At 42.8% G+C, this 144,179-nt stretch overlaps 3 protein-coding genes and 2 non-coding genes across 7 annotated transcripts in view; 1 reads left to right on the top strand and 4 right to left on the bottom strand.

The window, feature by feature from the left end:
• Positions 1-21,147, bottom strand: part of DRP2 (dystrophin related protein 2) — a 50,933-nt gene extending 29,786 nt beyond the window's left edge. Inside the window, exons 1-2 of the mRNA XM_058659193.1 lie at positions 21,044-21,147; positions 20,812-20,879 (exon numbers count right to left, since the gene is read on the bottom strand). The gene's annotated coding sequence lies outside the window, so the exon portion shown is untranslated. The remainder of the gene's footprint in view (positions 1-20,811; positions 20,880-21,043) is intronic.
• LOC118760509 (U6 spliceosomal RNA) lies at positions 9,529-9,631 on the bottom strand. Its single transcript, XR_004996817.1, has one exon. It is a non-coding gene; the product is annotated as a U6 spliceosomal RNA (small nuclear RNA).
• On the top strand, positions 9,968-10,074 carry LOC118760514 (U6 spliceosomal RNA). The gene has a single exon (XR_004996822.2). It is a non-coding gene; the product is annotated as a U6 spliceosomal RNA (small nuclear RNA).
• Positions 21,148-69,301: 48,154 nt separating the features above from the next.
• Positions 69,302-122,872, bottom strand: CENPI (centromere protein I). Of its 3 annotated transcripts, XM_058659194.1 has the most exons (21): positions 122,800-122,872; positions 120,651-120,874; positions 118,661-118,798; positions 116,068-116,186; positions 115,677-115,784; positions 109,738-109,786; positions 109,396-109,442; positions 105,010-105,099; positions 104,555-104,683; positions 104,237-104,404; positions 103,956-104,076; positions 99,328-99,419; positions 97,763-97,880; positions 97,605-97,669; positions 93,696-93,790; positions 88,686-88,821; positions 85,916-86,040; positions 85,058-85,106; positions 84,716-84,934; positions 70,482-70,523; positions 69,302-69,790 (listed from the first exon to the last, which is right to left on the bottom strand). In XM_058659194.1, exons 2-21 carry the CDS (start codon positions 120,859-120,861, stop codon positions 69,689-69,691), a joined length of 2,223 nt encoding a protein of 740 aa, XP_058515177.1. In that variant the 5' UTR covers positions 120,862-120,874; positions 122,800-122,872; the 3' UTR covers positions 69,302-69,688. The 3 variants fall into 3 exon arrangements, with proteins under 3 accessions (XP_058515177.1, XP_058515178.1, XP_058515179.1); XM_058659195.1 differs by lacking the exons at positions 105,010-105,099; positions 122,800-122,872; XM_058659196.1 differs by lacking the exons at positions 116,068-116,186; positions 120,651-120,874; positions 122,800-122,872 and having other exon boundaries at positions 118,661-118,793.
• Positions 122,873-124,987: 2,115 nt separating this feature from the next.
• Positions 124,988-141,816, bottom strand: TMEM35A (transmembrane protein 35A). Its single transcript, XM_004590132.2, has 2 exons — positions 141,528-141,816; positions 124,988-126,687 (listed from the first exon to the last, which is right to left on the bottom strand). The coding sequence occupies exons 1-2, from the start codon at positions 141,645-141,647 to the stop codon at positions 126,304-126,306; spliced, it is 504 nt and encodes a 167-aa protein (XP_004590189.1). The 5' UTR covers positions 141,648-141,816; the 3' UTR covers positions 124,988-126,303.
• Between the last annotated feature and the right edge of the window lie 2,363 nt (positions 141,817-144,179).

Here is a 144,179-nt window from a genome sequence, read left to right as displayed (position 1 = left end):
CACACCATGAAATACTTGTCTTAATCATTCATAGACAAATTATTTCTTGTTCACCTATAGTGGCTTGTGCTGGAGCCACACAGTGGCAGTGGAGGTGGGGGACATGGATCAGGTTGGCAGTCATGTAAGCTATTGATTCTAATAGATGCTTACGTGGCAAATGCTATCTTCAAAGTTTGACCAGAAGGCTTGACGAACACTGAGTGGGAACAGCTAGCGACCTAATAATGTACACAGACTTGCATTTGAAATGAGCCCCAAAGGATAAACAGACGTTTGTCTGTGCAGAGAAGGTCATTCCTGGCAAACCAAGCCACCTGTGCAAACGTGGGTGTCTCAAAAGGCACAGCATGTTCAGAGTACAGTGAGTTGAAAATGTCTGGATTGAGGAGGCACACAGAGATGAAAAAGACTTGGGGCCTACCCCTGGAGAGTTTGCATACAGAGCAAACAAACATGGTATGGGTAGAGGCCATAAAGTGTCATTTGCATAAATAACATAAATATTTATATAACAGAGCACAGAGACAGATAAGGTAAATATAAGTCCTATCTGGACAGGTCAAGAAACGTTCGCACATGGGGCAAGTGTTGTGGCATTGGTTTGAGTCCTGGCTCCTCTATTTCTGACCCAGCTCCCTACTAATGTACTTGGGAAAGTAGCAGAAGATGATGATCCAAGTGCGTGGGTCCCTGCCACCTATGTGGAAAAACAAAATGGAGTTCCAGGCTCCTGACTTCAGCCTGGCTTAGTTCCAGTCATAGTGAACCAGTGAATAGAATGTCTCCCTCTCTCTTCCCCTTTCTCTGTCTCTTCTTAGCTCCCTCTTTCTCCTTCTCTCTCCCTCTCTCTATCACTCTCTTCAAATAAATAAAATACAGTCTTTAAAAACAAGTCTTGGCAGACAAAATGCACTTGAGGTGAATTATGAAAAGAAATGGAATGATGAAACAAAAAGAGCATTCCAAACACGACAAAAATCAAATGCATAGCAATGCTCGGTGTAGAGCTCAGGGTGGATGCCTTGGGGGAGCATTAGGAGATGGGGCTGGAAGATGAGACTGGCCAGACTGGGCCATGCCTTGAATGATAAGCAGAAGAGTCTGGGCTTTATCTTACAGACAATGGGAAAGCACAAAAGATTTTAAGCAGGAGAGTTATGTGGCCAAATTTGCATTGTAAAAGAGCCTTCTGCCTGTCTTGTGCAGGAGTTCTCCCAGGGGGAAGAATCCAGGCAGAAGCTGTTTACAAGAGGCAGGCAGGTGCAGTGAGAACTGAGCAGACTGCAGCAGGCAAACTGAAGAAGTAAAACATACTGGGCTCAGTGATTAGCTGAATGGAATGGCTGAAAGGGATGAATGAGTCAAGTTTTTCTCATTTGGGAGCTAGGTACAGCAAGGGAAGGAAGACAGGTAAATGTGGTGTAGTAGGAGGTGAAGGCAGTGTTTTGTAATAAGCTGTGCTTGAGACAGCTTTAGATGTTAGGAGCTGAAGTCAGCAAAGAGGAGATAAGATGTGAAAACTTTCTATGTGCAAACCACTGGATGGCTTGTTGAGACTGGATAACCAAGACAATAGTGCAAATGATAAGAATGAGCTTACTTAGCATAGAGCAAAGACATGCAGACCCTGATCCAAAAGAAAAACTGAGCATCATTGTCTCCTGATTCTGGGGATCAAGTAGCCACCAGTTTCAGACTCTATTCCAGCGGTTCCACACATTTTAGATACAGAGCTCCTTCCGAAGGTGTGAAACAAAAAGCAACAAAAAACTTACCCCACCCACTCAGACTCACCGCAGTAACTGTACTTTGAGAACTAATAGAACGAGGAGCAAGATATTCCTAGATTAAGGAATGATGGACTTCTTGCATTAAGTACCCTTTCCTCTTCCACAGGGGGCCATGGTACAAAGATTAGGAACCATTACAGATTTTGTGGTAGTCAAGATCCCTATGTATTACACAGCCACACAACTCCTTATCCCTAAAGGACAGCTGAGAAGCTAGCTCCTCTGTGATTGGGCACGAACGAACGACCGAACTAGTCATCCAGATCAAAAATGAAATATTACTATGGGTATGTTATGAGCATATAATTTACAAAGGCTTGCTTCCGACCCTTTTTTTGTATCACTACTTTTATTTTTGCTGATTACACAACCAACACAAGTTCTTTACAGAAAAATTAGAAAATACAAAAAAAAATCACAATAAAAATAATTAATAATATGAACACCCAGAGATAACTATTACTAGTAGATGTAAAAGTTTGAGATTTTTCTGCAAAAAAAAAAATGCATACATAAGTACACGTGTATAGAACTTTCAAACACTGGACAAATGAGGTTAAAGGATGAGTTTATTATGAAGCCAGCACTGGCAGTAAAGCCACTGCCTGTAACACCAGCAACCCATATGGATGGTGATCTGTGTCCCAGATGCTCTACGATCCAGTTCCCAGAGAACAACCTGGAGAAAGATCAGAAGGTGGCTCAAGTGCAAGTTCTCTCTCCTGGGAGACCCTGAAGAAGCTCCTCGCTGCGGGCTTCAGCCTGGCCCAGCCCTTCCCTTTCTTTGTCTCTTCCCTCCACCACCACTTCTCCATCTCTCTGTAAATCTACATTTCAAACAAACAACTAAATATTTTTTAAAAACGATTCTTATTTTGGTTTAAAAATCTGAAATTCAAGGATTTTTTTGTAATACGCATTTTTCATAAACATTTATACCCTGCTTTTTTACTTGCTATGATAACATGATCTTTTTTCTCAAGTTTTTAAAAAAGATTTATTTTTATTGCAAAGTCAGATATATGTAAAGAGAGGAGGAGAGACAGAGAAGAAGATCTTCCGTCCAATGATTCACTCTCCAAGTGAGCGCAACTACCGGTGCTGAGCTGATCCGAAGCTGGGAACCTGGAACCTCTTCTGGGTCTCCCATGCGGGTGCAGTGTCCCAATGCATTGGGCCGTCCTCAACTGCTTTCCCAGGCCACAAGCAGGGAGCTGGATGGGAAACGGGGCTGCTGGGATTAGAACCGGCACACATATGAGATCCTGGCACGTTCAAGGTGAAGACATTAGCCACTAGGCCACTGTGCTGCGCCCGTTTTTCAAGTTTTAATTATTTATTTAAAAGGTAGAGTTATAGAAAAGAGAGATCAGGCCTGGAGCAATAGCCTAGTAGCTATAGTCCTCACCTTGCATGCATCAGGATCACATATGGTCCAACTTGTATCCTGGCTGCCCCACTTTCCTTCCAGCCTGGAAAAATAGTAGAGGACGGCCCAAAGCCTTGGGACCCTGCACCTGCTTCAGAGAACCAGAAGAAGCTCCTGGCTCCTGGCTTCAGATCTGTTTAGCTTCAGCTGTTGTGGCCACTTGGAGAGTGAACCAGCAGATGGAAGATCTTTCTCTCTGTTTCGCCTTCTCTCTGTAAATCTGATTTTCCAATAAAAATAAATAAATCTTTAAAAAAAAATAGAAAAGAGAGATCTGTGTACTGAGTCCCTCCCCAAATGGCTGAAACAGCCAAAGCTGGGCTGGTTTGAAGCCAGGAGCCAGGGGCTCCTTTCAGTTCTCCCATGTGGGTACAGGGGCTCAAAGCACTTGGACTATCATGTTTCTCAGCGTCATTTACAGGGAGCTGGATCAAAAGCAGAATAGCCAAACAAAGCCAACGACGACATCTCAGAAATATCAATATCATTGAAGGAACACACTTGGAAGATTCCTCCCACATTGGGGTCTGTAAAGTGTCATCAACTGACTGGCCCCCCCATCCCTGGGTGCTAATATCATTTGACTGCAAGGAGCAGTCCCCACTTCCCGCAGCATACAAGGAGGATAAAAAGGAAAGAACTGAGACATTTCTCCCACTCACCTTCCTTCATACCTTGACCCATCCTCACCCTAATTGAGGTCCAGTGGGCATGCATCCTTCTCAAATATGTAAACAATATTAAAAATAAAATGTAAAAAATGTTAAAAAAAAAAAAAAGCAGGTCTCAGCTGTAGGCATTGTATCTAGGCAAGTGTTCCACCGCTGGGAGAAAAGCAGCAAATAGCTGGCAGGCATCCTGGGCCTGGCCAGCTTAGTCACCTGTTCTATTTTTTTTTAAGATGGGAGGGGGCAGACGCTGGCATGCCAACAGACAGGGTCTGGGGACCCACGTGTGAGTGTGTGTGGGCCTTGGGTAGGCAGGCATGACCCTAGGCAGGCACAGCACAATGCCAGAGGACCAAGCATGGGAGGCTATGGGTTGTTCAGGGAAGTGTAGCTGGAGATGTGTGGGAGGGAGGACTGCTCAGGCAGAATGCAACAGGTGAGGAGTGACTTCTGGGGAACTTTCACCAAGCTGGCTATTGCACTTGCAGGTAAATGCAAGGGGTGAGACTGTGTGGTCTAGAGGAGGGAAACCAAAGGACTTTTAGAGACCAAACCCACGTGGGAGACCTGAACTGGGCTTGTTGGTATCAACTACTGCCTACCAGTACAGATGCAATCCATGGCTGGGGATCCTGCCTGGCAGGGCTCAACCAGAGTACCCATCAGTGAGTCAGAACAGGTTAGGCTGGGCTATGACACTAACAAACTCACGAGAGAACTGGGTCTGGGAGCAGATTCTGTTGGGGATTGTGGGCTCACCACTGTGGAACCACCATACTAGCTGATTTGCTCTAGGGCTAGGATGGTAATGGGTTGAGCTGGGCATGACCATGGAACTCACCAACACTCATGGGCACTGGAGTTAGGAACAGGTCAGGCTGGTACAGGCTGTAATACCTGTAGGTGTACCTGAGAATATGGTGTGCAGTGGACTGGGCCACAACCTCCACCAGCACACACAAAGACTGACATTGGGGACAGACTACTGGGGTAAGGACCTAGAACCTGCTGGTAAATGTGAGATCTGGGTCTGGGAGTGGGCCTGGTGGGGGAACTTGGGGAACTTCCCTGGTGGGCTGTTGCTCCTGCTGGTAAGCATGTGAGTCAAGGCTGGGTGTTGGTCAGGCCTGGAAGGGCTGCTTCATTTGTTGGAATGTGTGTGAGTTGGCTCTGTAGGGGGGTGGACTGGTCAAGGGCCAAGACTGTCAAGTGCAGGAACCAGAATGGGATATGGGCCATGCTGAGCTAGGCTAGGCTATCACACCTATCAGTTTGCATGAAAGCCAGGGATGGGGGCAGGCTGGGCAGGACTAGGCTGCAGCTCCCAGCAGCGAGAGTTGGGACTGCAGCATCTGATGGCATAGGCCAAGCTGGGTGATGGGTTATGCTGGGCTGCATCGGAGCAACCAATGGCATGCACAAGATCTGTGCTTGGGTACAAGCTTGCTTGGGGACCTAAGGAGACGCCCCTGCTGGGCTACAACTCCCACTAGTGAGTGCAAGAACTGGAATGGGGGCAGTGAACTGGGTTGGACATGGCTGTAGCATCCCTCAACATGGGTGTGGACTGGGTCTGCAATGTGCCAGACTGGGCTAGGCTCTAGTACCTGCTGTTGGTCATAAGAGCCAGGGTAGGTGTAGGATAGGCTGGGATAGGTCTCTGCACCCACAGACCATATGAAAACTGGGCCTGGAGGTGGACCGGGCATGGTTAGGCTGTGGCACCCTACAGTAAGAGCTATAATGGATATGGGTCAGTCAGGCAAGGCCTCTGTTCCTGCCAGGAAAGGAGGTGGGCCAAGTCAGGCTGGGCCAAGGATCCACCAGTGTGTGCAAGATCTGCCACTAGGAGGTACCCCTGATAGAGAAGCTTGGGGAACTCATCTATCAGTACAATTCCTGCAGGTGAGCACAAGTAACAAGGCTAGGAGCAGCCCACACCAAGCTAGGTTACAGTATCAGCTGACATATGTGTGGGTCAGGTCTGGGGCGGGCCAGGCTGGGCCAATTCATAGACTCACTGGCAGGTGTGAGAATCAGGGCGGGGTGCAGGATGGGCCAGTTTGGCCACAATGCCAGCCAGTTTACATTAGGGCCGGCAGGCACTGGGGCTGGGCTAGGCTGGGCTGGGCTGGGCTGGGCTGGGCTGGGCTAGGCTGTAACACCCAGGGCTCCCCTGCTGGGTCACAGCTCCCTGCTGGTGAGCTTGAGAGCTGGGACTGGGGGCAGACCAGGCTGGGCAGGATACAACACCCATTGACCTGCTTGTGAGCTGGGTTGGGGGAGAGCCAGGCTTGGCTAAGCAACTATACCCACTGGTACATGCATGAGCCAGAGTAAATGCAGGCTGGTTGGGCTTTGCTTTAGCATCAGCTAGCAAGTACAGGGACTGGGGGAAAATTCTGTCAAGCTGGACTTCAGAACCACCTGGAGAGTGAAAGATCCACGACTGGGAGTGGGCCCAGTAAGGAAACTGTGGGCATCTTTCTGATGGGCTGCAACTCCCACTGGTGAGCATGAGAACCAGGGCTGGGGACAGGCCTGGTTATATAGGTGGTAGCACCTGCAAGCCTGAATGTGGACTGAATGATGGGTCAGTTGTGTTGAGCTAGGCTCCAACACCTATTGTTCTGCATAAGATCTGAATGAATGTGGGATAGACTGGACCCTGGACCCAGTCTGTTACATATACCAACATGCACGGCAACCAAGGCTATGGGCAGGCCTAGTGCGGGTTATTGGGAGTCACTCCGACTAGGCTGCAGTTCCCATTTGTATATGTTGAGGGCAGAATATGTGGTCGCAGGGTTAGGCTGGGCAGCAGCATCCAATGGTTTTTGCATGAGATGGGGCTGGGAATAAATCTAACCAGGTGACTGCAACCACCAGTTTGTGTGTAGGTATGTATGGGTGATAGACTGAGCAAGACCCCACACTGGCTAGCACACACAGAAGCCTGACTGGGGCTACCTGTGGCAAGGTTTCTTTGAGGATGTCCACCACCATTACTAACTGGATCACTGGACTCAGAACTCCAACCACGGTGAAAATCACAGGATTGTGGTCTGACCATGGAGTGCATATGTCAGAACTGGGTCTCCACGGTTGCTGAGGCCTGAGCAGTAGATGGCATGCCCAGATGCTCATGGAGTACATAACAACCAATTCATTGAGGCCTGCAGAAGACATCTAGTACCATGGAGGGCAGAAAAAAATGAACAGCTCTCACAGACAAGTATCTGAGCAAATCGAGACTCTAAGGTGGACTACGTCAGCTAATGGACCTTGGATGGTCTTCTTCATGCTTGGAGCAATGAAATCAACATCTCAGAACTATCGAAACCACTTAAGCAATGTCCTCAGAACATGCTCCACATTGGGGACCCTTGGATGACATCGGGTGGCCTTCCCCCATTCCTGGGTACTGATGTGGTTGGATTGTTGGGAGCGGCTCTCTCCTCTTTCTCTACTTTCCCCAGATACCAGCAGAAAAAAGGATATTGGAGGCAGCTGACTCATCCACTTTCCTCCATTCCTCTACCCTCCTCATCAAAATTGGTGGTCCACAATGCCATGTATCCCTCTCAACTATGTAAATGTTATCAAAAATAAAATGAATTTATTATTTAAAAATGTAAAATAGCAGACTATGCCTGGCTTCCATATGCAATGCTGGAGTTGTGAGCACTAGCTTAACCCCCTGTGCTATAATGTCAGCCCCTATCCCCCCATGATCATTTTAGAACATGAGTAACTATTCCTCTTAAACATGACATCTAAAAGCTGCATAAGCGATACAGCGTTGAGATTGAGGCCATGGCATCTGGCATTGAACAGATGCAGAGTCAAATCCATATTTCCAATCCACCCCTTAGCAATATGGCCTGGAAAAGTTAAGCTCTCTGACCCTCAGTAAAATGGTGGTAACAGTAATACTGTCCTCTGATGTTAACAATGAGAAACGTATTTCAATAACAGCAGTGTCTAGCAATAATGCACAGTTCAGTAAGTGCTAGCTATGATCATTTTTGTCCACTGATTGAGTATACCACATGTATGTTAACAATTAGATGTATGTTTATAGTTCTGTTTTGTGAGTCAAAACGGTGAATATCCTTGTGCATATTTGAGTTTTTCCTTAGGCTAATTTCCTAGAAAGCTAAATTCCTGGATCAAAGGTGTAGAACCCGTTACCGACTTGTAATACATATTTTAATTGCCTAGAATATAAAGTTATTTCATTTTATACTACCACCAGCCATGTGTAAGAGTGCCAGTCTTCCAGCACACTTGTCACAGTATGTATTCTTAATTTATTTGCCAACTTTGTGAGAATAACACCTTGAAATTAGTTTGCATCTCCTTAATCGCCAGAATTAACTTTCCTCACCTTTTTAGTGACCACTTGTATTTTTCCTTTAGAAATCATCTCTTTTATCCTCTTTTGTGATTCATTTATTTACACACTGATTTCCTTCCTTCGCATTCCTCTAACTGAATGCCAGGCTGATGCAAGAACAAGATAAACATAGGAGCCTAAGGACTCAAAGGAAAAATAAGGTAAGCCCAGGAATGAGAGAATTCAGATCTTCTAATCCCTTCTGCGTCTAACATGACAATGCTGTTTTCAGACTTTGATCCTGACTGTGACCTTAAATTATTTCACCTCTCTAGGTCATAGCTGGCTAATCTGTCAAAAGTTAATTCTTAAGTACTACCATGCATAAAGACACTATCAATTCCCCTGCATTTTTGTAATAAACTTTTGTGGTCTGCTTTGCTTTCTTTCAAGATCCTTGTACAAAATTATAATCCCATTTCACAGATGAAGATGCTGAGACACAAGTGAATCTGAGCCTCCTGATTGGTGGATCAGTGCATCTTGTTCCACACGGAGAGATAATTCTACCTTCTTATTTATCTCCTTCTTGCCCCCAAATCACCACCTATATACACTAATGTGTTTCTAATTTTTTCCTTTTAATTCTCAGGGACTGTGGGGAATTGGATGTGAATGAGTATTGGGCTCCAATTGCTGAAATACAGGGACTAAGATATGTTAACAAAAAAGTATAATTGAAGAGAGAAAGTGACTCACCCCCTATGTAGGACAGAGAAATCATGCGATAGGAGGCAACAGAGGAAGCAGTTTCCCCTGCTGATTGGAGAGATTTGGGGAGTATTTCTGGAAGACTCTTTCGAGATGAAGAGAGGAAACACATGGAGACGCCTGGCAAGCTGTGGAGGATGCTTTGCAGTATAAGCAACTCCTCTCTGCTGTTCCCTACAGATACTGCTGGGTACCAAGCTAGGATTCTTTTTTTTTTTTTTTTTAAGTGTTTCTTTTTTTTAACTTTTTTTTTATTATTCATTAATTACATTGTGTTAGTTTCATAGGTACTGGGATTTCCCCCACCCCTCCCCAGACCCTCCCCCCATGGTGGATTGCTCCACTCTGTTACATGACCACAGGTTAAGTTCAGTTGAGATTCCCTCACTGCAAACATATACCAAACATAGAGTCCAGCATCTTACTGTCCAGCCTAGTTCAACGGCCTCTTAGGGAGACCCTTCCAATATACCATCAGCAAAAATTTACATCGTTATGGAATTAATTGACATGGCAATGAGTAACCAAAAAAATATGGAACGCTTCACGAATTTGCGTGTCATCCTTGCGCAGGGGCCATGCTAATCTACTCTGTATCGTTCCAATTTTAGTATATGCTGCCGAAGCGAGCACCAAGCTAGGACTCTATGCAGCCGGAAATATCCTTTTCTCAGTTCTTGAAGACATGCCTAAACCCTTCCAGGAGGATTCAGAGTGGAAAGACACCATTTCGCTTAGAAATAAATGTTTTAAAAACATGAGAAGGACCAGGGTACGAGCAGGAAGGCGGGACAAGATCCATACCTGATACTCATTGATATCTCACATATTTCACACAGGAATAGGCACAGAGCAGGCACTTCATAAATGTTTTCTAGCTTGATTTATTGAATTGAATTCCAATAGGTAAGTGCACAGGTTCTCAATTTTGTTGGTACAAATCTTAGCGGGCAAAAAGAGAAAGGCTGTGCTCGCTTCGGCAGCACATATACTAAAATTGGAATGATACAGAGAAGATTAGCCTGGCCCCTGCACAAGGATGACATGCAAATTCATGAAGCATTCCATATGCGAGAGAGAAAGAGAGAGAAAGAAAGGCCTTGGAAATACATGTGCTGCTTGCATTGGTGTGAAATGATGTATGTACAATATTAGTATTTGAAGTCAGGCTTGGAATGGCAAAAAAGAAAGTTGCAAATAGCCTAAATGCCTATTGCTAGAGGACAAGTTAAATGAAATATGGTGTGTCTATGCAGTGGGATTCCGTACAGCCATCCAAAAAAGAGTTTAGAAACTCTTTATGTGCCCATCTGAAATGATCCCTTGAGAAAAAAAAAAATAAGTACAAAGAATATCCTGAATAACCATGGCTCAATTTGAGAAATTATTACCTATATCACAAAAGTCTCCTGTCGCCACTAAGAGGTACAACTATTTTTGACTGAATATCATCTTATACTTTTAAAATACCTATTTATATATGTATCTATGTTATGAGGAAGGAAGAGAGACAAAGAGAAAGAAGCAGAGTAAAATCTTGTTTGTAGAATCACTCTCCAAATATTAGCAACATCTGAGGGTGGGCCAGGCCAAAACTCAATGCAGGTCTCCCATGAGGGTGTCAGGGACCCAATGCTTGAAAAAATCACTGTTGCTTCCTAGGGTGCGCATCAGCAAGAAGCTGACATCGGGAGTGGAGCATGGTCTAAAAACAAGACACTGAGGTGTGAGATGTTGGTGTCCCAACTGGTAGCTAAATCACTACGTAGAATGCCGTCCCGCTTTTATACTTTTTGCATTTGGAGCATATCAACATATTATGTAGTTAATAGCAGCTGCTTCCTCCCTCTCTCGCTGCTTCTCACCAAAATGCCAGGGAAGTCATCCACTGTTCTATGGAAATGTTGGTATGGTAGCTTTTCTAATAACAAAATAAATAATGACAGTCAAAATGTACTCTGTTGCACATATTCACTGAGAAACCGGCATATAACAACTCATTCCATCCTTATGAGCCTATGACATAGTTACTATTATCTTCATCATGTGGATAAGAAAATAGACACAGACAGTCAGTAACTCGTTCAGTCATAATGTGAACATGTGCTGAGGAATCAGGATGCATATTCAGGAAGCTGTACCCCAGGATATGTTCTAGAATTCAGTCGTGGAGGCACTTTAGTCACTGGCCTCTAACAGATGCAGATTTGTCTATGCGCCACAAGGTGGGAGCCTAAGCACAGACTCATTTACATAGCTACCTAGAAAAGAAACTAAGAATGGACAGGTTGCAAGGAGATCTAAGGTCTGGAGCAAAAGTCTGGCAAACCCTGCAAAGCATTTAGAAGACCTCTCAGAGGCATCTGAGAAGTCAAATTCTTGTGCATTCTGAATTTGAGTGCTCGATAAATTGTTTTTGAGTGAATGGATAAGTTTTTTCTGCTTAAAAACTGGAGAAGTGTAGGAACCTATGTTTTTTTTTTTTAAAGATTTATTTATTTTTATTACAAAGTCAGATATACAGAGAAGAGCAGAGACAGAGAGGAAGATCTTCCGTCCGACAATTCACTCCCCAAGTGAGCTGCAACGAAGCTGGGAACCAGGAACCTCCTCTGGGTCTCCCACATAGGTGCAGGGTCCCAAGGCTTTGGGCCATCCTCGACTGCTTTCCCAGGCCACAAGCAGGGAGCTGGATGGGAAGTGGAGCTGCCGGGATTAGAACCAGCACCCATATGGGATCCTGGCACGTTCAAGGCAAGGACTTTAGCCGCTAGGCCACGCTGCCAGGCCCAGGAACCTGTATTTTCTACAGGGAGACATAGCAGAAGTAGATAAGAGAGTCCACTGAAGTGTTTTTCTGCGATGGCAAAAATCTACAATCAACAATCTAGGAACAGAGGCCTAGTGAGTGCACTCTGTCAGGCAGCACAGCATGATCGTTTAAGGAAACGTGGTCTGAGCCAGCACACTTGGTTCTACACCTGGCTCCACCACTTACCAGCGTGGAGTTGGACCAGCTCCCTAATCTTACCATGCTTCGCTTCCTACAGGCCTAAATCACAAGTAACAAAAGCACCTACCTCATAGGCTTGTTGCAGGGAGGATATTTATAGTTTCTGGCCCTTAATAAGTGCTCAAATTTTATTATTGTTGCCACCCACCCATTGGAATACTGTGTAGCTGTTGAAAAGAATAAGGTATGTCTAGGGCCCTGTGCAGTAGCCTAGCAGGTGAAGTCCTCGCCTTGAACATGTCGGGATCCCATAGGGGCACCAGTTCTAATCCTGGCAGCCCCGCTTCCCATCTAGCTCCCTGCTTGTGGCCTGGGAAAGCAGTCGAGGACGGCCCAAAACCTTGGAACCCTGCACCTGTGTGGGAGACCTGGAGGAAGTTCTTGAGTTTCTGGCTTTGGATCGGCGCAGCACCGGCCGTTGCGGTCACTTGGGGAGTGAATCAATGGACGGAGGATCTTCCTCTCTGTCTCTCCTCCTCTCTATATGTCTGACTTTCCAGTGAAAATAAATAAATCTTTAAAAAAAGAATAAGGTACATTTATATATATTGTTTTGCACAGATAGCAAAGGTGGATATTTTAAGTCAAAGTTGTCAGAACAGTATGTCAGGTAGGACTCCAGCTTCATAAAAACATTTTCAAGAAAAGTATATGGGCAGAAGGTAAACCTAGACAAATACACAACTGTCCATCGGCATTCAGATGCTGCTGCTTAATTTTTAAAATAGCAAGCACACATCATTTGGGGGAGAAAGAAAACCAAAAAAGAAACAAGAAAGAAGATGAAGATATTGAGGGAAGAACAGGAAGTGAGAGGGAGAGCTCCTTCCCATAGGCTCTGGATTTCCCTCCCTAATGCAAGGTGACACTGAATGACCGCCCCCCTCTCAAGCACTGCCTGGCTACCCGATGACAGAATACTAAGAAAGGACACACACATTTTAGTGATTGCAAGCTTTGTTACCTGTTCCTAAAATAACTCCTGTAATGTAGCCAAAAACCAAGGTTCCATCTCACGTACATGTTTCTTCAAGAATGGATCAGAGAAACTCATGTTGTTGAACTAGAGGGAATCTTCAAGCTCGTGTTGGCCACTTTATTCATTCATGGATGGAAACAGGGAAATCTGCACTGGAGCTGCTAGCTGCCCAGCAAGTGTGAGAAATAAAATGCATTCTTTGCTAGGAAAAAAAAAATTAAAGGTGCAATCCCACGGGTAAGAAGGGTAAGAATTTTATTCTGAGAATCAATTAATCCAATACATCTGAAACTTTTATATAGTGCTGGAGGAGCACAGATTAGTATTCTGGAGATTTAACAATGTCTCCCCAAGATGATATGCTACACTTCGTGAGGAGATAATTCCAGCCCAAATATCTCCCCAAGAGAAATAGTTACCTGGGGGAAGGCATTTGGCACAGTGAGTTAAGCTGCCACCTGGAACATTTGCATCCCACATCACAATGCCATGACTTGAGGCCAGGTTTCTCTATTTTTGATGCAGCTTCCTGCTCATGTGTCCTCTGGGAGTCAACAAATGATGGGTCAAGTATTTGAGTTCTTGCGACGCCAGATTCAGTTCTGGGCTCCTGGCTTTGGCCTGGCTCAGCCAGCACTGTTGCTGGCATTGGGGAGTGAATTGGCAGATGGAAGATTTCTTTCTCTCTGAATCTCTCTACCCCCTTGTCTTTCAAAGAAAAATGAAAATGTACTTTTATAAATAGAAATGAAATATGTTGTTTTAACCCAAAAATGGTTACCTAAGAATACTCTAAGAATACTAATGCAAGAAAAATCATACTAGTCCTAGATGTGATAGCCACAAACTGGAAATTGCCTAAATGCTCACCATCCACAGAATAGGTAAATACACTGAGATATGTGTACAAAATAAATAAACAATAGTGAACAACCAGTCATCTGGAGTCACATGTCACAACATGAATGCATGTTACAATTGTAACTGAATAGAAAAACAAGTTTCATCACTTCTAGGCCTTTTGGCTAAGAACAAGTGTAGAAGAAAAACAAGTTGCAGAAGAATACATGTAATACACTATTGACCCAAATTTTTCAAACATAGAAAGCAATAGTATACAAGAGTTACAGTTCCATGTGCACATACAGAAAACGAGTGAATAAATGACTAGGAATAAGGAACACCACATCCAAAAAGATGGTTCTTTTTGCAGCGGGGGAGGGAGAGCCTTAATCAGAGGAAGATAGAGGGAGTTTTCAATGTTAGTGGTGATGTGTCTTTAAAACTAGATGATAGGTACTCTGATTTTCAGAATATTACTGTTCTTTATATCCTTTTCTGAATGTACAAAATATTTCATAACAAATCATTTAAATAATTGCAACGTATCCCATGCTGAAATAAAAGCTGATAAACTGTGGACATAACAAAATACTAAAAGCAGGTTTTTAGTTTAGCAGTTAAGACATCTGCATCCCACCTGGGATCAGCTTGTGGCTCTGGCTCCTGACTTCAGAATCCTGCTAACGCAGACCCCGGAGTTTTCTGATATCTAATTCTCACCAGCCCCAGATATTGTTGATGATATTTAGGGAATGAAGCAATTAATCGGTTCTCTCTCTCGCTCTCTCTCACTCGCTCTCGCTCTCTCACTCTCTGTCTCTATCTCTCTTTATACTCTCTTTCTCTGTCAAATAAGTGAGGGAAATCTAAAATCATCACAAGAAATGTCTCAAATAAAAATGTTGCATACAGAATAAGAGGAGTATTCCTGAAACCCGCTTCATTTTCCTAGGACTAGTTTGATGGGAAGGAACCTGCTAGAGAAGTAGCAATTGGATACACTGGGTAATCAGCAGACGATCTCAGATACTTGACAGCTATGGGAAGGAGAAAACTTGATTAATCTCTGGGTTTTGCATATTTAAAAATGTGGTGTTGAACTAAACTATTTTACACGTTTTTGCCATGTGACTAAGTACTCCATTTTTTTTTAAAATGAAAAGCAATTTAACAAGATGCTAAATTATTTCTATATGGACAAATGTTCCCTGGTCATATCAGTTTGGGATATACTGAGCTAAAGAGGATGTCCAAGGACAGTACTTCTCAGAGTCTTTTTTATTATTTTATTTTTATTATTGTTTGCATAGTTGAAACGGATACATGCATTTGTGGGTCTCCAACTAGGATGAGGAGGACACACGTTTCAGCTTTTTTTCCCTCCTGTCTCTACAATGAGGAATGGGAAAGGGGCCCCTCCTTGGTGTAAAATTACATTAGCACCGTGAGATTGGGGGAGAGACAGTCATTTAATGACACCTTAGAGACCCTCATTTGGGGAAGAATGTTCTAAGGGTATTACTTGAGTGGTTTTGATAGTTCTGAGATGCCATCAGCACCAGGGTTGAGAAAATTTTTCCAAGATCTATTGGCTGACCAAGTCCATCTTTTGCATCCACAGGCCCAGGAACATGTTGCAAAGCTTAGGCCAGGAGAGTAATCCAACCTGTTCTGCTTTGGCCCAGGAACATCTTGCAAAGCTTAGCCAGGAGAGTGGTCCAACCTGTTTTGCTTTCTATGATGAGGCACTCAGCATCCTCTGCTTGCCTAAATGAGTTGGCTGTCAGGTCTCCTGTATGCATCTGAGTATGCTGTCCACTGAACAGGTATGTGCATCTGAAGATGCCCAGTCCCGATACATGCACTCCAAGGTTAGACTACATAGCTTGTGATTTTCCCTGTGGCCAGGGTTTGAGTCCTGCACTCAAGTTGGGAAGTCCCCCAAGAAACCTTGCCTAGGATGATCTCAGACTTTTGTGTGCAACAACCGGTGCAGGGTCAAGTGCAGTCCATCATCTATACCAGCCAATGCGCATGCCAGTGGATGCAGCTGCCCGGTCAGTTCTACCCCTAGCCCCATCTCTTATACAAACTGTTGGGTATTGCAGTCAAGCCCAGCTCAATCCAACATAGGCACAGTCTTGATGCACACATGTTGGTGCCATGGCTTAGTCAGGGTGATCTCCAATAACCCCCACCAGGCCTGCCCCCAGCCCTGGTTTTTGCATGTGCCAACATGTGTTATGGCCAATCCAGCCCATCCACATCCCATCTGGCTCTCATCCTCCCATGGGTGTTGTGACTTAGCTCAACCCAACCTGCCCAAGACCAGATCTTCCCCCTGCACTCTCATGCTCACCAGTGGGAGCTGCAGCCCAGCACGGAAGTGCTCACAGTTTCTTTACCAGTCTCACTCTCAGCTCCAGATTTGTACCTGCTAGGAGTTACTGTGGTCCATCCTGAAATGATTTATGCCCAGCCCTGGAACTTAGCAGTATGTGTTATTACCTAGTCTCACCACCCCAGACCCAGTCTGGCTCTCTCCCATGCTGGCGGGTATGGCAACCTAGCCCAGCCTGGCCCTCCCCAAGACCAGCCTACCCCTAGTCCCAGCTCTCATGCACACTATTTGAAGCAGTAGCCCATTAGTAGAGTCCCCAGAGTTCCCCTACCATGCCTCCTCTCAGTGCTGGGTTTTATACATGCCAGCAGGTGTTGTGGCCCAATCTGAGATGGCCTAGCCTTAGTCTTGGTATTTACCAACATGTGCTACAGCCTGGCTTCACCTGACTCACCCCTAGTCCCAGCTTTTGCCAGTAGGCACAATAGCCTAACACAGCCTGGCTCACTTCTAGACCTCATGTGAACTGGTGGGTGTTACAGTCCATCCCAGCCTGTGGCATGTGCCCCATCCATATTCTCACTGATGCCAGTATGTACTGTGGAATGGCTCATCCTGGTCTGCCCCCAGACCCAGTTCACACATATGCTGATTGGTGCTATAGCCCAGCCTGATCTGGCCTACCTCCAGCCCTGGCTCTAGTGCTCCCTAGCAAAAGCTGCAGTCTATCAGGAGAGTTCCCTAAGGTCCTCTACCAGGCTCACTTCCAGCCCCAAATCTCATGTGTGTCAGTAGGTGCTGCAGCCAGGACTTATATGTCCAGCCCCCAGTCCTGGTACTCACCAAATGGCACTATGGCCTAGCCCATCTGGCCCACCCCCAGCTCCAGCTCTCATGTGAACCAACGGGGTCCATGGCCTAGCCAAGCATGTTCCATATTCATTCTGGCTCTCCTGAGCACCATTGGTTGTATGATCCATCCCCAAACCCAGTACACATGTATGCTAATGGGTGCTGCAGCCTTGCCTAGCTTACTGCTCCCCGAGACCTAGCTCTTGCACTCACCAGTGGGAGGTGCAGCCTAGCAAGGGAGTCTCCAAAGTTTCCTTGATAGGTCCAGTCCCAGCTGGTGGGTGATTCAACCCAGCCCAGCATGGCTCACCCGCAGTCTAAGCTCTCACTGGAGGGTGCTGCAGCTTAGTCCACCTGGGCACAGCCCATAGCTCTTGTGCATGCCAGCAGGTGTTACATCCTGACTCAGCCTGGCCTGCCCCCAGACTTGGCTCACACAAATGCTGACTAGTTCTATAGCCATGTCTGGCTGGGGCCATCTCCAGCCTTGCGTTTTGTGTTCCCCAGCAGAAGCTGTGGCCTATCAGGGGTTTTCCCAGTGTTCCCCTACCAGGCCCACTCCTAGATCCAAATATCATGAGAGTTGGCAAGCACAGAAGCCCTGCTTGGCATGGTCTGCCCTCAGTTCTAGCCTTGGCCTATGCCAGCTGAGCCTGGTCTAGCCCCCTCCCAGCCCTGGCTCCTATGAGTGTCAAGTGAATTCCAGGATCAGTCTTGGCTCAGCCTATCACTACCTCCAGCAATCTATGCAAACCAGTAAGTGTTTAAGTCCCAGAGGCAATCCCACAAGTCTTCTATAGAATCTGCCCCCAGTTCCAGTTCTTTTACATTCTTGTGGTGCTGCGGCCCAGTCTAACATGGACCACACCCTACCCAACACTTGCAAGTGCAGACACTGAGGCCTACCCCAGTCAGGCATGCCCCCCACCCCCTAGGTTTTGCGTGTTCCAGCCCAGGTTTCCCACATGGGCAGGTGCCGTGGCCTGACCCAGACATGCCTTCTAGTTTCCCCCTCTTAACCACTCCTTCTCAGCTTCCTTGCTATCTGCGAGTGCAGTGTCCTGGTCCGTGGAAGCCTCCAGAATTCATTCCTCCTCTGTCAAACATGCTTTCAGCAGCTTCCACTTCAATGTGTCTCCAGACTTTCCCAGGCAATCTGCAGCCCCCTCCCCCAACCTGGGAACCAAGGTGGCATGTGCCTGCCCTGGAGTTCCCTGTCTTACCCACATATCTTAAAAAAATTTTTAAAAATTAAAACTAAAAAAAATTTAAAAATCAAACAGGTATGGGGCCCAGCAGCGTGGCCTAGCAGCTTAAGTCCTTGCCTAGAACGCGCCAGGATCCCATGTGGGCGCCAGTTCTAATTCCGGCAGCTCCACCTCCCTCCCAGCTCCCTGCTTGTGGCCTGGGAAAGCAGTGGAGGATGGCCCAAAGCTTTGGGACCCCGCACCCATGTGGGAGACCCAGAAGAGGTTCCTGGTTCCCGGCTTCAGGTCAGCACAGCACCGGCCATTGTGGTCACTTGAGGCGTGAATCATCGGACGGAGGATCTTCCTCTCTGTCTCTCCTCCTCTCTGTATTTCTGACTTTGTAATTAAAATTAAAAAAAATCAAACAGGTAACTATGCTGGCACACTGGTATAGTCAACACAGATTTGGCATTAACCAGGCGCAGAATGTCCACAGGCTATAGGCTGCTTTTTTCCCAGCAATCTAACACTTGCCTAGGTAAAAGGCAACCCAAGCAGTTGCCTACAGCTGGGTGTTAGTCTTTAATGTGCTTTTCCACATTGTAACTCTCCACAAGGAGAACTCAGTTAACAAGCATTTCCAAAAAACTGTTGGACCATATGTGATACATACCACTTCCTGCCCCATACTCCTTCCAAAAGAATCTACTCATGATCTCCAAAAACAGTGTTCCACAGAAGCCTGGGCTGGTAAATGCTGTCCTAGAAGGCTTTAAATATCTATTTTATTGGCTGCTGCATGTTCAGGCTCTTTTGTAAGAAAGGAACGTAGTTTTGCAATACAGGTTCTACTGAGTGGCCTTCCTCTGCATGAATTTCTCTGGTACATGAAAAAGGCTATACTGCCTCTGGCTTCAATAATGGGACCCCATCCTAGCTGGCACTGTGGTAGGTCCAGCATCAGAAACTTCCAAGTAGCCAGAGTTAGAACGGCATCCCAGATTATGTGTGCTTTCTCTCTGCATCGAAGTTCTAGGTCTTCCGTAAGTTTGCCCTTTTGTGCCATACCCTCCTACTCCCCGTTAGGTGATGGCCAAACTGCAGGATGTTCCTCTCGGGAGCTCAGAGCTCCGTGGCTGGAGCTGGGTTCTTAGAGGCGGCAGTCTCGTGGGAAGAGGATGATCACTGTGGCCTCCATTGCCTGGCCGTGCTGTGCAGGCAGCGGCACTGCAGGGCACAGGCCTGCCCACCGGGGAGAGAGGACTTCAGGCTTCTCTCAGGGGCAAGACACTTACTTTGAGTTCCAGCTGCATCTTTTTGTAAGGGTTTCCTTAGAAAGCCCTGACACTTTCTGGAACCATCTCCCCACCCGAACCTCACAGGGAAAAGCTCCTGATGTGTGCGGTGGGTGGTCGTAGGGGTAGGTTCCATGGGGGCATTTCAAAAAGATATCTCTATTTGAGCACCTTCAATGTAGATACAAGGATTCCTATGGAAGAGTCAGGAGCTGAGGTGAGCTTTTCCAAAGGCTTTTATTCTTTCCAACAACCAAAAAGAAAACACAAGAGGAAAGTGTGTTCTTTCCCAGACAGCAGACACCAGGCTGTTAATGGAAGGTGGTGGCAGCAGCTGCAGTCTGCCTCCTGCTCTATGCTGCTCCACCCTTGCCAAGCGCAGGTCCAGCCCTCGCCTCCTGCCTGGATCCAACACTCAGCACTCCCCAAGCAAGGCTAAAGCTTAACCACTGGTAAGATCTCAGGCCCACTCCCAGCTCCTGGGGCTCAGAATGGTGGGGAGTGGCAGAAGCCATCAGAGTGCTGGACTCCAAAGAGAAGTGAGCCCGATTTCAAATCACTCCAAGAGTCCAGCAATGCCTCCTGCTTCCAGGGCGCAGAAAGGAAACTGAGGAGAAAACCTGGGCGGTGATGCTGGAGGTGGGGGGCGGGGGCGGGAGAATGCCACAGGGCAAAGGAACAGAGCCAGGAAAGCAATACTGAAGTGAAATGAGCACTTCAGCCCCAGACTTTTAGGTCAAAGCCCGATTTGTTTCCGGGCAGAACTCCTGGGTCCCGTTTATGGCCAGAACAGTCCTTTACCCTGAAAAGCTGCTCCCAGCTCTCGCCCCCGCCCCCGCCTCCCCGCTCCTCCTTTCACAGCCAAAGCTTTCCCCACACCGTCCCTTGCCTCCCGCCAGGAAATCTACCCGTGGACAAAAAGCCAGTCACTGAGCACCTGAAAGAAAGAAATAAACGCCCCTCTCGTCTCCAAGCCACACACTGTGATCCTTCCTCTTATCCAATTTTATCCCATAGTTGCTCAAATTGGCTTGAGTTTCAATGCCTGGGAGGCTTGTTTTTCTTTATGAACCCAAGCGGTGACCACTTCATAGTGAGCATTTTTTTTCATGCAAGTTTTCCTGCAAAGGCACACACAGGCAGGATAGGCAGGCACACTCACACACGCACAGACACGCATACACACATGCACACACCCCGCGGCCACACAGCACCACCAGCGCTTCCTCTCCGTCAGTGATTCCCTCTCACTCAGCTGAAAAAGGGCGAGGCTTCCATAGGATTTCTCTGTGGCCTACCTTCTGATTCCGGCAGGTCTGGGGAGCAGGCGGTAGCAGGCAGTTCGGAGACCAGGGCTGGGCTGCCTCTGTGAATCAGCAAAGAAGTCCCTGAGATGCCGACAGCTGCTGTGTGCACACTCTCCCTCTGGCTCTCCCACCTTCCTGCCCTCCTTCTCCTCCTCCTCCCTCGCAGAGCTGCTCTGTGTTGCTATGCAATCGTCACCAGCGCTAACAGCATCCCCCCCATGACCTCAGGCGAAGACACCCTTGACTGGGCAAATGCAGGAAGAGCAAGGACAGTTCTTGCACAACTACCACAGCCGCGGCGGCAGCGGTGGCTCTGGGAGATTTCAATTCATCAGAAGCAGAGGAGGGAAGCGGAAGAAAGAACAGGCTGAGAGGGGGAAGTGGGGGAGAGGCTTCCACTGGGGAGGAGGAGACAAAAGAGCCCTGGAGATCAATGCGAGCACTGAGCTGAGTGAGGAGCCTGAGCCCAACTTGCACAGATCCCATCCAGAGCCAAAAGCAACTTGAGAGCCAGGAGCTGGCAGGGCCCTAGGGAGGCAGCCCTAGATTCAGACTTTGTGCTGGGGGTTGAAGCACTGGGCTCCAAAATTGTCACTGGTACTCCAGGGGCAATAGCTTGGACCTAGGGCAATCTAACCATCACCCCCACATATCAAGTCCACGAAGATTTTCACCCCTTTTTAGCTGTCACATGTAGGAAAAACAAAAACCTCAACAAGTGGGGTGGGCAAAATAGACCTTGAATGCATGCAAGCTCCTCCAGGCCTCCTTCAACATCAGCTTCTCGTCAATGTCGACCTTAGTCACCCTGCCTGCTTTTGTCCACACCAAATCTTACATGCTTTTCACTGTCATCCGTGTGAAAGAACCGAGGGTACAACTGCCAAAAGCCCCAACGGTCCTGGGAGAAGACCTTAATAGAATGGGTGTTATTGTAGCCCTTCACAGGGTGCTCAGCACATAGATGTTGAGTGAGTACATAACATGGGTGGAGAAAACCCCTAATCCAGTGCTCCCACACAGCAAAGGATAACCAGAAGCACTCTTTCCTCTCTACATTTCTGAGACCAGAGGGTGAAATAAGAGAGGGAGACAGGTTTAGGTGTGGGTTGGTTAACTTCACTAATTTCTCTCTACATCCACTATAGAATCGTACAGCCCTGGAACTTACAACAGAAAATAGTTTTTGGCCCACAGGATCTGGGACTAGGGTTTACAAAGTATCTACAGTATTGAGAAATATTATTCAAGTCGCATTTTTAAACTGCCCAAAAGAAAATATTCTTGGGGACCAGTGTGGTGGCCTAGTGGCTAAAGCCTTCATCTAGAATGCACTGGGATCCCATATGGGTGCTAGATCATGTCCCGTCAGCCTCGCTTCCCATCCAGCTCCCTGCTTGTGGCTGGGAAAGCAGTGGAGGACGGCCCAAACCCCTGGGACCCCGCACCCCCGTGGGAGACCTCGAAGAAGTTCCTGGCTCCTGGCTTCGGATTGGCGCAGCACTGGCCGTTGGGGTCACTTGGGGAGTGAATCAAAGGACAGAGGATCTTCCTCTCTGTCTCTCCTCCTCTCTGTATATCTGACTTCGCAATAAAAATAAACAAATTTTTTTAAAAAAAAACCTACTTCTAGCTTAAAAAATATTCTTATTACCCACTTTTTTCAAAGATCTGTTTTGTTGATTTGAACAGCACAGTAACACTGAGGGAAAAGAGAAAGAGATCTTCCATCTGCGGTTCACTCCCCACTGTGACAGTCAGGGATGTGTCAGATTGAATTCAGGAGCTTTGAACTCCATCCTGGTCTCCCACATGGGCACAGGAGCTCAAGCATTTGGGTCATTTTTCATGGCTTTCCCAGGCAGCTTAGCAGGCAGATATATTGTGAGTGGAGCAGCTGGGCCTGCAACCAGTGTTTACATATGAGATGCTGGTGTCAAAGAGGGCAGTTTAACTCACTGTACTACAGTGTGGGCCCCTATTATTTACTCTTAGTTGACAAATGATAATTATGTATGTTTATGGGGTATAATGAGATGTTTTGCTCTGCACTTAAATGAAGAGTTAGTCCAGCTAATTAACAATCACCTCACCAATTTACCATTTTTTTGTGTGTGGTAAGAATATTAGTCAATTAACAGATGAAAAATCTCTCTCTGTAGCTCTGGCTTTCAAGTAAATAAATAAATCTTTAAAAAAATCTATTCTTTTATGAATTTTGAGGCACCTATGTAAAATGCAATGTTGTTAATTGCATTTATTTTTATTAGGCAACAATTAGTGGGTGCACCTGTGTGTGTGCTTCTTTTTAGACAACATTATAAAAACAGCTGCTGCTGGTTTTAATAAAAAGCTAGCAATAAGGCCTGATTTCCTTTCCAAAATCAAACTGGCCCCTTTGCTCAGGCTTCCAGAGCTGCACGAGTGACTCCTCTTGCCTGCAGCGGTGGCAGCAGCCAGATTCCAGTGCAGTTTCAGCAAGGATCGCTGGTTTTTAAATGGGCTTTAGGAAACACATGCAGGTTCTCAGTGACCCAGTATAGACCAGGCCTGACCCTGAATCTTGGCCCCAGTCCTAGCTCTGGTAGCTTATGGACTTGAAATGACCTGGAAGGGAGAGTTAGCTGGAAGCAAGAGCAAAGGGAACATTCTGAGAAATTGGACTGATGCAGACATCAAGTGTACAACAAACACATGGAAATCTAACTTACTGTCCCCAACCCCTTGCCAAGCTCTGCCGGTACCAGCCAACCAACAAACCCAACAAAACTAGGGTCTAGGCCTAGGTGAGGGAGGAAAGACAGTGAACTTCCCTCGGCACCTGGACTTGCCAAGAGCTCAAGGATCACCTAGAATAAACCTTTGCCATTCCCCCCTCCAACCCATCTCTAGAGAAGGAATTCAGACTGGGGATGCAGAAATACTGTACCAATTTCTAGGAAAATAAACCCTCAGTTCATCTTTTGAAGTACAAGAAAAGGCTTGTCAGAATGTCTGCCCACAGACTCAGCCATGCAGGAAAAGATTTCCCCTGTTTTTTTTTTTTTTTTTTTTTTTTTTTTTTTTGTGTGTGTGTGTGTGTGTGTGTGTGTGTGTGTATTGGTTTTTTTGTTTGTTTGCTTTGTATATTTTTGCTTAAGGCATGAAGAGGCCCTGTAAAAATGATCATATGAGGGTACTTCAAAATATGGGAAAATGGGACAGGACTTGAGATTCAGTAGGTTAAGCTGCCTCCTAGGACACCTGCATTTCATACTAGAGAACCAGTTTGAGTCCCAGCTGTATTGCTTCCAGTCCAGCTCCCTGCTAATGCCCCTGGAAATGCATCAAAAGATGTCCTAAGTCCTTGGAATCTTGCCGCATGTGGAAGACTCAAATGGATTGCCTGGATCCTCATTTCGGCCTGGCCTGGCCAAACTCTGGCTGTTGGAAGTATTTGGAGAATAAACTAAGGTATTAAAGATCTCTCTTTCTCTGCCACTATGTCTTTAAAATAGCTATGTAAATTAAAAAAACAAAAGCATGTTGTGGTGTAATGGGTTAAGCTCTGTATGGGCTTGGGTTCAAGTCCCAACTATTCCACTTCTAATCCAGCTCTCTGGGAAAGCAACAGAAGATGATCCCAGTGCTTGGGTCCCTACACGTGGGAGATGCAGATTAAGCTCCTGGCTTTTGCCTGGTTCAGCCCCAACTGTTTCAGCCATTTGGAGAATGAACTAGCAGGTGGAAAATCTCTCTCTCTCTTTTCTTTCTCTTTGTAACTTTGATTTTCAAATAAATAAATCTTTTTTAAAATAAGCCCGTGTAAAATGGAATTGAAAACTTATTTTGTGCAAAAAGAATTGAAATTTCTACATAATTTTCTAATATGCATTCTTCATGAACTTTCTGAAGATTTCTAATATAACAGTGTAAGGGAGAAAGACTAGAAGCTTGGCTACCTGGTTGGGCCTCATCTGATGAGGACCTGAAGCATGGCAGTGAGGAGCAAGGGTGAAAAATGGGCATTTCAGTTTATCTTGGAAGAATGAGTCTCATCTGCTAATGAATCTTGCTCACATTCTCCTTTCCCTGTATTGCTTCTTTCTAACTTGAACTAATTGTTGAGTTGCCAAAGGGGAAACAAAGCACGGGTAGTTAAGGGTTGGAGAAGTTAGGGGTATGTAGCTCCCATTGCTGTTTTGCTATTCTACAATCTTGTTCATTGGCTACCTGACATTGTTTACCCTAAGTCCAACCTCAAATCACATCTTCTCTTATTTTTATAATGTGTATATTTATCTTTTCAGAAGGCAGGATGACAGAGAAATGAAGAGAGAATAAATAAAGCCTTCCATCAGTTGGTTTATTCCCCAGATATCTGCAGTGGCCAGGCCTGATCTAGGTTGAAGCCAAGAGCCTGGAACTTCATCCAGGTCTCCCATGTGGGTGGCAGGGGCCCAGGCACTTGGACCACTATCTGCTGCTTTCTCAGACACATTAACAAGAAGCTGGATCAGAAATGGAGCAACCAGGACTCGAACCTAAGCTCTGATATGGGATGCCAGTGTGGCAGACAGCAGCTTAGCTCAGTGCACCACAATGCCAGCTCTCTAGGTGCCCTCTTCTTAGTCATCCAACTCCAAATCACTTACCTCAGCAAATAATCTCCTTTAGCAGTTTACTGAAGGGGCAGATTCTATTCCTGCAAACTTTTCTACTTCAGAATTTCTTCCCTCTCTACCAAACACCACATATTATTCTCACTCAATCTCCTCTGGGACCCTCTTTATGCAGTTTCTTTTGCTTGCTTTTATCTTCAACCTTTTTGTTGCCCCAGTTTCTCTGCTGCCCAAACACACGTGAGGGAAGTTTTCTGACTCATGAGAGCTGGGAAGTGGGAAGAACATTTCCCGCTATAGAAATCTCCCTCCCAACCCCCCACCCCTCCACACACAAACACAACCAGGTCAAGATTGTGTTAGTGACAGGGTGGAGGGAGCAAAGCAACATCATCAGGGTAAGGAATGCTCAGGGTTTCGGAAAGGCTGGGGAGTCAACAGTAACATGAAGATGATGCAGAGGACCTTGAAAATCAATCTTTGCTGGTTATTTGCAAAGTGTCTTCTGCTGTTATCAAGTTGGTTAGCACTAATGAGACGGGACTCTCTGCAGCTAGCTGAAAGGATTAATGGAGGAACGCACAGAGGTGAAATGCTTCTGGACAGGTAAGATCAGTATCAACTGGGATGGGTGAAAGAGTCGGACAACAAGAAGGAGGGATTTTCACCAAGCATAAATGACATACATGGAGGAAGCTGAAAGTAGGGAGATAAGTCAAGGCTCCGTTTTATCACTGGAGTTGATAAGAAATGCCGTGAAGCTGTGTACACGAAGGGCTGAAGAATCCGTGTGGTCCTGCCTAGTGCTCTGAGCACTCTCTTGCTTTTGCTGAACATCCCAAAATGCGGAGCTCATTTTACATACTTCGTTACCTCCCACCCTTCTTCCAGCTTCTGCTAAACCAGACCCAACAGCTGGGACGTTATATAACAAAATGAAATGTTCTATTTATATTTGCAAGTATGTATGCCACTTAGATCAAAACCATTAGAGCTATAAAATGGTACAGTGGAAAGAATGTTGAATTGAAAGTCAGAGGACAAAAGTTCTAATCCCAATTTTGCTCCTAAATTGCTAACCTTTTTAAGCTTTGGTCTTCTCCTTTATCAGAAATGGAATAATATCTTCCCTGTTTACTTCACTTCATTAGACTGAGAATCAGACAGGCTAATGTGTGTGAACATACATTGAATATGTTGAAATTATGAAGTACTCTTCAAATGTAAAAGATTATTACTTCTATTGCCGCTGGGTCCTGGTGACTTCCCTAACTGCAGAGGACATAAAGACCCAGAATAAATTACAGCAGCTAAGCAAGCCATGCCAGGAATATAATTAGCTCCCTGTTTCTATGCTAGATCAAATGCTATAGTTTTTTAAGTCGACATACTGATGACACGATTCACTCTCTCCTATTGGCCATCCTTCAAGTTTTCAAACTTCCCATCCTCTTTCCAACTCACACAGCTAGATGTAGGCACAATTGCCAGCAATCATTCACATATGAGCTACCAGGCTAGGATGTACAACTTGGTAAGCATTACTGACTTTCTAAGCTAAAGAGCACTGTTACTGATTTGTACTCCTGTTAGATTTATGTTGTGGGGGCTAGCAAAGTGGGCTTGTAATTTGCATCAAGAAGGGAAGAAAACTAACATTTTAAAATATTTATTTGTTTGAAAGACAGAGTTGCTGAGAAAGAGGGAGCAGAGAGAGATTTTCCATCTGCTGGTTCACCACCCAAATGGCCATAACAGCCTGTGTAGACCAGGACAAAGCCTGGAGTCTAGAACTCCATCCAGATCTCCCATGTCAGTTTCTTGGACTATCTTCTGCTGTTTTTCCAGCTACATTAGCAGGAAGCTGGATTGGAAGTAAAGCAACTAAGACTCAAACCAGCACCTACCTGCCTGGAACCGTGGCATTGCAGGCGATAGCTTAGCCTGCTGTACCACAATGTCATGCTTAGTGTTAGACATTTTAGACAAGTTATTTCACTTATTTGAAAGGCAATGAAACCTAGAGAGGGGGAAATTCAAAAGAATAAACAGTTTTTCCATTTGCTAGTTCCCTCACCAATAGCCAAGGCTGGGCCATGTGCAGGCTAGGAGACAGGAACTCTACCTGGAACTTTGACATGAATGGCAGGAGCCAAGTACCTTAGCCCTGCTCTGCTGCTTTACCAGTAGCATTAGCAGGGAGCTGGGTCAGAAGTGGAACTTTCAGGACTTGAACCAGCACTTTGATGTGGGGTGTTAGTATCATAAACAGCAGCTTAATTTGCTGCACCACAATGCTGGCCTCAACATTTTTTGAGGTTCTACGCTGTACCAAACATGATATAAGGCACTGGACATCCACTACTGCTTGTTAACATCACAGCAATTCGGTGAGAAAGTTATTCCAGAGTCAAAGCAGTGACATAACAATCTAATCCCCTGCCTGTGGTGCCAGTATCACATATGGGTGCCAGTTCAAGTCCCAGCTGCTTCACTTCCAAAAGTTATTATTTCCAAATTTACAGGCAAATAAACTACAGCTCAAAAATGTTATATCAGTTGTCCAAGTATAAAGTTAATAAGAAATGCAAGCTAGGATCCAATCTCAAATCCATCTGACTGCAAGGCAGACACTCATCCCACTTCTATCTCTGGGCAAAGCTACAATTTTAAAAATAGGACATGCCAGGGGTGGGCGTTTGGCTCAGTTAAGATGCTGCCTTGGGGTTGGCCTTCTAGGCAGTACATTCAACTGCTGTTTATGATGCTGATATCCTGCACAAGAGTGCTACAGTTCAAATCCTGGTTACTCCACTTCCAATCCAGTCCCCGTGCTAATGTGCCTGGGAAGTCAGAAAAATATATGGCCCCAATACTTGAGCCCCCACTGCCCTCATGATTGACTCTGATGGTGTTTCAGGCTCCTGGCTTCAGCTTAGCCCACCCCCAGCCCTTGTGGCCATTTGGGACAATGACCCTGCAAATAAAGATCCTCACTCCTCTCCACACACACACATCCCACTATGACTCTGCCTTTCAAATAAACACATGAGCAATTTTTTTTTTTAAAGAAGCTGCTTGAGGCACCCACACCCCATATCAGAGTGCTTGGTACGTGTCCCAGCTCTGCGGCTTATTTTAGTTTTGCTACTGTGCACCCTAGGAAACGATAGGTGATGATTCAAATGCTTGGGTCCCAGCCACTCATGTAGGAGACCCGAAATAAGGTCCAGGCTCCTGGTTTCAACCTGGTGCAGCTTCTGGGTGTTGTGGGCATTTGGGAAACCTCACTTCACAATCATTGACATATTCAAAAGCACGCATTTGCATTGCATCTGACAAGTAGGTTGGCCCCCTTCAGAGCTTTCTTGACTGAAGTTACATTGGAAACTAAAGCATCTCTGAGTCTAATGGCCAAGAGCTGTCTCTTACACTCACAAGTGAGCCCTGTACATCTTACAATAGAAAGACAAGATATTTGCAGAGGCAAAGTGACAATTTCAAAATGAGACTATCAGTGCAATGCTGCCCAGGCAATAACCAACTAAATCCAGAGCTACCATGCTAGCCACTCCTTAGATCCAAACTTAGATTCAGTCTCATAGGAATGGGTAGAGTTGGAAGCTATCTACTTGGCATGATTTGAGGGGGAGATTGAAATTCCATCACTAATCCAAATGACTTCTCCCACCAGCCCTGCCATGGTGCCTGAAACTCTCCATTAATCACTTCCTTCAGGTTAAGGCATCTGTCAAAATCTAAGTGCTACCTTCAGTCTTTATACATTACACCCATTATTTTGTCACTTTCATTCTAATCACCACACATATGTGGGGCACAGGGCAAATGAGTTTGAAGAAAAAGGCAGAGGGAAAAGTTCAATGTTATGCCTAATGCACAAATGGTGTCCAATAGGGCCTGCTTAAGATATTTAAAGATTGGGCCCAGCGACGTGGCCTAGCGGCTTAAGTCCTCGCCTTGAAAGCCCCGGGATCCCATATGGGCGCCGGTTCTAATCCCGGCAGCTCCACTTCCCATCCAGCTCCCTGCTTGTGGCCTGGGAAAGCAGTTGAGGACGGCCCAATGCATTGAGATCCTGCACCCGCGTGGGAGACCCGGAAGAGGTTCCAGGTTCCCGGCTTCGGATCGGCGCAGCACCGGCCCGTTGTGGCTCACTTGGGGAGTGAATCATCGGATGGAAGATCTTCCTCTCTGTCTCTCCTCCTCTGTGTATATCTGGCTGTAATAAAATGAATAAATCTTTAAAAAAAAAGATATTTAAAAATTCCAAGTACCAAAGAGATAATGGCGTACACTCTACATGCACATATACAATCCAAGATAAAAATAACCACCAACCAGAGTGAATACTTGACTCAGTAGTTAAAATAGTATTTAGAATCCCTGTGTCCTATATTAGAGTGCCTGGTTCGAGTTCTGATTCTGCATGAGTGCGCCCCAGGAGACAGCCAGTGGCTCAAGTTCTTGAATCTCTGCCTCCCACATGGAAGACCTGGATTAGATTCCAGGCTTCTGGCTTTGGCCTGGATCAACTCTGGCCATTGAAGGCATTGGAAAGTGAACCAGTGGATAGAAGATCGCTGTCTCTTTCTCTTTCTCTGTCTCTCTTTCTCTTTCCCTCTCTCTCTGCCTCGCAAATAAAATGAAAATAAATTTCAAAATAGTTACAGTGTTTAACTATAAGACTACTATTTAAAAATAATGTCACCAATAAAACAAGCACATGTAACCAAATATATCTTTCCCATTACTATAACCCTTTTTTTTTTCAAAAGATTTATTTATTTTTATTGGAAAGACGTATTCAGAAAGAGAAGGAGAGACAAAGAGCAAGATCTTCCAACCAATGATTCACTCCCCAAGTGGCCACAACAGCCAGAGCTGAGCTGATCCGGAGTCAGAAGCCAGGAACTTTTTCCAGGTCTCCCACACGGGTGCAGGGTCCCAAGTTTTGAGCCATCCTCTACTAGTTTCCCAGGCCACAAGCAAGGAGCTGAATGAGAAGTGGAGCAGCTGGGACACGAACCAGTGTCCCTGTGGGATCTTAACACATGTAAGGTGAGGACTTTAGCCACTAGGCTACTGCGCCAGACGCTGAAATCCTTCCTTGTTGCCATCATATTTGTTCTTTATTTTTTTAAAAGATTTATTTATTTTTATTGCAAAGTCAGATATACAGAGAGGAGGAGAGACAGAGAGGAAGATCTTCCATCCGATGATTCACTCCCCAAGCAGCTGCAACAGCTGAAGCTGAGCCAATCTGAAGCTAGGAGCCAGGAGCTTCTTCTGGTCTCCCACTCTGGTGCAGGGTCCCAAAGCTTTGGGCCGTCCTCCACTGCTTTCCCAGCCACAAGTAGGGAGCTGGATGGGAAGTGGAGCTGCCGGGATTAGAACCGGCGCCCAAATGGGATCCCAGCGTGCAAGGCAAGGACTTTAACCACTACACTATCTCGCTGGGCCCATATTTATTCTTTAAAAGTGTGTAATTCATTGGCTTTTAGCATATTTAAGTTTAACCATCACCACTATCAATTTTAGAATATTTTATCACCCTCTCCAAAAGCTTCAAATTCATTATCAGTCACATTCCCCATTTCCAACCAGTCCCTTCCTAGCCCTAGGCAACTACTAATCTACTTTCTCTCTTTATGGGGTTTCCAATTTTTATGGAGTTTCCAACATTTTACTTAAATAGATTCGTGGAAGATATGGCTTTTTGTGTCTGGATTCTTTCACTTATCCAGTTACTAAAGGTTCTTCCATGTTGTAGTTGGTATCAGTACTTCATTCCCTTTTATGGTTAAACATCTTCTGGTGTATGGATATATCACGTGACTTATCCCTTCATTCATTGACAGACGTCTGTGTTGTGCTTGCCTTTTGACTATTATGAATATTGCTGCAAAAAATATTTCTGTGCAAGTTTTTGAATGAACATATGGTTTCAATTCTTTTAATCATATACCTATGAATGGAATTGCTGGGCCACATGCAAACTCTACATTTAACCATTTGAAGAATTACCAGGCTATTTTCCTTCTCCTCCTTCCCTCCCTTCCTTCCTCCATTCCTTCTCTCTCTCTCTCTCTGCCTCTTTTTTTCTTTTATCATTTATCAATGGCTAGAACATTTTATATTCCCACCAGCAACGCACAAAAGAGTTCTGATTTCTCTACACTCTCGCTGATACATATTATTACCTGTCGTGTTTATTATAGCTATCATCAAGTTTAAATTGGTATCTCATTATTTTAACATTTTGTTTGAATTATCAAATATCCAATTCTTAAAAAAAAAAAAAACAAACTATGATGCCAGAGCTGGATATAATTCAAAGGATTAAAACAATGAGAGACAGCCTTATACTGCATGATCTCTATACTAAAAAGACAAGCAATAACTCAAATCACTGAGGATGAAGACATCAGAACGAGCTGTTTTCTTACGCGTTTGATTGATCTGCCTCCAACTAGGTCAAGAGGATGGGGACCATCTTGAAACGAGTAGGTTCCTGGGATTGGATCGTGTATATAAGGGAGGGCCTAATCTCTATCAAACATTTCCAACATCAAATCAAGATTCCAAAATGACTACATGATAGTCCCTACCCAACAATGGGAGGCAGGCACCTATTAGACAACTACAAAGCAGAATGCAGTAAGTGCTATAGTAAGACCATGGAAGCACAGACCGGGCACTGAGGGCAAAACAGATGTGATTTTTCCAGAGCACAGGGTAACCAGTCCTGCATGTCACCAGAGCATCCCAGCTCTTCACCCCTACCTAGCTGCAGTTAGAATCTTGTTGGAAATAGTTACAAAAATAGGGGGCATGGTTCTCACAGATGGACTATGGTGGGCCTGAGAGATGTTCTTGACACTTTCTCCTTTGAATGATTACACGTACTTCCTGCCCTCTGGTTGGCACCTTTAGGGTTGGCTGCATTACTTCCAGTCATAGCTCAATTCGTAGGATTGTAGTGAATAATGGCTGGAAAGTGCTAATTCTAAACTGCAGTTTGGTTTTTCTTTTATTTGAGAATCAGAGAGAGGGGGAGAGACCTATCTTTCTCATCCCTGGTTCACTCTCCAATTGTCCATATGGAGCTAGACTAGGGCTGAAGCAAAGAGCTAGGGATTCTACATGGATCCCCCATGTGCAATGGCAACAACTCAACTGCTTGAGGCCTTACCTGCTGCACCCCAAGGTGCACATCAACAGGAAGCTGTATCAGAAGTGGAGATATGATCAGGCCCCCTGATAAAGAATGTAGGTGTCCCAAGCAGCTGCTTAACTGCTACACTAAATGCCTGCCCCTGATGCCGCATTCTGCTTTAAAAATACACTCAGCCACGGATGTTGCCCCCATTGCATCAAGGGAGACACTGCAGCACATGGAGATTACATGACCTTATAATTAAAAAGGAAATCACAGAAGCAAGTGTTTGGTGCAGCACTTAGGATGCTATTGGAACGTCCATATTTCAACTTGGAGTTCTTGGGTATGAGTCTTGTCTCTGGTCCCAGTTCCAGCCTTCTGTTTACATGTACCCTCAGAGGCAGCACTGAAGGCTCCTGCACTTGGGCTCCTGCTACCCACAAGGGTAATCTAAATGGAGTTTTAGGCCTTGGCCTTTGACCTGGCCCAGCCCTGGTTGTTGTGGACATTTGAATGATTGATTTTCTCTTTCTCTCTCTCTCTCTCTTTCTTTCTCTTCCTTTTATGTATAAAGCAGGGCCCAGTGTGATAGCATAGTGGCTAAAGTCCTTGCCTTGAACACTCTGATTCTAATCCCGGCTGCTCTACTTCCCCTCCAGCTCCCTGCTTGTGGCCTGGGAAAGCAGTCGAGGATGGCCCAGAGCCTTGGGACCCTGCACTTGTGCGTGAGAGCTGGAAGAAGTTCCTGTCTCCCGGCTTCGAATCGGGGCAGCACAGGCCGTAGTGGTCACTTGGGGAGTGAATCATCAGATGTAAGATCTTCCTCTCTGTCTCTCCTCCTCTCTGTATATCTGACTTTACAACAAAAAAATAAAATAAATTTTTAAAAAATAAATTAAGAAAAATAAAGTAAAAAAGAAATTCTGTGGGTCTTCCCTGTCTTACTCTCATCTCTATCCATGATGAAACTACAGCTTATTAATGTTGTAGACTTGAGGTACCCACTGCCCGGTTCCTAGCCTTTCTCCATAGAGTACCTAGGAATGAGCAGACTACCAGAGAACAGTGAACTCATATTCAACAGACCAGAGAAGGTAATTTCACTTTTGAACTGCTCTCTACTTCCCTGAAGTGGGACTCAATTGTGCTTGAAAATGTTAAGCACAACCTCATTGCCCTCAACCATCTGTCTACACTCTCCTCAGATAAATGGACCCAAACCATGTGATTCGGCCTGCTGGAGGCCTTGGGAAAGCCCTTTGGAAATGAGAGACCTCTAATCACTTATTTTGCAAATATTTATGAACACTTATTATTTTTATTTATTTGAGAGGCAGAGAGCAAACGAGAGAGTGCAAGCCCCCATCCAGCGGTTAACTTCCTCAAATGCCTGCAATGGCTGAGACTGGAATGGGCAGAAGCAGAGAGCCAGCAACTCCTTCTGAGTCTCTTATGTGGGTGGCAGGTGCCGAGGTACTTGGAACATCGTGGCTGCATCCTAAGGTGTGTGTTAGCATGTTGCTGTAGTCAGGAAGCAGAGTTGAGACTTGAACCAGGCACTCTGATGTGAGACACGGGTATATTAACAGCTAGGCTGCCTGCCCACACCCCACTGTTACCAATTTCAATACTTCAGAGTGGTATGCTGCAGCCTAACAGGTGCCAACATGAGATCTGAAAGCCAACTGGGCTCAAAATCTGACTGTACTGCTTGCTTGTTAACGTTTGTTTTCCTCTTGGTAAAATGCAGACTAAACTTTCTCATTCAAGAAAGTGGGTGTGAGGGTGAACTGAAATGCATACATGAAGTGCTTGGCATGTTGCCTGGAACATGGAAGCCTTCCAGAAACATTAGGTGTTACTTTTACCCATGCTGCTGCAAAGCAAACCAGTCAGGGGCTAAAGTTCAATTGCCCAACATTTTACAACCCTTCAGGCTATTTCACGGACCAACTGCTGGAAGTGCTCTATGGAGGAAGTGTGTGCTTTAAAGAGTGATGGCAATGGTGTCATGATCAGAACAGGTAATGTAGTAACAACACTGAGATGCCAGAGAACAACTTGTGGTCTTCCTGAGGTCCCAGAGTAGCATGAACACCAGAGAGGCTGTTATTGCACAGGGATGCACTCAGCACCAGCTAAAGGCTTCCGGCGAGCCCAGCCCTGCCCCTCACAGCCTGACAGCCCATCACCCACCAAGGAGCACAATGCACACTGAGGGCAATAATTCTGTTTTAAAAAGAAAAGCACGCACACACACACACACACACATACACACACGTCTTTCATGTGTTGAATCACTCCCCAGAGGGCCACAGCAGTCATGGCTGCACCAGGCTGAAGCCAGGAGCAAGGATCTGGGTGCATCATCCAGGTCTCCCATGTGGGTGGTAGGGGCCCAAGCACCTGGGCCATCTTCTGCTACCTTAGTAGGAATATTAGCAGGGAGTTGAATGAGAACTAAAGCAGCTGGGACTAGAACTGGTACCCATATAACATGCAAGCCTTTGCAAGTGGTGGCTTAATCCACTGTTCCACAATGCTAGTAGCCCCCAAAGGGCAGATTTCTTAGGTGTAAAGGCCAGAATCCAACAAATCACTCCAAATGTCTCTCAACAATACTTTTCCTGAATTAAGTCCTGTGAGTTCAACTGGCATCAAGACAAAGTTGAGGCAGAGAGCAAAGCCCATTGGAGAGCATACCAAGGAGAGGATTAATTTAGGACTACCTCGAAGGCATCTCTCCTTGTCAGAGAGAGGCTCAAAGGGGACAGCAGGGTGGGAAGCGATGATCACGAGGGCTAACACGATCCTCAGCCTCGGTCCCAGCGTTGCTTTTTGTTGTGCACCCACTCTATGCACACCAGTGCTGAGAAGCGCAAGGACTAGAAAAGAAGCGAATGAGCTCCCTGCTTCGGAACTGTGACTATACTGACAGGGGGTTACATTGTCCGTATTTTCTGCCTGTAACTTCACTCCAGATTGGAGAATACAATGGCAGCAGCTGCAGCAATTGCTTTCATTTCACATACAGCATTTAGACTTAGGGCGTCTTTGAACTCAGTCCCTAAACTGACATAAAACCATGCGTGGGCACTTCTGTTTGCTAGCGGATGGCAGCCAGAACTGCACCATTCTGCGTTTATGTTCTCTGCGGCACTAGGTTCTCACTGGCCTGACATTTCATAGTCCTGAAACAATCACCAGCCCAGCTCAGGGCTGGAGGGTACCAAGGGCATCGGCACAGTGGCCTCTCATCATCTGACATCCCTGTGCCAGCCCTATTGCTTTCTCCCCAGTCCCCATGCCATTTGGAGGCCTTGTTTTTTGTTTGCCACTCCTGATGGGCTGATTCTCAGAAACAGTGGGCTGGGGAATAACCATTTGGGAACAATCTAATTGTGCAGAAAGCAGACAGAGCAGAATGAGCCCTAAGCCCATCGCGCTCTCAGCCCACACAGCAGTGCGCTCTCCACATTCCTGGGTCACAGCTCTGTACAGCTCCCACAGTGGGGGGCAGTGGGAGCCAGGCACAGACAGACCATTTTCAAGGCTGATTTTTCTCTACTGTACGACACACTCCAAAAGTCATCTTAATTACTCTGGGAGGTGGAAAGGATGGGGTGGGGGGTGCGTGGAGTTCTGCCTCCAAGCAAAGACATGGCCTCTTCTGGCCGGGCAACTCTCTTCTTGCACCTCCTGACTCCCACACAGGTGAGTCAGCTCCAGCACCCATAGCTTCTACTGGCTTAGCTAGCTAAACTTCACTAGCTTAGTGAAGGCTAACCACTATTACTAGTTTTTATCACGATTCTTGCATCTTAGAGACCCTTGGCCTGGTGTCACAGGGACTGAGAAATTAAGTCTAATCTCAAGGGGACAGTGTCTGTGAGACCTCCAAAGAGGGACTGATATTAAGTTGATCACCAGTCAGAGAAGGAAGTTTCAAGCTGGAAAAAGTGGCATGAGCAAGAGGACAGAAGCGTGCAGGCATATTATTCTCAAATTCAATTTCAACAAAAGTGAATAGCTGAGTGTGGGTACAGTGGAAGCTATAGGGTAGTGAATAATGCCAAAAACACTAATGAGAAGGTATGGCGGTGGCACATTGTGAAGGGCATTGAGTGCCATTTGAGGGGTTTGTGTTTTTTTCTCTGGGGAGTGGGGTGTATTAAACAAATGAAATACAATCTAAACCACATTTGCCAAAAGAACTCTTGGACTGGTGTTGTGGCACTGTGGGTTAAGCTGTTGCCTGCAATGCTGTCATACCATATTGGAGTATCAGAGTATCAGTTCAAGTCCCAGTTGCTCTATTCCTGATCCAGCTCCCTGATAATGTGCATAAGAAGGAAGCACAAGGAGATCCCTGTCACCCACATGGGAGACCTGAATGGGGTTCCTGGTTTGTGGCTTCAGCATGGCCTAGTCCTGGCTGTAGCAGCTATATGGAGAGTGAACCAGCAATGGAGGAAACCTCTGTGTGTGTGTGTGTGTATCTTTCTCCCCCTCTTCCTCCATCATTCTGCTTTTCAAATAAATGAGTGAATCTTTTAAAAAAAAAACAAAACAAAAATGAATTGTGCCAGTAGTATGGAGATTTGTTTGGGCTTCAGCTAAGGAAACAATTTAGGAGGCACTAGCAGCAATCTAGCATAAGAAAAGAGAGCTACTCTCAGGTAGTCGTAGCAGGAGCACACCGGTGGGAGTTATGAACAACTCTGAGCAGTGGTGTGTTGGTGAGCAGCTTGACTTTCCAGAGAAGAAGAAACAACAGCCCTGATGTAGAGCACTTACCGATTCCCGTGGTGTACATACCGCCCTGTGGCTGACTTCAAGCTGCTGGCAGAGTTGGGAAAAGACTGTGCTAGACTGGTTCTTGAACCAGCTTGAACCAGCGGCAACACAGCACCAAACGGAGAAAGAGAGCCGAATCGGAACTGACTAATGTGTTCAACTAGAATGACTCCTTGAATGTTAATGGGGAGAGGGAACCAATGAGTAAGAACACATTTGGTTGGGAGGATTAGGAGGTGAGAGACTGCCCAGGAAGAAATTATGACTTTGGTTTCAGAACGTTGAGCTGCTCATAGTAGACTTGCAATTCAATTTTCAGTAAGCCGCTGCCTTTCAACAATTACTAACATTAATGAAATGCATTATGCTAAGCACATTATGTATTTTTAGATCCTTATGCTTCATAATAAGCCCGTGGTGTCTACCAAAAGAGCTGAAATACAGTAGCTGCTGGACAATTATCTACTAAGTGAATAAATGGAGTAAATACTATTGGGCTTTTTTGTTTTACAAATAAGAGAGCGAGGCACAAATAATTGAAGCACTTGGCACAAGGTCACACAGCTGGGACTCCAACTCAAGTCTCTGTAATTCCAAAATGGCTTTGTTAGACTAAAAATGCCTGCCCTGAAGACTAACCACGGCAAGGTGCTTTCCTCCCTCAGCCTTCTAATGCTAATCTACCAACCTGTATTTTTTGAGACTTTTAAAGGTCTTGTAGGGGGTAGTAAGGGCTGGATGAGGTCCTAAAGATTGTGTCCTGATATAATGGCCAGTGTCCTTGAAGAAGAGGAAGAGAGGAATGACTGCATGGGGACACAGCAAGAAGGTGGCTATCTGAAATTCAGGACAAGAGTCCTCGCCAGCAGTCAGGTAAGCCACCATCGCCACCTTGAACGTCCCAACTTCCAGAACTGTAAGAATATACATTCTTTTTTTTTTTAAGATTTATTTATTTTTATTGGAAAGGCAGATTTATGGAGAGAAGGATAGACCGGCAGAAAGATCTTCCATCCACTGGTTCACTCCCCAAGAGGCCACAATGGTCAGAGTTGAGCCCATCCAAAGTCGGGAGCCAAGAGCCAGAAACTTCTTCTGGGTCTCCCATGCAGGTACAGGGTCCCAAGGCTTTGGCCCGTCCTATACTGCTTTCCCAGGCCACAGGCAGGAAGCTGGAAGGGAAGTGGAGCAGCTGGCGCCCATATGGAATCCCGGCGCACACAAGGCAGGACTTTAGCCACTAGGCTACCACACTGGACCTGAGAACATACCTTTTTGCTGTTTAAGTCATCTAGTCTAGGGCTCCTTGTGGCAGTCTGAGCACTAATATGAGAGTACTTAAAAGATTCATGGAAAATGGAATGGAAAGCTCATTTTGCTGCAAGAAATTTTTGAAATCTATGCATATGAAAGATTTTTAAAAAGTTAATCGGCAGTACATGTTATGGAAAATGCATAGGGGCCAGGGATAAGGGTGTAGCAGATAAATCCACTTCCCTCTGATGTCAGCATCCCATACGGGTAGTAGTTCATATTCTAGGCACTCCACTTCTGATCCAGCTCCTTGCTAATGGCTGGGGAAAGCAGCAGAGGATGCACCAAGTGCCTAGGTCCCTCTTGGATCCCTGCATCATGTAAGAGACCCAGAAGAAGCTCCTGGCTTCTGGCTTCTGATCAGCTCAGTTTCAGTCATTGCGGCCATTTCAGGAGTGAACCAGGAGATAAAAGATCTATCTGTGTGTGTGTGTGTGTGTGTGTGTCTGTCTGTCTCTTTGCATCTCTGACATTCAAATAAATGAATCTTTCGAAGACTGCAAAAATTTCACATTTTTGAAGCAACTTTGCAAATATTACACAAAACTACTAAGTATTTCTTGGATGAAGACTGATTTATGGTGCAGCAGGTTAATGCCACTGCTTTGGGAACCTGCATCCCATGCTGGAGTACCTAGGTTCAAACACTTGCTCCCACTTCTGATGCAGTTTTCTGCTCATGTCCACCCTGAGAGGCAACAGTATCAGCACAAGTATTTGGCTGCCTGCCGCCTGCATGGGAGACATGGCCAGAGTACTTGGCTCCTGTCCCTGCCTCAGACCTCACTGTTGTATGGGCATGTGCGAAATGAACTAGAGACTGATTCTCTGTCTCTCTGTCTTTCTCTCTCTCTCTCTCTGTCTCTCTCTCTCTCTCTCTCTCTCTGCTTCCCTTGTTGCCTTACACTTTTCTTTCCTGCAAATAAACAGAAATTAACATTTTAAAGATTTTTATTGAATGACTGAGGACTGATCCTAGAATTTTTATCTGAAGGACTAGTTTTCAAGGTAAGGTTTCTCACCTGATTTTGCAACAGTATCACTAGCCAAGCTTCCTGAATTTAGTTTCAGAAGGATTATCAATTTCTTCTTCACCTTTTACTGATTTAATTATGGGGAGTTAAAAAAGTATTTACTAGGCCTGGCGTGGTGGCCTAGCAGCTAAAGTCCGCACATTGAATGCACAATGATCCAATATGGGCGCCGATTCTAATCCCACAAGTCTTGCTTCCCCTCCTGTTCCCTGCTTGTGGCCTGGGAAAGCAGTTGAGGATGGCCCAGAGCCTTGGGACCCTGCACCCACGTGGGAGATGTGGAAGAGGCTCTTGGCTCCTGGCTTTGGCTCTGGCTGTTGAGGTCACTTGGGAATGAATCATTGGACAAAAGATCTTCCTCTCTCTCTCTTCCTCTCTCTCTATATATCTGACTTTGCAATAAAAATAAATAAATATTTTTAAAAAGGAAAAATATTTACCAACTCAACAAATACATATTTTGGTACCTATTGTGCTATAACATAGGTCCATTATCTTAATTTAACCAAAAACTTTGGAGGTAGTTAATATTACTCTCGTTTCTTCAGTTGAAAATATGGAGGTTAGTAAAGATGAAGCAATTCTTTCAAAGTAATCTTATAAGTGGTTTTTTTATTTCAAAATCTATTTTCTTGCAGCCAAAACAGTAGAATTAACTGTACATAATAATCTATTATATATATACAGATATATACATATATATTTACAGTTACAGGGTAATAAAGTTTATTTTGGCAGATAAGTGTTAAACAAAATTAAAGTTGCATACATTAGTAACGTAACTCAACATCCTTAATTTGGTATAACAAATTTTCTTGCTGTCCTGCATTCTGCTAAATCACCATACCTAAACTGTTTTATAAAACTGATACACTGAAATTTAGTTTAGTGCTTTCACTTACTCTCTGATTCCATGCAAAATTTTTTATAAGCTTCTTCTATCTCTGGGTGCATCTCATCATCAGTCTTGTAAGATTATCATCATCAAATTCATCTCCTACTAAAATTTTTTTCCCATTCCTTATTAATTACAATCAGTAGGGGGCATCCTCTACTCAAAAGATCTTTTCTGCACCTCTTAGATTCTGCTTGTTTCCACAAGGGGGCACTGTGACGATTGCTTTATATTCATTCTCTTTACCACAAGCACCTAGCATTTGGCATCTAGGATTCAGTAAACATTTTTGGTAACCATGTACTAGTAACTACCATGTATTTAGTGTGGGGTCAGTAGAGAAGCTGGAGGGAATGGTGAAAGGTGGATTAATGCGTCCTAAGTTAGCTTGGAGTAAGAAGTTCTGATACTCTATTGTAAAGCAGGGTGGCTATAATGACAATTCATTGTATATATTTTAAGAAGATTTATTTTTAACGTTAAAGGCAGATTTACAAAGAGAAGAGAAGAGACAGAAAGAGAGAGATCTTCCATCCACTGGAGAGAAGAGAGGGGAGGGCTGGGACTGGGAAGAGAGGAGGGGAGAGAATTCTCATATTTGCTGGTTCACTCTCCAAAATGCCCACAATCGCCTGGAGATAAGACTCAAAGCAGGTACTTGAAGGGAAGGACATAGGTGTCCTGGGCAGCCCGCTAATCCCTGTGCCACATACTTGCCTCTCCCTTCCCCAGAGTATTTCAAAATGGTCCCCACAACACTGAGTTGACAAGTGTCTTAAGTTCCATTTATAGATTCTCCTCCCTCTTTTTATTTTTACTGTGTGTATGCCAGTAAAACTGAGTGTCCACTTAGGTTTGCCACTTTTAGATTTTGCAGATTATTTCTATAATATAATTTACCATGTTCATTGGTTCTCTTTAAAGTAGTTCATATATATATATATATATATATATATAAAGATTTATTTATTTTGATTGGAAAGTCAGATATACATAGAGGAGGAGAGACAGAGAGGAAGATGTTCCATCCAATGATTCACTCCCCAAGTGAACGCAATGGCCAATGTTGTGCCGATCCAAAGCCAGGAGCCAGGAACTTCCTCCAGGTCTCCCATACGGGTCACGGTCCCAAAGGTTTTGGGCCGTCCTCAACTGCTTTCCCAGGCCACAAGCAGGGAGCTGGATGGGAAGTGGAGCTGCCGGGATTAGAACCGGCGCCCATATGGGATCCTGGCGCGTTCAAGGTGAGGACTTCAGCTGCTAGGCCACCGCACTGGGCCCAAATAGATCATATATTTTGACAAGAATATTTCATATACAGTACTGTTGACTTCTGTCATGTTCTCTGCATTTTTGAGGCTGGATTTTGGTGCTCACAGCAAGGCTACACAAGTTAAGAAAGACTTCCTGTTCTCTCTTACTTCCAATGCACTCCCTCCTTCAAACAGACATTTGCCCATCCTCTCAGTGATAAAATAAATTATTTCGAGGAACAAAAAAGTAATCTTTTCTCCATCAAGATGTCAGATTTTTTAGTGTTAGGTTATCACCACTATCAAAAAGTTTAGAGCAGATTTTTGTTCAGTATTTTTAGATTTCTTAAGCCCAGAATCTAAGACTTGTTGGCCATAATTTCACTGTAATTTTTAAAAAATGATACATATCATCTCGCAGCTTAAGAGATTATGTAGTTAACTTTCATCTGCATTCTTCAGTATGAGAGCTATTTTTATAATAGTCTCATTTTACAAGTGGAGAAACTACATGCTCTGAGAAACTAAATAACTCACACACAGTCGCTCATGATGGAGTCAAGTGTAGCCATCATAGCTCCTAACAGAAGATTCTGTGGTTTTCTCATTAGATGATATTCACAGTAAAATTGTGCGATGTTGTAATGTGATTTTGGCATTCTCCCTTATGAAAAAGATCTCTTAGCAGCTCCACAAAATTTAACGCCTAAAAGGGGGAAGTGAGGGCAGTGCAATTCTGCCCTATAGCATTATAAATCACACCAAGGAACAGGAAATTGAAGATTTGTCTCCACTTAATGCTTTAACACTACCAAATTAGTGTCATCTTTAGTGATCAACTTCCCCACATGATAAAATTGAAGCCAAACATCATACGTAACCCAAACATTCTGAATGATTGCCTTGAGCTAAAACTCAACTGGGAGCTATTCTAATGCACTAAAATTTTCTTCAAAGAAAAAATGTGTTTGACATTACGGAATGTCAAGGTGAGGTTACCTGTACCGGATGTGACCACAGCGCCCAACCAGCACACGTGAGAACCAGGAAGGGAGAGGGCGGAGCTGGCAGGGGGAATATAGGGGGGTTCCCTTGCTGGACAGCTACTCCCACTGGAGAACGTGAGCTAGGATGGGGGCAGACCAGACTACGCAGGGCTACAACACCTGTGGGCCTCATGTGGACTAGATCAGGGAAAAGTCAGGCTGGGCTGATTGTTCCTACTGGTGCAAACAAAACTAGAGTGGGTGAGGGTTGTTTGGGCTTAGCCATAGCAGAAGCTGGCAGAAGCTGGCACTGGGGGCTAATTCTGTCAAGTTAAACCACAGAACCACCTGGAGAGTGCATAATCCGGGAGTGGGAGAGGCCTGGGAGGGAAATAGTGGGCTCCTCCCTCTTGGGTTACCACTCCCATGGGAGGGCACAAAAAACTAGCACAGGGGTTGGTGTGGCTAGACAGAAAAGCACAACATCCGTGAGGGCTGGATAGTTGAGCTGGTTAGATGGAACTAAGTAAGCTTCATTACCCTTCGACAAGTACAAGAGCCAAATAGGATGTGGGACAGACTGGACTTGTCTGCTACACATACTGGCAAACCAGGGTAGAGGCAGACCTGGTGGGGGTTATTGTGGGTCGCTCTGACTAGGCTGCAGCTCCAACTGGTTTATGCAAGGGCTGAGTGTGTGCTGGGCAGAACCAGGCTGGACTGCAACACCCATTGGTTCCAGTGGAAGTCAGGGCTAGAAACAGAGCCAACCCAGCAATTGCAACCACCAGCTGATCGGGGCGATGGACCATGCCGGGCCCTGTACTTGCTAGTACATACAAGAATCTGGTCTGGGAACACCTCAGACAAAGTTTCTTTGGAGATCTCCCCAATTGAACTGCCAGACTCAGAACCTTAACCAGGAAAAGATAGAGGACAGAACAAGTCAGTCAACTACCTCAGCCATATGTTGGCAATGTAAAACTGGGCAAACAAAGACTCTAAGATGGACTATGTCAATCAGTGGATTCTTCAACGACCTCATTGTGCTTGGAGTGGAGAGACTGGCAGCAAATCATAACTGTTGAACTATCAAAACCACTTGAGTAAGTCCCTCGGAGCATGTCCCAACTTTTGGGACCTGGGGTGGGTGGGAGACTGGGTGGGGCTTCTCCCTTAATATCCTCCTTTACCTCAGATACATGAAGGAAACAATGTGGAAATAATAGTCTTACCCACTTTCCTGTAGCCCTTGAACCTTTTTGCCCTAATTAATTATGTAAAAGATTGTCAAAAATATAATAAAAAATGGAAAAAGTTAAAAAAGTGTGTTTGAAAACTCTGGATAAAAATAGTTTCATCTTTTATTCCAAAAAGATAAACCTATTCTTACAGGAGCAGAGAATAAGTGAGTGCCTAGTTTTATAAGACATTATCTGGTTCTATCACCCAAACTCCAGCACATGCTTCAGAAAGAAAACAAGCCTAGATACTGACAAGGTAACCGGGGACATGAAGTAGGATCCTAACTTAATTAGGATAAAGCTTTCCTTGCTCATCACTAGGAGAAAAGGATCAGTGGCCCCTTCAAGCAAATTAAGGCTTTTCCCTTTGTCCTGACAATTAGTCCTTGTGATTAGATCAGCTTCCCAAAGGCACACTTTCTAAAATGGGGATGAGTCCCCGCACAGAAATGCAAAAATGAGAGGGAGGAGTCGGAGCAAGTCTTGTGAAGATCATATCACAATTGGATGGCATAAAACATTTGGAAAAAGGAATAAAACACTCCCTTCTGCTCTGTTATATTGGATATCACATCCAAAAAGAATGCTCTTATGAGTAACAGAAAAGCATTGTTTAAAGAAAATCTAATGGACAACAATAGCCTTTTCCGCATTCAAGAAATCTGAAGGAGAAGCAATTATTTTACTTATTAAAGTCTATTTTTGTGGATCGCCCTCTGATGCATGCATTAAGCCTTGGCTTGCAGTGCTGACATCCCATATGGGTGCCAGTTCTGGTCCTGGCTGCTCCATTTCCAATCCAATTCCCTGCTAATGCACCTGACAAAGCAGCAAGAAAATAATCCAAATGTTTTTGCCCCTGCCACCCACATGGGAGGCTTAGAAGCTTCTGGCTCATGGGTTCAGCCTGGTCCAGATTTGATCCTTGTAGCCATTTGGGGAGTGAACCAGTAAATGGAAGCTCTCGTCTTTCCTCTCTGTAATTCTGTCTTTCCAACAAATAAATCTTTCAAAAAGTCTAATGTGATAATAGCATACTTTTTAAAAACAATGACCTTTCTATTAAAAACATTTTTTATAAAGTTCAAAGACCTTAGTGTAACTCATTTAATTTTCATACACATACACACACACACACACACAACTGTGTAGCACTTAGATCAAGATGTAGGATTTTTCTAGCGCCTCAGATGTTTACACGCGCCTTTCAATCAGCACTTAAAATGGAACCACTGTTACAACTTCCGTATAATTGTTACAACTTCTGTCTCCTTCCACCATCCAGCTCCCTGCTTGGCACCTGGGAAAGCAGTCGAGGACGGCCCAAAGCCTTGGGACCCTGCACCCGTGTGGCAGACCCAGAAGAAGCTCATGGCTCCTGGTTTCAAACTGGCTCAGCTCCGGCTGTTGCGGCCACTTGGGGAATGAATCAGCGCACAGAAGATCTTTCTTTCTGTATCTCCTTCTCTCTGTAAGTCTGCCTTTCCAATAAAAATACAATAAACCTTTTTTTTTTTTAAATTGCAGCTGTATTTGTAGTTCTAGCATAGGTATTTAATAGTATTCTTTCATTTCTATTCTCTTCCTCTAATCTCAAAACAAATATTTCAAACATCTACTTGGGTTTTTACTGGATATGAGCTTTTCTTAAATATTGTGTTCTTTGTCTCCAATTTCCCTTATTCACGCCTCACTCACCCCCACACACATATATACAATGAGGCATACTATTATGGCTAATAATAAATTGAAAGAGGTAAAATCAAAACCATTGTACTCACATTATTACAAACCCACTACCTAAATTTTGAAGGCTCTGAGATGGAGAGAGAGAGAGAGAGAGAGAGAGAGAGAGAGAGAGAGAGAGAGAGAAGCAGAGAGACCTTGTATCTGCTGGGTTCATTCTCTAGAGACTTTCAAAAAGCCAGAAGCCGGGAACACAGTCCAGGCCTCCCATATGGTTATATTAGCAGGAAGTTGCAACCAGGAGCTGGAATCGAACCCGGCTACTCAAGACATGAGAAAATCCTAACCTGTGTCTTAGCAGATAGGACAATTGCCTGCCCCGGGAATATTTTTCCATCCTGGTATTTCCTACTAACATTACAGTCCATGCCTCTTTCTTCAATACGCTTAATTTAGAGGAAGGCATTTGAGCAAAAACTGTTTTGGTTATCAGTCATTTCTGCAAGCCATAAAAGGAACAGCCCTGACAGCATATTTAAAGAGGTGGCAGACTAGATGCAGTGTTTTGTCAGCAAAGTTTTGACCTGAGGGCCTGAAGTCTAACAGGATATCCTATTGTGTTTAATCTTTATTCCTAAAATGATCTCCCTCTCTGGAGCTGAACTATTATCTTTAATTCTGCTCAAGTTCGAGGAGCTTCGCTTCTTAAACATTATTCAGCGTCAACTTTGGTGTGGAACTTCATCCTAAACCCTCTGCGGTGTCTTGGAAACTCCATTTGCTTTTACAAGTTCATCTTCTGGCTGACTGCATCTTAGACTTAGTGTAGTGCTTATATTTACCTTACCTGGATTGAACTTCATAAGCCTCAAGGGCAGAAAGGGCACACTTCATAAGCCTCACTTCCCACCCCCAAATCCTGCCACACATACACTCTCACACACGCTCAAAGAAAGTTTTGCTCTTTTCCCTCTAGCTTTCTAGATCAGCTTTTCGTTGGAACAGTTTCTGACATGACATAGTATAGGAAATAATATTTATGATGAGGTAAAACCCCAATGGCATCCTAACTTTCCCGAAGTCTCCACGTTCTTTAGCACTCATGATTCACAGTCAGATGTCACCTACCGTAGTGTCTACCCTCTTTTCTATTGATTGGCCTCTCCTTGACCCAGGTGAAAAGTGCTTCTCAATGCAAAGCTTGAAGAGGATGCTGAGGATTATTTCCAGAACTACCTTATTGTATTTGGAAACCTTGGGCTCAGGCAATTAGTCACAAAGATCACTTTAATTTATTTGTGTTGAGTGCTGATGAAGCCCGTTCAACTGATCACAGTATCTGGAGGAACTTTTATGGGATAAGAACAGTATGGTTACAAGATGACTGAAATATGCTTATTAATACCACCTATCTGTTCATTCTAATCCTACTCTCTGGACATTCAGCATAAGTTCAATTCATCTTCAACATCTCATTTCTTTAAAATTGTTTTTAAAGATCTTTTCTTCCATTTATTTGTTCATTCTCCACATGGCCACAACGGTCGAAGTTGAGCTGCTGCAAAGCCAGGAATCAAAAGCTTCTTCTGGATCTCCCACTTTGATGCAGGGTCTCGAGCACTTAGACCATCCTCTGCTGCTTTTCCAGGCACATCAGCAGTCAGCTGGATAGGAAGTGGAGCATCCAGGACATAAATGGGCACCTATATGTGATGTTGGCACTGCAGGTATCAGCTTTATCCTTTATACCACAACACTGGCCCCTAACTGGACGAATCTTACAAATAAAATGTGGACTGTAAGAGGCCAGACACAGAAGTATGTACCTTGTTTGGTTACATGTAGATGAAAGCTCAAAAAATAGTGAATTATATGTCATTAATGTTTAGGGATACATGTGTAAGTGGCAAAGCCAGGTTACCTGTGAGGAAAAGAAGAGCTTAGTGATGGACAGGGGAATTTGGGAGTGCTAGTGGTGTTCTCTTTCATGGTCTGGGTGTTGGTTACATTGCCATTTGTTTCTCGGCAAATTACTGAGCTGTGTATTTCTATATGTTCACTTTTTTAAAAAAGATTTATTTTTATTGGAAAGGCAAATTCACAGAGAGAAGGAGAAAGACCTTCCATCAGCTGGTTAACTCCACAACAGCCGCAATGTCTGGAGTTAAGCTGATCTCAAGCAAGGAGCCAGGAGCTTTTTTCAGGTCTCTCATGTGGAAGCAGGCTCCCAAGGCTTTGACCCATCCTAGGCTGCTTTCCCAGGTTACAAGCAAGGAGCTTGATGGGAAGTGGAGCAGCTGGGACACAAATCAGCACCCAAATGGAATCCTGGTACATGCAAGGCAAGGACTTTTAGTCAGTAGGCTACCATGCTGGGACCTATATCCTCACTTTTCTGAACTTTACCTTGCAAAGCGTTAAAGAATAGTATGATGCTTTCCTGATTTCAGCTTTCTGATGCTATTCCTGTAGTCATCACTGTTGCTCAATAATTGTCTAAGTAAATTCAGCAGCCTCGTTTGCAAGTTCTTTGGTGTTCTACTCGTGGTCCAAGCAGGTAAACAGAGATTACTCTTGGTATTTCAAACTCAGAATTTAACAACAACAAGAAAAATTTACCATAAAAGTTGGGGATAGGAGCATGGCATTGTAGCCCAGCAGGTTAGGACTGCCACCTGCAACACTGTCGTCCCATATCAAAGCATCCATTTGAGTTCGAGATGCTCTGCTTCCAATCCAGCCCCCTGCTAATGCACCTGGGGATGTAGCAAATGATAGCACAAGTACTTGGGCACCTTCCACCAACACGGGACACTCAGATGTAATTCTAGTCACCTAGCCCAGCCCTGGCCTTTTGCTGCCACTTGGGGAATGAACCAGCAGATGAAAGATCTCAATCTATCACTGTGCCTTTCGAACAAATAAAGTAAATCTCTTAAAAAGGGTGTTGGAAGGAATGGTATAGCAAAAAGGAGAAGAAATGGGCAAAAGGAAGATAACATAGTACTCACAAATCAGAAACTAACATATGAGGTGGAACCCACAAACTTCCTCAGTGCTGGAGACATTACCACAGTCAGAACCAGAGCTACTAAAGTAGACTCAACTTGACTAGGGCTGGAGACTATACCACTGCTGCCACCACAGCTCTTGTAAGCAATGGACACAATGTGAGAGTCCAAAGCAGGAAGCATCTTCCTCCCGCATTTGGATCTCCTGCCAGTGCCTCCTGCTGGTAGATCCCGAGAGGAAGTCAAGTTGGCAAGAGGGCACCTCGATTGGTCTGATGTCCAAGATGGTTCATTCACATCATGGATGGTTGATGCTGATTACAGGCTAAGAAGCCAGCTGGGGCTGTCAACTGAACACCTACACAGGCCTTCTCCTGATGGCCTGGCTTTATCATAGCCTAACTAGCTTTTGGGGGAAGGGGTGTGTCAACAGTCCAGGTGGAAGCTGTAAGGCTTCTTTTGACTTGGCCTCAGTGTTCATACTGCATCATTTGCATCTATTGGTCAACGGGGCAGCCAAGATCTCAGGGGACTTAAGGAGAGAGGGATGATATGGAGAAGTTATGTAGGGTGTGAGTATAGGGAGGCATGGCTTACTGGGAGGCCACTCAGGAAAAATAATACACTCATGGGTACCATTTGGCTCATATAGAAGAGTCAGCGACAACAGAGCAACCTCCATACTGTTTTCCACAATAGCTGGACTTATTCACACTGCTACCAATGGTGTTTGAGTTTCCTTTTCTCTATATTTTTGGCAGCATTTGTTAGCTTTGTCTTTGATAATAGCCAAACTCACTAGAGTGAGCTGGTATCACACTGTGGTTTTTAAAAGATGTATTTCTTTATTTTAAAGGGAGAGTGACAGAGAGGAAGTGACGGGGAGAGAGACAGAGAATCTTCCATCTGCTGTGTCACTCCCCAAATGCCCCCCAACAACTCAGGCTGGTGCAGGCTGACACCAGGAACCAGGTCTCCCATGTGCCTCACAGGGGACCAAGCATATGTTTTCCCAGTTTATAGGTCGACTATTCACTCTATTGCTTTCTTCGCTGCGCAGAAGCTTTTGTTTGATAAAACTCCATTTATTTTTGCTTTTGTGCCCTATGCTATCGGCTATGCTAGTCCAAAATAAATAAATAAAAAGAGAGAAAAGAAAAAAGAAAGTCAAAACCAAAAGCACACAAAAGAAAACAAAAACCCTTGCTCATTACAATGCCCTAAAACATTTACTCCGATTTCTTCCAGTAGTTTTGAAGTTTGTGGGTCTGTAAGTCATTCTGAGTTGACTTTAATACAGGGTAAGATATATGGGATGGAGAAAACTAGCACCGCTTACTGAAAACGCTGTGTTCTAGTCAGTGTTCTTAACAGCTTTTGCAAAGATGAGCTGGGTGTGGATACACGCATTTACTCCCAGCATCTCTGTTCTGTTTCACTAGCCTATGCGTTTGTTTTCATGTCAGTCTCATGCTGTCTTCATTACTGCTGTTTTGTAATGTGGATTAAAGTTACTTAGTGAATCTAAAAATACCAGCTCAAACAAATGTTTAAGACAAAGTTTGAGGAGATGAATGTATTTGATTATATTAAGAACAAACTTAGTTTTTAAAGATGTAATAATGATATTAACAGTTTTTAAACAAGAATCCTTGAAATCATATAAGAACCCCTCTTTCCCCCTAGTTTACTCCCCCATAAAACAAAAAGAAAAGCCAAGTAAAGTTGGTTAAAGTGAACATTTTCAGGACTGTGAACAGCAGTCAAAGGTTTGCAGAAACTGTGGAACATTTACTTAAAAAAAAAAAAAAAAACCTGTGAAGTTCTGAAATAGTAAGTTTTCATTTCTCCTAGTTCTATTTTTCACTCTCCAGCTCCGTAGTAACGTTTAAACATTGCAACCCACAGTTGTAAAGAAAAGCATCAGCCCTGCATACACAGGAGGGAGCAGGACGGAGTTGGAGCTCTTCCAGAGCCTCATTCCCAAACCACTGATAGTGTTTGGTGGTTCCCTGGAAGACACCGTTTGTAAAGTTGCCTCTTATTGGACCTGATTCAGACGTAACACAGTACAAAAGGCCTTCTGCAGTGGAAGTGTTGTTTAAAAACAACTAAAAGGAAGCGTTTTATCTTTGCAGGTGTCCCAGGCTGTGGATAACAACTAAGCCATACAACAGACTAATCAAGAAACGTAAAAGTTGGGGAAAGAGATACCTGTAAGCACTTTAAGAAGCTCCTACATATTCTTGCGAATCTAGAAGAACGTATGCCTAGGTGAGGGGGGTGGCTGGAAGCCCATTGGGGCCTGTGGATGCGGGCTTGGGGAAGAGCTAGAGTTAGAGCACCAGTGGGCATGTGGGGACCTGGGAGCTCGCCTCTAGGCAGCTGGAGCAAAGCTGGGGATTTACCCATGTGCTTAGTCACAGGCAAGGTGAGGAGAGGGGAGGGGAGAGCCCCCAGATCAGCATGCTGCCCTAGTATGCTGTTGAATCAGGCCGAGGGAACCTAAATGGGCCTGGAACTTGGGTGTCTGGAGTGGTAAGGCCCCAGGCCAGCACATGTGCCAGCAGCTTGGGACACTGGTGGATGGGGAGAGCTTTGGATCAGCACACCAATCACTGGGCTTCCAAAGGCTCAGCTGAAGAACCCATGCACTCCTGGGTACAAGGATTGTGGATTGATTAGGAAAAGGGGCAAGGGGATATTGTGTAGGGAGGACCACTGTGGGAGTATCTTGCAGGTGAGGAAGGATTCCTGAGGGGTTCCCAACGATAAGGTCACTGTACTTGCAGGTAAGCGAGGGGACTGAGACATGGCCTTTTGGAGGGGAGAGCCCAGAAGATCTTTATGGGTCAGAACGATGGACCAGCCCACATGGGAGACCTGAGCTGGGCTTGTTAACATGGATCATTGCTAACTACCACATGCCAGTCCACACAAAAACTAGGGCTGGGGGCCTAACAAGGCCAGAACCCAGCACCTGACAATGAGTGTCAGATCAGGGTACAGGTCACAGTAGGCTGGGCCATGACACTAACCAGCACACAAGAGAATCAGGTCCATGGGTAGATTCTATGGGGGATATAGGATATATGGGCCTAATCTTGTAGAATTACAACTCCCACTGGTTAGCTTAAGAGTTGGGGTGGTGATGGGTTGAGCTAGGCATGATCATGGAACCTGCTGACACTCACAGGTTCTGGGGCTGGGAACAGGCTGGGCAGGTCCAGGATGCAGTACTTGCATGAGCACCCTAAAACAGGGTGTGAGGCAGGCTGGGCTGCAACATCCACCAGCCCATACAAAGGCCAGGACAGAAGGGGCAGGCTACACTGGGTAAGGGCCTAGCACCTGCTGGTATGCATGAGATCTGGGTCTGGGAGTGGGCCTAATAGGGGAACTTGGAAAACTCCTCAGGTGGGCCAAGCTCCCTCTGGTTAGCATGGAGTTCAGGCCTGGGTGTTGGGCAGGCTGGGCAAGGTAGCTCCATCCATTGGCAAGTGTGTGGGTTGGTTTTGGAAGGGGGTGGACTATGCAGGGCTGAGCAAACCTTAACCACTGGTAAGTGCAGAAACCAGGCTGGAGTGCAGGTCATGTTAGGCTAGGGTATCAAACCTACTGGTTTACATGAGCCAGGGATGGAAGCAGACTGAGCAGGGCCAGGTTGTGGCAGCCACCAGCGAGAATTGGAACTGAGGGTTGGCCAGGTTTGGCCATGCTGCAGCATCCAAAGGCAAAGGCCAATAGAAGTGAGGGGCTAAGTCAAGCTGGGTCAGAGCAACCACTGGCATGCATGAGTTCTGTGGCTGGGAATAGGCCTGGCTAGCAAGCTAAGAGGATGCTGTGGCCGGGTTGTGCTTCCTATGGTGAGCATAAGGGCCGGAGTTGGGGCTGCAATCTGGTCTGGACATGGCTGCAGTGTCCCTTGGAATGGGTGTGGACTGGGTCTGGGATGCACCAGATGAGCCTAGACTCCAGCACCCACTGATGCTTGTGAGAACCAGGGTGGGTGTATGATGGGCTAGGCCGTCTCTGCCCCTGCGGAGCCACACATGAGCTGTCTAGGTGTGGACCAGGCTTGGCTGGGCTGTGGATTGCAACAAAAAGAACTGGAATGGGTAAGAGCTGGTGAGGAAAGGCTACTGTTCCTGCTAGGACAGGTGAACTAAGTAGGGGTGAGCCATAGACCCACTCATGGATGTGAGATCTGGCATTGGGAGAGATTCAGATGGAGGAGCTTGGGGAACTCCTCCATTGGGACACAGTCCCTACAGGTGTGCGCAAGAACCAAACCTGGGAACAGCCCAGATTAGGCCAGGTAATGGTACCCACCAGCATAAATTTGGCTCAGGTCTGGGGCGAGTCAAGCTGGGCCAATTCATATCATCTGCTGGCAAATCCAAGAACCAGAATGGGGTATGGGTCAGACTGGGTTGGGCCACAACACTAGCCAGTTCATATTAGGGCCAGGACTGGGGGCTGGGCTAGGCTGTAGCTCCCACCAGATTGAGCTGGAATTTGGGCTGGGCTGGGCTGAGCCGGCTAGGTTACAGCACTCACTTGCAAATGCAAAGGTGAGGTGGGCCATGTCAGACTGTGACATGTGAGATCCGGGCCAGTGGGGTGGTGAGGTGAACCAAGTAGGGAGCCTGCAGACCCCCTGCTGGACACTACTCCCACTGGTGAGCATGAGAGTTGGGAGGGAGCAGACCAGGTTGGGCAGGGCTACAACACCTGTTGGTCTCATGTGAGCTGGATCAGGGGAGAACCAGGCTGGGTTGACTGTTGCTGCTGGTACATGCACAAGCCAGAGTGGGTGTGGGTTGGTAGTGTTTTGCCGCAGCATCAGCAGGCAAATGCTGGCACTGGGCGCTAATTCTGCAAAGTTAAACTGCAGCACCACCTGGAGAGTGCAAGATCCAGGAGTGGAATGGGCCTGGCAGGAAAGAGTGGGCACCTCCCTCTTGGGTTGCTACTCTGACTGGTGACCATGAGAACCAAAACTAGGGGCAGGCCTGGCTAGACAGAAAATGGTACCTACTAGCAGATGTGTGGTCTGGATAGTGGGGTTGGTTAGGATGAACTGGGCTTCAATGCCCATTGATATGTATGAGAGCTGAATGGGATGTGGGACAGACTGGACTAGTCTGCTGTACATACTGGCAAGAACGTGGGTCAGGGCAGGGGGTAGGACTGGTGGGGGTTATTGTGGGTCACTCTGACTAGGCTGCCACTCCCACTGGTTTATGTGAAGGCTGAGTGTGTGGTGGGCAGGATCAGGTTGGACTCCAATATCCATTGGTTTGTGTAGAAGACAGGGCTGGAGACAGAACTGACATAGCCAATGTATGTGCATAGGCTGATTTAGGTGACAGACTGTGCTGGACACTGTACTGGCAAACACACATAGAAATCAGGTCTGGGATCACCTCAGATGAGCTTTCTTTGGCGATTCCCCTCCAACTGAACTGCTGAATTTAGGATGAAGAACCTCAGTATCAAAATCCCAACCATTTGTTCATGGTTCATTGCTACTAAGAAACTGTGGGCTTACAGGCTAAACGGCCTATGTGACCTTTAGCAGTCTATGTGATCTTTAGCACTGATGGGTTCTAATTCTTATGAATCAAGGACCACCTAAGTCTGGTTATCTCACAAGTGGCTCCAAGTAATTAACTGGGTGCTTCCCTTAGTTGCTGGAGGCATGATAGGTAGGGAATGTGTGGTATTTCCCCTCACCTTCCAGGCTATTGTGAATTGCCCCTTTTCAAGCTATTGTGAACTGCCCCTATAAAAACCCTATGAATGTTTTGTTCGGGGCCACACTCCAGTAAGAGGTGTTGGTCCTGGCCAGCCGGTAGGTCAGCCAGCTGCCTACTCTCAACCAAGAATCCAGGCTCGGATGTGCCAAGCTTGAATAAACCATCCTTGTGCACTTGGATCGATTTCAAACTCCTGTTATTTCTGGGGATCTCAAAATCTGGGCACAACAAGAACTCCAGTCATGGAGAGAATTGCAGGTTCCATGGTCTGACCATGGAATGCATGTGCCAGAGCTGGGCCTCCTCAGTGGCTTAGGCAGAGCAGTGGACAGCATGTCCAGGTGCACATGGAGGACATGGCAGTACATTGGAGCCTGCAGAGGACACATTGCACCACGACGGAGGATGGAGGACAGAGCAAATTGATGAACTACCCCAGCCAAGTGCTGGCAGTGAATATTTGCTCAAGTGGAGTCTCTAAGGTGGCCTATGTTAGCCAATGGATTCTGGAGAAATTTCATTGTGATTGGAATGGCAATATCAATAGAAATTCAGAACAGCTGAACTACTGAACCCACCAGAGCAGTGCCCTGAGAGCTTGCCCCACACTGGGGATCCTGAGATGGTTGGGAGGCTGAGTGTGGCTTCTCCACTAATCTCACCCTTTCCCCCGGATACAGGAAGGAAAAATGAGAATGTGGAAACAATGGTCTCACCAACTTTCCTCTAGCCCTTGACCCTCAGCACACTAATCAACTATGCAAAAATCATCAAAAAAATAAAATTAAAAAAAATCAACAGGAAAATGGGGAGGGACAAAGAGGAAGGGGAGAGATGAATCCCTATAAATATAAAACATTATCAACAATAAAAGAAAGCATGACCTATATACAGGAAAAAAGGAACTGATAGAAACTGAGAAAGATCCGATCCTGGATTGATTAGGCAACAATTCAAAATTAACGTTATTAAATATGGTCAAAGAACTAAAGGAAACCATGGCTGTAGAACTAACATAAAGGATGAAAATACAGTGGTGATTCTAATCCCAAAAGCCAATCATGAAAACCAGCATTCTGAACACTGGAATCTTAAAAACTTTAATCCCCAAAGTCCAAAATAACAAACTGTAAGGACTGAAATCCAAAATGTTGAAATTCACAATTCACACTGGTGAAAAAAGGGCTGTTATATAAAATAATGTTTAAGTCCAGGGAAGAGATTTGTGCATTTTTGATTGTACATGTGACAAATATATAATGAATACTTTGAAAGCTGGTAAAGCGTTACTTTGTAAAAGGTGAAAGATTTATATGATCTGAAGAGAAATCAGAGTATAAAATGTTACTTTGTGTATGTGTGTGTGTGCATGTGTGTGTCCAACTGAGGAAAGTGATGAATAAATCTGAATGGGAGGTAGTAGAGAAAATGAATGTGATCTTATTCTTCAAGGAGTCAGGCCCCAGGAGAAAAAACAAATTGCAGCTATTTATCACAATGTCAGACTTGAAAAGATCATGAAGGCCAGCCACCTCTCCCAGACTGCCTCCATGAAACTGAACACGCTCTACCCATATTTCACAACCGCAATTTTTTTTTATTTTTTTCCACCATAAAACTGTCAGCAAGGGTCATATATTTGACCTAGAGGTTCAGACGTCACTTGGGAAGCATGAACCCCACACCAGTGTGCCTAGGTTTGAGTGTTGAAACAAAAGGCTACCTGCTGTGTGATTTATATGAAATACCCAGCACAGCAAATCCAGAGGCCAGAACACACACTGCTGACTGCCTGGGCTGGAAGAAAGGTAGAAGTGGGCTTCTACCTTAATGGGCTTGGGGGTTCCTTTTTAAGTGATAAAAAGTTCTGGAACTAGATATAGCAGTAGGTATACAGTGCTGTGAATATACTTAATGTCACAGAACTGTACACTTTAGGATAGTTAGATTATTATGTGTGTATTACCAGAGTAAGAAAAAGTAACAAAGTGTTAAACAAGGTTACCGTACTAAGAGTAGCCTTGAGAAAGCCTCTAAGAAACCTTATAACAGGATCTGGAACAATGGCTCAAACGCTAAATCCTCACCATGCAAGCTCCAGGATCTCATAAGGACACCAGTTTGTGTCCTGGCTGCTCCACCTCCCTGTTTGTGGCCTGAGAAAGCAGTAGAGGATGGCCCAAAGACTTAGGACCCTGCACCTGCATGAGAGGCTCTTGGCTTCAGATAAACTCAGCTACAGCTATTGTGACCATTTGGGTAGTAAACCTGCAGATGGAAGATGTTTCTGTCTCTCTTCTCTATAGATCTACCTTTCTAATAAAAATAAATCTTATACAAAGAAATCCCATAATACACAGCTATACATTATGACAGTATAAGCTATACATTATGACAGTATAAGCTTAAGTCTATTCTGAGTCAAATTCACTCACAATAGAATAAAACAAGTTGCTAAGAAAAAAATGCAATACTCAATAATGAAAAAGAAAAAAACCTGAGATCTAGGCTAAGAGTTTTTAACCTATGTGACTTTTCTTTTGTCAAGTGGCTTACTGGGTCAGAATTCTTTAAGAAGTATAGATCCTGAGCCCAGCGCAGTAGCCTAGTGGCTAAAGTCCTCCCCTTGCACATGCTGGGATCTGATATGGGAGCCAATTAGTGTCCTGGTGGTACCACTTCCCATCGAGCTCGCTGCTTATGGCCTGGCAAAGAATTTGAGCATGGCCAAAAGCCTTGGGACCTGGCACACACGTGGGAGACCTGGAGGAAGCTCCTGGCTCCTGGCTTTGGATTGGCTCAGCTCTAGCTGCTATGGCCACTTGGGGAGAAAATCAGAAGATGGAAGATCTTTCTCACTGTCTCTCCTCCTTTCTGTATACCTGACTGTCCAATAAAGATAAATAAATCTTAAAGAAATGAAGTATAGATCCTAGAAAGGCTCAGTTACTCAGATCTCTGGGAACTCAGTGATACAACTGAGAATCCTTAAGCACTTTTCTTCATTTCTAAACACAAGGGAAGTGATGCTAAGATGTGGGGAAGGTACAAAAATTAGAATTGTACTCTAGCTTCTCATTGAGTTCAATATGCTCCATCACTGAGTCCCCTACTCCATGTGTGGCTGCACCAAGTTGCAGAAGTCAAATTCTTATTTCTTTATAGTTGAGTAAATACCCATCGGGGGGAAGATAAGTTATCCTAGATCACGGGTAAGCAATTTTTAGCCTGCAGAAATCATTTGGTTTGGCCCTAATAAAAGGACTGAAAATTCAGCAAATCTACAGCAGGCTAATTCTTAAACTAATAAATTTATATGGCTTTCAAATGATGCTATAAATATCCAAATGGTCCTGGGCAGAAAAAAAAAAGTTCCTCATCTCTCTCCTAGATTCAGCAGTAACACTGGAGACTCTAAACACTGCTAAGACAGTTTATACAGAGTACCTTCAAAATTAGACTATTTTTGAAACAAACTTTATCTTCACAATTCCTACCCTCAAGTAAGTAGCCATTTTTATATGAAATTAGCCATTAAAACATGGGTAATTTTCCTAATTCTGTTTAAAACATCATTCACTCTAGCTGCACTCCCATTCTGAATTGGGGGAAATGAAGCACTTTGTCAGAACTTTCATTGTGCTTTATTTGTCAGAATACAGGCATTACAGGTATAGGTTTAGTGTTGGAAGAAAACTGTGCTAATGTTGGTAAAATTGGTCAAAAACTTTTTTTTAAAAGATTTATTATTATTGGAAAGCTGGATATACAGAGAGGAGAAGAGACGGAGAGGAAGATCTTCCATCCAATGTTTCACTCCCCAAGTGAGCCGCAACGGCCGGTGCGCGCCGATCCGATGCCGGGAACCAGGAACCTCTTCCGGGTCTCCCACGCGGGTGCAGGGTCCCAAAGCTTTGGGCCGTCCTCGACTGCTTTCCCAGGCCACAAGCAGGGAGCTGGATGGGAAGTGGAGCTGCCGGGATTAGAACCGGCACCCATATGGGATCCCGGGGCGTTCAAGGCGAGGACTTTAGCCGCTAGGCCATGCCGCCGGGCCCTGGTCAAAAATTTCTAAAGAGAAAGAGCATTACTGATTTTTACCTACAAGCAATTTCATAACCTACTTCCACCTACTGTTTGCATTTGAGAAAATTATTCCAGTGCATGTTTTCCTTGTTGAATCTAAAGTGTCTCAAATATACAAATCTGATATTTAAGGATTCCTACAACTAGGGCAGAGATTATAGCACAGCAGGCTGATCCAATGCTTGCAGCTCCAGTATCCCAGCACAATCTGAGTCTCAGCTACTCTGCTTCCAATCCAGCTCCTTGTTAATGTACCTGGGAAGGCAACAGATGACGGTCCAAGGACGTGAATCCTTGCCATCCATTGTGAGAGACCTAGATGCAATTTCTGGCCCCTGGTTTCACCCTTCCCCAACCCTGCATCCCTATTCATTCTCTTCCTCTCTCTGGCACTCTGCCTTTCAAATAAATAACTAAATAACTAAATAACTAAATAAATATTTTTAAAAATAAATTCCTACAACTATTTGATAGTTGAATAATTGCCAAATAAAATTCTTTGCAAGCTCCAAACTTCTTAGACTGAATAAGGGCAAGGTATGGTACAACAGAATCAAACCATGATTATGACTACAGTTTTTTTCAAATTTGTTACTATACAATTAAGATTCTATGGGTCTGGCATCATGGCCTAGCAGCTAAAGTTCTCGCCTTGAACGTGCCAAGATCCCATATGGGTGCCTGTTCTAATCCGAGCAGCCCCACTTCCCATCCAGCTCCCTGCATGTGGCCTGGGAAAGCAGTCGAGGACGACCCAAAGCCTTCGGACCTTGCACCCACGTGGGAGACCTGGAGGAAGTTCCTGGCTCCTGGCTTCAGATCGGCACAGCACCGGCCATTGTGGTCACTTGGGGAGTGAATCATCAGACGGAAGATCTTCCTCTCTCTCTCTTTCCTCCTCTGTATATCTGCCTTTCCAATCAAAATAAATAAATCTTTTAAAAAAAGATATTATGTAAACTGGAAATATTTGATTACACATCTCATCCTTTTCCAAAGACTTGAAATGGTCCTTACAAATTTGTTAACAGCTTTATCCATATGGTTCATGGAATATAAAATGCGTCCATTTGAAGTCCACAATTGAGTGGGTTTTGTTCTATTTTATAGAATTTAAAACACTTTCATTTCATCAGACACTTCATTTCTGTTAGCAGTCAGAGCCCATTATCTACCAACCCACCTCCATCAGCCCTAGGCTCCTAGGCAACCAATTAACTACTCTTAGAAAAAAAAAAAAACAACAACTTATTTTTATTCAAAAGGCAGATTTATGGAGAGGAGAAACAGGAAGATCTTTTATCCACTGGTTCACTCCCCAAATGGCTGCAACAGCCAGAACTAAGTTGATCCGAAGCCAGGAGTCAGGAACTTCCTACGGGTCTCCCACATAGGTGCAGGGTTCCAAGACTTTGGACTATCCTCCACTGCTTTGCAGGCCACAAGCAGGGAGTGGAACGGAAATGGAGTAGCAGGGATACAAACTCGCACCTATATGGGATTCCAGTGGTTGGAGGTGCAGGATTAGCCAACTGAGCCATTGATTGGTGTCCAACTACTCCATCTTTATGGATCTGTCTATGGTAAACATTTTCATACAAACGGATGCAAACAATGTGTGCTCCTTTGTGGCTGTTATTTTACGTAGCATGTGTTTGAGGCTTGTCCACTTCACCATTCTTATTTTGCCAATTAGTTTTCCATTACATAGAAATAGCATATTTTAGTCATTTATCAGATGACTATTTGGGGTATTTCCAACTTTTGCCTATTAAGAATGCTGTTATGAACAGACAGGAAACGGTCATTGGGGATGCACTTATAACTCACTGGGTGGGACACAAAGATTAGTTACCCCTCACTGGGGTATGGAAGACTTCTCTGCACACCCCTCCTAAACACGTTCACCTAAACTGTTGACATATATCCTGTTAGAAGTAGAGAGTTAGACCACCCGAAAAACAGCCAGGCTCAGCGAAAACATGCTTCAATGCTATAAACTGCTAAATACTAAAATTAAAATAGGCATGAGACAGCTGAATAGCAATCTAAGCCATTTTAAGGTGTATAGAACATGGTTGAATATAAACCAAAATTGAAATGTCTATGAAGAAGTCACAGGTTGTGGTTGAGAACCTGCATTTTCCTATTAACATATTGGTTAATCAATACCATGTCAATTAATGCCATAATGTTGTAAATGGTTGGAAATATTATGTTGGGACTTTTAATTGATTGGGATGATACTCTGTCGGCTCTACCTTCAGACCAGAGATGGTATCACCAAGAAACCATTGAACTTACCAGAACAATAAGATGCTGGACTTTATGCTTGGTAAATACCTCCAATGAAAGAATGTCAACTGAATTTGAACTATGGAAATGCAACAAGGTGGAGCAATCCGCCTTTGGGGGAGGGTGTGGGGAGGGGTGGGGGGGAATCCCAGTGCATAAAGAATGTATCACATAATGCAATGTAATTAATTTTAAAAAAATGAAATGCAATAAAAATATATGTTTAAAAAAAGAATGCTGTTATGAACTTCTATATTCAAGTTTTTGAGGGACACATAAGGATACTTCAAAAAGTTCATGGTAACTGGAAAAAAAATTGGAAGTTTATTTCAGTGTGAAAAAACCTGAACTCTTCAGAGTTTTGAGAGGTCTTCAGATAGGTGTATAGGGAAAAGAAGAGCCTTCCACCACCATCTGGAGATAAGTCTTGGAAGACCTGAGAGAAACCAAGCAACAGGCTTTTGTGACTGGAAACTTAACTTTCAAAGACAGGAGTCAAAACAGTCACTGTTCAATGCCTTATTTGCATCTCTGAACAAATCATAAGAACCTTTTTTTTTAAAAAAAAAGATTTTTAATGCAAAGGCAGATCAGATTTACAGAGAGAAGAAAAGACAAAAAGATTCTCCATCCACTGGTTCACTCTTCAAGTGGCTGCAACAGCTGGAGCTGAGTCCATCTGAAGCCAGAAGTCAGGAGCTTCTTCTGGGTCTCCCAAGCAGGTGCAGGTTCCCAAGGCTTTGGCCCGTCCTATACTGCTTTCCCAGGCCACAAGCAGGAGGCTGGATGGGAAGTGAAGTAGCCAGGACATGAACCAGTGCTTATATAGGATCCCAGCACTTGGAGGTGGAGGATCAGTCAGTTGAGCTACATCACTGGACCCAAGAACTTAGCTTTTGTAGCACGTAAAAACCCCTAGACATAATCTTTTATTTGGCCACCCAATGAGAGCCCTCTCAGGGCTGCCTGGAGCTTTCTTTCAATTTGTCTACTGCTTAATAAATGTTACTTTCTGCTCACCTTCTGCTGTCCACGTGCCTAAATCTTCACAGATATGAGACAAAGACTCCAGCAGAGAAAAATAGCAGTGCCATACTTAAAAACTTGGCAAAAAGACATAGCGATTGAAGTCCTCGCCTTGAACGTGCCAAAATCCCATATGGGCACCAGTTCTAATCCCGGCAGCTCCACCTCCCATCCAGCTCCCTGCTTGTGGCCCGGGAAAGCAGTCGAGGACGGCCCTAAGCCTTGGGACGCTGCACCTGTGTGGGAGACCTAGAAGAGCTCCTGGCTCCTGGCTTCGGATTGGCTCAGCTCCAGCCGTTGTGGCTGCTTGGGGAGTGAACCATCAGACAGAAGATCTTCCTCTCTGTCTCTCCTCTCTGTATATCTGACTGTACAATAAATAAAATAAATCTTTAAAAAAAAAAACTTGGCAAAAAGAAAAGCTTGTAGGTTTTTTCAAAATAGGCATGAAGATACATGAATATTTTGAAGACCCATCATGTTTTCATTTCTCTTGAGTGTCTGTCTATCTATCTATCTATCTATCTATCTATCTCCAAGAGTAGAACTGTTGGGTCATATAATAACTTTAAAATTTTGAAGAAGTGTCAAACTCTATTCCAAAGTGGCAGTATCATTTACAAACTAGCCAGTAATGTGTGAGTATTTCAAATCCTCCACATCCCAGACAACCCGTTGTTGTCTTTCATTGTACTGTTTCTCACCCATTGTGAAGTTCTGGCTTTAAAAAAATAAAATAAATAATAAATATTTCAGAAGCAGAGTGACCAAGAACATTTCATCCACTAGATCACCTCCCAGTGGCTGCAAATGGAAGGAACACAATGCAGGTACCCCTTGGGGGTAGCAGGAACCCAATTATTTGAGCTATCACTGCTGCCTCCTGCAACCAGCATTAGCAAAAAACTGGAGGCAGGAGCCCAAGGTACACATCAAATCCAAATATTTTGCCAATATCAGATGCAAATGACTTAACTAGTATTTTAACACTAAACTAAATATTGCCTTTTGTTTTCATCTGAATTTACCTAATGGTGAACTGTGCTCAGCATCTTCTCCTGTTGCTATTAACCACTCATATGTATTTCTGTGGAGAAAGTCTAATGAGATCCTTAGACCATTTATTTTTTTCATTACTGAGCTGAAAGTGTTCTCATGTTATACATAACAGTTCTATCAGATACACGATTCACAAATATTTTCTCCCCTTTTGTGTGTTTTCACTTTCTCACTGGTCTTGCTGGAAAACATATTTTAGAGTTTTTTATAAAACTCATTTTCTCCTTTATTGTGTGTGCCTTTGAGACCTGGTTAAGAAATCGGTGCAAAAAAAAAAAAAAAAAAAAAAAAAAAGAAAAGAAATCGGTGTCTAGCAGGTCTCAGGTTGCATGGCCCGGGGCCTTGGGTCCTGTCTGTGTGTGGGTGCTGAACCCGTGAGCCCCAGGGGGTGGAGGGTCTGGCTTGGTCCAGGTCACCTGGCTCAGGTCTCTGAGTCTACCCAGGAGAACTGGTCCTCCTCAGTGTAGAGGATGGAGTCCTGGACAGCAGACCATGGTGCACATGGAGGACATGGTAGCTCATTGGGACCTGCAGAGGACATTTGGTACTATAGCAGAGAACGGAGAACAGGACATATGGATAACTACCCCAGCCACAAGATCACAGCAAATATCTGAGCAAATGGAGACTGTAAGGTCGACTGTGTCAGCCAATGGACATTGCAAGGGATTTCTCATCCACAGATCAGTGAGACTGACAGCATTTCAGAATTATCACATGCACCTGGGTACAACCCTCGAAGCATGTGCCACATTGTCACCCTTGGTTGATACCGAGTGATCTTTCCCCATCCTCAGGTACTGGGATGGTTGGGAGGTTGGGTATGGCCTGTCCCCTTATCTCCCCCTCCCCCCAGAAACGGGAAGAAGAAATAGAAAGTATGGAAAGAATGATTATACCCACTCCTCCCTAACCCTAGAAAATTCCCAACTTGATCGACTATGTAAACATCACCTAAAATAGTAATAATAATAAATCTTAAAAAAAGAATCTGCCTGTAAAGTGGGTGCTGGATTCGTGAGCCCCGGGGGTGGGGGATCTGGTGGGACTTGGGTCGCCAGGCTGGGGCCCTTGGGACCTCCTGCAGGGGGTGGGATGTGATGGGTTTGTGAGCCCCAGGGGTAGGGGAATTGGTAGGGCTCAAGTAGAATGGCCCAGGGCTCTTGGCCTGCCTGCAAGATGGGTGTCAGGTTCATAAGCCCTAGGGGTGGGGATCTGGCAGGGCTCGGGTTGCCTAGCCCAGGTCTTTGGACTTGCCTACAAGAATATGCCCTCTTCAGAAAAAAAGAAAAAATATATATATGTAATAAGAAAATAAGAATATAAAAAAAAAGAGTATGCCCTCCTCAGTGAAAAAGGTGGAGCAATGGACACAGACCCTGATGCACATGAAGAATGTGGTAGCCCATTTGGTACCATAGCAGAAGAAGAAGAAAATTGGATGAGCAGCCCAGCCAAATGATGTCAGCAAGGATCTGGGTGAAGGGAAACTTCAGGTTGACCATGTCAACCAATGGACATTGGGAGGGTTGCGTCATCCTTAGACCAGAAAAATTGACAGCATTTCAGAACAATCCAAACCACTTGGGCAGAACCCTTGGAATATGCACAAATTGGGACTCAGGACTGATATCAGTTGGAGGTTCCCCATTCCTGGGTACTGGGACATTTGGGAAGCTGATTGTGTCTTCCCCTTTTCTCTCTCCCCTTTGCCCAGACACAACAAGAAGAAATAGCAAATGTGGAAACAATGATTTCACTCATTTATCCCTAACCCTCAATCCTTTCCATCTTGATCAACTATGTAATTACCATGAAAAATCAAAATTAAAAAAAAGAAAAAGAAAAAAAAAATGGTGCCTGGGTGCCAGTGCTGTGGCACAGGTTAAGGCACTGCCTGCAGTGCTGGCATCCCATATGCGTGTTGGTTCAAGTCCCACCGTTCCACTTCTGACCCACTTCCCTGCACATGTGCCTGGGAGAACAGCAGCTGACGCTTCAAGTGTTTGGGCCCCTGTACCCATGTGGAAGACCCAGAAGCTCCTGGCTCCTGCTTTTAGCCTGGTCCAGGCATTTGGGGAGTCAATCAGTGCATAGCAGACCTCTCTCTGTCTCTCCCTTTCTTTGCAACTCCTGAAAGTGATTAAAATAAATCTTAAAAAAAACAAATCATGGGCCCGGCGGCGTGGCCTAGCGGCTAAAGTCCTCGCCTTGAACGCCCCGGGATCCCATATGGGCGCCGGTTCTAATCCCGGCAGCTCCACTTCCCATCCAGCTCCCTGCTTGTGGCCTGGGAAAGCAGTTGAGGACGGCCCAATGCATTGGGACACTGCACCCGCGTGGGAGACCCGGAAGAGGTTCCTGGTTCCCGGCTTCGGATCGGCGTGCACCGGCCCGTTGCGGCTCACTTGGGGAGTGAAACATCGGATGGAAGATCTTCCTCTCTGTCTCTCCTCCTCTCTGTATATCCAGCTTTCCAATAATAATAAAATCTTAAAAAAAAAAAAAAAAAAAAAAAAAAACAAATCAGTACTTACTCATTATTTTATCCAAGATCATGAAAATTACTCCTGTTTGGTACTAGTGATTTCATTCAATGTCATGTTATTTCCTGATGAGTCTCATTTGTTTTTCAGTCCAAAATTCTACCCTGAAGTGCAAATTCAGATATCCCCACTGCCTCCTCGGCATCTTCAAGTCACCACCCCAAACTCTGTCATACTTGTCCATGTTAGCTCTCTGTTATAATGAAATGTCTAAAAGCAAGCTATATACCAATAAGCTTTATCTCAGACCCTGGTTTTGGAGGTTCACAGACCAAGGCTGGAAGGCCCTACTGATTTGACATCTGATGTCGGAGGCAATGGTGCACCAGCAGAAAGCTCACATAGAATCAGGAAGCAGAGAGGGCAACTGGGCCTAACTATGGCTTTTGTTACCAATCCTCTCATAAAACCTTCTGAGGGTACACGCTAATGTCCTAAGCAAATCTGACTAGGCCCACATCCTGAACACCATGATATGACTAAACGTTCACCCTCCTGCATTCCATTCATGTATGACTTTGGAAATTAAATGTCTGAGTAAGCTTGCAAGCCAAATCCTGTTCAAACCATAGTACCTTCTAAACCTGCTCCTCCTCCTGCTTGTCTCATTTGAGCATCTAAGAACACAGCTTGAAAAAAAATATTTTATTTCAAAGACAAATTTACACAGAGAGTACAGACAGAAAGATCTTCCATTTGCTGGTTCACTCCCCAAGTGGTCACAATGTCTAGAGCGGAGCTGACCTGAAGCCAGGAGCTTCCTTTGGATCTCGTAGGTGCAGGGGCCCAAGGACTTGAGCCATTCTTTGCTGCTTTCCCAATTCCAAGCAGGGAGCTGGATTAGAAGTGGAGCAATGCATTGGGACATGAGCTGGCACCCACATGGGATTCTGGTGCTACAGGCAGAGAATTAACTCACAATACTACTGCGCCGGCCCTAAGAATTTAGTTTTGTTAGTTTAAAAAAAGAAAAGTCTAGGAGTCAAATTTTACTCCTCTTTCTTCTTCACAGTCAAGCAACCAGCACATTCTAGCTTTTCTGTCTTCAAAAAGAGCCTGATAGTCAGCATCCCATTATGGGCATTAGTTCAAGTCCCAGCTGCTCCACTTCTGATCCGGTTCCGGCTTATGGCCTGGGAAAGCACAAGAAAGTGGACCAAGTCCCAGGGCTCCTCCACCCATGTAGGAAACCCGAAGAAGCTCTTGGGGTCCACCTTCACACTGACCCAGCTCCAGCTGCTGTGCTCATCTGGGGAGTGATCCAATGGATGGAAGATCTCTCTCTCCCTCTCTTTCTCTGTAACTCTTTCAACTTACATTAATAAATCTTTCTTTTTAAGATGCATTTATTTTTATTGGAAGGACAGATTTTAGAGAGGAGGAGAGACAGAGAGGAAGATCTCCCATCCGTACAATTACTCCCCAAGTGGCTGTAATGGCCGGTGTTGCGCCCATCTGAAGCCAGGGGCCCAGAGCCTCTTCTAGGTCTCCCACACGGGTGCAGGGTCCCAAGGGCTTGGGCCGTCCTCGACTGCTTTCCCAGGCCACAAGCAGGGAGCCGGATGGGAAGTGGGGCTGCTGGGATTAAAACCGGCGCCCATATGGGATCCCAGAGCGTGCAAAGTGAGGACTTTAGCCACTAGGCTACCATACCGGGTCCACATTAATAAATCTTAAACAGAGCCTAAATCCAACATCTAACTACCCCTTCCTCATCTTGCAGACAGCTGACACTCTGAGATAACAGCTGACACTGTGCTTGTCCCCTTACTCTTTCTCAGCTAAACCCTCATACAGCAGCTCCATATTTCATACAGCTATGTCAAAACACGCCATTCCTCTTCCCAATCTCCCTAGTGGTTTTCCCTTTACGTATCCATGCAGGATATAAGGACAGGTCACAAATTTATTTCTGGCTTTCTCCTCTAGTTCATTTCTTATTGTTCTTTCCTATGTTGTAACCTATCATCCTCACTGCAATTTCTCACACATGCCAAGAAAGTTAACATTCTAGGGCATTTTAATTTGTATTCTTTCCAAAGCACTCTTATCTGAAACAGTCACAAAGTTCCTATGCCTATTGCCATACAAGGTTCCATATGCTTACTGCCTACATCACCTCCTTAAACAGGCCCTCCCTAACCACTTTAAGTATTAGTTCTTCTCACATTCTTCCATCTTCCTTACTGATAAATTTCCTGTTGTTGTCTATTTTCTCCATTGAGACTTAAACTCCATAATGTAGATACTTTTTATTGGTCATAACAGAATAAACAGTCTACTGAGGAATACCCGGCACACAGTAAAAAACAAAAACAAAAACAAAAACAAAAACTCAGTAAAAATTTACCAAACCAATAGATGAATGGGGGTCAGCACCATGGCACAGTAAGCTAAGACTCTGCCTGCAGAGCCAGCATCCCATATGGATGCCGCTCAAGTCCCTGCTGATCCATTTCCGGTCCAGCTCCTTGCTTACGGCCTAGGAAAGCAGCAGAGGATGGTTTAAGCCCTTGGGTCCCTGCACCCATGTGGGAGAATTGAAAGAAGCACTTGGTTGCTTGCTTTGGATTGGCTCAGCTCTGGCCATTGCAGCCATTTGGGGAGTGAACCAGTGGATGGAAAATCTGTCTCTTCTCTCTCTCTGTAACTGTCACTTTCAAATAAAAATAATTCTTTAAAAATAATAATTCTTTAAAATAATAAAATAATAATAATAATTCTTTAAAATAATTCTTTTTAAAAAATGATGTGTTCAAATTGTATGAAAGGCCCTTGCTTTGATGATGATGGTCATGGTTTTTGTTTGCCAATTTGTTATGATAATATTTTTGTTGATTAGATAGGTATTAGAAGATGAACTAACCTTCCATTTAAGGGATATAAAATATATTGTCTTGATGTATTATCATTTTAAGTTTTGCCAGGCAAAACTTAACAACTTTTTATCAAGAATCTTTCTATCTTTATTTATGTGTTAAGCTGCTTTATAATTTTACTTCGTATGTTGCTTTTTATCACTTTTGGTATTTGAGGTATAATAATAAAATGTGTGAAATTAAAAAAAAATAAAATAAATGAACAAATGGATGAATAAGATTTTTTTGTCTGAACACTACCCAAAATAATAGACTTTAAGATTTTGCTTTACTAGGGAAAAAAAAGAATCACAAGGTATGCACTTAAGAAAAATTAAGCATAATAGCTTTTAAATGACATTAACTTTATTAAAAGGAGGATTTATTCAGTAGCACTGAGGTAAAATTTTATAAAATTTCAACACGACTTTATCTATTGTAAAATTTTTTAAAGGCTTCAGAATTACTCTGAAAGTTGCAATTAACTTATTTAGGCCTAAACACAACTGCATATATACATGTATATAAACACATATACACACAAACAAAATAGTGCAGTTTCATAAAGTCAAACTGACATAGACAGAAATGTCTTCCTTAGCCCACAGTATTTTCTGTTCCTTTTCTTAACAAACTGCTAACAGTGATGGCCTTGAAAGTCACCAACCGACTAGGGCTCTTAGAGTCATACATATTGTACTTTGCTAACTGGGTGCTAGTGCTGCTGTTTACAAAAAAATAATAATAATAAACTAAAGTTAACCCCAGAGGTTTCACAGAGGCAGCCAAGTAGTCTACGTGTGTGTATGTGTATGTTTATGTGTGTGTGCGTGCGTGTGTGTGTGTGTGCGCACACGTGGATTAAGTGCCACTGTACAAGACCCACTCCCTTCCGCTGGTGCACCTTGTAGCACACAGAGATGCGAAAAACCCTAGCACAAAACAGATGCACCTCTTCATGTGGTGGAAGGCGGAGCCTGATGATGAATAGACCATTTTTCATTAGCAGGCTAGGAAGCTAAGTCTTGAAATATAAGTTGGTGATATCCAAGCTTTTCTCCCCAGAAAGAAGGCCTGCCTGAGTACTCACTGAGGAAGGCCGGCAGTTATGGAAGTGAATACAGAAACTCAGGCTGAGCTACTTGGTCTCTCTAGCAATGAAGAAGCAATGCAGTCTGGAATGTTGTTTATGTCAACATCATTTAACTTTGATCATCACAGTTTGTGCTCTCTGATCAGGAGATAGAAGAACGACGAATACAACTTTGCATGAAATGTTTCAAGCCTTGAAACTCCTCTGAAAATAAATATTCCAAATACAAGTTCCATTTCTTTCCCTGCAGGCACAGAAAATGGAAAATTATTTCTCAAATAGTTTGCCATAGTTATTCTTTACTTCCTTTCTTTCTTTCGCAACACCTGACAGCATCCCGCATGCACATCCCAAGAGTTAGTTCAGAAGGCCCCAGTTCATAATTGGAGCTCAGGCATTAATATTCAAACTAGAAAGTACTCAATGTCCAGGAGCTAAATATCTCTTTAATATCCTGGCAAAAAAAACTTAGCTGTCTAACTAAACAATCTACTGTGAAATGAAAATTTGCCATTATTCCAACATTCTAACAAGTTAGTACCTAAAATATGTAACAGAGAAGACATATAGTCCCACCTATAATAAATATGTACACAGCAGTTTGTATAATTATCAGATAATTTGTAAAACTTTCCTAAATTAGTCTCATTACTTCATATATATGCAAACTTACACATATATTACAAACTTAGAAAATGCATGGTCACAACAGCCAGAGTTAAACTACCAAGAGTAATAGCCTTGAACAGAAAGAAGAGAGGACATGCCAATAAATTCACATAAAGTCACTGGAATGAATTCAGGAGATGTACAGTTCACTTTGAGTTTGTGGTGGAAACAGACTTTGGCTTTGGGAAGAAAGAAAATGTATAAATTTCCTTGATGAAATTAAGCTATTTTAAATGCCTGATCATGAAGAGAGTAAATTTGTTTACCTGAATGGAGCTCAACTCTATGGTCTTGTTTTCTGGCGCATCCTTTAAAAAAGGGGGCGGGGGCGAGAGTGGGATGAGACATGGGTTATATTTGGTTAGTAAACACCTCAAGCAAGTTAAGATGGTTCTTTACTGTTTGATTCATTTGCTAAGTTTAGCTCCTACCATCACTCCTGGATGTCTTCTGCACAGACATTCATCACAAAACTCCTTAGAAGCATAAATAGAGAGGAAATAAAAATCACAGCAGATAAAGCAACATTTAGCCAATCAATGGTCTTAGTTTTTGATTCTGTACTCAGGCACTGTGGTCAGAGATGGAGGATATTAGAGGAAGCTTTTTCAGAGGAATGTGATCCTCGAACTGAGCCTTGAGGAAGAGCACAAAGCTGGTGAGGCACACTATGCATACACACAGTAGATTCTATAAAACGCCAATTGTTTATTCATCTATTTCCTGGTTTAAACTATCACCTACCATATTTCACTGAATCTAAAATCTTCCCATTCTATGACATACCACTTTCAAAATCTCAGTACAAGAAAACTGTCGGAAACAATGTGATGGCACAATTTGCTAATCTACCTCTAGGCACCGGTTCATGTCTCAGCTGCTCCACTTTCCCTCCAGCTACCTGCTTATGCCTGGGAAAGCAGCATAGGATGGCCCAAACCTTTGGGACCTGCACCCATTTGGGAGACCCAGAAGAAGCTCCTGGTTTCGGATCGGCTCAGCTTCAGCCATTGTGGCCATTTGGGGAGTGAACTTGTGGATGAAGATCTTTCTTTTTGTCTCTCTTTCTCTGTGTAAATCTGCTTTTCCCAATACAAATACCAACACCCCCCAGAAGAATAAAATTGCCTATTAAACCACATATAACACCATCCTTTTTAACATTCAGAAGTTATATTTTAGGGGATACCATGATGGCTCAACTGGCTAATTCTCTGGCTGGAAGCACTGGCATCCCACATGAGCACAGGTTTATGTCCTGGCTGCTCTTCTTCCAATCCTGCTCCCTGCTTAAGGCCTGGAAAAGCAGTAGAGAATGGCCCAAAGCCTTCGGACCCTGCACCCATGTGGGAGACCTGGTAGGGTCTCCTAGTTCCTGCCTTCAGAACAGCTTAGCTCTGGCTATACAGCCATTTGGACAGTGAAACAGTGGATAGAAGATCTTTCAATTTCTCTTTCCATGTGTAAATTTGCTTTTCCAAACTTATTATTTATAAAAATAAATACTTTAAAAGATTTTTTAAGATTTTAAACAAGATGCCAAGTTATGCTTAGATGGAGGAAAAGCAGCTCTGATGTAGTGTTGCACAATGGGTGACAACAGATAGGAATAATGTACTGTATAATTTTATAAAAACAAAAAGCTCAAAGAGGGGATTTGAATGATTTTGTCCAGCAGAAATGATAAATGCTTGGAGATAACTACGCTTACCCTGTTTCAAACATTACACAGTACACACATGTATCAAAACATCCCACGGCACTATATAAACATACATAATTTTATACATAAGTTAAAATAAAAAACAAATTTATTTATAGTGTTTGGAAAAGTTGCTTTAAATAATTTAAAAAGATTACTTACTTTCAGTTTCTTTGAAAAGCAGAGACAGGGCCTGGAGCGGTGCCCTAGCGGCTAAGGTCCTCGCCTTGAGCGCGCCAGGATTCCATATGGGCACCGGTTCTAATCCCAGCAGCCCCACTTCCTATCCAGTTCCCTGCTTGTGGCCTTGGAAAGCAGTGGATGACGGCCCAATGCCTTGGGATCCTGCACCTGCGTGGGAGACCTGGAAGAGGCTCTGGCCTCCTGGCTTCAGATGGGCACAGCTCTGGCCACTAAGGTCACCTGGGGAGTGAATCATCGGACAGAAGATCTTCCTCTCTGTCTCTCCTCCTCTCTATATATATCTGACTTTACAATAAAAATAAATAAATCTTTTAAAAAAAGAAGAAAAGCAGACACAGAGACAGAAATGTGCCTACTAATTCTCTCTCCAAATGCCTCCAGCAGTTTAACTATTGCACCAAATGCCCACTCTGAAGTTTTAATGTCATTTTTACAAATGTGTTAAATAAAAACAACTAAACTGATGAAAGTATCTCTACAACTTCATATTTAGAGTTGCAGTCTTTTGACTCTTATTTATTCATTTATTTATCTAGAGAATGAGGTTTCCCACATAAGTAGCAGAGGCCAAAGCTGGGCCATCTTCCACTGCTTTCCCAATGGTATCATTCGGGAGCTTGAGCATAAGTCGAGCACCCAGGACTTGAACTAGTACTCTGACATGGTATGCTCATGTTGTAAGTAGCTGATTAAACTGCCACATCACACTATTAGCCCCTGAATTATTTTTCTACTCAATAGTTATAGAATGTCTATGTTTATTCATACTACATCATGCTCTATACTAAGAGAATGCTGCTGATGCATTATTTTTAGATTTATTTTATTTTTATTGCAAAGTCAGATGTACAGAGAGGAAGATTTTCCATCCGTCAACTCACTCGCCAAGTGGCTGCAATGGCCAGAATTGAGTTTATCTGAAGCCAGGAGCCCAGAGCCGCCTCTGAGTCTCCCACACAGGAACAGGGTCCCCAGGCCTTGGGCCTTCCTTGACTGCTTTCCCAGGCCACAAGCAGGGAGCAGGATGGGAAGCAGGGCCACCAGGATTAGAACCAGCGCCCAAATGGGATCCTGGCACATGCAAGACGAAGACTTTAGCTGCCAGGCCATGGCATTGGGCCCTGATGCAGCATTTATTGCAGATTTTTTTAAGGACTTATTTTTACTGGAAAGTAGATTTAGAGATATGAAGAGACGAAGATATTCCATCCACTGATTCCCTCCCCAAATGGCCACAACAGCCAGAGCTGAGTGGATCTGAAGCCAGGAGCCAGGAAATGCTTTGGGGTCTCCTATGCAGGTGCATGGCCTCAAGACTTTGAGCCATCCTCTGCTGCCTTCCCAGGCTACAAACAGGTAGCTGAACCAGAAGCAGAACAGTAAGGATACAAACCAACACTTGTAGGTGGAAGATTAGCCAGTTGAGTCATTAGGCCAATACAGGTGCAAAAGTTTATTGCTGCTTTGGTCCCAAACTACGTGAAGTTAACTACAGCTGGCCCTCGATATCTCCAGGTTCTACTCTCATAGATTCAATCAGATTATATACATACGGAAAAAAAGCTCTAGAAACAGAGTCAAGCATTTCACACAGTAGTTCAGCACCCATTTAGGTTACTGCATCACATACCGGAGTGACAGAGTAAGAGCCCTGATTCTATTCTCCATTACAGCTTCCTGCTATTGTGTGCCCTGGAGAGTAAAAGAGGATGGGCCTCAAGGTGATGGCGCACCCAAATGGGAGACCTGGATTGAGTTCCTGGCTTCAGGCTGGCCCAGCCTTAGCACTTCCTATTATTCTGTAAACAATGCAGAATAGCAATTGGATTAGGTATTACAAATCATCTGGAGATGATCTGAAGTACAGACAGATGCCAATTCATGATGGTTCAAATGATGTTTGCTTTTTCCTTTCATTCCAATTTTAGTATATGTGCTGCTGAAGCGAGCACTGTTTTTTATTTTCAAATGAGCTTAATCAGAATATTACTCCATCACAAGTCAAGGAATATCTATAAAAAGTTATTTCAAAAAGTTTGTGGAGAAAACAGGAATTAAAAATTATTTTATTTTAGTACAGAAACCTTTGAAATCCATGCACAATTTTATTACGGTATGCATTTTCCATGAGCTCTTTGAAGATCTCTTGTGTACAAGATGTGCATAGGCTATATGCAGATACTATGCCAATTTGTATTCAGTACCCATTTTTATTTTATTTGAAAACTAGAGACAAAGAATGACAAAGATCTTTCATTTGCTGTTCACTCTGCAAATGCAGGGTAGGACAGGCCAAAGCTAGGAGTCCAGAATTCAATGTGGGTCTCCCACTTGGGAGGCAGAAACCCAACGAAGTACAGAAGCATCTGCAGGAAGCTGTCACTGGAGGCAGAGCTACAACTTAGAGCCCAGATGTTCCGATGACATGCAGCAACTATCATGCCAAACGTCCACTGGGACTAAGAGATTTTATGTAAGAAAATTGTGTACTTGCAGACTTGGGTATGGGGTAAGGGCAGGACATGAAATCAATGTCCTGTGGATACCAGAGGAGAACCACACTTTTGGTTCCTGTTTCAGGAAACATCCATACTGTATATAGTTCTCTGCATTTGAGAGTTAGAAAACTGTTCTAATAGTGTCACCAGATGTTCTCTTCAGGCTGCTGACATTCATTCTGCAAAGTTTGGTTCCCACCAATCTGTCTGTGAATACTCAAACAGCAAATGACAATTATATTATGATTGCTACCTGTCTGGCAATTATTCCAAGATACAACCTCAGCAAAGTGATACACTGTATGCTGATGAATTCCATGTTATATTTATTTCTCTTGTTGTAACTTCTCTCCTGAGATTCAAGCTCCTATCTTCAAACTATTTACATTTCTTCTTGAATATCTAGCAAATATCTCAAACTTAACTGGGTCCAAATATAACTTGGTTCTCAATTTCCCCTCTTTCCAAAAATCCTTAAAAAAAAAAAAAAAGACTTCCTCTCATTCCCACTCTGAATCAAGTCATCCGGGGTGAGTCCTGTCTATTCAACTTCTGCAGTATACCTCATCTCAGTTTTTTTTCTATTCATTTACACTGCTGCCATTAGTTTACAAATCACTACTGATATCCCCTGTCTGGATTCCAGCCATAACCTCCTATTTGATGTCCCTGCTTCTAGGCAGGTCTCCTTTTATAATTATCCTGCACAAAGAAACCAAAGTGATATCTGTTAAACATCAACTTGGACTATAACCCCGTTTAAAATCCTCCAACTGCTTCCCACTATAGTTTTAATTTTTTTAAAGATCTGTTTATTTATTTGAAAGTCAGAGTTACAAAAAGGAAGACACACACACACACACACACACACACACACACACCCCACAGTGAGGTGGCGGAAGGGGCAGGAGGGAAGGAGACAGGGAGAGAGAAATCTTTTTCCCACTGGCTCACTCCCCAATAGTCGCAATGGCTGAAGCTGGGCCAGGCTAAAGCCAGGAGCTAGAAACCTGTCTTCTGGGTATCCCATTTGGGTGGCAGAGGCCCAAGCACTTAGGCCTAGTCCTGGTTGTTGCAGAAAATTTGGGAGTGCCAACAGATAGTTTTCTCTGTCTCCGTCTCTCCCTCCCTCCCTATCTCTTCCTCTTCTTTCTTTCACTTTCTCTCTCTCCTTCCTTCTCGGTAATTCTGCATTTCAGACAAATAAAATAAGTCTTCAAAAGATACCACTTAGGACACTGCCATGTCAGATTGTCTGGATTGTATTTACTCACCTATTTCTTAAAGATTTATTTCTTTATATGAAAGGCAAATTTTACAAAGAGAAGGACACAGAGAGATCTTCCATCTGCTGTTGCACTTCCGAAATGGAATGAAAAAGTCAAATAACCCAATTTTAAAAAGAGCAGAGTATGAAAAGATATTTCTCCAAAGAAAACAAGCAACTGGCTGGTACTAAGCACATGAAAATATGCTTAACATCAATAGCTAAACTGGAAATGTAAATTAATACATGGAAATATAAGTTAAATGTAAATTAATGAAAGGCTGATGCAGTGGCTTAGGAAAGCACCAGAGAATGGCTCAAGTCCTTCAGTGCCTGCAGCTACAGAGAGACCTGAAAGAAGTTTCTGGTTTTGGACCAGCCCAACTCTGGCCATACTAGTCATTTGGAGAGTGAACCAGAAGATGGAAGATCTCTCTCTCTTGCTTTCTCTTTCTTTTTTTCCCTCTCTCTCAGTAATTCTGGCTTTCAAGTAAAATAAATCTTTTTAAAAAAATACCTGAATGAGCCTGTGCAATAACTCAATGACTAATTCCTCATCTTGCAAGCACTGGAATCTCATAAGGGTGCTGGTTTGTGTTCTAGTTGTTCCACTTCAGATCCAGTTCCCTGTTGTGGCCTGGGAAAGCAGTAGAGGATGGCTCAAAGCCTTGGGACCCCGCACCCACATGAGAGACCAGGAAGAAGCTCCTGGCTCCTGGCTTCAGATCAGCTCAGCTCCAGCCGTTGTGGCCATTTAGAGTCAACCAGCAGGTGTAAGATCTTTCTCTGTTTCTCCTCTCCATAAATCTGACCTTTCCAATAAAAATAAATTAATCTTAGAAAAAAATAACACAAGGAAACACTAAGAGAGCTAGAATCAGGAAAACAGACAATAATAATTGCTAAGAAGATGTGAATAAAATGAAACATGCACCGTTGGCTTCAAAGCAGTTGATACAGCTTCTTTAAAAAGTTTGAAGGTCGGGCCTGGTGCCATGGCCTAGCAGCTAAAGTCCTTGCCTTGAACGTGCCAGGATCCCATTTGGGTGCCGGTTCTAATCCCGGCAGCCCTACTTCCCATCCAGTTCCCTGCTTGTGGCCTGGGAAAGCAGTTGAGGACGGCCCAAAGCCTTGGGATCCTGCACCCATGTGGGAGACCAGGAAGAGGTTCCAGGTTCCTGGACACTGCACCCGCGTGGGAGACCCGGAAGAGGTTCCTGGTTCCTTGCTTCAGATCGGCGCTGCACTGGCCGTTGCACTCACAGACGGAAGATCTTCCTCTCTGTCTTTCCTCCTCTCTGTATATCTGACTTTGTAATAAAAATAAATAAATCTTCTAAAAAGAAAGTTTGAAGGTCCACTAATGGTTTCATATAGTTAGCACATGACCAAGCATCTAGTCCTAAGAGAAATGAAAACCTGTGTCATATAAAACCTTGTACATGAATGTTCACACATAATAACCAAAAAGACCATCACCTGATTAACCAATACATCAAAGAACTGAAAATCCTGATATGCTTTTAATACCCCATGTTATTCCACAATGGGTTGGGAGAGCAGAGAAATCTTCCACCTTTTTAGAGTGAGTGAGGAAGATGTTAAGTATAATCTATCAAGATTGTTTTTTTTAAAGATTTATTCATTTTATTACAGCCAGATATACACAGAGGAGGAGAGACAGAGAGGAAGATCTTCCGTCCGATGATTCACTCCCCAAGTGAGCCGCAACGGCCGGTTAACGCCGATCCAATGCCAGGAACCTGGAACCTCTTCCGGGTCTCCCACGCGGGTACAGTGTCCCAATGCATTGGGCTGTCCTCGACTGCTTTCCCAGGCCACAAGCAGGGAGCTGGATGGGAAGTGGACCTGCCAGGATTAGAACCGGCGCCCATATGGGATCCCGGGGCTTTCAAGGCGAGGACTTTAGCCACTAGGCCACGCCGCCGGGCCCAATCTATCAAGATTGCAACAGGTAACTTACAGACAGCAGACTCGAATCTTCATTACACATTAGCAAAAACTGTAAAGACATACAGTGGGTTCCAAGAGCAATCCTGACAGCCTCTTAACAGGAGGTCATATGCACAGAGCAGGAGGGGACCCCAGAGTGGAGCAGGAAGACAGGAGGAGGCTTGTATCCTAACCCAGGACACTCCTGGTACCTCACCAAGGACTATCAGTATGGTACCAAGGACTATATCCCAACTGCCAAGGAAATTACAGGGAATTGGAGTGCCATCGTAGGCTGAGAACTCTGAGGTCAACTATTCCCCATCGGATCTCCCATGTGGGATGGAAGAAGCCCAGATCCTTCCTCATAGGATCTAATGTCATCGGAACAACAGCCAGGAGCCCTGGGCAGTCATGAGAAGCAGAACAGTAAACTCCCTTCGGGACTTGGGAGAGGAGCTTTCTCTGGTCCTTAATTAGTTCCAACTCTGGCTCTCCACCCTCTCTTGCAATGATCATCAGGGTCACTCTGGTGCCCCCAAAATTAGATCAGATAGACAAACAGAGACCAATAAGGAAAAGCTTAGAACAGACAGGAAAAAGTCAGCTTGGACTACCATATACCTTACTAGGTATGACACAAAGATCAGTTACTCCTCACTAAGGTATTGTAGATTTCTTTGCACACCCCTCCTAAAACTGTTCTGCTCCCCAATTATTAACATATGACTTGTTAGAGTTGTAGGCCTGTTTGGACTATCCTAAAATTTGCGAAGTTCAGTAAAAATCACGCTTGAATACTATAAGCTGCTAAGTATAAAAATGAAAATAGACACGAGACAGCTGAATAGTACCCTATAACCATTTTAAGGTTTATAGCAACCAGTTGTGTATAAACTAAAATTGAGATGTCAAGGAAGTAGTTACAGGATGTGGTTAAGAACTTGCGTTCTCTAACACATCGGTCACTCAATACCATGTTAATTAACTTCATGATGTTGCTAATTTCCATGTTTCTTCCTGTTGTTGAAGTTGTGTAGTGGCATCTCATTGGAGGGGATGATATTCTGCCAGCTCTACTTTCAGACCAAGGATGGTATCCCAATGAAACTGTTGAATTTATCTGGACAATAAGATGCTGGATTCTCTGCATGGTCCATTCCCGCAATGAAGAAATCATGACTGGTTATGAACTATATTATTGTAACAATATGGAGGAATTCAATATGGGGGGAGGGTTTGGGGAGGGGGTGGGGGAATCCCAGAGTCTATGGAACTGTGCCATAAAATGAAATTAAACAAACTTAAACAGACAAACAAAAAAACCAAATAAGCAAAATGTGTCAAATCTATTACACAAAAAAATTGTGTCAGTAAAAACAAGTGAGGTGTTGATACATGCCACAACAGATATGAACTTTGAAAACACTGCGGTTCTGCACAACAAGCCAACCACAAGGAACCACATAGTCTACAGTTTCATTTATATGAAACTTGCAGAATAGACACACAGATGTAAAGCAGATTTGTGTTTGTCTAGGATGGAGGGGTTGTGTGAGAGACTAGATAATGCTAGCTAAAAGGAGAGGGGGTTTTTTTTGAGATAATGAAAACATTTTAAAATTGATTATGGAGACAGATGTACAACTCCAAGAATAAACTGAAAGCTACTGAATTGTATACTTTGAGAGGGTAAATTGTACATGTATTTGGATTAGCTTAATAAAGCTGTTTACAGTGAGGAAGAGTCTAACTGTTTTTGAAAGTCCCTATATATTTTAGAAGTATATAATCAAATATTTCCAATAAAACTACATAATGTCTGGCATTTGATTCAAAATAATTGTGAAAAGAGGTACAAAGGGGTTGGGAGTCAAAAATCAAGCTTGGTGACAGCTATACGTGATTTATAATATTATTCTCTCTTATTTGTTTGATACTTTACATAATAAAAATTAAGTAACACAGAGCTAAACTCCAGAGAGAAATCAAGTAACTCAAAGTCACTTTTTGGTCTGAGGGAATCTGCCAATCTCAAGAAATCAGCTGCAAAACTAAGCTACAATTCCAGAGCCTTATAGGTTGGATTACAAAAGTCATAGCATAGACTTTAACAAAGACTTTAAGGTGCCAGTCGGGACATCCATATCCCATATTGAAGTACCTAGGTTTGGGTCCTGGCTCTGCCCTCAATTCCTGCTCCCCACAAATGTGCTCCTGGAAACAACAGGTGACAACTCAAAACGTTGAGTCCTTGCCACCCATGGGAGACCTGCATTGAATTTCCAGCTCTCAACTTTGATCATGGACATGGGCTAAATCAGTAGATGCAAAGTGTTTCTAATAAAAGAAAAATCAGAACAGTGTAAATGTTTTACGTATTTCAAAAATAAAATTGGGCCTGGTGTGGTACCACCTGCCTTGCAAGCACCAGGATCCCCATATGGGCGCCAGTTCGTGTCTGGCTGCTCCACTTCCCATTCAGCTCCCTGCTTGTGGCTGGGGAAAGAAGAGGATGGCCCAAAGGTTTAGGATCCTACACCCATGCAGATGACCCAGAAGCTGCTCCTAGTTCCTGGCTTCAGATCAGCTCAACTCTGGACATTGCGGATGCTTGGCAAGTGAATCAGCAGATGGAAGATCTTTGTCTTTCTCTCTGTAAATCTGGCATTCCCCAAAATTTTGCTTTTGAAGGCTTCTCTTTTTTTTTTCACTATGTGTTCCCTCACTACATTTCAAAATCTCATCTCCTACCATGCTAGAGTCTAACCCAGCATCTCTTGATCCTGTTGTATTTCAAAACTATTACATGAAGTTACTTCAGAAGGTTCAAGAAAAATGGATTTAAAATATAAGCTTGAGTTTGACCTCGAGGCTTGAGGTACCTGAGCCAAGTTAGACTCAATGCTTGGGGCCCTAGCCACAGCAACTGCAGCCAAGCAGTGAGTGAGTCCTAAGCTTTTGGATGGTCAGTGTGGCAAGTGGCGCCAGGCTATGCCCGCTGGCTGCCCAGTAGTGAATTCTGGGGTCTTGGAGGTGTAGACTTGCTGCCTAGGGACAATCATGGATAAGACCACTGTGTGTGTAGGTGAGGAATGAATCCTTAGGGACTCCCAATGACAGGGTCACTGTACTTGCAGACAGGGCTGGAAACAGAATTGACCCAGCAATTGCAACCACCAGCATATGCATAGGCTGACTGGGGTGACAGACTGTGCCTGACCCTGTACTGGCAAGCACACACAAGAATCAGGTCTAGGATCACCTCAGACAAGGTTTCTTTGGGGATTCCCCCCAACTGAACTGCTGATCTCAGAACCCCAACCATGAAGAGAAGTGCAGGTTCCATGGTCTGACTGGGGTGCATATGTCAAAACTGAGCCTCCTCTCAGTGGCTTAGATGGATCAGTGAACAGCATATCCAGGTGCACATGGAGGACATGGCAGTACATTGGAGCCTGCAGAGGATACTTGGTACCATAACAGAGGATGGAGGACAGAACAAATGAATCAACTACCCCAGACATGTGTTGGCAGTGAAAAATCTGGGCAAACTGAAACTCTAAGGTGGACTACGTCAGCCAGTGGATTCTGAAGAGATTTCATCATGCTTGGAATGGTGAGATTGGCAGCAACTCACAACTGTTGAACTATCGAAACCACTTGAGCAGTGCTCTTGGAGCATGCCCCACATCAGGGACCCTGGGATGGTTGGGAGACTAGGTGGGGCTTCACCCTTTATCTGTCCCCCTCCCCCAGATACAGGAAGGAAAAAAAAAGAATGTGGAAACAATGGTCTCAGCCACTTTCCTGTAGCCCTTGGCCTTCTGCGCCCTAATCAACTATGTAAAAACCATCAAAATAGAATAGTAAAATTACAAGCTTACTTTGGTGCAAAAATGTCTAAAATTCATGCCAAGAGTTTTTATATTACACATTTACAAAGAGCTTTTTGAAGTCCTCTCTCACAGCAAGTTCCTCAAAGGAGGCAGGCTCTAATCTAACATAAGCACCAGTTAATCACGACACAAAGCCAGCCTGCACCTATTTTTACAAATAAACTTTTATTAAAATACAACTATGTCTCTTCATTTATATACCACTTATGGCTGCTTCCATACTACAACAGCAAGGTTAAGTTGTTTTAGCAAAGACTACAGGTTCTGTAAAAGCTAAAATATTTATAGCCTAGTCCTCCACAGAAAAATCTGCTGACCTTGTTTTGACTACCTGCTCTGCATCTTCGTTCTTTCCCACAAGTTCTGCTTCTGTCTTGGCAAGTTCAGTCTCACCCTTCAAAACTCTGGTTAGTATCACTGCTACCAAATTTGAATTGCGCACCCTTTTATGGTTTTTTTTTTTCATTTTTCTCTTACTTTTCTCATTAAATCATTCATACTTTATTCCAAAAAAACTGTATAAAGACTGTCTTCCTGACTAAGCTGTATACTGTAGGGGGGCAACATTCACAGTATCTTGTTCACTACAGTACTTGTTATGCTTTACATACACTATTAAGCATCCAATGACTCTTCCCCACTCTATATCTTTTTTCTTCATTTTGTTAAGACTTATCAGTGTTCAAGACTTTTAAGATAATTCTGAATCCAGATCTTTTCAGGCTGTTCTTTCAGGTATCTCACCCTGTTGCATAATCCACGCATTTCATTTACACATCCTCTGAGTCCTTCTCCAAGTCACCCAGGATGGGAGTTGTGGTGCCACAAATTACGCTGCTGCTTGCAACAACTGCATCCCATATGGAACAGCTGGTTCCAATCCTGGCTGCTGCACTTCCAACCTGTAAATAGGCCTAGGAAAGCAGCAGCAGATTGCCCAAGTACTTGATCCCCTGCTACCCATGCAGAGCACCTAGATGGAGTTCCAGGCACCTGGCTTCAGACTGGCCCAGCCCCAACTGTTGGGAGGTATTTGGGGCGTCAACCTGCAGAGAGAAGACATCACTCACCTGTACTCTCTTTCTCAAATAAACAAACACATCTTTCAAAAAAAAAATTTCAAAAAGCATCAATTCAACTCCTGGCTGCTCCATTTCTGTTCTGGCTCCCTACTAATATGCCTGGGAATATGCCCAAATACTTGGGCATCTGCATCCACATGAGACCTAGATAGAGTTCTGGCTCCTGACTTCAGCCATTTGGGGAGTGAATCAGTGAACACAGGCTTGCTCACTCTCACTCTCGCTCCTTTCCCCCCTCTCTTTATAACTCTGCCTTTCAAATACATTAACTAAATTCTTTAAAACAGCCTCCTTCCCTCCTCACCCGACTGTTGATCACCTGTATACTGATGTTAATTTTTTCAATCAGCAATCTTTGGCTTAGATTCTGATTATAACAGTATTGAAACTATATTTTCTATCTTGTCAAGGACTTTATCAAAGATTCCACTTCCATGAAGCCTTTCCTTACCTGGCATTACTCCTTCCCAAGCAGAGGAAAACCAACTCCTTTTCCATTTTTTTAACAATTATACATTTACTCACTTTACCTCACTGAATTATGACGATTTATTTACAAGTCTATCTCTGCTACAAGGCCAAGTTCTCTTAGAAGACATTTACTTAACTGAATCCCAGAAACAAACAAAAACCACACATATAGTTAGCACTTAAAAAAATAACGGAGTAGCATTGTGGCACAGCAGAACAAATCACTGCCTATAACACTGGCATTCAATAAGTGCACCGGTTTGAATTCTGGCTGCTCTGCTTCCAATCCAGTTACTTGCCAACATACCTAGAGTGCAGCAGAAGGTGGCCCAAGTACTTTGGAACCCTGCCACTCGCATGGGAAACATGAATAGAGTTCCAGATGCAAACACTGTGGCCATTTAGGGAGTGAAGCAGTGAACATGGATATGTCCTCTCTCCCTCTTTCCCTCTTCCACCCCTATCTCTTCCCCTTCTACTGCTATCTCTCCCTCTAACTGCCTTTCAAATAAATACATTTTACAAAAGTAACTGAACACATGTCTTACAATTCCAACATATAAATCTGTCATTTCTATTTTAGCTGTCACAGTACTACTATATAAAATCTAAATATCCATTTTAAGATTTAATTTATTTTTATTTGAAAGATAAATTTACAGAGTAGGAGGGAGGGAGAGAGGGAAAGAAAGAGGGAAAGGGAGAAGGGGGAAAGAGGGAAAGAGGGAGAGAAGGGGAGGGGGAAGGAGAGAGGGAGAGAGGGGGAGGGAGGGGAGAGAGGGAGAGAGGGAGACAGAGAGAGCGAGCGTGCGAGTGCATATCTACTGGTTTAGTCCCTAAATGGCTGCCTTGATCTGATCTGAAAACTAGGAACCTCCTCCTCTGGGTCTCCCATGTGGGTGCAAGCAACCAATAACTTGAGACATCCTCTGCTGCTTTCCCAGGTAACAAGCATGGAACTGGATCAGAAATGGAGCACCTGGGACAGAACCAGCACCCATATGGGATGTCAGCACTGTAGGCAGATCAATAGCCTGGCAAAGTAACTACACGTGGGCCTGTGAAATTCTTACTTTTTTAAAGATTTATTTATTCTTATTGGAAAAACAGATTTACAGAGAGATGGAGAGACACAGAATGAAGTCTTTCATCCACTAGTTCACTCCCTAACTGGTCACAAGAGCCAGAGCTGAGCTGATCCAAAGCCAGGAGCCAGAGGCTTCTTCTGGGTCTCCCACATGGTTGCAGGGTCCTAAGCCTTTGCGCCATCCTCAACTGCATTCCCAGGCCATAAAAAAGGAGCTGGATGTGAAATGGAACAGCGGGACATGAAACAGTGCCCATACAGGAAGCCAGCACTGCAGGTGAAGGATTAGCTTGCTGAGCCACAGAGCCAGCCCCTAAAATCTCTTAAATACCCTTACCTGTAGCAAGAAAGAAACAGCATAACTCAATAGAGAAGGGTGGTGGACTAAATTCAAACTCTTCCTATACTCTTCTATTCCAAGTTTTCCAAGGATTTCAGGAGTCAAACAGATTCCCTTATTGAAGGGTCTGGATGTCCACAGAGAACCAACCATGGTTGCCAAACAGCAGTTAAATTCCTGATAGATCTTGCTGTTAAAATTTAACTTTGATTTTTCCTGGTTGGAAAGAAACAAAATCATCATCACCCACTACTCTCCCCCTTCCTTTTCATTCTTAATATGTCATGTATATCAATACTTAATTTTACGTTATTTAATACAGAAATTTATCTGTTTTACCTTTTGTATCAACTCATTTTTCTTTGCAGCAGTCAAATTTGTATGATATCTATAGCAAGAATAAATAAAATATTTAATATCACGTTGACTGTAATGCCTTTGAAATGTAAAATAAACAGAAGTATACATTTTAAATATAACTATAGGCAAATCTGCACATATTCTAATACCCAGTTGTCTGGTTAAAACATTTATCTTTTTGTGGTATATTCTCCTCAAACAATGAGGCATAATAAAGCATTTGGGCCATCTTGCATTGCTTTTACCAGTCATTAGCAGGCAGCTGGATCTCAAGTGGAGCAATCAAGACACAAACCAATGCCCATGAAGGGTGCCGGCATTGCAGGCAGCAGCTTTTACCCACTATGCAACAATGCTGGCCCTGTGACTAACTTTTTTTAAGACACAGCTATTATAATTAATAATGCTGAGTGCAACAGAATCATTACCCAATAGATCCTTAAATATATATATATATTTTTATAACACTACATATAACTAAATATACTATACATTAGATATACTATATATACACACTAACAATATATATTGTGTATATATACTACATATACTTAACTATATATATATGAAACACTATATACACTATATATATACTATATATACTCTCTCTATATATCTATAACAAACTCCATATTTCAGCAGTGGAGGATTTAAATACAATACCGATAGTATAGTCCCAGATTGGAGGGTCATGCTCAAAAGAAATCCATGTTTGCTATTTCTATAAACCCTGACAGAAAATTAACAGAAATGTTTACTGTATTATAGTTGAAAGACACTGACAGAATTATGATATACTAATTAATAATTAATAAAGTTTTAAGAAAGGTTTTGTACCTGTGCATAATATAACAGAGCTGGTTCAGAATACTGGCATCCACAGTGAGGAGTGCAGAATAGAAAATTGCACGAGGAAGCATCATTAGTACTGGAAGGTTATAATGCATATATATGTCACATACCTTTGAGGAAGAATGATAGTATCATTATGTAGATTTGGCCCCAGAACTACTCAACCAGGTTCACCCAAAGAATCATCAATATAGAATGCACAATAACATAACATTAGATTTGGATCTGACCAACTCCTGCTTAAAATACACCTCACCAAATATTAATCCTACCATAGAGTATTATCTCTAGAAGATCATTAATAAAATCTTTGATTCGTTCTGGGGACCAGAGTTGGGCGGGGGGGACAGCATAGAGGAAGTATTCCTATTTCCTTAACTCCCATAAATAGTTACCATATTGGTTAGCTGTCAACCTGAACAACAAATTAGAACACTTCTAAACAAACACACAAGAAAAGCAGGTGTTAGACCCAGCTATCCTACCCCTAAGAATATACCCAAAGGCATGGGAAATGGGCAGACATTTCACAAACGAACAATCCCAAATGGCAAACAAACACATGAAAAAATGCTCAAGTTCCTTGGCAATAAGGGAAATCCAAATTAAAACATCAGTGAGGTACCACCTAATGCCAGTAAGATTGGCCCACATACAAAGAAACACCAACAACACTTGCTGGCGAGGATGTGGGAAAAAGGGAACCCTACTCCATTGCTGGTGGGGCTGCAGGTTGGTACAGGTTGGTACAGCCTCTATGGAAATCAGTATGGAGAACACTCAAACAACTCAAAATCTGCATACCGTATGATCCAGCAATAGCACTCCTAGGAATATATCCCAAACACCTGTTACACGAGAAACCAACATGCACCCCAATGTTCATAGCAGCACAATCAGTAATTGCAAAAACTTGGAAGCAACCGAAATGCCCATCAACAGAAGACTGGATAAGAAAGCTATGGTTCACCTACTGCATGGAATACTACTCAGCTATTAAAAAAAAAAAAACCAAAATGCAGTTCTTTGTGGCCAAATGGCCCCAACTGGAAACCATAATGCTAAGGGAAATGAGCCAATCCCAAAAGGTTAGAGACCACATGTTTGCCTTAATTTAAGATGAAATGATGTCAATATGAAAAATAGTACCTGTAAAATGCAATATTATCTCAACCTCAAACAGCCTGTATCTCACATGCAATAAGATATTGTGAAGTAACCAACGGACCAACAATCAATGTGAGTCAGACTGCTTATGATCTACATCAAAGAATTGTAAAAAATAATACACTTTTAATACCCTATATTATTCTGTAATGGGGCGGGAGAGCAGAGAAATCTTCCATCACCCTAGAAAGTGTGAGAAAAACGTGAAATATTAGTTACTCCTCACTAGGGTATTGAGGATTTCTCTGCACACCACTCCTAAAACTGTTCTGTCCCTCAACTGTAGACAAAGACCTGGTTAGAGTTATAAGCCAGTCTAAACTACCCGAAAAAAAGCCAGGTTCAGCAAAATTATCCTTCAACGCTATAAAATGCTAAATATTATAATGAAAATAGACACAAGACAGTTGAATAGTAATCTATAGCCATTTTAAGGTGTATAGAACCCAGTTGTATATAAACTAAAATTGAAATGTCAATGAAGTAGTCACAGGATGTGGTTAAGAACTTGCAATTTTTTTAACATGTTGGTTACTCAACACTATGTCAATTAATTCCATAACATTATAAATTGTTGCTGATGTTATGTCGGGGCTTTTCATTGATAGGGATGATACTCTGCCTTTCATTGATAGGGATGATACTCTGCCGGCTTTACCTTCAGACCAGAGATGGTCTCCCCAACAAGCCGTTGAACTTATCTGGACAATAAGATGCTGGACTCTATGCTTGGTATATGCTTGCAATGAAAAAATCTCAACTGAACTTGAACTGTGGTAATGCTACAAGGTGGAGGAATCCACCATGGGGGGGAAGGGTTAGGGGAGGGGTGGGGGAATCCCAGTACCTATAAAATTGTGTCACATAATACAATGTAATTAATTAAAAAAATTTGAAATGCAAATAAATTACTTATATTACCAAAAAAAAAAAAGAAAAAAAGAATACACCCAAAGGAAAATATAACTGTATACGAGACAGGGATCTGTACTCCTATATTTACAGCAGCACAAGCTACAACACCAAAGACATGGAAACAATCCAGATAACCATGCAAAGAGGAGTGGTAAAAGAAAGTGTGGTACATCTACTCCATGTAATATGAAGTGGGATTTTAATGAGTACTTCATAGATAATTGTTCTGTATAGACACTACAGTATAAGACACTACAGGAACAAAGTTGTAAAGGTACTAGATAACCCCAAAAATAGGTGGTTGAAAGGTAAGAGTTGGGACCTGAAGAAACAAAAAGAAAATATTTGGTTTTTACCAAGGGTTAGGAATGTAAAATAGATGAACAAAAAGTAATATCAGAAATAATTTCCATGTAGGGCTAGCATTATTTATGTCAAAGACTATTAAAGTGATATCTGGGCAAAAAAAAAAAAGAAGTATATCTGTTTTCTATTTTGATAAAATCAGTTATTCAGGCAAGAATACAATCATTAATTTCAAAATGTAAGGTTATTCTAAACTATACTAATAAGATCATAGGTTACCTTAATGATAGCACATAAAATTTAAATAATATGCCTCTAGATAGTCAGTACAAAAAAATCAATATAAGGAAAACAAAATATGTACTACCTTCTCATAGAAATCCAAAATAAAGTGCATCAGGAAAGTACTGTTGCTCTCCAAGCGCAGGGCAATAGTGGACAGCCACCCCACATAGTGAATTAGTTTACATACAGAGTCCATAGATTCACATACAGATCCATCTCTGCAACAAGAAGTCACAACACTCAGTTTCAGAGGAGCAAAAATATTCTGATTTTCAAGCTAAAACTGGATAATAAATGCATAACTGACTTTTTGAAAAAATTCACAATGATTCATCGTAAAACTATATGTAGCCCTCTAGGGAACAATTAAAATAAATTCACAGAACATCTTCAGCAACTAGACTCTACTAGTAAACACCAGACATAAACAAGATTAAGCTCCAGATGTTAGATCATGTTACCAATGTCCATGGATCAAAGCAGTCACCATATTAGCTTCTAGTAACTGTAATGCACTAAATTCTAATACTTTCAATTACAGCATATCTTTAAGCAAAATATTATGTACAAATATTTTTTAAATGAGTATTCTGGGCAGCCATTTGGCACAGGATAAAATGCCCGGACCCCATATCATAATACCTGGCTCTGCTCCTGATTTCTGTTTTCATGCTAACGTGTCCTCTAGGAGACAGAAGATGGTGGCTTAAGTACTATGGACCCAACCACACACATGAGATCCAGATAAAACTCAAGGCTCCTGACCTTGCCTGGCTCAGCCCTGGCCTTTGAGGACATGTGAGGACTAACTCAGCAGTTGGAAAATTTCTCCCTGTCTCTATATGCACTGCAAATAAAATGAATTAAAAAAAAATCAAGTAGGTATTCCATGAACAGTTAAGGGGGGGGGGGGAAACGAGTTTAATATAAAGTGACATAAAAAATTCCAAATAAAATCTTTAAATGGACACAATGATATGATAAAATGGAAAAAGAAAGATATAATTAATCCCAACCAGATCACAAGTGGCTTAATGGGATAAACATTAAAATGACATTGGGAATAGTTTCTTAAATTGCTGGTAACAACACAACATACTGATTAAAACTTAAAATACACAATTCAAAACCCAATTTTGCCTGAACTCCTATGCTAAAATACCATTACAATATTTTCAGGGCCAGTATTGCATTGCAACAGCTTACGCACCCACTTACAAAACTGACATGTCATGGTGGAGCACTGATTCAAGTCCCAACTGCCTCTGCTTGTGATCTAACTCCCTGCTAACACACCAAGGGGAAGATGAACGAAGTACTTGGGCCCAAACAACCACATGGGAGACCTGGATGGAGTTCCTGGCTCCTGCCTTTGGCCTGGCCCAACCCTAGCCAACGGGGGAGGGAACAAATCACCAGATGTAAAATCTCTGTGTTTCTGTCTCTGCATCACTCTGAGGTTAAAATAAATAAATCTTAAAAACAATTTTCAATGGAATTCAAATCAATCCTAAAACAAAATTAGCAAAGCATTTGGCATCTTTCCTAGTGAAAATCAGATCTGGATAGCTTACATTCTCTTCGAATCAACAAATCACGTGTGTGTGCGTTTTCAATTTATGCATTCATCTTCTCATTCCTAGGGATTAAGAAGATAACTACAAATAGGAATTCACAGCTTTACCCTCCTATTTATGTCACAATGGTTATGTACAAGGAGAAATAAATAATACATATTAGAAGATGATGATGACTTATCACCATCCAATCACTATGAAGCTTCAGTTTCTGAGCAAGCACGGAAGGAATAGTAGATCATTCACATGGGCAGGAAGCCATATAATCAGCTGGCTATTTGCAAAACTTAAAAAAAAAATATTTGAGAGAGAGAAGAAAAAGGGGCCTTCCAAAGGGGCTAGGCCAAACAGAAGCCAAAAACCAAGAACGTCCAGCTCCCACACATGGGTATAGGGTCCCAAGGCTTTGGGCCATCTTCCACTGCTTTCCCAGGCGACAAGCAGTGAGCTGGATTAGAAGTAGAGCAGGCAGTACACAAGCTGGTGCCCATATGTGATGCCTGAGTCACAGGTAGCTGCTTTACGTGGTATGCCACAACACTGGTCCCTGCAAAACTATATTTAACCATTACCTTCATCAGTACATTGTAAATTGTCTAAAATCAGTTGAAATAATAGTGATTACTCAGAACAATCTTTTAAAATGTTTCTCCACAGCACACTCTTGGGATTTTGGATGAAATAACTCACAATTCAGGACCACCTCCTACTCCCCACACACTACAGCAGGTTCAGCATCTTTAGTTCCCCCTCTACATGATGATAGCACTCTTCCTAGTCACTGTGACAATGAGAAATGTCTCTGGAATATCACTGCTAACATGGTTTTCTATCCTTCATTTCCTGTGATTTCTAACTAAACTTTTTTGACACCATATGGCATATAGTTATATGATGGAAATAGAGCCTTGTAACCACATCTTCAAAATAAAAAACCTATTAGAAGAACTATTATATATACCAAATCTGTACATATCTATATATCAAATATTAGTAAGACAAGCACAGTTATCTACATGTATGTCCATTCACTGATAGTTCTAAGAATTTCAGAAAAATTATTTTAAATATTCTCAACCAATTTATGACACTATAAAAAAGGCCACTAAGATTTGGGGGAAAAGATATATATATACATATACATATATAGTCAGACAGCTATTTAAGGGCTGCCTCAGACTTTATTACAAGTTGACGAAAGACTATAGACACAAAAACATTTTTTCTTCATAGAATTTAGGTGGAAGAAGTTAAGCATTTAAATAGAATTTCTTTATAACAGCAGTTCTGAAACCTCAGCCTGCACTAGAATTATGTGAGTTATAACAGTTACTAAGCCTCACCTACCATGTATAATTCAGTAGATTTAGGATAAAGCCTGAGAATCCGGATCTCTAAACAAGTTTTGGGGTGATGTTAATGCTGCTGCCCTAAGGACCACACTTTTGGGAAGTTCATCTTTCCAAGATATTTTACTATTCATGAATGCTGCATTCCCTTCTGAATGTGATCATAAAAAGAAAGCATAATAATAATAAAACAAATCAAGAACTATTTTCCAGGATGCCCTCAAGAAACATCTGTTCGTCATTCTCCCATCAAGGTAGATCTCTACAGAGGAAATAACACAGAAACACAGGTCTGAGCTAATCTTTTAACGAAAATACTCACCAACTGTTTACAATCGAAGTTAAAGTGAATTTAGGCATAGTTACATACTTGAAAATACTAAGAACTACTTTTTTTTTTAGTTTAGCAGCACCATTTTTACACTTAAAATTGATATCTGAGTTTGTTTAAAGTAATCCAAGGGGGAAGTAAAGGGTGATACAGCCTTAAAAAGGCTAGCCATGGGACTGGCCTTGCATGTGCCAAGATCCCATATGGGGGCCAATTCATGTCTCGGCTGCTCCACATCCCATCCAGCTCCCTGCTTGTGGCCTGGGAAAGCAGTCGGGGACGGCCCAAAGCCTCGGGACCCTGCACCCGAGTGGAAGACCTGGAAGAAGTTCCTGGTTCCCGGCTTCACATCAGCTCAGCTATGGCTGTGGTGGCCACTTGAGGAGTGAACCAATGGATGGAAGTTCTTTCTGTCTCTCCTCTCTGTAGATCTGCCTTTCCAATAAAAAATAAATAAACCTTAAAAAAAAAGGTTAGCTATAAATTAGTAACTGTCAAAACTAGATGAGTACATTGGAGCAGCACTGCACTACTTTATTTACTTTGTGTATGCTCGCAATTTTCTGTAATGTGAGGTTTCTTAAAAAATAATAATAATAATAAACTCAGCTGATAACAGAATTTTAAGGAAAACAAATCAACCTAACCTGATTATATGTTCCTTGAGATTTACTTTGCTACTTTTGTTTTGAGGATAAAGCTCACATTTAATAGAAACACAATTCTTTCTTTTTATAAAATTTCAGGGGAGGGGTCAGTGTTGTGTTACAGTGTGTTGAGCCACCACCTGCAAGGCCAGTAATCCATATGAACACCAGTTCAAGTCCTAGCTGTTCCACTTCCCATCCAGCTCCTTGATTAAAAAAAAAAAAAAGAAAAAACCTGAGAAAGCAGAAGATGAACCAGGTACTTGGTCACTGTTACCCACATGGGAGATCTAGATGGAGACCTGGCCCAGTCCCAGCCATATAACCATTTAGGGTGTAAACCAGAACATGGAAGATTTTCTCTCAGTCACTCACTCACTCTTACTCATTCTCTTTCTCTCACTCCCTCCTCTTTCTTTCTCTTAGTCTGCCTTTACAATGAATGAAAAAAGAATTTTAAAATTTCAAAGTCAAGATAAAGTAATATGTAAACAAAATATATCACAACATAAAAGAAATTGTACAACAAAGATACCTTATAGGTTTTCCCACTGATCATCAAAATTCACTTTTACACAATAAGAGTGCATTTTAGAAAGTAATTAAAATGAAGGTAAGTCAAAGCTGCAAATTTTAGTCTCAGCTCTCCAGTCTCTTTCTATATTAAATCTAAATTACGTGGGAGCTAAGCATTTGCCTTATTTTTATTATAAAAATGTAGAGAATTGGGCCCGATGTGGTAGTCTAGCAGCTAAAGTCCTCGCCTTGAATGCGCAGGGATCTCATATGGGCACCGGTTCTAATCTCGGCAGCCCAACATCCCATCCAGCTCCCTGCTCATGGTCTGGGAAAGCAGTGCAGGACGGCTCCAAGAAAAACCTTGGAACTCTGCACCCACATGGGAGACTTGGAATTGGCTCCGGCCTCCTGGCTTTGGATCGGCACAGCTCTGGCTGTTGTGGCCTCTTGGAGAGTGGGTCATCAGACAGAAGATCTTCCTCTCTGTATATCTGACTTTCCAATAAAAATAAAAATAAAATAAAATAAATCTTTTAAAAATGTGGAGACTTAAACTTCATTTGAAAATAATGAAAAAATAATGATTAGGTCTCATTTTGCATAATTAAACTCCAAATGCAAATATTTTTATATAGAACAGCTCTTTTATAGCATTATAAGATAACTCACAGAGAACTGCTTGTCTCAGATTTCAAGTGGATGTCCTTAGAAAGCCACAGCAACCAATTCTGCAGTAGCTCTTTCAGACTCTCCAGAACACTACACTGAAGCGGCAAAACAAAACAAAATGTATTATTAACATGCTCAAGACTGGTGTCCATTCCTACAATAGAAACAAATTATAAATAAGGAAATGATTAAATAAATTACAGTACCATGAACTATGGTTTCAACTCTTAAAAATATTATGAGGACTGCGAAAACATGTAAATTGCTACACAATATTAACTCTGTATTCTGATTTTTAAATTTATGACCATCTCGGCTATAATTATATGGAAAATAACTCAGTAAAGACAAAAGTTGAAAAAGTAATACTCCAAAACAAAAATAATGAAGTTACAGTGGATTTGTGAGGCTTTCTCAAGGAAAAATTCTCCAACAAAAACACTTGTTTACTGACAGGCTCATCACATCAGACAGAAATCAAAAGCACATAAATTTGAAAACAATGAATTTTTAAAATACTGTGGCATAGTAGGTAAAGCCAAATTCTCCCTCTTATCCAACTGTCTCCTTTACTTTATCATCAAGGTATCCCACATGGGTGGCAAGTTTCCAAGTACTTGATCCACCAGCTGCCTTCTAGCAGGAAGATGGAATAAGAAGTAGAAATGAGACTCAAACCATGTATTCCAACAGGGATGTGGGTGCTTCAATAAGCATCTTAACTGCTGTTCTAAATGTTGACCACAGTAAACATTTTAGAATCTAATGTATACTCAATAACTTGGGTTACTCCTCTTTCCCATTATATTCCTTATTCCCCTTTTATTGCTTAATCCCCTCAATAATTTGGCTTCTACTCCCATGCTCCTTTGAAGCTACTCACAAAGGTGCCCAAAATTTCCATATTGCTAACTCCATCCTTACCTTCTAGGCCTTCCTTGGATAGCTGGGAACATTTTTTTTTTACTTTTATTATGCATCATTTGTTTCCTCTACACTGAGATTCTACTGGTTCTTCTCCCATTGCTGACAATTCCTTCCTAAGGTTCCTATACAGACTCTTTTCCATTTCAGCCTGAGAAATATTCAGTATTCTCTCAAGTGCTATCCTTGACCCATACCACTAGTTACTTTGCATCCACACTCCCTCTGAGTTATAAATACATGTACCTATGTATAAACGTAACATATATATATATATTACATTGAATCATAAGAAACTGCTAATTACGAGCCATTTTTTTGACAAACAAACATGGTAATTTCCTATGGTCCAACCTAATGTTTCCAGATAAACATTTTAGATAATGCAAAAAGACTGAAAGAGAATAACCCCTCAAAACCCTTACAAAATGAATTCCCTGAAAATTCATTAGCTGGAAGAATGGTATACTTTGTCATGTGAACAATGACACTGGTCAAGTAGTGGGAGCAGTACAAATAAATTTCAAATTTAAGTTACTATGACAATTACTAAAGTATCATTAAATTACAAAAGACACTAACCACCAGGTAAACATGCTTTTTTTTCTGAAAATATGGCCAACTATGGAAGTTAATATGCAGAATACTCAAACAACTGAAAATTGATCTGCCATATGACTCAGCTACTCCGCTCTTGGGAAGTAAAATGAAATGAAATCTGCATAGAAGAAAGTGACCTGCAACCCAATTTTACAGCAGCACAGGCCACAGTACCTAAGACACAGAAACAGCCCAGATCCCCATCAACAGATGAGTGAAGAAAGAAACTGTGGTACATCTACTCTACGGAATATGACATATCCATAGCAAAGAATGAAATACGACCTTTTGCAACAAAATGGCCCCAACTGGAGACCATTATGCTCAGTGTGATAAGCCAGGCCCAATAGGACAAATACCATACTTCTCTCTGATACAAGACAGTCTGTTTTATGCAAAGTACAAAATAAATAGATACAGGTAATCAAGTACATACATATATTCCCATAGAACTGTATAATAGAGATCACCAAACTGGGAAGTGAAGATACACTGAGTATGCATATCTACTCCCACATAAAAGGAGGACTCCCAATGCAACAGTTAAATACGCCTTGACAATAAGATACTAAATTTTTTACCTTTGCCTGTATCCACAAGGCCATGTGATACTCAAATAACAGAAAGTTTAACTATGATTGTTACTAAAGTACTATACTATTATAATATGGGAGGAAATGTCAGGAGGGGAAAATAGAAAGGAAGGGGAAGTTAAAAAATATATAACAACAAAAAATGAAAATAAACTGTAGCTCCCATATATGAGAATATGCAAAAAGGAAAAGAAAAACGTAGCCAACAGTAAGTGATTTCAAATTAAAAAAATGTTGACATGCTCATATCACATATCAGAGCCTGAGCTTGATCCCTAGCTGCTCTACCTCTCATCTAGCTCCTTCCTAATGCACTTGAGAAAGTGGCAGACCATGACCCAAGTACATGTACTTCTGTCACCCACATAGGAGACTCAGAATTCCAGGATCCTGACTTTGGACTGGGCCAGCCATGACCAGGGTATTGTAGCTGTTTGGGAAGTGAATCAGTTAATGAAAGATATGTCTGTCTGACTCTGCTTTCCAATTAAGTAAATTTTTCTTAAAAGTGAAAAAAAGGACCCAGGGCAAGGGCTCAATGACTAAATCCTCACCTTGCAAGCGCTGTGATCCCATTTGGATGCCAGTTTGTGTCCTGGCTACTTCACTTCCCATCCAGCACCCTGCCTGTGGCCTAGGAAAGCGGTCAAGGGCAGCCCAAAGCCTTTGGACCCTGCACCTGCATGGGAGACCCAGAAGAAGCTCCTGCCTGCTGGTTTTCAATTGGCTCAGCTACAGCATTGTGGCTGAGAGAGTGAACCAGTGGATGGAAGATCTTTCTCTCTGCCTCCCCTTCTCTCTGTAAATCTGAATTGCCTCTCTAATGAAAATATTTTCTTAAAAAGTATAAAAACTATAAAATAAATATTACTTAATTTTGTCACTCTTTTAGAATTCAAAGAATGGTTCAAGAAGAAATTTTCTAATTCATTCAGCTGGAACTCCTGGAAGTCAAAATGGTCTTTTTATTATATAAGGTTGCAACAATTGCATTTATACAAAAAGACTATTATGAACATACAAATGTTCCAAGGAATTTTGTTTGCTGTGGCTACCACTGTATTTCCAGAATAAAAAAAAATAAATAAAAAGTATTTAGTGTATAGCAGAATCCTTAGCAAGTATTTGTAGAATGAAAAATCTATCAAAACATAAATCACAACAAACTAAGCATTTTCCAGTTTGTTTTTCTTTTTTAAAGATTTATTCATTTTATTACAGCCAGATATACACAGAGGAGGAAAGACAGAGAGGAAGATCTTCCATCCGTTGTTTCACTCCCCAAGTGAGCCGCAATGGCAAATGTTGTGCCAATCCAAGGCCGGGAACCTGGAACCTCTTCCGGGTCTCCCACGCGGGTGCAGTGTCCCAATGCATTGGGCTGTCCTCGACTGCTTTCCCAGGCCACAAGCAGGGAGCTGGATGGGAAATGGAGCTGCCGGGATTAGAACCGGCGCCCATATGGGATCCCGGGGCTTTCAAGGAGAGGACTTTAGCCACTAGGCCACGCCGCCGGGCCCCCAGTATGTTTTTAATATACATTTGCCACCTATTCATTTACTTTGTCTTTTGTCACAAGTAGAAACAGTTCAGAAACACCATATAAAATAAAACCCTAAAATGGCACAATACTAGACGTAACTCTGAATTGAACAATCAAGACCTCAAAGTCCAAGAGAATCCTGGTAGAAAATTACTACTTGTGATGTCTGTTTGAAATCATTTACCAATGACAGTAGAAAAGTATTTCACACTGAATTCAAGTATGATCAGTTTTCATATTTGTTTTTACCTTGAAATAAATGGTTGATGTAAAGAAAAGGTGTGCCAAATGGTCAAAAAGAAGTGGTTTCAGCTCTAGGAAATAAAAAGAAAACAAAAGACTATTCAAAATGCTTTAGATTCATATTATATTGAATCAAATGCCTCTAAATTTTCATTGACACATACCAGAGAAGTTATTAAAAGGGATCCAGCTCACAAGCTGCAGGACTTGGGACCGGCAACAGAAGCCATCCCAGAGAGGAATGCTTTTATACAGGAACGCTTCACAGGAATAAAATCCCTCCTGTAAAACAAGAAAAACCTTACATGGAACTTAGCAGTCATGATTACTCCCTCAACAGTCAGTTTATTTTGTGCTATATTTGCTTTTAAATCTTTTCGCTTTTTTGGCCATCAATACAGTAAAATCAACAAACAAAATTAGATGTTAGATTTCCTTATAAAAAGCATGATTAATATTGGGAAATATTAATGATATGTATTAATGATTAATATTTGGATACATTACCACTGCTTTCAAAGCAGTTTTCAAACACAAGACTTTATTATCAGCTGGAAAAAGGTAAATTGCAATGAATATTTCTAAAGATAAATGAAATCTGTTGTTTTGGGGGACATGCAGCAAATTTAGATGCTAAAATGTTTGCAATGCTAGATAATACGGTTAGTATTGCATGATACGCCACAGAACAAATCTAATCTCTAGACACCATAATCTGGAGAAGCCCAAGTGTCAAGGTCATTTATAGTTCCATCACAGTGAGGATCCAAGTTATCTCTTTGCTCCTTTGTCAACCCGGTCCTTACCTAGTGGCATGGACCAGGACTTGTCTTATACCTTCTGGTCCTGGCATGAATTCTCTGGGCAATCTTGTCAACATCACAGCTAGAATGACTACCCTTATCATAAGGAGTCCTAAATCTATATCTCCAACTCAAATCTCATTCCTGAACTATAGGTTCATTATCTTCTGTCTACTGGATACAATCTCTTAGATGTCCCATAGTGATCACTTAAATGTGTCTTTCCTTGGAAGCTTGCTCTTCCCATATTCCTAGTGAATGCTATCGATCTTCCCAAGCAGCAAACCTAAAAGTCAACCAATATCCCTGTGTGCATTCCTACTCTCATCATCCACATTTAACTTCCAATTAAAGGGTTTTGCAACAAATCCTTAAGATTTATCAAATACTTATTTGTGTGAGATATCGGGCTAAACCTGTACATGAAGAAAGATTAGATATAGCTTCTGTCTGCTGGGAGCTCCTAATGTGTAGAAAAATTGAAGCTGAACACGCATGACAGGAGTAAGCAAATGGAATATGAGAGCACATACAGCAAGGAGTTAACCCAGACTGGAGTGATGAGTAAAATGTGATGGTGTTAATAGCTAAGCTGCAATTTAAAGTACAACTCAGGGTGGCCCAGGCAAAAGTCCATGTACTAGAAGACAAATGACATTCAAACACTGCTTGGTATAAGAACATAGTAGTGACCTTGGCATACTTACTATAGTGGATAACTCCATGTATTGAATGTTCAGTTTGTTCTCTTTAATTACAAAACTTCCCCTTCTATTTCCATGATTTAACAGAATCGTTCTTCAAATCCAGTAATGTAAAGACTTAAAAACAGCATGCCTGACTTTTCTGTGTTTGTAATGAACTTTAAAATCAGCAAATATTGTATAAAAAAAACATGTCAGGAACTACAGAAAGTAGAATCTTACGTGTAAGAAGGACTCTGCCCTGATGATCGTGTCCAGAAAGCTGGTAAACTCTTTTACATTTTCATAATTTTTCACTTTGTACCAAACACATTCTAGAGCAGAAATAAAATATAAGAACTTGGTTATAAAATATAATAAGATATAGGATGGTGTTATGGCACAGCAGGTTAAGCAGCTAACTACAACACTAGCATCCCATAAGGCAACACCAGTTCAAATCCTGGCTAGTCCTTTTTCAGTCTAGTTCCCTCCTAATGCACCTGGAAAATCAGCCAAGATGGCTGAGCATTTGGAGCCCTGCTAAAATGTGGAAAACCCATATGGAGTTCTGGGCTCCTGGGTTCCACCTGCTCAGTCCCAACTGTTATATCATTTAGGGAATGAACCAACATATGAAAGGTCTCTCTTTCTTTCCTGATCACTCTGTTTTTCAAATAAATATTTTTAAAAGCTATATATGTCAACAGCTATAGCCATTTTAAGGTGTACAGAACCCGGTCATGTATAAACTAAAATTGAAATGTCAATGAAGTAGTCACAGGATGTGGTTAAGAACTTGCAATTTTTTTAACATGTTGGTTACTCAATACTATGTCAATTAATTCCATAACATTATAAATTGTTGCTGATGTTATGTCGGGGCTTTTCATTGATAGGGATGATACTCTGCCGGCTCTACCTTCAGACCAGAGACGGTCTCCCCAACAAGCCGTTGAACTTATCTGGACAATAAGATGCTGGACTCTATGCTTGGTATATGCTTGCAATGAAAGAATCTCAACTGATCTTGAACTGTGGTAATGCTACAAGGTGAAGGAATCCACCATGGGGGGAGGGTTAAGGGAGGGGTAGGGGAATTCCAGTACCTATAAAACTGTGTCACATAATGTAATGCAATTAATAAAAAAAAAGCTATATAACAAAAATAAAACCCATGCATATATCCAAATGAAATGAAATCTGCATAGAAGAAAGTGACCTGCAGCCCTATTTTACAGCAGCACAGGCCACAGTACCTAAGACACAGAAACAGCCCAGATCCCCATCAACAGATGAGTGAAGAAAGAAACTGTGGTGGCTCGGCAGCGTGGCCTAGTGGCTAAGGTCCTTGCCTTGATCCCATATGGCCGCTGGTTCTAATCCCGGCAGCTCCACTTCCTCTCTATCTTTCCTCCTCTCAGTATATCTGACTTTGTAATAAAAATAAAATAAATCTTTCAAAAAAAAAAAAGAAAAGAAAGAAACTGTGGTACATCTACTCTACGGAATATGACATATCCATAGCAAAGAATGAAATACGACCTTTTGCAACAAAATGGCCCCAACTGGAGACCATTATGCTCAGTGTGGTAAGCCAGGCCCAATAGGACAAATACCATACTTCTCTCTGATACAAGACAGTCTGTTTTATGCAAAGTACAAAATAAATAGATACAGGTAATCAAGTACATATATTCCCATAGGACTGTATAATAGAGATCACCAAACTGGGAAGTGAAGATACACTGAGTATGCATATCTACTCCCACATAAAAGGAGGACTCCCAATGCAACAGTTAAATACGCCTTGACAATAAGATACTAAATTTTTTACCTTTGCCTGTATCCACAAGGCCATGTGATACTCAAATAACAGATTGAAAAGGTAACTGTTACTAAGGGATTATATTACTGTGATACACTAGTATGTTACTGGTGGGAGGGGAAAATGAGGAGAAAAGAAGGAAGCGCGAGGGAGGAAACCATAAACCTACAAAATTGTATCATGCAAAATTTTTTTAAAAATCAAAAATTAAAACACACACAATACACACCCAAATATGGCAGGCATTGTGGTATAGTGGGTAAAGCTGCTGCCTAAAATGTCAGCATCCTATATGGACACTGATTCAAGTCCCAAGTGTTCCACTTCTGATACAGCTACCTACTTAGAGCCTAAGAAAAGTAGTAAAAGATAGTATAAATGTTTGTGCCCCTGCCATTCATGTAGGAGACCCAAAAGATGCTACTGGTTTTGGACAGGTTCAGCCTTGGGCATCATAACCATCTGGGGAGTGAACCAGCAAATGGAAGATCTCTCACTCTGTGTCTTTCTTTCTCCCTCTCTCTCTCTAGCTCTGATTTTCAAATAAAATAAACCTTAAAAACACAGTGTTTATAGAATACAAAAATAAAATCCACACTTTCCACTAATATTTCAAATTGATGACAAATTCAATAAATCATCACTCTCATACATCTTGCCAACTCACTGTAGACTGTGTCTCTTAATAGCACAGATAAAGCTTATAGTGATAAAATAAGCTGGCATATTCCGCATATAATGAATGTGATCAGCGTTACGTGACATAAAGGTACTTCACAATGTTTATGGAAAACATAATTTAAAAGGTAAGTTCATTTTAATGCAAAAAATTTAAAACTAAACAACTTTTTTAAAAAAGATTTATTTTTATTGGAAAGGCAGATATACAGAGAGAAAGAGATACAGAGAGAAAGATCTTCAATCCGCTGGTTCACTCCCCAAGTGGGCAGAATGGCCTAAGCAGAACCAATACAAAGCCAGGAGCAAGGAGCTTCTTCTGGGTCTCCCACATGGGTGCACGGCCCCGAGACTTGGCCCATCCTCTACTTCTTTCCCAGGTCGCAAGCAAGGGAACTGGAAAGGAAGTGGAACAGCCAGGACACGAACCAGTGTTCATACGAAATCCTGGCAGATGCAAGGCAAGGATTAAGCCACTAGGCTACTGCGCCAGGCCCAATAAATTTTATCTTTGCAATTTGCACTTTGCACTTTTTGAAGTCCTCTGGTAGTAACCCCCAAAGACATAAATTGCATGAATTATAAGAATACTGGGACTGGGACTGTGGCACAGGTTATGATGCAGCCCACAATGCTAGCATCTTACATGAACACAGGTTTACTTCTCAGCTACTCCACTTTCAATTGAGCCCTGCTAATACACCTGGGGAAGCAGCAGAAGATAGTCCAAGTATTTGGGTCCCTGCCACACATGTGAGAGACACACATGTAATTTTAGGCTCCTCGCTTTGGTCTGTCCAGCCTGTAGCCATTTTGGGAGTGAATCAGTAAATCGAACATCTCTCTCCTCTTTCTGTAATGCTGCCTTTCTAATAAATGAATCTTTTTAAAAGTTAAAGAGTACCCTAAACTTTATAGACTGAACTATGTGTAACCTATAAACAACAGAAATTTAGCAAGTAAAAATCTACACTTCATCTTAGCCAAAAGGCCGAGAAGCGATAGTAAGTAAAAATCTAATAAATGTTATTATATCATCTCTAAAGAAAGACTGAGTAAAAAGAGTTAGCAGGGTGGGCACCATGTGGCCGCGATGCCAGTACGTATGGACACCAATTCATAGCCTGGCTGCTCCATTTCTCATCCAGATCCCTGTTAATGCATCTGGTAAAAGAGCAGAAGATGACTCAAATACTTGGATCCCTGAACCATAGTGCGAGACCCAAATGAAGCTCTTGCCTTTGGCCAGTCCAGCCCTGGCCATTGTGGTCTTCTGGGGAGTGAACCAGCAGATGGGAGATTTCTCTTGCATTCTTTCTTTTTCTCTTTTCAGCTTTTCAAATAAATATATAAACAAATAAATAAATCTTTTAAAAGTCCCTATATATTGTGAAAACAGTTTCTAAAATGAAAAAGTAGAGCTAGCTTGAGATCTAATAAAATTAACTGTTTTTATAAAAATTGTTATCATTCATCTACCGGTTTATTCCCAAATACCTACAACAGTCTAGGCTAGACCAGGCTGAGTCCAGGACAGAAATCAACTCAGGGATCCCAAGAGGGTGTCAGAGATCCAAATATTTGAACTATCACCACCAGCTCCAAGGGTGTGCATCAACAGGAAGGAAGAGTCAGAAGCAGAGCTGGAATTCAAACCCAAACACTCTGAAACAGCATGAGCATGTGGACGTCTTAACAGCTGTGCCAAATGTCTGTGCCAAACTTAATTCAAACACTTGACAGTTAAGAGTTGCTTACCGAGGAATGAAACAATCAACCTAGTTAATAGAAATACTGTCTCTAGAAAATCCTTGGAGAAAGTAAACGATCAGATTTCACAATGGCTTGGATGAAAGACTCCTCATGCCCTTTCCATTTAATTCTATAATCTAATGACAAATTTGGCTTGTATAAATGCTAATAACTTTTACAGAAAATATTCTAGTTGGCACATATTAGCATTTATGTCACTTACAAAATAAGTTGACATTAAGTAAGGCTTACTTATTTTTCTCTTCTGGGTTTGGTTCGCATTAACCTGATGACTGAGGGTTTAATAGCAAGTTTATAGACACACAAAGATGAAGAAGCCTCAGATGTGACAGGCACCAAAATAGTAGAGCCACTCAATGAGTTCCGGTGATCATGCAGCAGTGTTTCTTATTAACACCTCTTCTTTTTTATTACCTTAAAATTACAAAAGATGCATTTGTGTTCTGAATGTATGGTTATCAGAGAAACAATTGCATCGTGTGAAGGATCTTCTTGTTTAGAAATTGGGAACCTTACAAAAGTAAGCCATTTGGTAACCTATCTTGTTCCGTCTGTCCTTATTCTTCCAGTGCTTTCAGATACCACTCCTTACCTTCTTGTAATGTTTGACTCAACCAGTAGTAGAGTCTCAGTAGGACTGACTCATCTTTGATGCAGTTGATATAGTGAAGGAGCAGAGAGTTATTTAGCACTGAGCCCATCTGAGAAGGCAGCTGCAAAGAAAGAACAATTAGCCAAACAGGTAACTATGAGTAAATGAAAAACGGGTCAGCAAAACAAGGAAATCGTCATAAAGGAAATACATAATAAACAAATAATAATGGCCATAAAGATCAACAGCAAATGTAAATGAGAATGTATTCCAGTACATACCTCTAAACAATGGATGTTCTCTAGGAGTTGAGGGAATTTTCGAAGCTGTTCTAGTGGCAATGATCCACTGTTACAAAGACAGTCAGAAAGACTCATCTCTTTTTTTCCACATTCATTAGTGTGGGTACTGGAGTTTAGCACTGGAATAATTGAGTGAGACTTCCACCTCTAAAGGAGAAACATAAAACAACATATACACAAAAAGTCCTGGACAACTAAAATATACTTAAGTATCTTAAGCTTCCTCCAGTGTCTGAATGGGTATTGAGATTTAATAAAAGAAAGCCACAGAAGTCATTTAGGACTTTGGATACTTACTCTTCTCAGAGGACGAATTTCAGTTGGACCTAACATCAGTTTTATAGGTTCTGTATAAAGACCTTGATTCCTTTGTCTCACAGCAAGCAGAGCCGTCTTCCACAGATTCTCTGAGTTCCTAAAATAAATCTATACATTTGGAGGGGAAGTTCAAGAGAGTAGTTACGCATAAGTTGCCGCGACATAAAATCTAATACTTTCAAGCATATTAATTATAAAATCTTTTGCACCCATACAAATCCATTTAAAGATTTTTATCATCAGGAATCCATTAAATGCATCAAATGGGACCAACACAAAGAATCAATCCCTAAAACAACTTTCCCAAAACGACACCATATACTAGATCTTAAAGCAGTAGACTACAATTACTTTAGTTCCAATTTGTACATTAACTTTATCCGAAATGATATATTTCAATCTCAATTAAGACTTTTCTGTCCTTAATCTCTTACCTTCCTCCTTGCAGGCAAAGACACAGAAATCAAAGTAGGAACAAAGAACTTATACACTGACAACAATGCCTGGAGATGAGGCTGTATTCCCTGAAATAAAATAAGAGTTTTCCATTTACAATTATGTGGCCAGTAACAACTGAAGAAACAAATATCATGAACAAAAAAAGCAATAACAGACTAATACATATTCAGACTCTGATTTCACTGAGATACAGTCAGAGAAAACTGAGGAGTACATAACCAGACATTAAACCAACCATCATAAACAACTGTCTCTAACCTGTGATCTTCTTTTCTATGACCTTTTACCCTATTTTGATTCTTGCTTGCATTTTCTCTCCACTTCCTATTCTATCTTCCGAGTTTTACTATTCATACTTTCTATAAAAACTCAAGGTTTACTCAATTTAGACATCAAAGAAGTAGGTCCAGAAGAGAAGCTAAGATCAGAGGAAATATTAATATGATTATCATAATTCTTGAAATATTAAGTGGGAAATTTCATAATCGGTATTCACTAGTCAAGCAGCAGGATATAATAAAATAAGTCTTAACAAAAGTACCAAGTTCACAACAAAAAAACTCAATACTGGGGCAGGCACTGTGCCACACTTGGTCAAGCTATACCCTCAACACCAGTATCCAACAGGTAGCAATTAGAGTCCTCACTACTCCACTTTTTTTTTCAAAGATGTATTTATTTTATTGGAAAGGCAGATGTGCAGAGAGGAGGAGAGACAGAGAGGAACATCTTCCATCGGATGATTCACTCCCCAAGTGAGCCGCAACGGCCGGTGCTGCACTGATCTGAAACCAGGAACCACAAACCTCTTTCTGGGTCTCCCATGCAAGTGCAGGGTCCCAAGGCCTTGGGCGGTCCTCGACTGCTTTCCCAGGCCACAAGCAGGGAATTGGATGGGAAGTGGAGCTGCCGGGACTAGAATCAGTGCCCATATGGGATCCCGGTGCGTTCAAGGCAAGAACCTTAACCATTACACTATCACACCAAGCCCGCTACTCCACTTTTGATCTAGATCCCTGCTAACGTACCTGAGAAGGCAGTACAAGATGATCCAAGTGCTTGGATCCCCTGACACCCATGTGGGAAACCAGGATGGAGTTTTTGGTTCCTGGGTTCAGTCTTGCCCAGATTAGGCTTTTGTAGCCATTTGGTTTGTGAACTAGCAGATGAAAGATAGCAATCTCTCTCAGTGAACCAGTAGATAGAAGAGAACTCTCTCTCTTTTTCTGTGCCTGTCACTCTTTTAAATAAATAGAAAAAGTATCTTTTAGAATGAAATCATGCAATCAATGTCAAGTTATTTTTTAAACTTGAATACAGTGTTTTTTAATAACTACAAATCAGCAAGAGCTGATATTGTGGTAAGATTTCTCTTATTCTGTGGAAATGTTTTACTTAAGCATTACCATTAATTACTATTCTCAGACAGACACTAAATCATATGGTATGTATGAAGCTAAAATAGAAGGTTAAGAAAGAAGAACATTTTTTTGACCCACATGGGTGCCTGTAGCCGGGCCACATGGCTGCCTTGGGGTAGGGGCGCTCACGGCAGGATCCCCTGCCTGGAGGCTTTTCTAACTGGCTCAGGTACATACAGCTGAGCATACTGGCTCCCTGTGGGGAAGGGATGCTCAGTGCGCTTCTGGGACCATTCCATCCTAGAAGTTTTTTTTGTTGTTGTTATTGACCCACATGGGGGTCCGTAGCAGGGTCATGTGGCTCCCCTGAAAAGGGCCCGGGTGAGGCCCCTTGGGACACCTGGTGGTGCACCCTCACCACTTGAAGGGTCTTGATTTACAGGGGAATGTTGGTATCTCACAAGTGGTAATGAGAGATGACCCGTGGTTTTTGTGCCCAGGTTAAGAATTACAGCTGAGGAGCTTCCATTGATCAGTCCACTACGTGTGTGTGTGTATGTATATCTATATTTATATCTATATCTATATCTATAGGACAGGCACCAAATTGGTTTGGAGGGGAGAACAAGAGTGAGAGAACTGGGTCTGACAGCAGAATCTGTGGGAGATATGTGGGCTCACCACTGTGGAACTGCAATTTGCTGGCTTACCCAAGAAATGCAGATGGGGTCAAGCCTTGCTGGGGAACTAAGGGGGTGCCCCAGCTGTGTGAAGATGAGAGTAGGATTGGGGGCAGCAGGTTTGGCTGGAAATGGCTACGGCCTGCACCGGCGCAGGTGTGCACTGGGACTGTGGAACGTCAGATTGGGCTTGATTTCAGCCCCCACTGGTACTCGTGAGAGCCAAGCTGGGTGTAGAATAGGCAGGCTAGCTCTTGACTCCTACTGAACTATGTGAAAACTGTGTCTTGGTGTGGATCAGGTATTTCTGGGCTGCAACAACCAACAACAAGAACCAGAATGGGTATGGCTGGTTGTGCAAGGCCACTGTTATCATCAGGACAGGAGGTGGACAAAGTCAACCTGGGCCCACAACCCACTGGTGTGCATGAGAACTAGCACTGGGAGGAGACTCGATGGAGGAGCTTGGGAAACTCCTTCATTGGAATGCAGTCTCTGCAGGTGAGCGCAAGAAGTAAGGCAAGGACCAGCCCAGACAATGCCAGGTTACAGTACCTGCTAGTACACATGTGGGTCAGGTCTGGGGACAGACCAGTCTGGGCCAACACATAACACCCATTGGCAGATCTGAAAACCAGGGCAGTTCATATTAGGAACAGGACAGCAATCAGACTGGACTGGGATAGGCTGCAGCAACCAACCAGTAGGAGTTGGAACAAGGAGCAGATGAGACTAGGACAGGTTGTGCAATAGAAATGCAGACACTGAAGTAAAGCAAGTCATGCCAGCCTGGGCCCAGTGGGAGCCGGGCTTGTGAGTCCCAGGGATGGGGGGTCTGACAGGGCTCAGATAGCTTGGCTTAGGTTTTGGGCTCCACTTGCACGGTGGGAGGCCGGGTTCCTGAGCCCCAGGGACAGGGAAACCAATAGGGCTTGGGTCACCTGGCCCAGATCCTGGGGCCTGCCTTTTAGGTGGGTGCTGGGTTCGTGTGCCCTAGGGGTGGGGGATTCAGCGGGGCTCAGGTCACCTGGCCAGGATCCAGAGGCCCACCTACTATGTGAATGTTGAGTTCATAAGCCCTAGTGGTAAGGAATTTGGTAGGGCTCAAGTCACCTGGCCTGGGTCCTCAGTCCTGCCTGCGAGGTAAGTGCTGGATTTATGAGCTACAAGGGTGGGGGATCCAGCGATGCTTGGGACGCCTAGCCTGAGCCCTTGGACTTGCCTGCAAGAACATGTTGTACTTAATGAAAAAGGTGGAGCAGTGGAAAAAAGGCCCTTTCAGAAAAGGAGAATTTAGCAGTTCATTTGGTGCTGTAGCAGAAGAACAGAACTAACTGGACAACTATTCCAAACAAATGATGACAGCAAAAAATCTCGGTGAATGGAGCCAGTGGACATTGGGAGGGTGACATTATCTTTGGATAGGTGAACTTGGCAGCATTTCAGAACTACCCAAACCAGTTGGACAGACCCTCAGAATATGTACACACTGAGACTCTGGGTTGATATGAAATGGCGGTTCTTCATCCCTGGGTATTGGAACGTGTGGAAATCATCAGTGGTTTCCCCCTTTGTCTCTCCCCTACCCACAGAAACAAGAAGAAATAGCAAATTTGGAAGCAATGACTACACTCAATTTTCCCTAAACCTCAATCCTTCCGACCCTGATCCACCATGTAATCATAAAAAGTAAAATTTATTTAAAAAAAAGACAATCACTGGTTGAATTGTACTAAAAGAAACGTCACATGGAGAAGCACAAGTATGTTGTGTGTTTGTGTTTGCAATTCAATGTGAATGCCTGTAGGCAGACATGAAGGCTACATGGACACTACTGTTTCGAAACATTTTGTACCCACAGCTTCCCAGACTCCTGTAACTTGGCAGGTAAGGATAAGATATAAATGTCAAAGTATATATTAAATTTTAAGAGAATGTCTTGAAACGCTTTTAAAGAACCCATCCACAAAAAGCAAAACAAGCAGAAACCTGTACACTCACTGCTGACTTCCAGCTACTCCCTAACATTTCAGCCACACCAACTCGGTTCCATCCCTAATTAGTGTCTGCTCCTGAAATCACATCATGTACTTCCCTCCAGCAGTCCTTCCCTTCTTTACTTACCTTAATTTCTCTTTGTCCCTTAAACTTTCCTTCAATCATCAAAATTCCCCCTTGCTGCTTTTTTTTTTTTTAATTTTGTTGGCTGAGCTCTCCAGAATGTGAGTTCCTTTTAGATATTGACTTATCTGACTCTTTTTGTATCCCGAAAGCCTAGCATGCAGAACAATGGGCAGTCTTAGGTCTTTTAGGTACTCACCATTTTTGCCTGAAGATCAAGCAGTTTTCTCACACGAAATGGCTTAACTGCAAAATGTAAAGAGAAAAAGTTTTATATGTTTGATTAAAAATAAAAAGAAACCAGTTACATTTACCAACCATGTAGTTCAAGCAGTTTCTTCTTAAAATACACCAAAAAAACCCAGAAATACTGTTTAGTGATTTCATTAAGCAAATACTTTTCTATAAAATACTAAAAAACAATTTCCACAAAATGAGGCCTGTCATAACTAATGTTAATACCTATTTTAGCTTTATAAAGGCCAATGCAGATGGCTAATTATGTAGAGAGAATTAACACAACTGGAATAAAAAGACTCACCGTTCTCTTTTATGGTAATTAGATAGAGCAAATGGCAGACATAAGGGCACTGTTAAAATGCAAAAAATACATATATATTAAAGAAATGACAGTATGTCTTGAACAGAACAGCAACACATTTTCCTCAATTATTAATCTCATCCAGGTAAGTAAAAAGGCTTGAGGACTTTCTTGAAAAATTTTACAAAGCTTCTTTTTTCCAGACCACACAATGGTTACAAAAAAACAGAGTTTTAACTGACATCTTAAAAACCATTTTTAGAGAATCAAGATGGCAGAATAGGGTAAGGACACGTTTAAATGGACAGAGAAACATTTAATCAGGATGAAGCAGAGAGGACACATTCCAGGAAATAGGAGAGGACAGAACAACAGCAGAGGGGTACCTGGAGACAGACAGACACAGGAAAGCAGCAGACACAACGGTGTGGTATTGCAATGACTGATACTCCAGCAGCATTCAGCTAATGCGATCTGAACTCCAACCAGCAGCCAGAACTCCACTAGCAACCAGGTGGGAAGGGACTTTCACTGGGAGCTTGGGAGGTCAACCCAGACAAAGAACTGTCTGTCCTGCTGGTCCATTTGATTTAACCAGGAGTAGAGACAGATCAGCAGATCCCAGACAGGCAGTGCAAGAACAGGGTGGATTTCATAGTCCAGTCATCCCCCTAGAGCTGAATTGGGTGCCATTTTGCATAAGGAGGCAAAGGCAAGGGAAAGGACTGAGCATATGCTAGCTGGGAGTGAACTCATTTCTGAATCAGTGAACTGCAGCAATGTGGGATTCTATAGGTTCCACCTAAAACAGGTTGGGGTAGCCCTCGGATCTGACTGCCAGCAGATCAAGAACTGTAGCGGTAGTACGTCAGGCGCCATTTTGCACACTGTGGCAATAGCTTTGGGACTGCACGAGACGACAGTGAACTGCGCATGTGCTGAGCTGGCGAGAACTCGCTGAGGTCCGTGGATTGCACTGGTCCCGCAGGAAAATAATACCTACTGTGGCATCGTACGGGTCAAAATAGGTCCGTGTGGCACCAAGACCTAACATTCAACAGGTTCCATTACCACCAACAACAACCTAACTATATAGGATACCTGATGTCTCTCTAATCCTGGGACCTGCTCCAACTGGAAGTGAGAGAAAGGTTGCAGAGACAATGGTGCAGCCTCAGCATAGTATCAACAGGAGGTGGAGATTGGCGAGCCAGGAGTTGGGGCTATGGAGTTTTTGGTGGAAATCTAACATAAGAACCCAGACCTGGAACTCGCTGGAGGGAGTGGCACAATTGGCTGCAAGCAAAGAGATGTGTACCAACTGCAATAAGTAAAATCGAACTGGAGACCTGTGGGTGACAGAGCTTAAAAACCTACTCCAAGGAGAAGAATCTGCTAACCAGAAGTACAATGACCAAGAGCAAAAGAAGAGACAAAGGCACAATGAATATTACTTAAAACTCGCCTGCAAAGGAGCAAAATCCTTTGCCAACCTCAGAGTTAACTGAGAAAGACATCGAGAAAATGGGGCACACAGAATCCATAAGACTCATTTTAAAGCTTCTGATCAAAAATGACAAGCACATGCAAGAGTTCAAAGAATTTAAGGAAGAAATAAAGCAAATCAAGACTGATTTATCAGAAATTAAGAACACAGCAGAGCAAATTAAAAGTACAGTGGAGAGTCTCCAAAACAGAATGAAGCAAGCAGAAGAAAGAATCTCAGAATTGGCAGATATTTCCTGTCATCAGGGGGAAGCAAACAAAAACCTGGAAGCAGAGCTGGAGCAGGCCAAAAAAAGTATTCAAGAATTGATAGACACTATTAAGAGGCCAAATATAAGAGTTATGGGAGTCCCAGAAGGTACAGAAAGAGAAGCTGGTTTTACAAACATATTTAATGAAATAATAAAGCGAAAATTTCCATAATCCAGAGAAAAAATTCGGAAGCAACATACAGGAGGGGTACAGAACTCCCAACAGACTTGATCAAAAGCGATCTTCATCATGACACATGATCATCAAGCTCTCTTCAATTGAACATAAGGAAAAGACCCTTAAATGTGTATGTTAAAAAAATGATTTGACATATAAAGGAATGCCAATTAAACTCACAGGAGATCTCTCACAGGAAACTCTACAGGCAAGAAGAGAATGGAGTGACATATTTCAGATTCTAAAAGAAAAAAACTGTCGGCCCAGGATAACATATCCAGCAAAGCTTTCTTTTGTCTTTGAAAATGAAATAAAATTCTTCCACAGTAAAGAAAAGTTAAAAAGAATTTGCCTCTTCCAAACCTGCCCTATAAAGGATATTCAAGATGTTCTCTTGACAGAGAAGAGGAATAGCACCCAACAAAACCAAAGGCAAATGGGGAGAACATCCCAGCAAAATGACAACAGAAGACTAAATCAACTAATAACCCATTCCTAAAATGACAAGACTAAATTACCACCCATACATATTAAACTCTGAATGTAAACAGCTTAAGCTCAATCAAATGTCATAGATTAGTAGACTGGATTAAAAAATAAAACCCATCTATTTGTTGTCTAGAAAAGACACATTTCACCAACAAAAATCAGCGGAAACTATATCACATGGGTTGGATGTTTTCTGTTAGTTTCATCTCTTCAAAACACTTTCTTCTGATTAACTCATTCAATGACTCATAGATCATAGAGTAGCATCATTTTCTGCAAGAAGGTTCTTGATTTTCATTTCTTCAGCTACATGTTAGTCATTTAGTAGCGTGTTATTTAACTTCATGGTGTTGTTAATTTTTTCTTCCTGATGTTGATTTTGTTTTGTGGCTCTTCATTTAAGGGGATGTATAGTAGCTGTGTAATGGAGACTGTCATATCTGTTATGTTATTTAACTTCATGATAATGTAAATTTCTATTTTTCTTTCTATTGTTGATTTTGTACTATGACTTTTCATTTGAGGGGATGTACAGTAGCTGCAAAACGGAGACTAACATCCAGATGTGAGGATACAATGTAGTATGCATTTCTACTTCCAGACAAAGATGGACTTACAATGAAACTGTTCACTATACCTTGACAATAGGATTCTGGACTCTCTGCGATTGTCCATGCCCGCAATGAGGGACATATGACCGTGTATGAAGAACTACACTATAGTAATGATATAGATGAACTAGGTTGGGGAGGGTATCAGGAAATTGGGGCTGGGATAAGGGAAATGCCAGGAGCCTATGGAACTGTAACACAAAATGATAATAATAATAAATAATAGATATGCAAAAAATACATTAAAAATTTTTAAAAATAGTAAATATCAGTACAAATGATACTATCTATTAAACTGATTCCTTACAATGAAGCTGTATACAGCCAGATAGGGTATCAAGTATACGTGACATTTACTATGAATCGTGCCATCACAGGATGTAAGCAGACTTTACTGTTCTAATAAAGGAATACCTCATTTTGTGAAACAGAAAAAAAAAAGATTTTTACCTATTTTACTTTAAAGCCACGATTATAGACAGAGAAGGAGAGAGAAAGAGAGATCTCTTCTATCTGTTGGTTCACATCCCAAATGGCTGTACTGGCTGGGGCGGGGCTGGAGTTAGGAGCTTCTTAAAGGAGTTCCGTAAGGGTGCAGAAACACAAGCTCCTAGGCCATCCTTCACTGATTTTTTTTAAAGATTTATTTATTTTTATTACAAAGTCAGATATACAGAGAGGAGGAGAGACAGAGAGGAACATCTTCTGTCCGATGATTCACTCCCCAAGTGAGCCACAACGGCCGGTACTGTGCCGATCCGAAGCCAGGAACCAGGAATCTCTTCCAGGTGCAGGGTCCCAAAGCTTTGGGCCATCCTCCACTGCTTTCCCAGGCCACAAGCAGGGAGCTGGATGGGAAGTGGAGTTGCCGGGATTAGAACTGGCACCCATATGGGATCCCGTTGCGTTCAAGGCGAGTACTTTAGCTGCTAGGCCACGCCGCCGGGCCCCCTTCACTGATTTTTTGAGGCATATTAGCAAGGAGCTGATCAGCAAGAGGAGCACAGGCCCAGCACCATACCCTAGCGGCTAAAGTCCTCATCTTGAACACACCAGAATCCCATACGGGCGCCAGTTCTAATCCCAGCAGCCCTGCTTCCCATCCAGCTCCCTGCTTGTGGCCTGGGAAAGCAGTGGAGGATGGCCCAAAGCCCTGGGAACCTGCACTTGTGCTGGAGAACTGGAAGAGGTTCCGGGCTCCTGGCTTTGGGTTGGCTCAGCACGGGTCATTGTGGCTGCTAGGGGAGTGAACCAGTGGACGGAAGATCTTCCTCTGCATTTCTCTTCCTCTTTGTATATCTGACGTTCCAATAATAATAATGATAATAAAAGAGCACAACACAAATACATTTACATTGTAAGACTTTTTTTTAATTTCATTTTTGTGATACAGTTTCATAGGCTCTAGGATTCCCCCAACCCCTCCCCCCAAGTTGGATTTCTCCACATTGTTGTAGTACAATTCATATCCAGTCATGATTCCCTCATTGCGAGCATGATGAGGAACTGTTGAACTTATCTGAACACAAATACATTTAAAAAAAAAACAAAAAAGAAGTAGAGCAGGGTGCCAGTCCCACAATGTAGTAAGATAACCCTCCTTCTGCAGTGCTGGCTTCCCATATGGGCACCAGTCCCAGCTGTTCCACTTCCAATCCAGCTAACTACATATGGCCTGGAAAGGTAATAGAAGTTGGCCCAAAGCCTTGGGACCCTGCACCCACATGGGCGACCCAGAACGCTCCTGGCTCCTGGCTTCAGCTCAGCTCCGGCCACTGCAGCCTCTTGGGGAGTGAGCAAAGAGGTGAAAGATCCCTCTGTCTTTCCTTCTCTCACTGTAAATATGTCTTTCAAACAAAAACATAGTAAATTTATCTTTTTTAAAAAGAAGAGGAACAGGTGGGACTCAAACTGGCACCCATATGCAATTCCGCTGCTAGAAGCAGCAGCCTTACTTGCTATATCATAGCTCTTTCCCCCAGAAAAAGCAATTTAGAAATATAATCATGAAGTGGGGAGGCAATGCTACGATACAACAGGTTAAGCCACCAGTTGCAAGGCTAACAGCCTGTATCAGAGGGCTACTTCGAATCCTGGCTGCTCTGCTTCTGTTCCAATTCCCTGCTAATGTGCCAAGAAAAGCAGTGGAAGATAGTCCAAGTGCTTGGGTCCCTGCTACCTATATGGGAGACCTGGATGGTGCTCCTAGACCCTGGTTTTGGCTTAGACCGGCCAAAGCCATTGTGTCCATTTGCTGGGGAGTAAACCAGCAGATGGAGTATCTCTCTGTCTCCCTGCTTCTCTCAGTTCGCTTTTCAAATAAATAAATATTTTAAAAAACGCAATCAATGGATGGTTTTCCCCAAGTAAGAAGATCTCAGTTAGATGAGCAAGTCACATGATCTGTGAACCACAGATGATCTTTGAACATCTTTCAGGAGGACAGTGGATTGATTTCTTAGCATTATTAGTGTTTTTAACGGGAATGATTATGCTATTTCATCAAACTCAGTCCACTGGCACCTCATGAGATGCAATCCTCTCCTCATTAATTCTGATGAGGTTTCTGTAGTGTTAATCAAGAAAATATAAAGTGAACCCAAGGACCCTGTTAGAGAGGTTTAAATGTGAAACAAATGACAACCACTGATACATATCAGCTAAGAAGCTCCAACATGGAGTCAACACCCTGTGACATTTTGCTTCCTTAAGAGGAGACATACAGAAAATATGGCAAAAAGTTTATATTAGACAATCTGAGAGGTACACAAGAGTGTTTTTTTATTATGTTCCTCACTATCCTGTCTATGTTAAAATAAGGAATACATTGTGTGGCACTTAGATGTATATATGATGTGTCAAAATACATGAATAAATTATTTGACTGATGTTACATTTACTTACCAGATCATCGTCTTGCAATGAAGCAAAAAAGAAGCCATAGAGCAAGTTAATTTGCTCCTTGTGATCAATGAAGTCAAACATTGCAATCAGCCAACGATAAAAAAGTACCTATCGAGAGACAAAATGCTTATCTTTAGAGAAATAGAACTGGCACAGAAGAGCTTAATCCCTCCCCCCCAGGGTTGTTTTAGGAGCTCCTAGCACAAAGTAAAATAGATTTTATTTCTCAGTAAAAATTTCTCCTTGAACAGCATCCTTGCATGAAGCTGTATCATTCCAAAACTCCAGGCTTTGTACAAAAGGCCACTGCCATTACTCTGTAAGTGGCTCTTCCTTGCCAGCCTTTAAGTGGTTCTGAAGAACTTATCATCAAAGTGTTTAAAAAGATTACCTTGGTGCTACCAGAACACTTGCCAACACAAAGCCAAGAGACTGCCTTAACCACAGAATCTTCTGATATTACAGTTGCTGGAATCAGACACTTCAATATCCGTGTGTTTATAGCATTCCCTGGATAGTAGATAAACTCTGAATTAAAATACAGTTTAGTATCTTGATTCCTCCTTTACTATTATTCATTCTTGGTGCTAAAAACATCACTTTGCTAAGTATTAAGCCTTCTAATAGCAATTCAAATTTATATTATGCTATCTCAAAAACTAAAAATGACAGAAAGGAGGGTATGAGACAAAAGGGAAGGGAGGGAGGAATGGGATATCAATATGTTTTTAGAATTTTTTTATGATTTATCTATTTTTATTGGAAAGGCACAGATATAAAGATCTTCCATCCACTTCCCCAAATGGTCACAACTGCTGGAGCTTAGCTGATCCAAAGCCAGGAGCTTCTTTGGGTCTCCCACATGGGCAGGTTCCTTGAGCCACCCTCCACTGCTTTCCCAGGCCATAAGCAGGGAGTTGGATGGAAAGTAGAGCAGTTGGCACACGAACCAGTACACATATGGGACTCTGGTGCTTTCAAAGGGAAGATTAACCAGCTGTGCCATCATGCCTGGCCCTGTTCTTAGAATTGCATCTACAGGGCCCGGGGGTGTGGCCTAGCAGCTAAAGTCCTCGCCTCGAATGCCCCGGGATCCCATATGGGCGCCGATTCTAATCCTGGCAACTCCACTTCCCATCCAGCTCCCTGCTTGTGGCCTGGGAAAGCAGTCGAGGACGGCCCAATGCATTGGGACACTGCACCCGCGTGGGAGACCCGGAAGAGGTTCCTGGTTCCTGGCTTTAGATCGGCGCGCACCGGCCGTTGTGGCTCACTTGGGGAGTGAATCATCGGACGGAAGATCTTCCTCTCTGTATATCTGACTTTATAATAAAATAAAAAAAAATCTTAAAAAAAAAAAAAAGAATTGTATCTACAGGGGCCAGCCCGTGGCATAGTACGTTAAGACTCTACTTGAAGTGCCTGCAACCCATATGGGTACTGGTTCTACTCCCGGATGCTATACTTTCAATTCAGCTGCCTGCTAATGTACCTGGAAAACACAGGAAGATGGCCCAAAGCCTTGAGACTATGTAACCACATGGGAGACCTAGAAGAAGCTTCTGGCTTTTAGATCAGCTCAGTTCCAGATGTTCTGGCTATTCTGGGAGTGAACCAGTGATGGAAGATCTTTCTCTCTTCAAATTTGCTTTTCCAATAAAAATAAGTAAGTCTTTCAAAAATACACAAAAAGAAAACGGAAGGGTAGAACTGATCTTGGTAGGCAATGATCAGTTTAACACAGATTCCTGGGGGAGATATTTAATTCAAATGACGTGAAAGTACCTACAAGGACAAAAACTGATTTAATTTTCTGGGAAAATAAAGAAAATTAATTAAGAATGGAGAAATTAAACACCTGAGAGTCATATGCTGAATTCAATTCATAACCCAACATGTAAAGGTCAGGAAATACTTTGATAGCAGCCTCAATTTTCAGTAGAAAAAACAGCAATGTGGTACAATGTAAACACCAGAATGAAGATCTGATTTCCCAAGCTATGAATCTGCCATTAAGCAAGTCTTTATAACCATCCTACAACTGTTTCCTCACATTTTCTGTGCGGGTGTTTTCAGTTCAAAGTATTTCTTAAGTCTGAATTTAGAAGATTCCAAGCAGAAAGAACATGGACCAGATATTCTTTTTCTTTTTTTTTTTTTTTAAGATTTTTAAAATTTTTATTGCAAAGTCAGAAATAGAGAGGAGGAAAGACAGGAAGGAAGATCTTCCATCCGGTGACTCACTCCCCAAGTGAGCGCAAGGGCCGGTGCTGCGCCGATCCAAAGCCAGGAGCCAGGAGCCAGGAACTTCTTCCTCCAGGTCTCCCACAAGGGTGCAGGATCCCAAGACTTTGAGCCATCCTCGACTGCTTTCCCAGGCCACAAGCAGGGAAGTTGATGGGAAACGGAGCCGCTGGGATTAGAAGCAGTGCCCATATGGGATCCCAGCGCGTTTAAGGTGAGGACTTTAGCTGCTAGGCCACCACACTGGGCCCTGAGCAGTTATTATTTCTAAGAACTTTTCCCAGTCCCCATCCTTAACACCAATGAACTTACAACAGGAAGAAGCTACTTGAACACAAGGAAAAAAATCTTGAAATTCAGTCACAAACACTGTGATGGGGGTAAGTAAACATAAAGACAATGAACAAGACTAATCTTCGAAGGTGCCTTCCAGTACCACTACTCAAATTATTTTCAATGCTTCTTAAGAAAAATGTTACAAATATTTGCATGTTTGGCCACAAGAGTTAATGCATTTTATTTTTAAAGATTTCTGATAACTGGTCATTTTCAGCATATGTACATACAAATTTTTGGTTCATAAGATAATCTAAATACAGTAAAGCACTTTATAATTTTATCAAATCAAAGCACCCTCATGAAGAGAACGGCAATAATAAAGACCTGCAATCGATTGCAATGAGTAATCTAATTCAAAGTCTGAAAAGGAAAATTCAGCAAAATGTAGCCCTTCGACATACCAAATCTACCACGGAGTGCAACGTTGAGCAGAATGTCAATTGTTTCTGGCGATAACCCATTCTTCCAAGCCACATTTTCCACAATACTGAAGTGCTTTTCCAAGTTCTTATCTTTACTCCTTAAATTTCTAGTGGGATCTGGAAAAAGGGAACAATAATAAATAGTTAAACATTTAAAATTCTTTCAGTCTTCAGCTTCAACAAATTGTAGTTGTACCACTATAACTATACTACCTACCACAACTTATGTGTGTGTGTACAAGTCTTTCTTAAAAACCAACAAATTCTTTTAAAACTCTAAAATATATTTGTAATGCTTATTTCCATCTAGTTAAAAGGCAAAGCAACAGAGAGAGAGCTCTTCTACCCAATGGTTCACTCCCTAAATGCCTATAACAGCCATGACTGGGCCAGGCTCAAGCCAAGAATCAGAATTCTATCCAAATCTTTCATGTGGGAGGAAGGGGCTCAAGTACTTGAGCCATCATCAGCTGCCTCTCAGGATGCATTAGCAGGAAACCAGATCAAAAGAGGATCAGCTAAGACTCAAACCAGGCACTCTGATATGAGATGTGTGTACCCCAAGTGGTGGGTAACCCCACAGAACCACAATGCCCAAACAGCAATAGCAATAGTGCATTAGTAAAGAAAACTAAGATGCCTTATTACTCTTGCTTTAAGCAACTAACAGAATTGAGCTTCAGACTGTAATCTCTTTCAATATTAGCTTCTCACATTCTGCCTAATATTATATTGGAATCACTTATGATGCTTTTTAAAAAGTTCTGATATTATGTTGCATGCCATACCACTAAACTATGAATAGATGTCACAAATCAATATTTAAAATTTTTTTTAATTATTTATTTTATTGGAAAGATTTACAGAGAGAATGAGAGACAGAGAAGAAAATCTTCTGTCCACTGATTCACTCTGCAAGTAGCCATAACAGCCGGAGCTAAGCCAATCCCAAGCTAGGAGCCAGGAGCTTTCCCTGGGTCTCCCAAGCATGCCAGGTCCCAAGGCTTAGAGCCTTCCTCAACTGCTTTCCCAGACAACAAGCAGGAAGCTGGATGGGAAGTGGAGCAACCGGGATTAGATCCCAGCACATGCAAGGTGAGGACTTTAGCCGCTAGGCTATCACGCCAGGCCCACAAATCAATCTCTAAAAGATTCTTTGGCTGGTGCTATACAAGAGCAGGTAAAAGCACCTCCTGCAGTGCCAGCATCCCATATGGGTACCAGTTTGAGTCCTGGCTGCTTCCGATTCAGCTTCCTGCTAATAGTCCAGGTGCTTGAGCCCATGTGGGAGACCTGGAAGCTCTTGGCTCCTGGCTTTAGTCTGGTCCAGCTTCAGCCTTCGTGGTCATCTGGGAGTAAACCAGCAGATTGAAGATCTCTCTTTCCTTCCCTCTGTAACTCTGTCTCTCAAATAAATTAATCTTATTAGAAAAAGATTCCTAGATGATCCCAATATGCAGCATTTTTAGGAATCATTCTGCTAGGGTCTGTTGGGTCCCTAATATCTAGCACAGTGGTACCTAGTATGTGCTTGATAAATTCCTATGGAACAACAACACTGGCATGATGGCTCTCAACTGGCTAATCCCCTGCCTGCAAGTGCTTAGATCCCATATGGACACCAAGTCATGTCCCAGTTGATCCACTTCCCATCCCATTCCCTGCTTGTGGCCTGAGAAAGCAGTGGCGAACAGCCCAAAACCTTGGGACCCTGCACCCACATGGAGGACCGAGGGAGCTGCTGGCTCTTGGCTCCTGGCTTTGGATCAGCTCAGCTCCCGCTATGGCAGCCATTTGGGGAGTGAAGAGCAGATGGAAGATCTGTTTCTCCTTCTCTCTATAAATCTGCCTTTCCAATAAAAATAAATAAATCTTAGGGGGAAAAAAAGAAACAACAGCATAAACAAGAGAAAGACTAGAATATCTTCACAGGAATTGAATTCTCATAAATGGAACAAAGTCTCCTAACCTTTCTCAAAGTACCCCACTGCTTTCTGCAGTGCGTCTCCAGCTTGATCCTCAGCATGTTCATAATCTTCCACTGGCTTGTCTTGTTTCAAGATACTGTTGCTGTCATCTGGTTTTTCTTCTACTTCCCAAGCTGAGAGGTCAGTCTGGTAATAATCTTGTAAAGTCTTTTTTTCTGTCTGGGAGCTCTTCTCTCTCTTCTGAGGCATCATTATTGCATGCGCCCTATTCAGAAACAAGTCTCAAGTTATCATCTACCTTCCACACAGTATCTTTTCCCCACAAAGACAGTGACCATACCTGTATCACCACATTTAGTAGACAGTACCTAGATTGTGACAGGCACACAACAAATAAGCTGACACACAAACCAGAAAACAAAACCTACAGGTTAACTTCCTCAGAAAGCCCTTTATTAGAGAAATAGAAACAACTTTCAAAGGTAAAATACATCAGCCAAACTGGTCTTCTTGTGGGAGTCAAACAGTAAGAATACTGGTAACACACACAGTTTTCTCCTAAAATAGCTGTATCACATAAGCAAGTCCAAAACTAACCCAGCTCAACAACTTGCTTATTTTCTCCGTGCCCACATTCTCCCTAGCTTTAGATTTTGATTTTCATCTTTAGGCTTCTCATTTTGTTAATGCTAAAGTGCAAACAGCATCATGTAGAAGTCAAATTAGTGGCCAAATTAAATATACTGCAAACAGAAGTATTCCCCATGTATTAATCCATGTATTCAATAATTACTGAATGCCATCTCTAGGACAAGCACACCACCAATCATCTGAGATAAAAGATGAAAGTAATCACGGCTCCCTCTCTCATGAAATTTACTGGGACAAGGAGATATTGACAATCAATCCTTAATAACAATGAATACAAAGTAATGTGACAGAAACTGGTGGTGTTGGAAAACCTCCGTGAGGTGATTTTGAAGTGAGGTTTGAACGCCACAAAGGAAGTCACCATGCAAAGAACTAGTGGAAGAGGATTTCATGGGTGGGAAGACAAAGGTATGATAAGACCTTACAGCAAGAAAAAGTTGCCTGTTTACTGAAACAGCAGCAATGGTAATGTGGAGGGTATGCAGTGAAGGACAGAGAAAGTCAAAAACACAGCCGAGAATCACATCACATTGGGACATGCAGACACTGAACACAGAGTTTGGAGTTTTATGTGTCAATGGGAAACCACGCGGGGAGGGAGGAGTGGTCAGACTGGGGAGCAACACTACCTGACTTGTGTTTTAAGACCATGGCTAATGTCATGATACACCTACATAGCAGAATGATGGACTTGTGACTATTGTTAAAGGACTATACTATTGTAGTAATATAGGAGAAAACTGGAGGGGGCGTGGATATGAGAAGGGTGGAAGGGCAAGGAAGGGGAATCCCCTAAGCCTAAAAAACTCTATCACGAAAATATTTTTTTTTTTTTTTAAAAGACCATGGTTATCTGCTCTGTGGAAACTACAATCTAGGGGTCAATGCATGGCAAGAGTGCTTAAAAGGCTTCTGCATAAGTTCAGAACAGGGATGGCTGTAGTCTGCCCTGGGTCTCATGTATCCGGGTAAAAGTGAAAATACCTGGATTCGTCGTTTTGGAGGTACCTCGGACTACACACGATTAAAAAAAAAAAAAAAAAACTGGATGTGGAGAAAAGGAGGAGACAAGAACAACTTGTCACTTTTTGGCCTCAAGAGAGGAAAATCAGGGAAAGCTCGAAAGGACAGCTCAATCCCACCTCCATAAAAGCGAATAAAGCCAGAGTAGGAGAGTAATGTATGTCCACCCCATTGGGAAGTTCCGGGTTCGGAACTGTTTCCCAGAGTTCCAGAAAGAAGGGCGAAGGAGCCTTTGCAGACTCCATTCACCGAACCCGCCCAGCGCTTCCCGTGGACCCCCTTCCGGCGGACCCCCTTCGCCGGACCCCCTTCCGCCGAACCCCCTTCCGCCGCCCCGTAGAGTGAAACTGCCAACCACCGACTCCTGGGGCCGATTCCTGGACTGGAAGAAAAACCAATTCCCAGCACGCTTTAGAGGAAAGCCTCGCCTTCAGAAGTCAGGCGATTCCCTTCACTTCCCGACCCTCCTCCCCATCCCCCCCCCCCCATTTATCCCGTTGTTTAACAGTACTTCACCTTAATACGCTCCTCAGCTCCACATCCTTCCACCTTGGAACGCCGCCTCTCAGATTCAAAGGCGCCAGCCCCGCCCTGCGCATGCGCTTCCGCAGACACCCAGAGGGCGGCTGGGCGGAGCCGTGCCCTCTGCTGCAGCCTGATTGGTTGGAGTACAGGCGGGAGGTAGCGAGCGCCTGACGCTATCGGAGACCGAATTACTGAGAGCTGCTTGTTCCACCTAACCAAACTGCGGCGCGCGGCTAAGTGGGCCGTTGCTTCTGCAGTCAGCTGATTGGCTGCCTACCTCCGCGTTCTGGTAATGCTGGCGTCATTTTGCGTAGAAGAGGACGAGTGTCTTGATTCTTGAATTTAACATAATCAATCATAGTGATCGTGTTGCCCAGATTGACCCCAAGTGTCTGGACATTGTAGGAAAATATTCCCATACTGACACTTAAGGTGATTTTCCCTCTATGAAACTCAGAGTTGGTAAGAAAAGAACTAGATCTGCTTTCTGTTAACCAAGAATGGGTAGAAATAACTTCGAAGGTTTCCTGTTAACATGCATCCACAGCCAGATACTGTACTATATTTCAAATAGACAACTGTCAACATGAAATATTCCCAATTTTAGAGTTCCAATTGACCTTAAACAAACTGACGAAAAACAGCAACAAGACTTAGGGTGACATCTGAACTTAGTCCAGAAAAAAACAAAGTTAGCATACCTTACTGGCTTCTCAAGGCTGAAACATCACAAACGTTAAGCAAAACTAGGAAAAAAAAAACTATGATGTTAGTGACAGATGAATAATCACAGATTAAGTTGATGTGCTTGGGAAAAACTACAATAGAAATGACTACTTACCACATGCAAATTTCTCTAAGTAGATTCACGACCTCTAATTTAACCAAACATAAAAGTTGAGGGTGTTCTTTTTCCTCTCTTTTTTAAAGATTTATTTATTTTTATTACAAAGTCAGATATACACAGAGAGGAGAGACAGAGAGGAAGGTCTTCTGTCTGATGATTCACTCCCCAAGTAGCCACAACAGCCAGTGCTGCGCCGATCCAAAGCCAGGAGCCAGGAACTTCCTCCAGGTCTCCCACGCGGGTGCAGGGTCCCAAGGCCTTGGGCCGTCCTCAACTGCTTTCTCAGGCCACAAGCAGGGAGCTGGATGGGAAGTAGGGATGTGGGGATTAGAACCAGTGACCATATAGGATCCCGGGGCATTCAAGGCGAGGACTTTAGCTGCTAGGCTGTTACACTGGGCCCAAGACTGTTCTTTTTCTAGAACTTCTCTTTATCTAGTAAAATTGAAGATTTCTCAAGTCATTCAGATTTTAAAACCTCAGCAACCTTGTTTTTGTCTGATTAGACTGGAGCCATGAGTGGTGAAATAAGTTGGCTGTCATGATAGGTTTGTCACAATGCAGCTTGTGTGCTACAAATTTGAATGTGAGATATTGATTCACCTTTATTTCATATATCCTAAATTTTTCTGAAATAAATTTTCTACTTTCCTTTGGCATCACCGAATCTAGTAGAATTCTCAAAACCTAGAAATTGTACTAGGACCCTAATTCTGTGACGTCTTGTGTTATGTGCAAAGATCACAAAAAAGAGACCTTAAAAATGAAATTTAAAAAAAAGTTGACAGTCTAAACCAACACACATATTAAATGATCATAGTCTACCTTCTTTTTCCTCTCCTTCCTCAGCCAGATTCAAAAAGAGAGCCTGAATCCTTTGATGTGACCCTTTCTTTTGAAATTTCCGGCTCCACGCAGTGGCCTAGCAGCTAAAGTCCTTGCCTTGAATGCACCGAGATCCAATATGGGCACCGGTTCTAATCCTGGCAGCTCCACTTCCCATCCTGGTCTCTGCTTGTGTCCTGGGAAAGCAGTGGAGGACAGCCCAAAGCCTTGGGAACCTGCACCCGTGTGGGAGACCTGGAGGAGCTCCTGGCTTTGGACCGGCACAGCACCGGCCCGTTGCGGCTCACTTGGGGAGTGAATCATCGGGCGGAAGATCTTCCTCTCTGTCTCTCCTTCTCTCTGTATGCCTGACTTTGTAATAAAAATAAATAAATCTTAAAACAACAACAACAAAAAGAAATTTCCGTATTTGGCCAGACAAAAGTTCCTCCAAATTTCAAAAATTTTTTTTATTTTGAAAGAATGAATGAAGTAAGACAGAGGTATCAATTACCAGGAACAATGACACTGAAGAAAATACAGTAAATACTCTCCCCACACACAACCCCCCCACCCTTTCCCCATCCCAATGGTACAAGAATATTAAAACCATCAAAGCACATCTAATAAGGAGAAACAGCAGTACGTAATGAAGAAGGCAAATGTCCATACTGCTCAGTCCAACTAACCCATGCCAAATATTCTTCCCCCAGTAGAAATCCACCCACTGGAATGATAAAGAGGCATAGAGGAGACGAGCCTGGGGATGACTTAGATGCCACTTATACCAGCGATCGAGCTAGTTAGTCTGTTTGGCAGAAACACTGGGTCCAGTTCATCTATTGAATTTCAAATGATTTTGGAGAACAGCTGGAGTTTGAGATTCACAGGCTTCTAAAAGGACCAATCCCTGCTCTCTTAGCCACCAGGTGAGCAGCTGTCAAATCCTGGCTTGTTTCTGAGAATAGTGGAAGTGAGGCAGCTCTAGGCTTAAGAAAACTGTAAAGGGATGTCTGGTAGCAAGTTTACTGCTCTAATTTGAAGTTGTTGGTCAAAGGGCTGAGAAGGCTGGACTGGGACAAGGCAAGGTAAAGCATCCTCTGGTTCCTCCTAGAAGAATGAGACTGTCTTGACTGCATGGATCTCTCGTGGTAAGGAAACTCAATATGGACTATTTAAAATTTAAACAACTGTAGAAGTAGATTCTCATTAATTTTACATATTAATTTAAGCTTTCACATGGAAGGGAGGAAGGGATTCTTTTTCTAAAGTGACAAATTGAACTTTTCAGCTCATTTTAGGCAGGGATTGCCCCCATGTATGGGAATAGGCCACTTGTTTTATACCTTAAGTAAGCAGGATTGTGTTAGGCTGCCTTTGCTGACATTAGCATATAAAGGGAAAGATAACTGTGCAGGATTAGTTCAAGATAAGAGCCATCTCCACACATGGGAGTGTAGGCACACACACACACACACACACCACGCACACTATAATTAAGCACATTTCCCCACACATGATTGCACAGTCACATGCTTGCTGGAGTCCATCTCACAAATACACTTCAGTAGTAGCTGTATATATGTACATGCAGCAAGATGTGATAGTCGCCCCAGAGTGATCAAAGGTGTTGCACGAATGTCAATGTGGGGAGGTCATTTTAGGGTACAGATGTATACAAGCCAATAGGGACATTAACTTGCAGGTTACATTTTCCCCCTTGCCCCAGGATAAATAAACCAAACTAAAAACACAGGCTGACATCTTCCTGGGTGTCACAGAAGCAACTGCCTGGAAGGTCCACATTTTGTATTTCTGCATTCCTATGACACCTTCACTTTGCCCTGAGGGGCCTTCTCATATAAGGAAGGTTGCTCCTCTGTGTTCACTGGCAAAGGCTTCTTCTCAGCAGACCTTTCTTCTGGCTTGCGAGCAATCAGCAGGCGGCAGGTGAGCAGGATTCCAAACACCAGAGCATGGGCATAGCGTTTGAGAGGATCACCGACCAACTGATGAAAGAAGAGCACAGCCAACACGAGCAAAAGTAGGAAGAAGTTGGCCACATCTTTGGGACGCCCAGGCACAAGGGTCATGACGATGCCACAGGCCACTTCGAGGGCACCGATGCTTTTTCGCAGCAGAATGGAATTGATCCCCATTTTCTTCAGTAGAGGGAGGGCTCGGACATAGCTCTTGTAAGCCCGCTTCTAGAGTAGGAATACCATAAAGAAACCATTTGATTAATCATGATGTTAACATTGGAATTAAGAAAACACAAACAGGATCCCCCTTCCCTACCGTTCCCCTTGCATACCAGCCAAGGGTGTGTCATTTTTCACTTGGTCCCATAGATAGGAATCTGGTAACTGAGGCAAGGAAAATGCAAGTAACTTTCTGGGATCCCTGTGATTTAAACCTCAGCAGGAGCACTGATATCTGTTTGAATGTCTCTGCCCCAATTCGTATGTTGCAATCCTAAACCACAAGGTAGTGGCACTAATAGGTGAAGCTTTGGGGAGGTAACTAGGTCATGAGGGTAGAGCCCTCATAAATGAAATTAGTGCTGGCATAAAAGTCACACAAGGGACTCCATTTGCTCCCTTTCACCATGTAGACATAGAGTCAGTGCGTATGAGGAATGGGTTTTCCTAGATAAGGGATGTGTTGTCACCTCGATCTTGAACTTCTCTGCCTCCACAACTGTGTACAATAAATTCGATTGCATACAAGCTACCTTCTTTATCATATGTTGTTATAAAAATCTGTATGGTTGACTCTGCACCCATGTGGGAGACCTGGAAGAGGTTCCAGGTTCCCGGCTTCGGATCGGCTCGCACCGGCCCGTTGCGGCTCACTTGGGGAGTGAATCATCGGGCGGAAGATCTTCCTCTCTGTCTCTCCTCCTCTCTCTGTATATCTGACTTTGCAATAAAAATAAATAAATCTTTAAAAAAAAATCTGTATGGACCAAGGCAAGCACTAAGAATAATAAGGCAGAGAATTTGGCTTTAGAATGTAAAAATGCTGATTATAAATCATAAACAATATTAAGAATCTAAAAAGAAAATTCACTTAGTCCAAGAAACTACTATGTGCTAGCCACATGAACATTTTCTTTTTTTTTTTTTTTTTTTTTTAAAGATTTATTTTATTTTTATTACAAAGTCAGATATACTGAAAGGAGGAGAGATAGAGAGGAAGTGGAGCTGCCGGGACCAGAACCAGCGGTCATATGGGATCAAGGCAAGGACCTTAGCCACTAGGCCACACTGCCGAGCCCCACATGAACATTTTCTAATGTCTGCCTTGTCCAAACCCAGGTATATAATATGACTTCCAAGCAAAACAAAACAAGGGAAGTCACACACACACACACACACACACACACTATAATTAAGCACATTTTCCCATGCATGCAAACTAATTTGGATTTTCCTAATTTGGAATCTGATAGTTCAGAAAATAACTGAACTGGAGTTTACATTTGTGTAATCTTTTTTAAAATTTTTTTTTAAGATTTATTTTATTTCTATTACAAAGTCAGACATACTGAGAGGAGGAGAGATAGAGAGGAAGTGGAGCTGCCGGGACTAGAATCAGCAGCCATATGGGATCAAGGCAAGGACCTTAGCCACTAGGCCACGCTGCCGAGCCCCATTTGTGTAATCTTTAAAATGAAAAGTGGCTGCTGAGCAAACAGAAAAACAAAACTGCATATAAATGGTAGCTCCTGAAATATCTTTAAAATATAGTTAGACAAAATTATTCTCGTGTTGATTAAAAAAAATTCCAAGACCTGGTTCAGTTTTGTTAGTCTTATTTCAGCAAAGATTTATTGAACACTATGGATTATGTATTGGAGATAAAGACACAAAGAAGACAGGGACAAAGACATTCACTGAGAGTGGATATTGTGGTACAACAAGTTAAAGTGCTATTTGTGAGGCTTGCTCCTCATACTGGATGCTGATTCAGTATCAGCTACTTTGCTTCTGATCCAACTCCCTGCTAATGCTTCTGGGAAGAAATAAACGATGGCTGAGAGATTTGAGTCCCTGCCACCCACGACCCACATGGGAGATCCAGATGGCTCTTGAGTTCACCCTAGCCCAGGTTGTTGCAGCCAATCGGGAAGTGAACCAGTAGATAGAATATCAGTATTTTTCTCTCTCTCCCATCCATTCCTCCCTCCCTCCTCTTCAAATAAATATATTTTTTTTAAAAGGAAAAAGAGCTCTCAGTCTAGAGGTGGAGAAAACATACGCAAATGACATTATAAAGTAGCATAGTTAGTAGTATATAATAGATGTCTATACGAGGCCCAATAGTAGCCCACAAGAACACATCCTAACACAGAGGAAGGAGTCATTTGGTTAGAGAACATAGTAACAAAACTATTGATTCTAGAATAATAGATGATTCATATTTTCCATTTTCAGATTGACCTGATCCTCATCTTCCAACAAATGGATCAGATTTTGTAAAGTGTCTGATTGGATAGGCCTCTGTTTGATTCCAATATACACAATGTATTTGTGGGCCCGGTGCAATTGCTCAGTGGCTAAATCATGGCCTTTCATGTGAAGGATCCCATATGGGTGCTGATTCATGTCCTGGCTGCTCCATGTCCCTTCCAGCTACTTGTTTGTGGTCTGAGAAAGCAGTAGAGGACGGCCCAAAGCATTGGGACCCTGCACCCGTGTGGGAGAGCTAAAGGAAGCTCCTGCTCCTGGCTTCAGATGGCTCAGCTCCGACCATTATGGCCATTTGGGGAGTGAGCCAGCATATAGAAGATTTTTCTCTCTGCTAATCTGCCTTTCCAACAACAACAAGAAAATTGAATCTTAAGAAGCATATAATTTGCTCAGGACTGGTGTCATGGCATATGTGTTAATCTACCACATATAACATCCTATATGAACACTGGTTCAAGTCCCCAGCAGCTCCACTTCTGATCCAGCTCCCTGAAATGGCCTGGGAAAAGTGAAAGATAGCCCAAATGTCTGAGCCCCTACAGTCTACATGAAATACCTGGAAGAAACTCCTGTCTTCAGTCTATAGGTAATGCACCTATCTGAGGAGCGAATTAGTAGATGGATGAACACTATGTGTGTGTGTGTGTGAGTGAGACTCTCTCAAATAAACAAATAACTCTTTCCAAAAAAAAAGTATTCCTTCAAGGCTCTCACGGTGGTATACAGGCTAATCTCCCACCCTGTGGTGTCAACATCCTATTTGGGTGCTGGGTCGTGTCTCAGCTGCTCCAATTTATTTCTTTTTCTTTTTTCTTTCTTTCTTTCTTTCTTTCTTTCTTTCTTTCTTTCTTTCTTTCTTTCTTTCTTTCTTTCTTTCTTTCTTTCTTTTTTGCAAAGTCAGATGTACAAAGAGGAGGAGAGACAGAGAGGAAGATCTTCGGTCTGATGATTCACTTCCCAAGTGAGCCACAACAGCCGGTGCTGTGCTGATCCAAAGCCAGGAGCCAGGAACTTCTTCCTCCGGGTCTTCCACATGGGTGCAGGATCCTAAGGCTTTGGGCCATCCTCCACTGCTTTCCCAGGCCACAAGCAGGGAGCTGGATGGGAAGCAGGGCTGCCAGGATTAGAACCAGCGCCCATATGGGATCCCAGCGCATTCAAGGCAAGGACTTCAGCTGCTAGGCCACCGCGCCGGGCCCAGCTGCTCCACTTTCATAGCTCTCTCCTTATGGCTTGGTAAAGCAACGGAGGATGGCCTAAAGTCTTGGGACCCTGCAACTACATGGGAGACACAGAAGAATGTTCCTGCGCCCAGCCTTAGATCAGCTCATCTCTAGCCCATGTGGCCATTTGGGAAGTGAACCAGTGTATGAAAGACCTGGATCTCCTCTCTATAAAATCTACCTTTCCAATGAAAATAATGAAACTTTAAAAAAAATATTCAATAGTATTAACTGCCTCCTTGTACTAGGCACTGTCCTAAGTATTCCAGATACAGATATCAATCATTCAAAAGCCCTGCCTTCATAAAGATTACAGTTTATAATGGAAAGAGTGGATATGCTAATACATAAGCCAGCAAAATATTACACGCTCTGAATAAATTATATAGTGATTATAGAGAAGGTACACCTGTGGGAGTATTGACAGATAAGCAGGAGTGGAATCTTACGAGCAAGTGTATGTAACATCAATAAAGTGAGGGCACCGAAAGTAGCAGAATCTGGATAAATATAGGCCCTTAAGCACAAAATAGGCTAGTGTTCTAAGAACATTCCTCAGTTCAATGTGGACTATAGGAGGGAAGGAGAGGAAGTGAGATATGAGACAGGAGCAAAAAATATGAATCAGATCATGGAGAACAATATCTGTTTTACTATGAAGCCTTGGAACTTTGTCCCATAACCCAGGGGTAGCAATACAAGCACTTGATTTTAAGGAAAATCCGTCCGGAAATACTTTGTAGAATAGACTGGGAGAGCCACACTTGCAAACAAGGATATCAGGTGAGATACCTGGACTAGCATAATGACAGGATGGAGGGAAGTATCCACAGTCAAAAGTACATGTGAGGGGGCTCGGCAGCGTGGCCTAGTGGCTAAAATCCTCGCCTTGGTCCCATATGGCTGCTGGTTCTAATCCCGGCAGCTCTACTTCCTCTCTATCTCTCCTCCTCTCAGTATATCTGACTTTGTAATAAAAATAAAATAAATCTTTAAAAAAAAAAGTACATGTGAGGGTCCAGCAAGATAGCATAGTGGTTAAAGTCCTCGCCTTGCACGTGCTGGGATCCCATATGGGTGCTTGTTCTAATACTGACAGCCCTGCTTCCCATCCAGCTCCCAGCTTGTGGCCTCAGAAAGCAGTAGAGGATGGCCCAAAGCCTTGGGACCCTGCACCCACGTGGGAGACCTGGAAGAGCTCCTGGCTCCTGGCTTTGGATTGGCTCAGTTCCTGCCATTGCAGCTGCTTGGGGAGTGACCCATTGGACGGAAGATCTTCCTCTCTGTCTCTCCTCCTCTCTGTGTATCCGCCTTTCCAATTAAAAACAAAAAAGTACATGTGAAAGCAAAATCAGTAGAATTTGGCTGTTAGCCTAGTTGTGAACATGACCACATGGTCACTGTGGGTGGTCTGGCTGCAGGAGCTCTTTTATGTATTAACCTCCCAGGGTCAATGGACTTATATATATTTTCAGTATTCCCTAGAGCTGATATTCTGTAAGCTAGTTATCTAATAAAAGACTTAATGAAAAAATTTAACAGAATATGGTGCTTTATTGGATGTGGCCACTAAAATGGAAGAACCCAGAAAATTATCTGACCTCTGACTTTGGTGTCTGGGTAGATGGGTGTTATCATTCTCTAAATATGAGAATATGTTGAACAGAACAGGTTGTCAAGATGGAAGGCAGAGAACAGGAAGGAATAAGGAAATGGTCAGGAGATCTAAAAAGGAGTTTTAAGAAGAGAATACATGGGCCCAGCGTTGTGGGTCAGCCAGTTAAACTACCACCTGTGACACTGGCATCCATACGAGCACTGATTTGAGCCCTGATTGCTCCGTTTTCAATGCGGCTCCCTTATAATATGCCTTGGAAGGCAGCAGTGCTTGGGCCTCTGCCACCAACATGGGAGACCCCAATGAAGCTCCTGGCCCAAACCTAGCCTTTGTAGTAATTTTGGGGAGTAAACCAGTGGATGAAAGATCTCTTTTTCTCTGTTACTCTTTCAAATAAATAAAACAAGCCTTAGAAAGGAAGGAAAGAAGCAAGGAGGGAGGAAAGGAAGGAAGAAAAAGAGAGAGAGAGACAGAGAGAGAAAGAAAGAAAGAAAGAAAGAAGAAAAGAAAATCTAACAGCCAAAAGTGGCATATGCAAGACAGCCAGCCCTTCATAAATGTGAAGATTGGTTCTAGGATCCCATCCCCCCCACTCCACTCCCAAAAATGGATGTTCAAAGTCCCTTATATGAAAGGGCATAGTATTTCCACATAACATACAAACATCTTTCTGTATGCTTTAGATCATCTCTAGGTTATTATAATACCGAATACAATGTAAACTCTACGTAATTAGCTTTTATACTTTGCAAGATTGGGGAGTCTTTTTCCTGCCAAGGGCCATTTGGATATTTATAACATCATTCATAAGCCTTACAAAATTACCAACTTAAAAATCAGCCTGCAATAAATTTCTTGAATTTCAAGTTCCACCTGTGGTTGTCTTGGCAGGGCTAGACCGAATGATTTTGAGCCGAACATCCCCCACTCCTGGCTTAGGAAATAATTGTATGAAAAAAAGTCTGTATATGTTTAATACAGATAGCTTTGCCCCTGAATATTTCCCATCCGCAGTTGGCTGAATTCATGGATGTGGAATTCACAGATGGGAAGGATTGGCCATACTGTACCAATTTATAGCGGAAACCAAAGCATGTGTGGATGTTGATATCCGAAGAGGATCTTGGAAACAATCCCTAGCTGATCCTGAGGAAAGACTGTACTATAAAGATTGGACAGAAAGCCAACTAGATCTAGAACAAATGGGAAGTAATTTTTCTCATTTCTGAACAAGTCGATGTACCTTCAATGAATGGACTAATTTTTGTGAGTGGCACAGATAATCCTCAATGAGGACTATTAAAAGGCTGATGGTTTAGTGAAAAAATGCATGGTTTGGATTCAAATACAGTTGGCTTCAAATCCCAGCTCTGCCACCATTTAGTGTTCATGAACAATTTGACCTCTCTGAGCCTCATTTTCCTGAGCATGGCTAGAACTAAAGGTGAAATGAACAAGGCTACTTGCCTTGGGGGTAACACTTCAGAGGGCACCAATTAATCAGGTTAAATAACATTCATGATGAAGAAAATATCAAAATTTTAACTAATCAGGCTCTTACTTGCCCTTGCATGACTGTCTCACCTTTCTCTAGTCCTCATTCTGTCAGAGACTGTTATTATTTAAACTTCACTTCAGCCTCCTTCTACCATCCCCCTGGAATCCTGGCATAGTAGGCTAAGTTTCTGCCTTTGTTGCTAACATTCCATATGGGCACTGGTTTGAATCCCAGCTGCCCCATTTCCCCTCCAGCTCACTGCTTGTGGCCTGGGAAAGCCGCAGAAGATGACTCAAGTCCTGCACCCTTGTGGAAGACTCAGAGGAGGCTCCTGGCTTCGATCAGCTCAGCTGCAGCCATTGCAGGCATTTGGGAAGTGAACCAATGGATAGATGGAAGAACTCTCTCTCTCTTCCTCCTTCTCTCTCTGATTCTGCCTTTCAAATAAAAATAGAATCTTCAACAAAAGTCACCTCACACTATGAAATACAATGTATTTGTTGCTTTCCTCCTAAGTATCTAGTTTAAATTAACATTTTTTGAGGGGACATTAAGAGGAAGGTGGACCAGTAGGCAAAGTACAATGCAGAGCTGTACAATCAGATCGACATGGTGTAGAGCTAAGTTGTGAGCTAGGGCACAAGGTGGTAATGACAAGCCTGACCCTTTCTCTCACTACTAACCTAGACACATGCAAGTTGACAATTCCTTCCCCCTCTGAACTCTGCAGATGGCAGCTGAAGGAGATTTGGGAAAGAAATCCACACCTTAACACTTACTGACTGTTTCTAATTAGCAACTGAAAGTTTCTCAAGAGGCAATTCCCAAGTGTAAACTTCTGCCCTAACATAGGAGGTAAGATGACTTTCCTTTACTTAGAGTCAACGCTTCTAGAAGCTGGCTGAGTGGCTTCTGGAAACCCTTTTCATTTTTTGGCTCAGACTAACCATGTCTCATTCAAAAATAGTTTCTTATCTATACTACAGGGTAATCTGTAGCCTGGGTCCAAATTCCATGTCTTTAAATAGAGTTCTTATGCCTTTACAGATATTTTTTCTCTCCACCTGGTGTAACTCCATATTACTTTTTCATTTGTTCAGTTAACCTCTTAAATAACAGCTGTGGATATTTTTATGCACCTGTTGCCTCTTTCGTTCCTCTTTCTCTTAAGAGAAAATTGCATGTGGATAAGCCATTTCATCAAATCTTTAATTGAAAGCTGAGCAGACACAGATAGGATCTATGCTCTAGGAGCCCGGACAGGGAATATTTAGTCTGTTATAGATGAGACTAAGCTTGGAAGGCTCTTGATATTAGAAGAAGCCCCTTTATTTTTTTCTCTTTTTCTCTTTTTCTCTTTTAGAGCAGGGTAGAGACATCAAAAAATTCTGCAACAGTCAGTCCTGTCATTATGCTTAATTCTAACAATAGAAGGGTCACATGTTTTAAGTCTATAGTAACTAGGTCTCTAAAGACCTTAATTGTATTGATAGCAAGAATAAAGATGGTTAATAGACTCACTTTGTTAAGTCTGTTTTCTTTCCATCTCGATGACCCAGACCCTGACATCATAGCTTTCTTATAGTGGAGGAAAGCAGCAGAGACTTTGTTTTAAATTTGGATTTTAGTTTTAGATCCCTCAGTCAAAGGCCAATCATCCAGTAATATCCTTGGACCAGAAGTCTTTTAAAAAACATTTTCTTTTTATTGGAAAGGTAGATTTCACAGAGAAAAGGAGATACAAAGAGGAAGATCTTCCAGCCACTGGTTTACTTCCCAAGTGATTGCAACGGCCAGAACGGAGCTGATTCAAATGCAGGAGCTTCTTCTGGGTGTAGGGCCACAGGGGTGTAGGGCCCCAAGGCTTTGGGCCATCCTCTATTGCTTTCCCAGGCCACAAGCAGGGAGCCAGATGGGAAATGGAACAGCCGGGACATGAACTGGTCGTGCCCATGTAGGATCCCAGTGCTTCCAAAGTGATGATTTAGTCACTGAGCCATCATTGCAGTACGCCCTTAAAAGTCTCTTTCTAAAGAGTTGTTTGCTTGTTTGAAAGGCAGAGCATCAGAGAAAGGGGGGAGATAGACAAAGAGATAGATCTTCCATCCCCTGGTTCACTCCCCAATACCCAGGAGCCAGAAGCTTCACCTGAGCCTCCTACATAGGTGACAGGGGCCCAAACACTTGGGTCATCTGCCACTATCTTCCAGATACATGAGCAGGAAGCTGGAACAGAAGTGGAGTAGCAGACTCACCTGCACTTGGGTGTGAGCTGCTGGCATCTTAATATGCCCCTGGACCAGAATTCTTAAGAGAAGTTAAATTCCAATTTCAGTTTCATCCCTAAACTGCTTGGAGAAAATTACTAAGCATTTGATTACTTCACTTTCCCCTTTGGTAAAAATAGATGAGCATTTTGAAGAGTTAATCAAAGAATCAATGTTTCACAATGTCATCCGAGAACCCCCCCTCACATGTGCACACATTTCATCATTAATGAGCCACACAACTAAAAGCCCATATGTTTCGAAGCTACAATAGTTATTTAATGCTAACTGCAATGAATCTATCAGGTCCATTCTTGCGGTCTGAAGACATATGACTCAGATATGAGTCAAAAACATATGGAGCTTTTCTTTAGTCATATTCTCCTCTCTTTTTTTCTTTTTGTCATTTATTCTTCACAACACTCAAGGTCCATGATTTCATATTAATGAGATTAAGCTTGAGCAGCAAGACAGTCAAATAATATTAATCTTTCATTAAAATTAATAACTGACCCAAGGCAGTTAATAGGACAAAATGAGAACAGAGAGTAAGTGGTTTGGTCCACTTGACTTCGCTTATGCCAATTAGGTAAAAGAAATAATAATTAATCTAACATGCTGAATAATTCACATGTATAGGGTTCAAAAACAGGGAAAAGCAATTCATGTTGCTAGAAGTCAGGACAGTAACTATTCATGCAGAGAGCTAGTAACTGGAAAGGGCCGTGAGGAGTTGGTCATGTGCTATTTCTTGATGTGAGTGCTACTTACATGGGAAAATTTTGAAACTTCCTTGAGCTCTACACGTATGTACATTTTTCAGTATCTATGTCAAACTTCAATAAAATATATAGCAGTAGAAAAGCAGAAGGGAGCATTGAGGGGAATACATTTCGGCTAAAAGTCTCAGCCTGGAAGCTGTCGCATAGGCCATAAAGCCTACAGGAGTGTTGAAAAATGTACTGACTCATGTATGATTTTCCTGAATCTCTGTAGGGGAAAAAAGCCACACATGAATCAGAGATTATTGTTAAGTGCAATAAAAGCCCATAATATGTTTAATTGCCAAAATATCCATTTGAATATTTTTCAACTGCTTTTTAGGAATGCCCACCTAAAGAGGAAGCTAGCTGGCAAAGCCAGTCCTTCTAACTCCCCTAGGTTACTCTGAAACAAACTCAGCTGCTGACCTTGCTGAGAGACTACAAGCTCTCTGATCTTAGCTTCAATGTGTAGTTTAGCTCCTAATGGCTAGCTGTGTGAATGACACCAAGTCCCTTCACATCTCAAGAACTCCAGTTCCTCTGGAAGGGACTAAAGATACTGTACTACTCCAGAGAGCAGTCTGTGCATCAGTGAGTTACTACTTTTTTACCTAGTTGGAAAGCAATTAATGGCAGTGATTTGAAGCATAAAAGATTACCTGTGAGTGTTAAATAAATTGCCCAAACAAGTTAGGAGCGTTTTGCCAGGTTATGCAAGCAGGGGGCATTTAATTGTCAATAACCTAATCAATCAAATTGACAGATCTTTTCCATGAGGGGATGCAAAGATTGGAGACTTGCCCTATTGTCCCCATGGCCCAAATCATTTGGCTTCACTGTGACATAATTTTGGTATTTTCATACCATTCTATAATATGGCTCCGTTTTTACAGAATGGAACCACTGGTACATAAATCAGAATACCAAATTTAAAGCAAGCCAAGCATTCATACGTTCCCAGTCACTGCTTATCAGCACCTCTAAGTGCTGTCAGTTTCAAATGAGCTAATGAAGGCATTTATTCAAAAGACTGGCTAATCATGTTGAATTCACATGGGATTTAGAGTACTCCATAATGCTACTTACTAAATCTGGAGGAGGTATGGGACAACACATGCAAGCAGGCTACTCAGAAATGCATCTGGGGCTAGCACAGTAGCATATCAGGTCAAGCCATCGCCTGCAGAGTCAGCATCCCATGTGAGCCCCAGATTGAGTGTTTGCTGCTTCACTTCTGGTCCAGCTTCCTGCTAGTGAGCCTGGAAAGACCACAGAGGATAGTCCAAACCCTTGGGCCCCTTGAGCTGCAGATCTGAAGAAGCTCCTAGTTCCTGGCTTTAACCTGGCCCAGCTCTAGCAGTTGCTGCCATTTGAGGAGTGAACAAGTAGATGGAAATTGTTCTGTCTCCTCCTCTCTTTCTAATTCTGCCTTTCAAATAAGTAAACTAAATCTTAATTTAAAAAAGTCTGTTCACCAGGGCACATGGAAATATCATCTTATCCTTTTTTAAAAATAGGCTTATTTATTTTTATTTGAAAGTCACAATTATAGAGATAAAAAGAGAACAAGAGAGAGAGAGAGAGAGATCGTCCATTTGCTGATTCATTCCCCAAATGACTTGCAACAGCCAGAGATGGGCTGGTCTGAAGCTAGGAGCTTCCTCCAAGTCTCCCATGTGGGTACAGAGACCCAAGCACTTGAGCCATCATCTGCTGCTTTCTCAGGTCATAAGCAGGAAACTGGATGGCAAGTGGAATAGCTGGAACTCAAACTGGCACCCATAAGAGATGCCAGTACTGCAAGCAGAGGATTATCTCACTATGCCACAGTATGGTCCTTTGTTCTTCTACCTAAATACTTGATCTCAATCCTTGAAACTAACCAAATGACTTTGGAAACAGCATAAAATAGATTCAATTATTGTTTATCAACTCACCTAGAGCATTTCTTGAGTATCTCCTATGGGAAACACTGTATCAGACATTTTCTATGAATCACATTTAATATTTACACAACCTTCTGAGGTAAGGTTTATTATCCTCATTTCACCATGAGTGTCAGGATTTGAACCCAAGCCTATAATGATTCTACAACCACTAAACTCTCCTGGATTCTCCATCTGAGATAGAGTAGTTCATATTTAATTTTTTCTGTTTGGTTTTTGAGCAGTGATTGTTTACGAAAAAGTAACACCTAAGCATAAAATTAATGGTTTTGGAACAATAAAAAATTAACATAAAAGAAAAAATCTAGCACTTAAATTTGAAGAATTGGTTTTAAAGTCTAAAAAAAAAACTCAAAAATATGGATTGGGTTATTAAACTGGTACAAAAAAAGAAGAATGTGCCAGATAATTTTCAAGAATCCATTGTAGGTTCTGGCATTAAAAAAATAAAATCAAACTAAGAAAACAAGAGTTTTAACTATTAATGATCCCCCTACTGGGAATATTGAGTCATCGTCTTGGTTTCTACTACCTGCTCTGTCAACAGCCTATCCTAACACCTTGGATAAGTAATTAAACTTGATCTACTTCAGTTTGTTCATCAGTAAAAATATGAAATAACTAATAAAACGAATCTACCATGTAGAGATGTTTTAAGAACAAATAACCTTAAAACAACAACAAGGCATTCAGAGCTTCTAAGAAATGCCACTGCAATCAACATATGACTAACACCATCAATGCAGAGGAATCATTCCTAAATGGAAAATAGAAAATCCTAGGTAATCATTCTATTTGATGCACGATTGGGGTTCTGAGGGACTACGGCCCCTTTCTAAGAAGCAAACAATGGCTTCTGAACAGAATAATCAAGAGCTAACCAGAAAAATCTGAAAGGTTGTGATCAGCCAAGGTAATGCCATAATGACTTATTCATTCACCCAGCCATTCCACAAATATACGTTGGCACCTTCTTTATACTGAGCTGGATGCCCCCTTCCTTTTCCTATGGGTTCAGGTACATAAAGTTGGGCTAAACCTAGGCACTGTGCAGGGGGCCCCATGTCAAAGAACCCTCTTTTAGCCTATGGTCTGATGCTCAGTGCAGGAGGAGACCCTAGAAAAGGGCAGTCTGAAAATCCTCTTCAAGCTTCACTCCACAGTGACATCTACCTTCCAGTTAGATATAGTCTTTGCATTTCCTCCAGATGCCTCTGAGCACAGAAGTACTGGAATGTGTACACACACACACACACACACACACACACGGTTCTATATTGCTATCTCAGATTATACCTGTCATAATACGTTCCTGTGTACGGTAGGAAATCTTCATGTTTGTTTCTTCTGCCTTTTATTATGCTGCAAAAAACAGCTCCACTCCTAGGAAGACACCTACTGTACACCCATTTGTGGCTGGTCCTTTTTGTGAGTTCCTGCCAAGCTGGTAGGAAGCTTCCCGATGACTCCATCTTAGTTGGATCGCCTGCAGAGCCTAACACCGTACATAGGGTGCAGCGGTGGGAGGGGGGTGAGGGGCGGCTAAGGCAGCTGAGCAAGAGTCAGGAGGGCAGGGAGTATAATAAAGAAGGGTGCCATGTCCCTAAGCTTAAAAATATCTATGGTACATATTCGCAAACATATAAACAGAGATACATACGAAAAGTAAAGCCAGAGCAAATTCATGTATTTATACTCCAACACTAAACTACTATAGCCAAGAAAAAAACCATAGGCATTTCCCCTCCACCCTAGTCCCTCTGCCCCAACCTCTTCAAGCCCTTTAGTGGCTTCTGCCACCCTACCCCGCCCCTCCCCTCCTCAATGCAGCCTGCTTTGGATAACTCACTTTGACCTGATTTCAATTCCATCTGGTCAAACATGCTGGGAGGAGGGGAGGAGAGAAGGAGAAGCACATTGGGATTTGCCACTGAGGCTAGACCTAAACCCAAGGAGTGCGGCCCCTCCCCCACCGCAGGGTGCTCCTGTGGTGAGAAGGGAAGGGAAAGCGCAGGCTGCAACCCTGAGACTGAAGCCAGGGCTGCCTGCAAACATTTTCTGGGCATCTATAATTTGCCAGTCTCCATCCATTTGCAGCTTACGTTCAGGGGCCCTGGCAAGCTCTGCAGTGGGTTCCAGGAGAGCTATTAATCCCTCTCAACATGTGAGGTTATTCTGCACTGCCTCGGCTCTAACAGAGGGTTCCTCTTGTGTCTTTCCTCTAACCCCTTTTGCTGCTGCCCTTAGCTCCTTTCCTCTCTTGACCTTGAGAGGTCAGTAAAGTGCCTCATTCCCACCCGCTTCCCCCTCCCCTGCCAAATCCCATTCTGATAACCCTGCAAAAGCTTCCAGAAGCAGGTTCTCTTCCACTGGGGCAGGGAAAACAAGAGGCAAAGTGACAAGGAGAGGTGAGAGACCGAAAGTGCTGGAAACATCCCTTGCCATCTCTAGTACTCTATAGCATAAGAGCAAGCCCTCAGCATGCCCAGCCCCCCACCCCCACTCCCTGGTTGCAGAGGCAAGGTTTAGCTAGTCACCTTCTGTAATTCCAATTCTGCAGAGGGGAAAACCTGCAGAGGACCTGGCCCCGAACAGGCACAGAATCCAAGGTGGCCAATTGTGGACTGCTTTGTGGGTGAGATAAAAAGCAGACTTTGCAGATTTAGTAGATTAACCCACACACAAAACAAAATAAAACAAAAACAGCCAGCTTGCCCTAGGGAGAAGGGCAAGAATCAGGATCTCAGTGACCTTTGTATGGACCAAGTCTGCTTTGTCTCCAGGATCCAGATACCCACCCCAGGGGCTGGAGGAATACCTCCCCAGCTCCTACACATTACCCATTTTGTCCCCCAGCTCCTTCCCTCTTTTTCCTTTGTTCTTCCCTAAAATAAATCAACTCTCCAGCTTGTTAAACTCTTAGCTCCAGGGAAAGGCATCAGACTAGCAGACTGGTGGCCCAGACTTTGGGTGTGTGCTGGAAAGAGGGGAGGACTCCTGCCCATGACAGGTGCTGCGCAGGTCCCAGCCTCCTGGCTTACTTGGGGATAGGGAGACTCACTGGCTCCACATAGCCCCCAATAAAACCACTCTTCTCCAGCTGCTGCTTCTGAGCGGCAAAGTTGTTGGGGGAGAAGGGAGGGTTCGGGGTGGGGGTAGGGATTGAGGGGCTGGGACTGGGGAGTGAGAAAGAAGGGGAGAGGTCTTCACAGCCCCCTAGGGGGTGCGCGCCTCACCACCCGCAGACTTCACTTACCATCTCACTGTAGGCATCCTTGCTGAGCCTGGGGGTCAACTTGATAGTGCCCATGAAAACAAAGAAGAGTCCCAGGGCCACAGAAAGGGCCACGATAGTTATGGTTCTGGGGGATGCCATGGGGTCACCAAGGCAAGTCCCAACTAATCCTGCTTTGCGCAGACGGTCAGTCTAGGATGCAGTAGGCAAGCACAGGGACAGCTAGAGGGACGCTGCGGAGGCAGCAGGCAGCTAGAATGACAAAGGGAGAGGAGGGAGCTCGAGAAAAAAATTGAGAGATCGAGATTCAACCGCTCTCACTATAACAATCGCTGGGTCCTAATGCCCTACGCTTGCTCCGCACAGGCCAAAAAGATTGGAAGTTAAAGGCAGATCCGAGTCGAAGCGGAAACTTGCACTTTTGAAGAGCAGGAGGTAGCTTACTCTTGGAGTACAGTCAAGGAGCCGCTCCTGCCAGCAGGAGTTCGAGAAGACGTTCTTTTTGCCGCTTCCCCCACCCCCGACACTTTGCATCTCCTCCCCTCCTAGCTTGTAGCCACTCACACCCCCTTTCCACCTCTTTCCCTCAATCAAATTGTCAGTCCTCAGAGAATTGTTGGTTTCTGAAGTGAGTGCCACTTAAGGGTAAAACTGCAAAGTTGCGAGGCGCTGCTGCTGAAGAATGCTTTATTGTTCTGTTGCTGAAAGGCTTTCCGAGGCTCCCGTGGCCCAGTGGCTAACTCCAGAGTGTTTAGTTCGTCATTCAAGGCCCTATTGCGTTTTGACACCTACCGCTTTTTGGGGAGATTGATCTTTGAACAGCTGTCAAGGCTTCTACCAACTTAGTAACCCAAGCCTTTCCTAACCCTTCCCTCTTCCTCCCCCCATCACTCCACAATGCTTGCTTCCTATATAAAGGCTTTCCCAGCCTACTCCCAGCTGGACATGATTGCTTCCTCCGATTTTCTCTAACAACAACCAATATTTATTGAATGTTTACTAGGTGTTAGGCACTGCCCTAATCGAATCTTTAAAAGCAACACTGTGAGCTAGGTATGAGTCACCATTTTTAGGGCTGGGAACACTGAGTTCCAGGGAATTAAGTAACCTGCACAACCGTATACAGCCAGTCGGCAGAGATCAAGGATACAAATCTGGACAGTTATTTCTAGAGCCCAGGCTCTCCATATGGGATCTGCTGTTTTTCCCAAACAATAATTTGCACAATTAGCATGCACATCCAGTGTTGTCATACCCAGAAGGTCAGGGTTTCAATTCCAGATCTGCCACTCACTGTGTGAACTTCAACACTTTTCTTCCCTTGTGTGAACCTCGTTTCCACATTTGTAAGTGGAGGAAAAGTGTGCCAAGTTTTGGTGTAACAATCTCACGTATGTACATCACCTAGCACAACGTCTAAGACGCAACAATAACTCAGAGAGTGTGATTCTCTCCTGCTTTTCTGCCTTTCTGCTCCATTCCAAATTAGATTATAAGGATTTAAAGGAATAGGAACCACTTCTGTATATGCCCCACAGTCCTAAAACAATGTCTTTTGTGCACCAGATCCTAATAAATCTTGGTGGGGAGGGGAGATGATTTTAAATGCAAACACCTCTGAGAGTGGTAATGCTGAGCTTTAAGCTATCATTTACAACCTGTGAGGGAAGAATTCAGGCTCTTTTCTGATTACAATTCAATTTACAAATTACTGAGAATCTATCATATGCATACAAGTGAATTAAACACCATTAGAACACACTGAGGAAGGAGGTACAGACTTTACTCCCAGTGGATTTATTGAAAGCAATAGGACAAGTTAGAGAGAAGATTCCTTTCCTAGACATAAAAAAACAGAAAAAATACTCCAAAATGTGAAATATTCATCATTATAATTTGCTTTCCAAATGCCCTATATTGAATATGGCATTAAAATGAGCCTTGGGAAACAAAGTCACATAATTGATCATTATTTCTTCTTTCAAATTATGTGATAAAGACACTAACAAATATTCTTTATAAAAATGTGTGAAGGACTAAGTAATATAAGGGCACAACAATTCATAGTCCCACTATAAAGAGATAAACCTCCGTATTTTTATTGTTCAATATTTTAACCTTTTTCTTTACTGCCTCTCTGCGAGCAAAATATGTAAATTTGCTCTTAAAAATTAGATTTGACAATGTAGTTAATTCCCCCTTTGTTTATTAGTATTTTATCTTGTCATTAGGCTGTATTCGCAAACCACAATCGCTACATAATGCTTTAGCATCATTCGAATGTACTATAATTCATTTATTTTCCTGTTGCTAGACATTGGTGTTTTTTCCATGGTTTTTGCCTCTACAAGTAAAAAGATCAGTGATGCACATTCTTGTGTATAGTCTGTGCCTAAATACCTAAATTTTTCTTTAGGATGAATTCTGCAGGTTAAATGATTCAAAATTATAACATTTTCATATATATATGGATATCTAAATATCCATATATATTCATATATCTTTTTCTAATCATTAACACCACTGACTGAGAGTACACTCGACACTAATTAAGTGAGTTACAAACATGATGAAGAGTAATTTTTTGAACCCAGAACAAGACCAACATCTGTTAGGATATTGACCATAAGCCTGTGTTATTTCTGTTTACTGCTGCTGCTGCTTTAATTCACT

Source organism: Ochotona princeps, chromosome X, assembly GCF_030435755.1.
Source record: "Ochotona princeps isolate mOchPri1 chromosome X, mOchPri1.hap1, whole genome shotgun sequence".
In the NCBI taxonomy this organism is placed as follows: Eukaryota; Metazoa; Chordata; class Mammalia; order Lagomorpha; family Ochotonidae; genus Ochotona; species Ochotona princeps.
The sequence above is the reverse complement of the archived record's forward strand: the minus strand, read 5'-3'. Positions and strand labels throughout refer to the sequence as shown.

Bases quoted from the DNA above. Each gene is read 5' to 3' on its own strand.
- CENPI (XM_058659194.1), bottom strand. From the start codon at position 120,861: ATGATGCCTCAGAAGAGAGAGAAGAGCTCCCAGACAGAAAAAAAGACT. The intron at 84,935-85,057 runs GTAAAACAGATA...CTTTCCAACCAG, and splicing joins AAAATGAGTTGATACAAAAG to GAAAAATCAAAGTTAAATTT. The intron at 70,524-84,715 runs GTAAGGGTATTT...CCTTTTTTAAAG, and splicing joins CTGTTTCTTTCTTGCTACAG to GATGCGCCAGAAAACAAGAC.
- TMEM35A (XM_004590132.2), bottom strand. From the start codon at position 141,647: ATGGCATCCCCCAGAACCATAACTATCGTGGCCCTTTCTGTGGCCCTG. The intron at 126,688-141,527 runs GTAAGTGAAGTC...TTCCTACTCTAG, and splicing joins AGGATGCCTACAGTGAGATG to AAGCGGGCTTACAAGAGCTA.